General features: G+C 32.0%; 4 protein-coding genes and 1 pseudogene across 4 annotated transcripts in view; 2 read left to right on the top strand and 3 right to left on the bottom strand.

Annotated features, from left to right (window-relative positions):
• Nucleotides 1–4,815: 4,815 nt before the first annotated feature.
• LOC132747329 (cationic amino acid transporter 4-like) lies at nt 4,816–33,552 on the top strand (annotated as a pseudogene).
• A 4,791-nt stretch (nt 33,553–38,343) lies between these two features.
• On the bottom strand, nt 38,344–130,375 carry LOC132747327 (uncharacterized). Its single transcript, XM_060736678.1, has 7 exons — nt 130,096–130,375; nt 117,014–117,631; nt 115,865–116,023; nt 113,571–113,841; nt 102,210–105,106; nt 101,497–101,560; nt 38,344–39,135 (listed from the first exon to the last, which is right to left on the bottom strand). Exons 2-5 carry the CDS (start codon nt 117,572–117,574, stop codon nt 102,495–102,497), a joined length of 3,603 nt encoding a protein of 1,200 aa, XP_060592661.1. The 5' UTR covers nt 117,575–117,631; nt 130,096–130,375; the 3' UTR covers nt 38,344–39,135; nt 101,497–101,560; nt 102,210–102,494.
• LOC132747328 (uncharacterized) lies at nt 39,095–51,947 on the bottom strand. Its single transcript, XM_060736679.1, has 5 exons — nt 51,588–51,947; nt 50,353–50,511; nt 49,285–49,576; nt 41,050–43,365; nt 39,095–39,135 (listed from the first exon to the last, which is right to left on the bottom strand). The coding sequence occupies exons 1-5, from the start codon at nt 51,945–51,947 to the stop codon at nt 39,095–39,097; spliced, it is 3,168 nt and encodes a 1,055-aa protein (XP_060592662.1).
• LOC132747326 (cationic amino acid transporter 4-like) lies at nt 82,397–91,799 on the top strand. Its single transcript, XM_060736677.1, is given in 7 exon segments — nt 82,397–82,576; nt 83,555–83,767; nt 83,770–84,809; nt 85,653–85,841; nt 87,704–87,812; nt 90,046–90,232; nt 90,601–91,799. Coding segments are annotated over 6 exon segments (1,908 nt in total). The 5' UTR covers nt 82,397–82,404; the 3' UTR covers nt 90,231–90,232; nt 90,601–91,799.
• A 13,474-nt stretch (nt 130,376–143,849) lies between the features above and the next one.
• The window catches only part of LOC132747325 (mediator of RNA polymerase II transcription subunit 15-like), an 8,512-nt gene continuing 8,182 nt past the window's right edge, over nt 143,850–144,179 (bottom strand). The window contains exon 3 of the mRNA XM_060736675.1: nt 143,850–144,179. This exon is cut by the window's right edge and continues 141 nt beyond it. Within this exon, the coding sequence (XP_060592658.1) occupies nt 144,035–144,179 (145 nt within the window). The 3' untranslated portion in view covers nt 143,850–144,034.

Here is a 144,179-nt window from a genome sequence, read left to right as displayed (position 1 = left end):
GTTGAACATCCTAACACAGCAGCCACACTTCTTCAATCTGACATCCAAAAAATCTCTTTATGGGCAGAAAGGTGGTTAGTCACCTTCAATCCTTCAAAATCGGAATCCCTACTTGTAACCAGAAAGCGAAATCGTCAGCATCACCCTTCATTGCATATGTTTAACTAACAAATTCCAGAAGTTTCTGAACACAAACATTTAGGCATCTTTCTTTCTTCTGACTGCACATGGCACAAACATATTGAATACATAACTGATAAAGCTTGGAAAAAGGTTAATATAATGCGTAAACTGAAATTCTCTCTGGATCGTAAATCTTTGGAAATTATCTATATAGCATTCATTAGACCTATTTTGGAATACGGTGATGTAATTTGGTGTAACTGTACCCAATATGAACTCGAACAGATTGATAAGATTCAAAATGAATGTGCACGCATTGTAACTGGTGCAACTAAGCTTATCTCACTAGAAACTCTGCAGAAAGAAATTAATTGGGAATCGTTATCCGAAAGAAGATATAAACACAAACTAATTATGTTTCACAATATGCAGTCGAACAAAACTCCAGATTAGCTCTCATCATTAATACCAACTCCAGATCAATCCCGATACAGCTTACGAAACTCTGAAGATATCAGGGGAATTACATTAAGGACTTTGTCTGTACCACAATTCTTTCTTGCCATCAGTTATTCATGAATGGAACAACTTGCCTGTTATAATACGAAACAGCCCTACAATATCTTCATTTAAAACTTTCTTAAACAAGGACAGAAAATATACACCAACATACTTTTATACAGGTAGTCGTAAACTGCAGGTCCTTCACACTCGGCTTCGAACGAACTGCAGCGTATTAAATCACCACCTGTTTTTGAAAAATATTTCTCTTACCCCTTTGTGTTATTGTGGGCAAATTGAAACTACCAAACATTTCTTTTTCGCGTGCTGTGCATACGATGCCGTCCGCAGAACACTCCTACTTAACTTGCAAGACTTCAGCATAAACCTTCATAAACTTTTCTATGGTGACCCATCTCTTACATACCAGGACAACGTTATTATTTTTACAAATGTACAAAATTATATAAAAAAACGAAAAGATTTACTTAGATCCATTCTTATTTGAGACTATAATCCTCTCTCACCCTCTTTCTTCTCTTTCCCACTATTTTGTTTTCTTCTTTTATATATATTCTTACATTTTAGACATCTACTTGTTGTTAATCTATTCTATAAAAGTTTATATATAAATACATATTTTTATGTGTGTATAATTAATACTTATTCCCTTGTCTAGTATATACTAATTATAATCTTTTTTAAGACAAACCATATAGTTCGCCAAAGGAGAAGAATTCTATAAGATTTGTCTTTCATTCTCATCCTTTTCCATTGTGTAAAAAATGTTTTGGTTGTTATATATTTGTATGTACATTATATATACTTTCGGGAATAAATATGTTTAAACTAAAATTAATGACTGCTACTGACAGTTACTTATTGGAGAGGTCATCAGACCTCTCCACAGTGTTGATTATGATTTCTGGTGGCAGCCATGTTTTGGATATCAAACTGAAGCTAATTGTAAGCCTTAAATCATTAGAACATGTCTACAAAATGTTATGCGCATGCTCCGCTTCAAAACAGTAAACAAATCGGTACAAGGAAAAATCGGAAAATACGATTACGTTACACTAAAAGAATGGTTCATTCCGTTTTTAATCCATTAGACTGTATGAATTGATTATGTTTTTTTTCTGAATAGCGTTTTAGTATTTCATGTTCCGAAAAATAGTAACAGTGGACATTTTAGCTACAATATCACTATTCACTATTATATGACCGAGTGAGCCGTGTACCGAAATTTTGCTGCTCCTTTAACGTTTGAACCGGTATGACTAAATTAAGCAACGGAGAGTTTTTTGGCACAATTGGCAGACATTTTGCTCAAGTTTGATTTTCTTGAAACATTGTGATTGGAGGCATGCAGCTGTATGTACTGTATATTCAATCAAATGTTATACACATGTTCTATGTACATCTGGGACTTAAAAATGTTTGATTTACATACTTTATGCCCGTTTTGGAAAATCTATGTCGCAGAGGAAATGATTCTTTATACTTTCCAACAAAAAAATAGAAGATAATCGTAAATTTGATAATTGAATTTTACAACAAACTTTTTAATGCTACTTTTAATATACATCATTTATTCTAAACTTAAATTGATAACATAACATAAAATGTTCCCTTTGAAGAAAAATATCCCTGATGCGCTAAGAAAAGGTGCATTTCTCCCGCATAAATCTCTCAAAACATTACAAAAATGAAGTCTAAAACAAACGCTCATTATGATAATATTGTGACGTCATCCTCATGACATGATTACATACAAGGAAATGTATAAATGTATAAATAAAATAAAAATAAAAAAAAAAATTGTAAAAATAGTAAAGATTAGGGGGGTAGCGTTCATTGAACGCCGCCTTTCCTTGTTGATCTTGCTATCAAATTTTCCGCAGTGAAACGTGTGACTTTTTGTGTTGTTTTTTTCTATCGTATATATTGTTGTATTTCAGCGCCAGACCTTGATATTGTTGGTACATAGTGTTTAAGTTAATCCTTTGTCACATTTTTCCAACATTCCTTACAGCTAACATTTTGTATTATAGTTAATTTTCAAGTTATTTTCAAGATTTCTCCACTCAGCTGTTATCATGTATTCATCTTGACATGCTCCGTGTCAATCGCAACTACTCGGCCCTGTTCGTCAGTCTTCGGATAAGGACCTCGACCACAATAGTATGAATACACAGAACGGATGCGGTATTTCGGTCTAACCTATGTAAACAATTAGTAATTGTTGACAAGTTTATTTCCGATATAGGTAGAAAAAGTCCACCTAAAATAAGTGAATTCATAGGTACAAAAGCAAACAATACATTAATTTTCTACATTTATTATATATTTTTCATTATGGCTGTAGAAACCGAAAGTATAAAAAACCAACCTGTTGACATTTAGTCGGATTTGTTTAAAATTGAACATCAGTGTGCATATTTAAATTACAAATTGTTGTCAGACATATTTTCAAGCATAAGAGTACCGGAACAGACATTAGCTATCAAATATATACATTCGTTTTACATTATCTCTCTTTCTGTTTACATCTGAAACCACGTGGTAGAACTACTTTCAATCCGTATTGTTTCCGAGGTTATTATAGATAATAGCCGAGGCAGTTCCGAATGGCTCCGTGTTGGGTCATAACTTATTGTACGGAGCGTAAATTTCTACGGACCCCTTTTTCACCGGGTCAGTGTTACTCACGGCGCATGCCCAGTATCGGGTCAAGAAAACCCTCTGCGCATGCCCCGGCTCAAATTCAACGCTAAACTTCAATAGCGGTCTAGGTTTCCTAAAGAGCAGCCCCGCTCTGTTTACTCTCAAAATTTAAATAATTATTTTTGATCATTTCATTAGATTTCTTCAGAAACATTTGTATATATAACTTTCTGGCAACAGTTTTGCCGATTAAGTAAATTTTTCAATAGTATATCTTTGAAGGAAATTAAATTTACGAGCTTTTATTAAATTTTCACACTTTGTCTTTTTCGTCGAGGTCTGACAGCTTAGGAAGTTAAAATTCTGTTAAATAGTTAAATATTTGTTAAGTATTTCTTGAATTCTATTAATTGTTATTTGCTCTTTAAATAATTCTACATGTTGAGAATCAAATAATGTTTATGTTATTTACTGGTCGGCTCGGTCGATCGTGACGTGCGCTCTCCCGCTACCAGGGTGTGTGTCTTCAATATCTACCCGCTACCAGGGAGATATCAACGCCTGACTACGTCAAGAAACAATTAAATTGGTACAGTATAGTCGGCCCCTTTTATGAATATCTAGACTAAGTCTTTGCCCCCCCCCCCGCGCACGTCGCATCTGGTTGCAGCTATTGATAAGATTTCACCTACGAATTAATGTTTTAAATCACCGCCTTGTGACGTATAATCAAGTAGCAAGTATACCATCAATACAAATTTAACCGTTTATCGATCAAAAGTGTAAACACTGCCAAGGTCACGTTTGTTTACATTTCTGCCAAGGAAGAGAAATCTCGGAAATTTTTTGTTGTTAAGGAGCGCATGAGTTACTTCCTGTGATTTTGTTTGTCTGAACAGTGAATTTTCTGTACATTTTCTTTTACTTTGTATGTTATAATTTTTTTGTAATAAGAAGAGTGTAGCATGTGTGTTTCTCATGACCAGAGAAACATGTTCTTCATTTCCAAAGGAACTGTATTTTTTATCTGTTAAATGATTTTGAATATAAAATAAAATACTTGAAACTTCTATTTTGCTGTCTGTATATATATAAAAGATGTACTTAAAAGACATCCAATATATATTATTTTTTAAAACAAACTGTCAATAAAAGTGTTTGATTATTAAATGTGTTAATGATTAACAATTACGTGACTTAACTTGTTGCATATTATTGTTTTAACAGTGTAATCTAATTTCTTAAATACAGGGAAACTTAGTCTTAATGACAATTTTACTGACCACTTATTTTGTTGTAATTTTGAATAGTAATAGAAATTTAAGGTTTTTGCAAATCAATTGTTCGAAGACTTTGTGACCAGTTTACTTAGATAATATATACAATGAGTAGTAACCAAGACCAGAGTACATTTTGCGACTTTATCCTACAAGGGGACAGCACCGCTCATGCTGACCAAGCAAGTTATAAACGAGAGAGTAAACCGGAGTAAATCAGAAGCCTTGATGGCCACTTACTCCTATGATGGACCAATGTGGGGAGATTTTAGCAAGTGGACAAGTAACATTCAAATATCCAAGACTTATACAGTCGAACCCGTTTAATATGACCACGGATCAAACATCTAGTTTCAAGGTGTTTGATGGTCAAGATCATTGCACGGCTGGCAGGTACAATGTAAAAGGCCAGCACATTTGAGGTATGGAGACTGTGATTGGCCATGGAGTGGACATCAATGGAGATCAGGGCAGCAGCATTGGGACCCAGACCAGTGGGCAACCCAATGTTTGTTTGATGACCCAGGTTGTTGGAAGACCTCACCCTGAAAGTCCCTTGTATTTTTAAAGGTCTCGCTCACATGGTTTAATCGGCGAGAGGGTTATCGGTGGTACGAGTGGGGCACATGTATTTTACAGTAGGCAGCCGGCTCATACACAACAGGAGGGGGGAGGCAGAAATTCCAAGATTATGTACAACGGCGAAAGGCAAGTAAGTACCGGTGATTATTACGACTGTATGGATGTACAACCACAAAGTCATGTAGCAAACCATCCTAGTTTAATTATACTCAAGACAACCTTAAAGAGAATGTATAAAAAAAATGCACATGTAATTGACAATACAGTGCACCCGGAAACCGGCAACATTTTCATTTTTTTGTGTTGGCTTTCTTTAGGGATTCTGCTTTACTCTATTTTTAAATGTTATGTTCAGCAATCACGCCCAGAAAACATGAATAAAGCAATAACTGTAACTTTAAAAGTCATTTATTCCCCCAGGAGAGAAAAAGACAGACAAGTTTTAGTCGAGGTGTTACAGACTGTCAGCAATCCTTACAAGAATTAAATATGGTAATCTTGAGAATCAATAAGCCAAAAAAGATTACACTTTTATATATTATAAAAAATAAGATCCAGATGCTATTCATAGGCATCAATCGAATGCGAGCCTGCCAAATTATCAGATTTTGTCTGAATTTTTAATGTCATTTGAAAATCCCAAAAGGCTAGAAGGAACTTATCAAGAAGTAAATGTACAGCCGTACACTTTATCTTTATATCTTTCAAATTCTGTAGTCACACATATCAGCTTCATTTTACAGAATTATTGTTTATTATTTGTTGTTTTTGTATTTTTGTCAACCACAGATCCATTGCTTTAGGTCATCTTAACATGTGATTTTTTTTCTACCTTAATCTGATGTACATTCCTTATCTGTAATTAAGCCATTGGTAACTGCAGAGCCTACTTCAAGTCTATCTCCGCTGTAAGCATCATCCCCAGAGTCAGCCCCAGTAGAATCATCACCATTGTTATATACCCCAGAATTAACCTTAGATTTTTCTTCGCCTGTGTCAACTAGTGATGCTAGATCGACACATATTTCACGAAATACAACTTCTACACATGTGTCACTTGCTATCTTGTCTACTACAACGTTGCCAGTTTTACCAAAATTCCAACAAATAGAATCTAAATATTATGACCTGATAAAAATCAAGAATACCCCATTTGAAGTGGACACAACTCATGCAGTATCTAATTATGAGTTATAAATGCATGATCCTCGTACATATCTTAAAGATTCTCCATCTGCCTATGTTTACACTACATATTCCAGTTTCATCAAAGAGCAGCGGATCCGAGCTCTACAGCTTGGCGTAGATACATCTGATATTAGTTACGCTTGCAAAGGTACGACTGTCATCAAAAGGGAGAAAGTGCTCTTTGATAATGGAAATGTATACATGTATTGTCTGGAGACTTCTATTTTTCCGAATCCTACAGAAACTGCAGCAAGGGCAAAATAGACACAAACAACATCGTTCAACTGTAAACACTACGGACGCCATCCATATTTGCGAAAAAGCTACAATAAAAAATATCGCGTTGTGACTGTGTAAAAATAAACAAATAAATAAATAAATAATAAATAAAATTCATCTTATAAACATAACTTTTTGAGAGTGAAATCTGGTATAAAATTTTCGTTTAGAAATTTCAGTGTGACACAAATTATATTCAGTATAACTTGTGAATACCTGGAAATATTATTTATCTGGTGTAAAAACTTCATCTTTATTAGGAACACAACATTCTACAACAAAGTGAAAGATAACTATATCAACTTTAACAAGGACAGAAAAATTTATGGACATTTAATTTGAGAAAAAATCTTTTGCTATATGTATATACATATTTAAGGTAATCGATTATGAATACTGGAAATATCAGTGAGTCGATTAGTCTTTGATTCTTAATTTATGTATATTTGAAAATCTATTGTTACTTTATAGATGTATACAATTCTATTACGTAGATAGTAGTAAGTTGGGTAATCCGCGCACACGTCTCACTTTATTGGGATTTCGACACAGCATATTGTTTCTCAGACTCAACAGAATTACATATAGGTAATGCGAAGAGACGACAGACGGAATGCGAATATACTATAGATTTTATGTATCGTACTTTTGCCCTCCTTCTGTCACATATCGCTTTTTTGCCTCAAAAATCCAATAGTGAAAACACGAAGAGACGACAAATTCTCAAAAAGCTTTGTCTTCCCTTTGTGTTTTCTCATTTTTGCATTACCACATTTTAGTCGAAGAAGCGAAAAGACGACATGGCGTAAATCAGCCACTATATTTATTCTTATTTTTGAGCTTTGAGAAAATGTGTATTAAATTCTATAAAATATTTCTGTTACTTGTTTTTCAATTTCATTAGAGGAACTTTAAATTATTTTAAGAAATATACAAATGTACTATTTTAAAACATGTTTTTTCTTTTATTAATTTGTGCATGTGTTTACACACAGTACTGGTATCTAAGCAGTATCCGTCGGCTAGTAGTATCCGATGATATGGTTATTTTCGTTTACCGCAATTCTTCAAAATTGAAGGTACGGCTTTTTCAGAACGCTTTCTTCAAAGGAAACGCTCGACTGAATTACTGCCATCAAAGGTAAACTTTAGATATTATCATCGTTCTCACCTTTAGATTTGACAAACAGGTGTGTTTACATGTTCTCGGATATAAGGACTTCATGTATACATTGTCATTATTTTGTTTTTAAGATCCCAAAAAGTACAATGATGATGATCTGATGAACGCTGTTTCGGCTGTTAAAAATAAGCAGTTAACAGTATCAAATGCTTCAAAGGAGTTTAACATCCCAAGAGCAACTATATCTGATGGCTTGTCAATTATGTTCTATACATGACCGGACAAGGTTTTCCGTTCACAAGAAGGATGGTCAGATGCTACGTGCAGGAAATAATCAAACGTTCAGGTATGTTATTTTAAACCTACCGGCATAGATATATTCCAAAATTAAGAATTGGCAAAATAAGTCCTCATAATACAGGACAAACACTTACTTTAATATTGGTAGTTGCGAGTCTCTCCCTCACACACGCGCGCACGCTCGCACACACATCTTCCAAAATACATTTTCAATATTTTAAGATGAGATAAAGAGTAAAAATGTCATTCTTGTGTTTTGAACAAAAGTTATGATGTAATATTATTACATTACAGGTTGAGTTTCACTCTTCAACATGAACAAAGGTCCCAGCGACGAATGGTTCAGAAAACTTGTACCTGACTACACGCAACTCGCAAATAAGACAAATGTACATAATCAAACTCAGTATCGACGCATCTCTATTATCGACGTATTACAAAATTTATGTAATTTACAATCACCACCAATCAAAAAAATGTTGTTTATTGCTTCACTCTAACTTTGGTTATTAAGTTCACATTTAAGCTTAGTGCAGGGACAAAAATAATTTTAATAACGTCAGTACGAGTATTATTGCTTTATTATAATATAATGTCTACGTGACTTTAGACCTAAGCAAATTAAACAGATTGGAATCTTCTATATATAGCTTTTTTCTACAACATACCCTTTTCTACAGTCATTTTTTTACTTGATCTTCTTTTATGGTATAAACTTTTTTAGGTGATCAATTGCGACGAAACTGGCTGGTCAGGAAAAGAATGTACCAGAGCAAAGGTAATTGGTCCAAAGTCAGGTCACATATATCAACAAAACATTATGAGCAACGACCATCTATGCGTATCTGCTGATGGAATTTTCATCCCAACTATAATTTTCTATTTGGACTGAATGCCGCACCGCAATTACAAAAGATGGTTTGCCAGGTAAAGAAATCTCAATTCCATATTCTATAATCATGGTCAATCAATAAATATTAATTTTCAGATTATACACAAAAGTTTTCTACGTGTTTATCGAATATGTACATTTGCATCGCCAGATTTTATCCAATGTCATGTAATGTATACTAGTGTCTTCTTTTTATCCGTGTTTACGATGTAAGAAGGAATTTTCTTTAGAAAAATAACTTAGTTTTTTTCTATTTACACAGTTCTTTCATAATATAATTTATACCCTTTATTTCAGGTTCATGGCTTTTTAGTGCTTCTGAGAGACGGTGAGTATATGGACACCAGCATATTTATTTAATGGTTTATTAAGTAGAGAAATACAGAATCCCTAAAGAAAGCCCAAAACGACAAAATCAAAATGTTGCAGACTCGGTTTGATTGAGCCTGTTCATGGACGGTAATGAAAAGTGCAAGTTACCGTCCACGCTCCCTAAAAAGTCTTTTTATCAAATTGTGGGAAAGAGGGGCCTGTAGTCCTACTTATGGACAATCATGAATCACATATATTCTTGCCTCTAGTAAAAATGCCAGGAAGGAAAAATTAGAAAAAACGCATTACTTTTAGGCCTTGGATGGGCCATTAAAATATAAGATGACCAGACTTGCCTCAAGTGTTGGATATGCTCGACCTGGCTGCAGTACAGGCAAGTCTCGGTTATCTTACTGAGATATACCATCGACCAGACTGCACCGAGCTCTGTCAAGGAGGCATTCCAATTGGCTGGTATAATGCAAGTCAATCCTGAAGTAATCGACGCCAGCCAGTTTATACCACAAATCTTCCCTATAGAGGAACGTGGAACAAACGAGGCTACAAGAACATGCGATACATGCGGCCAGTTCATTGGGGGAAATCCACTGGTTAAAAGAGTTCCGGCATGCCTGGCAGAAGTTTTAATCACACCACAAACAAAGCCTCTATCTCGCCCGCCAAAAAAAAACAATAATAAATAAAAAAAAAACGTCATAACAAGGCAGTCACAAGCGGTAAAGTGTTGTTGGGAGAAGAAATACTCCAAATGCTAAAGGTAAATCAAATAAAACACTGATATATTTGAGTAAAACAAAGATATCAATAATACAGTATCTAGTTTCTGTAATCCTTCTCCTCTTAATTCTAAATTTTCTCATGTCTGAAAGAAGTTTTACATCATAACATGCATGTAATTTAGGATTGTCCGATTAATGGCAGGAATGTGAAGAGACAGAAATAAAAAGACAGGAGGAAAGAAAAAAACGTGAAGAAAAGAGGGATTTAAAACGTAAACAAAAATTGGTAGAAGATGAGTTAAAGGCTGCAAAAAGACAGAAAAGAGAGACAGAAAAAATAAAGAGAACATGAAAAGTTAAAAGAGAGAGAGAGAAAGAAAAGAGAAATGTGGGAAATATGCCAATAAAAGTAAACGTGTGGTGTTTGTGATGAAAGAGGAAGGGTATATGATGAACAATATCGCGTTGAATGGTATATGGTTGTGATAATTAATTATGTGTAACAACAGGTTGGTATCACTTTGACTATTTGTGTAAAAGCGGGAGGAAAGTTATAAGAGAGAGTTTTGATGATGATGACGTACAGTGAGTGGTACTGCAAAGCCTGTTTCCCACGTATTTATGAGGAAGAATAAATGATAAACGTTAAGCATCCACAAATTTGAAGACAAGACAATGAGTTTTAAAACATTATCTTTATTCATATTTAAAGGATGAGGCTGACATTTTTATATGTTATATGTTGTTAATTCATGTTACCATAATTGTTAATTTATAAGAATTCTTTTTATGTTTCAGATAGTATTTGAAGATTTTTTTATTTCACACTTAAGAACATGTTACCAAAATGCACTCATGCTTCTAATTGTAATGTGGTCTTGAAAAGTATTGATTTTAATTTCTGTGACCATGAGTGAAGATGGAAGATGTTTTCTTTTTATTCCTCCCTTGTAAAAATATCAAATAATTGTTTTGACTAAATAATTGCAGATATCATATTTTATCTATTCAACAATCCTTCAAATTTCATTGTAAAACACCAAGTATTAAAAGATGTATTAAAAGAGGCTAATAATACAACAAAGTCCATTTTAGATTTAAAACCCCGCAAAATCGACGATTTGAAATGTGTGACGGAACCTGCTTCTGTCGTGATTACGACTTATATATTCCCCTTATTGTGGCCCTATTTGAGACACGCATGCGCACTAACGGATTCCGTTTTTTATTTACAAACAAAAGGCATGACCTCCACTACTTCGTTACAAGAATTTATAGCAATCGGAAAAGTTTCGTGAAAGATTTTTAAAAAAAAAACAAACAACTCATTTTTAACGGATAAATAAATAGTGTGATGAAAGTAAAATATTTTGTTTTTATAGTAAAAATAATTATCCTACATTCCTAATGTTGCTCATTTTTGATAGCTTCTATTAAGGTATGATCCATCTAATTCATTACCTCCTCTAAATAGGCTAGAACTACTGTCTAAATTCAAAATTTTACTATTTCATGTTTAAATGTTGAATTCTGCTTAAGCCGGTGCTAGGGGGCGTGGACGGTAACTTGCACTTTCCAGTACCGTCCATGAACAGGCTTAATCAAACCGAGCCTGCAACATTTTCAATTTTGCTGTGTTGGGCTTTCTTGAGGGATTCTGTATTTATCTATTTTATGATCACATCCGTGTTATTTGTGCCGTGTGGCGGCTGTGGAAATTCTCCCCGTACATTTAATCAATGATGTTATATTTTCGATCCTTGAAGATCGTTCAGCACGACATTATTGTTGTGCTTGTGGTATTTTTAGTTTCAACTTTTCGGCATTTTCTAGTTGGGTGATTCCAATATTCCTACTTGTATAATGTTGAATCACCCTTAGGATATGTTGCCTGCTTTTTAAATTTGTCTTTTGACGTCTTATCTGTGATACGCAGGCTTCATAACCTCTGATCCCCTTTCAAAATTCCATTTTATTTAGTTCCGCCCATTGTTTTCTCGTTTAGGGCACACGCTTTTTATTACTTGGGGACAATACGCCGCTTTTCATGGAATGGCACGGAAGTGTCACATTGAAGGTTCCATGATAACCGCCGTATGAACACATCTGCGGATGTTTCTAAATTCAAAATTTTACTATTTCATGTTTAAATGTTGAATTCTGCTTAAGCCGGTGCTAGGGGGCGTGGACGGTAACTTGCACTTTCCAGTACCGTCCATGAACAGGCTCAATCAAACCGAACCTGCAACATTTTCAATTTTGCTGTGTTGGTCTTTCTTTAGGGATTCTGTATTTATCTATTTTGTAACTGAGGGGCGCGGGTTCAAGCCCCTAAAAAGGCAACTTTTTATTCTTTCTTTGTTTTTCTTTGAACATTATTCTTTTCAATTATTATTGATTTTTATTGACTAAAATGTACCAAATTTATTATCAAATATGATAATAAATAACCTGATATTTCCAAAGTCTAATAAAATAAAAATTAGACGGTAAAAGTATTATATATTTATCAAGGGCAACTAATATACTTTTAAGAAAATTTATGCAAACTTTGAAAACAACCCCTGATTTGAGTGAATTTAAGGTATATTTTGAATAAGGCCCTCCAAGTAGAAAAATTATCAAACAACTACTTAACATGGATCGGGTAGGGTTACATTTAAATACATATTTAAAACATTTTGAATAGAAACAAAAATTTTGCTGGGTCACTTGTAAGCTGAATGCATTTATTTGTTTCTTAAAAATGTTCTATAGGAAAACATTTTTTCATAATGCTTTTAAAATAGAATAGTGTTTCTCATTTCTGAAAAAGAGCACTTCTAATAGCCAAGTTTTAATTAAAAAACCATAACTCGTTAACCATCAGGAAACTTTGTTTTAATTTTGCATTCTTGTGTCTGTGTCTCTTTTTGCTATATGTTTTATTAAATACAAAGGTTGTTTCACTTTTCAAATAAAAATAGAATACTCAGATGATTACCGGTGCCTATGAAATGTTAATTGATCTCTTCTCCCTTGTCCCGTTTTGATCAACTTAAAAGAAAGACCGATGTTCTACCAGTGTGCCATTTATCTTGACTAATATAAAACATTCTGTATTAGTATTAATATTGATAAGACTAGATATGTTACTGACAAATTGGTAAAATAAGTCAGCAGTGAGTATATATTGGCTTTGTACATATGTTAAAAGCCTACAGTCGACATAGTATTAAGAGATCACCCAAGTAAAAAGTAATCTCGTAATGAAATGTTCTTTTAATAAAATTTGGTTTATGTTTGTTGTAATGTATTTGTAATGCTTAAACTACTTAGTTTAGGTCAGATAATAAACTTACTTACCTTCTTACCTAGTCGATTATGACTGATTTCAATTTAAACAACTTATTGATTTTTATTGAAGTTATTCTTCGATCTTTTGTTAAAGTTAAAACCATTTTTTCAGTATATATATTTATATCGTCAGTTGCTGACAACCGCCTTCTAGATGCTGAAGAGAAATATTTCTTCTCCCGTTCAAATATTTCTATATCCGTCTGCTAATAGTTCTCCTACAGCACGTTGTTTCTTTGATATAATTATGAATCTTTAAGGCCCTTCCCCCCGCAAACATTCACACAATGCTATAGTATTTGTTAATTTGTATTGTTATAGTGATATAGTATTATGTATGGAAGATAAAAGTAACAAAACACTTTGTTTACATTTTGCTTCTTTTAATACAATTATTTTACAGTTTGCGGTACTTTTTCCGGTTTACATAAATATTGTAAAATTCATGGTTTCTCTTTCTGGAGAATTGTAAAGTTGTTATTTTTAAGACAGGGTGTGCCTATAAAAAAGCTAAAATGTTGTAAGTACCTTAGAAAAATAAAACTTCTTTGGATAAAACTTCTTTGACAATCTCGTTTATATTTCCCAGCAACTGATACCATAAAAAGTCCCCCACCACCTAGTCTCTATATACTTCCCGATCTATTATTTAGATGCTTTCCGCTCGACACAAGCTCTCACTTTTCATGTCTTGTTGCAGACGATAAGATATCCTGCATAATTGAAATATTTTCAAGGGTCTTGGTTTAAGATGAAATGCAAGCATTAATTAGCATTTAATGTATTATTTAGAATGATGATGATAATACTAATTATGATAATAAAGAATTTTTAATAAAACACGTTTACATTGTAAAACCCTCATTAACTCCTCCTCATTACGGTACTTTCTGGCTAAATTGGCGTATTTGACCGACCTTAGCGAGCTTTTTTATTATTTCGTGTAAAAATTGATATTTTCTTTCTTTAGGTTCCATGGCACTGAGTGTAAAGGACAAGTTGGGGACATTTTGGAACAAAGTAAGCAGGAAAAAGACAATAAGGGATGACTTTCACGACACACCCCTGAAAAATGTTTGAATACTTTAAATATGACCCTCCATGGTGTACAAGTACCATTCCGTAAGAAAATTATCAAACAACATTTTCTTGTAACATGTTTGAGTGTATTTAGAATCAACATCAATCTCTGTGAAAGCAGAGAAAACAAATTACAGTTATCCTGTATCTGTACTTGCCATATAACGCACATTGTTCTTAACTGTAAAACTCCAGTAAATCCCTTGATAGTTATGTCTGTCGTAACTGATTTTTCGACCAATAATCCCTTGGTCATGACAGCTTGTAAGTTTTCGTGACATGGGAAATTTTGTTTGAATATGACACCAAAGTTTTGGGAGTTTTCTCAGTTTATTTTAATCAGTTATTGAAACCATAGGGACGTCTTTGTTGCCAAGATTTATCTACAAATATCGCAATTACATATAATCTTCATCACGAAACCATTGTCATCATCGCCATCATTTTTATCCTCATCTTTTTTCATCATCATCCGAATCATACTTATTATCATCATAAAAATTATCACTATCGCATTCACCATCATCATCATCATCATCGTCATCACTGTCGTCATGATCGTCATCATCTTATCATCGTCGTCATCATCGTCATCGTCATCATCATCATCGTCGTCGTCGTCGTCATCATCATCGTCATCATCATCATCGTCGTCGTCGTCATCATCATCATTAATTATAATTAACAATATTCATATCACAGTCGTTTCAGCTTGTGATTTCTCATACATGTCACAACATTATTATAAATGACGACTTTTGTCCTGGTTTACAATATCAACATCTTCATTATTAACGGATTATCACCATTGACAGCAGAATTGATCATTTAAATCACCGACATAACATTATGACAATCTTTTATCCTCTTATTTTTCAGGAAACGTAGTCGCAGACCTCGCTGGGCCGTCTGCTATTCTCTCTTACCTTTTCGCTGGCATTGCGGCAATCTTGTCGGCGCTATGCTATGCCGAGTTTCTAAAGCTGGTTCTATCTATTTTAACACATACATTGCTATTGGAGAGGTATGGGCGTTTGTAATCGGATGGAAATTGTTCTTGAACATTTGCTCGGACCAGCATACGTTGCGCGCGCATGGAGTGGAGCAATTGATGCACTCTTCAATGGTGAAATTAGAAAAAAGTTAGAAAACGTTTGATACCTTAGTCATGGATCACCATGGATTTCTGACTATCCAGATTTTATTGCCATGGCCATCACCATATTAATCTTTGCTGTTACACCGTCTGGTGCAAAGTTCACCGTTCACTTCAACACTGTTTTCACGGCATTCAACTGTGCAGTGATTCTATTTTTAGTAATCGCCGGATTTGCATTTTCGGATAAGCGGAATTGGACAGTACATGGCGGCGTTTTTCCATACGGGTTCGGACGGTCTCTGGCTGGTGCAGCAACATGTTTTTATGCTTATATAGGCTTTGAGGGAATAGCAGTCTCAAGTGAAGAGGCATGGGAACCCGAGAAGTCAATCCCTATTGCAACAATTTCCTCGTTGCTAATTGTTTCGGTGATTTACATACTAGCAACTACAGCATTGACATTGATAGTTCTCTATTATGACGTGGATCCGGCTGCTGCATTTCCAGCTGCATTTGCGACACGTGGTATAATGTGGGCGAAATATATTGCCGGAATAGGAACACTGTTTGGAATAACCACTTCATTGCTTGGTAGCGCCTTTTCTCTGCTACGAGCAGTTTACGCCATGGCACAAGATGGGCTTCTGTTCAAATCACTAGCTTATGTCCACCAAAAGTTCCAGACGCCAGTGTTAGCCATTGTTATATTCGGATCAGTCTCGGCTTTGATGGCATTACTATTTGAAATAACAACATTAGTGGAATTTATGTCGATAGGAACATTGACTGCGTATACAATCGTGTCAGCCAGTGTTATTGTGTTACGGTATCTTCCTGTTTATAAATGTCAACTTTAACTGAAACCGGAAGAAGAGCAGCCGATTGACGATGATACCTCCCCCACTGAAGAGTCTTCTATTATAAAAAAAAATCAAAGAGCCAAGATGACTTTGGAAAGCTTAAACACAAACTTCGTGCACTTCCTATTCTAAACCAATTTGAACCAGGGAACGCTGTAATGGTGGCGACATTTTTACTGTTCGTCAGCATCCTGTGTACATATTCGTTTTTAATATTTGGATATGATGAGCTAAGTGACGGGTCCTGGTGGGCTATTATTCTGCTGATAGTGTTCGTTGCCATGGTAATCACGTGCTACCTTGTGATGGTAGCACACGAGAAAAATGACGCATTTCTAACATTTCAGGTAAGACACTTTCAATGTTTTGATTTCTAAATTAGCAAAACCAATCTGTATATATCAGTAAAGGGAATATGTGCTTGAAATATGAAACACACTTGATGACACTTTAACAGTTAGAACAACCTTAACTTGCTTACTGTGTAATTGATTTACCCTGCCTTGATGTGGGAAAAGTTAAAGAAAATCTGCCTCCATAATGCCTGATTATTCAAAACGAAATCATGTTTTAACTTGAATCTTATACTTTCCGTTTGGTGTTGTATTCATGTTCAAACAACTGCAGTAAAGAAATCAAATCAATATTTCATTAGCCACAGATGGTATTTACGTTAAAATTATGAAAAAACTACCAATATACATATATCTTATTTTCTTTCCTAACACATGAATTAGAAAATAGAATGAATAATAGCTAATTTCATTACTCTTAGCCAATGTGTTGCCCTTATTGCTATTTTATCGATAGTTTGAAATGTTGTGGTTATCGAAATCCCGCTGAAATAACCAACAAATTAATTGCGTAAACTTTTATTAAAGATTTAAATACATGGATAGAACATCAATCTGTTATCATATGTATGAAACAGAAATTCTTCTTTCAACAAGTCTAGCGCCGAGATCAATATGTCCATAGTCAAGCAATAAAATTTCCAAGAACAAATTCACTGATATATTGGAAACTTTACATTTAAAGTACAGCAAAACAGCGAAAATCCGTTTACTAAATGTAAATGTCATTACTTATGGAAAATGTCTGAGTACCTCTATCTTTAAAACTAAAAGCGTGTTTATGCGCAACCATGCAGGTCCTAGTAATACGTCATTACATTGAATTTATATATGTTAAATATCAGAAACATCAATAGATAATACTCGTAATGTAACGGTTCGGCAAGTCTATTTTTATAAAGAAATAGTCTGGATTTAAGAACACTTTAAACCTTTCTTAACTTAAGATTTTAAATCAAATGTTATTGCTGTTCTTATAATAAATAAAGAACAAAATAATCAGGTTGATGACAAGTTTTGATTAATTTTCGCGGGCTATATGTCATTAATTTATGAAAACAATATAATTTTACTTTTGGCTTTATAAAAATATTTTTATAAAGCCAAAAGTAAAATTATATTGTTTTCAATACTTGAGACTGGTTGTTGAATTAACCACGGGCAGGGAATAATTTACCTGAACATTCACTCTGCAAAATTCACTATGAATAGCGCTATTCATTTAAAGGCACATTAAGCCTCAGAAACGAATAATGTCTTTCCTTCTTTATAAATGGCAAAAATGAGTTTTAATATGTTCATATAACTTTTTAAGAGCGTGTTAAAATGCACTGAATTGGAAATTGATTGTCATAAAAGTAGCAAAATTTTAAGTAGTGTTTCGAATTCCATACGGAATACTAACTCACTTTAACTGTACAAGTAGTCAAAAATCAACAGAAACTTTTTAGAAACTATAATAGGACACACAAAATGCAGAGCTTTAGAGAAATAAAAATAAATGCCATTTCATTGGCATGCTGGGCCTTTAACATGTGATATCATACTGAGCCAAGTCTAAACTTGCATCACAGAAACTATATAAACTTGTCAATGCCCATGTACGCAGCAATGTCATGTTTGTGAAAATTATTTGATTGAGCGGTATATACATGAACGTGTGAAAAAATCTTAAGTTAACTTAGTGTTTTAAATTATCTTTGTCCGATAGAATTGTTTTTGTTGTTGTTGTTGTTGTTGATAGAATTGCAGTATTTCAAATGTAGCAAAACACATTTACTTTGATAAATCTGATAAATTTAATTAGACCAGTGAACCGACAGTTTTATAAAAAATATTTCAAACACTAAATTAGTTAGTGTTAGTTAGCAATTATAATGTGCTCCTCTTAGTTCACGGTACTTAACACTTTAAAACAGTAAAGAAGACAAACAATAAACTTACACTACAAAAACTTTCATAAACTGTATCATTTAGTCATTTTTCTGCTATATGACACAAGGAAACAACAATATATTCAATCAGAATTAGTTTTAATTTGTCAGATGTAGACCGTGTGTGGGCCATTTTGAAAACAGTATGTCATCATTTAACTCGCGGTAATGGTGTTTTATTTCAGTTTTTTCATGTTTCAGTTAAAATTTCTTTATGTTATTTTGCATAATTTTAAATATTAAAAGTATCTTTACATTGTAACTCAAAATTTTTCTTTCAACAAACAAGAACATTTAGAAAATGATGATTGTTTCAGACGTATGCACAAATTTAATGGACTATTGTTGTTTTTTGCAGAAGTTTGTAAAATGTTGTTCAGTTTTACGTAAAAATCTATAGATTTAAATTATTTTACACAAAAACTTTGTTGTTAAGGTGTTTTAATGAAATATGTCAATTCTGACCAATTTTAACACTGGTCACATGAAAATATGCCATTACCGTGAGATAAGTGATGACGCGGAATTAGTGATGTTGAGTATACTGCTAATCAACACTAACATATAATTAAAGTAATAATGGTTAAGCCTTGCTAAAGGTTTCCTATTATACAAAACATACTGGACGAAAGACGAAATAATTGCAATAGATAATGATGCCATGGCTGTATCATAATATGAAATTAATAAGAAAAATGTAGTAAATTGTTCATCATCTTCGGTAATGTACATAGATCACACACATTTATTTTCTGATACCATTGGTTCCATTAATACCTGCACTGAGTATAGCATGTAACACAGCGTTAATGATGAAACTAGGTTATCTAACATGGCTACGATTGGGAATATGGATGGCAGTAAGTAGTATAGGGGCCGGTTTGGGGGCACGACTGCGCATGCGCGGCGCCATATTGGATTCTATTTTAGAATGACATAATCGTTCTATTTTTAGAATGACATCATCGTTCTATTTTTTATCTCCCGGAAGTATACGGAGCTGACTTGTATAACCCGATCTAGGGCGTGAATCGCAGACATTGAGGGTCAGATCCTCGGCCCAAGACGGGGAGATAAAATTAGTATCCAAGCAATTTCAAAATTGAAATGGCAAAAATAATGATTCCCTTTGTTTTTTATATTTCCCACACTGCGTACAGTGTACTTGACAACTGATTTTTAATTATTACTTTTAATCAATGTTCTCTATAATACACGTTTAATTTAACTCAAATAACTAACATTTTTATAATGTATTTCTTCATATTTTAAAATATCACCCTTAATACATAATTTATCTTATACATTTTCAAATAAGGTTATTAACATATTTATTTTAAGTATTTCTTTATAAACATTTAATAAAAATATTACCTCTTTACTCCTTAAGCTCCAGCAACGAAATGACTCCAATATTAAAAGTACTATCCCTTAATGTGCATGCTCGGATCTGATGACGTCACCAATGCAATGAAACAAGCTCCAACATGTTACGCGTATATTTATTTAAGGCCAGCTGGGCGGACAATTCCATGTAAACATGTCAAATTTGATCCTTTTAAAGTCGCCGCACTGTCTGGCGTGTGTTGATTTAAGAGCAGATGTGCGTACAAAAGGCTATTCAGGTGTCAAAATTAATCCATTCAGAATGTCAACAATGTCTGGCGTATGTTGATTTAAGAGCAGATGTGCGGACAATGGTCCATTCAACTGTCAAAATGAATCCCTTTAAAGTCGCCGCAATGTTTGGCGTCTTGTTTATTTAGGGAAGAATACTTTAATAATGGTCTATTCTTGTGCCAAGGCTAGCTTGTTTACATTATTTGGCGTGTGTTGATTTAAGTTCGAAAGAGTTAACAAAGGTTTAAGTGTTAAAATGAATCTCTTTAAAGTTGCCACTTGGTCTGGCGTATGTTTATTTAGGAACGGATATGCGAACAATGCTCCATTCAAAAGTTTATCCGTCTAAAGTAAAAGCGGGTTAGCAATAAGCTATTGAAGTGTCAGTTTACCACTGGGGCATAATTCTAAACTCATTTTGGAAAAGAAATGCCAACATGATTTTAAAACTGATCACCACGAATGTGCAAAATTATAAAAAAAACACTATTATCATTGGTCACTAAAACCGAACAAAAATTCAACAGACAAGGCGTTTTTCGTCTTTTGTGCAACATTTTACAATATACATTTTTGATTTTTTTCGCATAAAATGGTATACCTGACAGAATGCTTCGAAATAAACCCAAGGTTCTCGATTCGATTTTAAGGCGTTCTCGAGTTATGGCCCTTTATCGATTTTTAAACTATTTTTTCAAAGTCCATAAAACCCTTAGATTTCTGTACCAATGGAATAATCTCTGCGAGTAGATACAGAAAATGTATTATTATTATGGATCTATCTCTTACCGTTTTTGAGATAGGAGAGTTTGAATATGGCAGACAAAATCACTCATGCATATAAATACGTATAACTTTTTTGTTACTGGACATAACATAGGCATGTTGCATATCAAAACGAAAGGTCTTGACAAATGCTACGAGCTCGTACTGTTAAACCGAGAGTGAAATCACTCATGCGTAAAAACACATTAAAATAACTAAAATAAGCTTACCCCAGTCTTTACTCCTCGCCTATCAAACTATTTATGACAATTTACGACAGGTTAAAACCGGTATTGCTATTTTTGATCAGCCAATGAAATTGAAAAACAATGACGTCTAACAATAGACAGCCTCGTTTTGAACCCACTCTTTTTCATTAACCAATGAAAAGTGGAGAAGGATAACTGGATAAATTTTGACATAAAAAACGCTTTTTTGTCTTTTATGCAACACTTTACGATATCGATTTTCAAGATATTTGTTTCATTTGATAGACCTTACCAAATGCTTCAAAATGAACCCAAGGTTCTCGATTCGATTTTAAGCCGTTCTCGAGTTATGGCCCTTGAGCGATTTTTAAACTATTTTTTAAAGTCCATAAAACCGTGAAATGTATATACCGTTTGAAAGATCTCTGCGAGTAGATACAGAAAATGTATTATTATATGGATCTATCTCTTACCGTCTCTGAGATAGGAGAGTTTGAATATGGCAGACAAAATCACTCATGCGGAAAAACGCACATAACTTTTTCGTTTATGAACGAAACATAGTCTTGTTTGGTATCAAATTGAAGGTCTTGACGAGTACATTTTACTTACGTGATCGTGCGTGAAATTCATTTATTCTCCCCAACCAGCGGACCGATCTTATCAACACCTGTATCGAACGAAAGGTATTACTCACTAAATTCAGAAAATGTATATTTTTGTATCGCTGACTCGGATTGGACACGAGATATGAAGTAAAATCACTCAAGCGTAAAATGTTTCTTCTATTTATCTCCTGCTCCTTCACCACCACAACCACCACCACCACCACCACCGCCGCCGCCGCCACCGCCGCCGCCGCCGCAACCGCCGCCGCCGCCGCAACCGCAACCGCCACACCGCCACCGCCATCACCACCGCCACCATCGCCACCTGGTTGTGGTGATGGTTTCTTCCATCGCCACCTGGTGGTGGCGTATATGGCGGCGGTTATGGCAGTGGTGGTGATGGCGGCGGCGGTGGTGGTGGTGGTTGTGGTGGTGAAGGAGCAGGAGATAAATAGAAGACAAATCCTGTTTCCAGTAATAAAATATACGCAGAAAAACATTCTTTTTTTATACACAGGTATTAAAATCTGATTGGCTGCTATTTTTGGCATGATGTTATTCATCTATTTATGTTATAAATAGTCACGTGACCAAAATCATTGGTCAAATAAATCTTCTGTCTGATTGGTTACATTCAATCCGTAAGAAAAGACCAACTGCTGTTAGATTGGACAATGTCATTTCTAAATTTAGATCAGCGCATGCGTATGATGTATCGCACTGGTGACCTCAGTCATTTGGTGATTGGACGTCAAAGAGTAAACATCATTACGCAGTAAGTTGAGTTTATATTTCGTGTACAGTATTTTCAATGAAGAATGTTTAATAGAAATAGAGCGTTTATGCACTAGTGATTTTTAGTCCGTATTCATAAAGAGCGCCAATCGGAACACCTCGGGCGACTTCAAGAATTCGCCTCGGATATAATACGGGATGCGCCATATTGACGGACTATATTCAAAATGGTTGATTTACGTATGCACGATGCCTAACCGAGACGTATTTAACGTTCTCGGCAGAAAGCATATATATTTTTTGATGAAATTTTGACAGAGCAGTTTCCAGTCTATAAGCAGAGGATTAAATTGGTTTTCCGCAAGTATTGGCATAAGCTGGATTCTTTTCACAACTTTAAAAGGTATAATTTCTGGAGGTTATGTCCGAATGTATTGACACTTATATCTGAGGCTCGACAAGGATGGTATTAAAATTACCTAAATTGTCTACACTACAGTACCATGTGTCCTGACAAATATGTACTTAACATGATTTAATTCAGATAAAACCAGGTACGTATAAATACGTACCTGATAAAACTAAAAGCTTGGGTGTTTTTATTTTTTATTTTTAACATGATACACAATATGTCAGCAACAAATGCTGAAGTTTTGGATATTCTATTGTTTACTCTGCAAATGATTATAGCTGGTATATGAGGTCAGGCATTGCTTTCTTGACCCTCAAATTTTAACGTCAACATTCTGTAAATAGACATTAAATTTTTTCCATTTATGGAGGTTGAAATAAATTTATTTACTTGATTTTAGAAGAAACATGCATTTATTGTTGATTAAAAAGTGACTGACAACCACTGAACAAAGAAATTCTTTCTGGGCCGTCCGGGTTTGATGGTTGTCCGGTATTGGTGGTCCCCGACCAGTACTGGTTTAGGAGATAACCCCGACACACATAGATAAACCCAACACTTAGATAATTTAGTTGTTTTTAAATTTTATTTCCCAAAATCATGCACACTGGCACTTTTTTTATCACAGACAGTGTCTGTTGATCTTATCAAATTTTATAAACTAATGATGTGGTTATAAAACACGATAAACAAGATCAACAAGGAAAGGCGGTTAATATTAGAATTTAGTTTACACATACTGCTTAAAAACTTCTTTTTACTTAACTATTTTATAGGTAGTTAGCATTATCACCTTTTTTTTCGCAAATTGAACAGGCCAGGGACCTAGTATAATATCAGACGTTACAGGCTTGTTATAGTTTATGTCAGTCAAGTCTTATGTCTAATAGTTATTGCTCATATCCGATACAAAATTCGAGGTAAACATACGGCTATTATAAGTGTAACGGATGAAAAATTCCCTAAAAGAGTCGTAAATTCTTTATGAAATATCTGAAAAAGGCTCATTTGGGTATATCAAAATTTTCATTTTTAGAAAAAAATTCACAATTTGGATATCTTTTTCACAATTTCACTGTATTCATCATGTTAGGATAATGAAAAGCAACAAAAAATGGTCATATTGACTGTTAACATAATCCTCCCTTTTTCTTCACAGTTAAGTACTCATTTAATGATTATGAATCATCTCAATATCAATTTGTTGATATCACATCAGAGTTTGTTTGTTTTTTTTGTTGTTGTTTTTTTCAAAACAACCTGTGGCTTTCTGAAGAGAAAAATAGATATGTAGCAAGATAAATCAGAAAAAGGGAAAAAATTCTGAAATCATATTCCAACAACTATTAATGGAATTTACCTACACATTTAATTAATTATTAATTCAATTTAACATAAATGGTACATAGCATAAGTTATCTGCTGTTAAGCCATTGTTTTGGTGAAGAATGTGCACAGGGCATTTCAGTTGAAAATTATCATTTTGAGGGGGAAATGTCTGTTTTTTTGGCTGTAAAATATAGGAAAATAATCACTGCACATAAGTAAGGTAGTTAACAAATACCAGCCAATATAAGTAAGGTAGTAAACAAATACCAGCCAAAAATACTTTAATTATATCTATTTTATTATTCTAATAATTAAATTATTTTGTGTGTAAATTTGTAGAAACATTATTAGTTTTCTATAAAGATTGTGGCTGATACTATGTCTCCTATAGTTTAATTGGTAAAACACCTCTGGTTTATTGATAAATCATGCAAACTAAGAGGAGTTCTGAGTTCAAATCTCAGTAGGAGCAAGGATATTGGCTATAAAATCAAATCTGTTAAAGGATAAACATAGATAAATGTTAAATTTTCAGATTACCTTTAGACCAATGTTTTAATAAACTTCAGAAATAATTGCTAGTAAAATTTTGCTATGTGAACTAACATATTTGGAATATTTATTGATTAATTAATTTATTTATTTATGATATAATATTGTTTTAGTACATGTTCATAGTGTTAAAGATCTTAAAAAATATATTAAGAATGTGGAGTGAGTAATAGGGAATTGATGATCACAGAATTTTATTTTATATGGGGAAGTCAATGGCCTTTGGCTTGTCCATCTATAGACTAAACATTTATATGTAAAAGGAAATCAAATAAAAAACAATTAAAAAATATATAAAAATTTCTATCAATGAAATTTTCAGTGTCAGTTATAATAGGGTGCCACAACATTTACTGTAACTCAATGATAATAAGCTGGGTATTCCGATAATGGAACAATTGCATCTTATTTTTAGCTATTAAGACCTTTTCAACCCTTAAAATAAAGAAAAACTTATTTGGAAACTCATCACTTACTGCTGTAAAAAATGAATTAATTTTTTGTGAAGTACATAAATTTATAAAACATTCTGAAATATTTAGATATATTTAATACTTATATATGAAAATAGCCTGAATTTGTATTATACAAGTAACAACCAGATCAGGACTTGAACCTGAGGCCTTCCTATAACCCTGCCTATACAAAGTCTAGGATGCTCTACCAGCTGAGCTATCTGGTTAACTTGTAATTGTAATTTTTATATGATATATATATTTTTTTTACATGAATATATTACTTTTTCCTTTAATTTTCCTTTTCTGTACATTACAGGTTACATGTACTAACTTTAACCCATTTTTAAATTTCATATCTTAAAGTGGAACTGATAATTACTGTATACATGTAGATACTTTAGTTACAATGAAAGATTATTGAACTAAATTACACAGTTGATATTAAGCATTTTTTATAGTATCATTAAGGTGAAACAAGTTACATTATAAAATGCGCCACTTAGCATGAAAGTTCCTCTCATGAAATCCTCTCAATCTTTATGAAAATTCTGTTAATTTACACATTATCTAAAACTTTATAGACAATTTATGAATATACAACTTTCCTGGACCTGTACAAGTACATATTTCATATAATGATCACTTGCAAAACAATGTTGAATAAGGTAAAAAAACAGGTCTGTGGTTCAGGGTCACAGGGTTTCCATGGAATCCTGAGGGTAATTTTGACCAGTATCAACAATTTTTTGCAAATTTTAAGGCCAGGTCCCAATGATTTTAACAAATTTGACCTTTCAATAAAAAAAAATCACTTCTTTTAGAAATATGAATGGTCAATCAGATGATTTCTGGACTTTACATCTCCTGGACGTTTCGGCTCTGGACGTTTCAGCCTCAAAACCCTGGTCTTTTCGGCACCCTTTTTAAATTTGATAAATATATAAAATAAATACCATTATGAGTTATAATATCATATGTAACGTAACGCATACTTGCACACAATTACATTTATGATATAAAGAAGATATTTTTTTGTCATAAAAATAGTGAATTTTCCCTTAAAAAATAATTATTAAAATAATAATTTATATGAGTTCTGAGAGAATTATCAGCTATAAGTCTATATTTATTCATTTTTTTTGTTGTCAAAAAATTAAATACCATAAGACATTGATTAATTAAAATATGTTTTTATATTTATAAGAACAATTAGAAGTGTGAAAGAATTTGTTAAACACTGGTTAATTAATCAGTTAATAAGCACCTTTATAAGTGTGTTACTTATACTTCACTGTTTGTGCGATCATTTTCTTATAGTTTGATGTTGTTTTTTCTTATATGGATATGGATAAATAAATTGTGTCTAGTGCCTGTGAACTAGTGATGGTGCATGTTTATATTTTTTTTCTGGTGCACAGAGGGGGCTATATCCTGGATTAGACCCCGGGGTCTAAACCAGGAGTATATATATATGGTTCATTCCGTTTTCTTTAGTGTTTTATGTACAAGTTTTAGACCTGAAAAATACATAGGAGTCTAATCCAGGAGATTGCCCACAGAGGAGCATCCGAGTTCTCGAATGAATACTCATATAGATCTATATCTATTGTATAATTGATGTATAATTCATGTTAAAGACCTGCTTTTAATACCGGACTCATGTTCTCTTGCGCTTTTTCTTGTTCATGATTTAAATTTAAATCTTTTTTTCATTTCTTTCAACGCATATAACAAACAGCTGAGAGAACTCCGCCATCTTTGTTTACATATATAATTAAAATCGGTGCTTCGCCGGGCCGTATGACAATTTGGTGTATTCCTACACTTACATACGAGGTCAATCTCCGAACTTGACGGAGATTGCCGAGTTGTTACGATTGAAAGAGCGCCTTAAAACATTTCGTACGATACCAAACATGACCGGGTAATATTGACTAATAAAGGCGTAAATAAACATTTTACGCTTGAGTGATTTTACTTCATATCTTGTGTCCTATCCGAGTCAGCGATACAAAAATATACATTTTCTGAATTTAGTGAGTAATACCTTTCGTTCGATACAGGTATTGATAAGATCGGTCCGTTGGTTGGGGAGAATAAATGAATTTCACGCACGAGTGACTTAACATCCGGTTTGATCGCGTAAGTAAAATGTACTCGTCAAGACCTTCAATTTGATACCAAACAAGACTATGTTTCGTTCATAAACGAAAAAGTTATGCGCGTTTTTCCGCATGAGTGATTTTGTCTGCCATATTCAAACTCTCCTATCTCAGAAACGGTAAGAGATAGATCCATATAATAATACATTTTCTGTATCTACTCGCAGAGATCTTTCAAACGGTATATACATTTCACGGTTTTTATGGACTTTGAAAAATTGGTTTAAAAATCGCTAAAGGGCCATAACTCGAGAACGGCTTAAAATCGAATCGAGAACCTAGGGTTTATTTTGAAGCATTTGGTAAGGTCTATCAAATGAAACAAATATCTTGAAAATCGATATCGTAAAGTGTTGCATAAAAGACAAAAAAGGCGTTTTTTATGTCAAAATTTATCCAGTTATCCTTCTCCACTTTTCATTGGTTAATGAAAAAGAGTGGGTTCAAAACGAGGCTGTCTATTGTTAGACGTCATCGTTTTTCAATTTCATTGGCTGATCAAAAATAGCAATACCGGTTTAAACCTGTCGTAAATTGTCATAAATAGTTTAATAGGCGAGGAGTAAAGACTGGGGTAAGCTTATTTTAGTTATTTTAATGTTTTTTACGCATGAGTGATTTCACTCTCGGTTTAACAGTACGAGCTCGTAGCATTTGTCAAGACCTTTCGTTTGATATGCAACATGCCTATGTTATGTCCAGTAACAAAAAAGTTATACGTATTTATATGCATGAGTGATTTTGTCTGCCATATTCAAACTCTCCTATCTCAAAAACGGTAAGAGATAGATCCATATAATAATACATTTTCTGTATCTACTCGCAGAGATCTTTCAAACGGCATATAAATCTAAGGGTTTTATGGACTTTGAAAAAATAGTTTAAAAATCGATAAAGGGCCATAACTCGAGAACGCCTAAAAATCGAATCGAGAACCTTGGGTTTATTTTAAAGCATTTGGAAAGGTCAATCAAATGAAACAAATATCTTGAAAATCGATATCGTAAAGTGTTGCATAAAAGACAAAAAAGGCGTTTTTTATGTCAAAATTTATCCAGTTATCCTTCTCCACTTTTCATTGGTTAATGAAAAAGAGTGGGTTCAAAACGAGGCTGTCTATTGTTAGACGTCATCGTTTTTCAATTTCATTGGCTGATCAAAAATAGCAATACCGGTTTAAACCTGTCGTAAATTGTCATAAATAGTTTGATAGGCGAGGAGTAAAGACTGGGGTAAGCTTATTTTAGTTATTTTAATGTTTTTTACGCATGAGTGATTTCACTCTCGGTTTAACAGTACGAGCTCGTAGCATTTGTAAAGACCTTTCGTTTGATATGCAACATGCCTATGTTATGTCCAGTAACAAAAAAGGTTATACGTATTTATATGCATGAGTGATTTTGTCTGCCATATTCAAACTCTCCTATCTCAAAAACGGTAAGAGATAGATCCATATAATACTACATTTTCTGTATCTACTCGCAGAGATTTTTCCATTGGTACAGAAATCTAAGGGTTTTATGGACTTTGAAAAAATAGTTTAAAAATCGATAAAGGGCCATAACTCGAGAACGCCTTAAAATCGAATCGAGAACCTTGGGTTTATTTCGAAGCATTCTGTCAGGTCTACCATTTTATGCGAAAAAAATCAAAAATGTATATTGTAAAATGTTGCACAAAAGACGAAAAACGCCTTATCTGTTGAATTTTGTTCGGTTTTAGTGACCATTGATAATAGTGTTTTTTTATAATTTTGCACATTCGTGGTGATCAGTTTTAAAATCATGTTGGCATTTCTTTTCCAAAATGAGTTTAAAATTATGCCCCAGTGGTAAACTGACACTTCAATAGCTTATTGCTAACCCGCTTTTACTTTAGACGGATAAACTTTTGAATGGAGCATTGTCCGCATATCCGTTCCTAAATAAACATACGCCAGACCAAGTGGCAACTTTAAAGAGATTCATTTTAACACTTAAATGGACCTTTGTTAACTCTTTCGAACTTAAATCAACTCACGCCAAATAATGTAAACAAGCTAGCCTTGGCACATGAATAGACCATTATTAAAGTATTCTTCCCTAAATAAACAAGACGCCAAACATTGCGGCGACTTTAAAGGAATTAATTTTGACAGTTAAATGGACCATTGTCCGCACATCTGCTCTTAAATCAACATACGCCAAACATTGTTGACATTCTGAATGGATTAATTTTGACACCTGAATAGCCTTTTGTCCGCACATCTGCTCTTAAATCAACACACGCCAGACAGTGCGGCAACTTTAACCCTTTACCCCATATATACGCGAAACAACGCACTTTCGACCCCCCCCCCTTTTTTAGGCCTCAAAGAGTGAAAAAATGTCCTATTTGGGCCCCAAACACATGTTTTCGTTTGAGAAATGTTGCTAAAAATATTGAGCACTTTTTCGGCGCGGCCCCCCATCCAAAAGATACATCAGGGGGTTGCCAGAAGGGGGATGTGCCCCCTTCTGTTAGGGGGGTTTGAAGGTGGGCGGAGTCCCCCTCATCGCCAAGAAAATTTTGGACTTGTGAGAGGCTAAAAATGACCCCATGTCGATCATAATGTAACGTGTAACCAACGCTGAAAAGCCTTTGACTCTATCTCAATCCCTTGAGAAGTTGCAGCACTTTGAAATAAATTTTGATGGAAAAAATCGAGGCAAAATAGTGATTTTGGGCAATTTTGAGATGCCCCCTCGTTGCCATGGTAACAGGAAATTTAAGACTGAGCATGTCGTTACAAAGGCAATGGTCAAGTCAACATTTGTGCCAAGTTTGATTAGTATTGAAGCATTTTTCATAGTTTCATAGCAGTTTGAACTTGTAACAGGAGGCTTTTCAGTGAAAACGGCCATTTTCCACAAAATGCTCATGGGGGAAAGGGTTAAAAGGATCAAATTTGACATGTTTACATGGAATTGTCCGCCCAGCTGGCCTTAAATAAATATACGCGTAACATGTTGGAGCTTGTTTCATTGCAGTGGTGACGTCATCAGATCCGAGCATGCACATTAAGGGATAGTACTTTTAATATTGGAGTCATTTCGTTGCTGGAGCTTAAGGAGTAAAGAGTTAATATTTTTATTAAATGTTTATAAAGAAATACTTAAAATAAATATGTTAATAACCTTATTTGAAAATGTATAAGATAAATTATGTATTAAGGGTGATATTTAAAATATGAAGAAATACATTTAAAATGTTAGTTATTTGAGTTAAATTAAACGTGTATTATAGAGAACATTGATTAAAAGTAATAATTAAATCAGTTGTCAAGTACACTGTACGCAGTGTGGGAAATATAAAAACAAAGGGAATCATTATTTTTGCCATTCAATTTTGAAATGCTTGGATACTAATTTTATCTCCCCGTCTTGGGCCGAGGATCTGACCCTCAATGTCTGCGATTCACGCCCTAGATCGGGTATACAAGTCAGCTCCGTATACTTCCGGGAGATAAAAAATAGAACGATGATGTCATTCTAAAAATAGAACGATTATGTCATTCTAAAATAGAATCCAATATGGCGTCGCGCATGCGCAGTCGTGCCCCCAAACCGGCCCCTATACTACTGCAGTAGGTAAGTTTACTTGAATGCGTGCGCGTGCAGGCGTGCGCGCGTGTGTGATTTGTTAACGATTTTTAAAATTGTCAGTTAAAACTTGTAAATACCCCTATACAATTTTGATTTCTAATACAGATAATTGTACTTTGTTGCTAAAGTTAAGTGATGGATTTTCTTATGCTGACTTTGACAGGGCTGAATTTGAATGAACATATAAAACATATAAATATCAGCTGTAAATATGATTCCAGAAATATTCCTGTGGATGTGAACCCTTTTTTAGTGTTTGGATTTTGTAAAAGTAATGTTGTACGTTTGAACATATATAAATTGATTGCACCTATAGTTGAAATTGTCATTAATATTCCTAGTACTAGATAATTAAAAATAAAATGTTTTGCTTTTTTCATATTGACATGCAATCTTTTGTATAATTACATGTTATCTTTTTCATATTTACATGTTACCTTTTTCATAATTACATGTAATCGTTATAAATTCATACTAGTGAAGATCATATTGTGTTTAAAAACATAGAATCAAGGCTATTAAATTTTATTTTATTATGTGCCACTTTGGTTTAAGAATTTTTTTTTGTATACAGACGTTAACGAGTTCTAAGCTTGTATTCATTATGGTATCAAACCTATGGGTAGTATTAAATACAAAGTATGTAAATTCCAAAAGTACAGAATGCGAAGATTATTAATACATTTATTTACCATTACACAGGTTTTCTGCTATATTTTGCCTACGGTATGCGTAACAGTATTGAGGGTAAGGCTGTAACGTATGGTCCCATGATAACGTACGGGGGTGAGGCTGACATGTCAACGGGAACCCTAGCCAGACTTGACGAGGAGGTAGTACAGCAACAGCCGGAGGCAAGGGAGTAAATGAAATCATACGGCACATAATGGTAATCTTAAATTGACTGAAAAAATGTAAAAATGAAGTAAGAAAATATTGATGTCAACTTAGATTTAAATTGTTCATTTTAATTTGGTTTTCATTGAAACTCTTTTGGAACTGTCTAAGGTATTCAACGTCAGTGTCCTGCACAACACAATTGCCACATGAGGAAATATTCTCGCGGGCCCATAACTCATGCGAGCACTTGTTTTGAAGAACATCACAGGTCAGCTTACATATTTTATTCGTAAATGAGTTAACTTTTTGTCTAATTTTAGAATCAAGTGTCAAATACGTGTAATTTAATCCTCAAAAATACACTTTTAAAATGTTATATAATTTCAAACAATTTCTTTGTTGACTATATATCGTACATTGTAATTTATTTACATTGCTTGTATTATAGGAAGACCAAGAAAGAGAAAGAATTGTATATTCAACAAAACACATTGCCAAAAGTAGAATTTGGAAAGGAAACCGGAAGTTGACAAGTATTGTCAGTGTAACTGTACAAGGAACCGGATGTTGGTGGAAGCATTGTGTTGCATTATGGGTGTTGTTGTGGGGCTTGTGCAGTGTTATCTATGTAGTCAAATAATTGTTATATTAATTTAAACCAATGCCAAATAACTATATCTTCTTTTCACTTCAAAATAATACAAAATACAGGCCTATTGATACATTATAAAAAAAAATCGTCACGTTGAAATTATATGTTTTCTTTCACTGCCAGTGAACAAATCTCTCTTATCATGTTGTTGTTAGCAAATACTTCCACGTAGTTAAATCACTGAAGCATTTTTATTAACAAAAAAAAACAAACATTTTCTGTAGTAAGTATAGAAGTCAGAACATTTGGATCTTTTTAAATGGAACAAAATATCATATGACAGGGCGGAACCGATGGACACGAGTGACTTGGATAACTAAATGAAATAATAAAAGCACTTGAATTTCATTTATTTTCTTAACATCACCTACATAAATAGCACACATATATTTTTAGCATTTTCATGATCATATTTTGCTTTTAAAAATAATTCTTAGAACGTCATTATACAATGTTGTAAGACCATAACGTTTTTATAATTATGTTTGATGACGTCACAAATGACATATTTTTCATTCTCCGGTTTACAAACCCATCCTCTAAACATAGTTTTTGTATATGCGAGGAATGGAAATCAAACCCAAAGCATATCATTTCGAACCGATGTACAAGACATGTTCAAAACAGAACAATATGTTATCCCTGTTTCTGTATGGGATAAATTACCATTGACTTAATATTTAGAAAAAATATTTTATGAGTATTAAAAACATTTGCAAGTGTTATATTATCAATGTTAATTGTTATGACATATTTAATCAAAGAGAAAATAAATTTTCTGTATGAACAATATGAGTTGCTTGATTAATTTCTCCCCATATATTTGACTTACAATATTTTAAATATGAGCCATGGTGACGCCGATTGTAGCTCAATACTTTGTTATTTTTATATCATTTTTTAAACATTGAAAATACAAAGAAACCAAATGGCAGATAAGACATATTTACTGCTGGCTAATTTGACGTAATATGGCATATGCTACGTTAACTACATTTAAAGACTATATTCATATACTACGTTGACAACATTTACAGAGTAAATTTATAGACTACATTTATAGACTTAATTTGAGCCTCGTCACGACAAAACCAACATAATGGGTTTGCGACCAGCATCGACGCAGACCAGCCTGCGCATCCGTGCAGTTTGACAGGATCCATGCTGTTCACTGTCAGTTTCTCTACTTGTTATAAGGTTTGTAAGCGAACAGCTTAGATCCTGCTCAGACTGCGCGGAAGCGCAGGCTGGTCTGGATCTATGCTGGGCGCAAACCCATTATGTTTGTTTTGTCGTGACAGGGCTCTATTTTATAGAATAGATTCAAAGTCTACAACTTGAATCGTGATTATTATAGATGAACGAGAGGTTTATAAGTAATAATGATATAAACCACGATGGAAAGTCTTAAACATGAGTATAAACTGTGTAAAAAGACAGCCTTTGACATTTTAGAACTAAATTGTGTTCTATAAACGGGAAAAATGCCTTAAAAACGTCTAAAAGGGCAAAATTAAAAATTTTGCATGCTATTTTATTGAACCTATTCATGGACGTTAGTATTAAATGCTCGCGAAAGGCACCGACTTTGTTTCCAGATTTTTTTTACTCAAAATTCAACGTCTTGAAAATACATTTGAGCAGATGAATTCATACGACGGTTATCATGGAACATTTAATATGACACGTGCCATTCCACGAAAAGTCATTATTGAATTATTTATAACATTTTGATGACTGCTATTTATAGAAAACTAATACAATACATGTTTTGTATGATACATGATACGATCTAGGAAGCTGTCATTCAGGAAATATTTTAACATTTAATCGGAAATGATGTTTATATACATGTATCTGTGCTTTAACTATGTAAACTTTACCCTGCACATATTTTTCAACGAATGTTATGTGATTAACCACTCAGAGAAACTCTCAAGTCTATTGTTTAGATTTGTGCTGGATTATTAAAAAAATCACAATCCAAAAGTACCTTATTTAAAATCAAATGTCAAAAATACACTGTATTCCATTCCCTTTAGAACATCTTAATTGGCATATTTGACTACATTATTTTAATACCATCTAATCATCAGTTCTTCCACATATTTTTATAATATGCATGTTTAAGCCAAATCGATTTGTCCATGTATTTCCCTTTTGTAATTAACCATTGCTCTGTTGTTAAGTGGTGTCAACAAGAACAATTCCCTAGAGTCTGGAATATTTCAATATTGCATGAAACAAAACGTCGTTCACAGCAGAAAATTGGCCGATTCAATTTTAATATACCGTTTTTCAATGCTTAGAAGCATTTATATTTTTCATGCAAACAGATCAACATATTTCGTAATACATGTGCACTCGTTAGGTGTACACTTCATTAGCCCGTGGGTTCTGACGTTGACAGATCAGCGAACGTTTAAGAATTTTGAATATTGTAATTCGAAGCACATACATGATTACTATTTGCGCTGTGAGCGAGATGACATGGTAGGGGGGATTTACAAAAGAGGTGACTGACAGCGTAAAAAGAAAAGAAATGGTGTCCTTTAGATGGCTAGCTAGATTTCAGATCGTATTGCTCAAAGATTTAAAATTTCGTTATACATCAGAAGTTCCATAGTGTACCATAATCTTTATGTTTGTTGGTTACTTTCTGTGTGTTTTTTAAGCCGATTATACCAGATTTTGGACATATCTCGTCGGGTGACCCGCCTTACCGGCTCTCAGTGATAAACAACTTCTGCTCAAGTGACCGGCTACTATTCCCAACATGATTGCTAAATCAGCGACGAAAGACAAATGACCATTAGACTCAATGTCCGAGATTAATTGCAACCATGGTAACAGGGAACTTTCATCGAACCAGCGCCTCAAGAAAATGTATTAATCAAATGATCGAACATTTGAGGTTTGCATTCTGAAGTACATAATAATTACGGATGAATATAAATTTTCATGTGTCAATGCTTGTATACTTTTAAATCCAGGCCATTGCATATACATTATATTAATTAGTTAATTGAACAGGGCAATATATTTTGGTTTAAACATAACATAAAATGAACTCATTTTCAAAACAGAATTTACCCTTTAAAATGAATCTCGGAGATAAAACGCATTGCTTGAGTTATTTTCTTCAACATTATTTTTAGTGATTTAATGTTCTACTGGGTATTTGATTCTATTTTGCCAATAGTCTTCCTAGAATAGCTTTTTAAAGAAGACAATTTCCCCACAGGTTGATAAAAACCTTATTTTATATCGTTTCAATGAAATTCAATTGTTAAAGGGAAGTAGTCTATTATAGGAGATCTGTAATAGAATAAAAAAAATACGCTTTAGCTCCACTTTTCGACGATGTTGGTTAATTTTTTCGCTAAGGTCCATTTTTTCTGAAACTATTTAAAACTTTCTATACATGTTTCAAAAGGGAATGTAATCCTAAATTATGTTTTGCAAAGTTATGCCCCTTTTTCGTCCTGGTTAAACGTTTTGTTAGGATGTTTTTTCTCGGAAACTATCAGTTACATAAAAAGCACTAGAAAGTCAAGGAAATAACACCATTTTCAACATCAGATTTGGAATTTTCTCAGTATATCGCAGAAAACATCCCTCACACACATACATTTATTCTTCATTTAAGCGTTATTGATCAATGTACTTACAAGTAAAACATGCATATATTATAAACTTTATTTAACACCATCCATACATAGTATTATATAAAATAATTCAATAATGTGCACTAAATTACAACAGACTGATACATGTAGTAGAAGGGAGGCAACTCTGCAAGGATTTCCAATATGACTTACAGAGTTACCTCTCTTCTCATTCAATATTCAAAGAAGAAACTATTGCTAATCTTGTTCTGAAAGAATGTTTGGTAAAATTGCTTAATAGTGATAACCCTAGTAATGTTCTCTTACTTAAGAACATTATCACAAATTAATTAGACCTATTAGCACTTATAAAATCCTTTTCTTGATAACATTATTTCACATCATTGAAAAGATAAGAAAAAATATAAACATATAAAACAACAGAAAAACTTAAAAATTTAAGTAAATTGTATTTGTCAAAAAATATTAGTTAATTACTTATTGTTAACCATGAGTTTGTATACCTTTTTCCAGAGACCTTGAGAGTTTAGTACAAATATCATACATTAAAAATGTTATTAAAACATTATCACCATTGGAATCCTTATAAATACATTGATTAGTAACATTTCTCAGTAACCTAATGTAAAGCCCTCACATATGTTAGGCAAAATCTTTAATATTTTAAAAGTAACATTATAAGAGACTCTCAGGAATACAATTCTCAGGAAAACAACAAGTTCGTTCTAATTTTAAGAATATTGAAACAGGATTTTGCAGCACACTTTAAAATTTCAGTATTAGTAAAATGAACGACAACTTATTGTCACCGGACAGCCTTAAACAATGCTCGTTTATAGCTTCTGCTTTCGCAAATAAGTTTTTTCTAATACATATACAAATAGTGTTTAATGAACAATATATAAAAAGTGCATTGCCACTCATTATAAAGGATAAGTTATAATAGACATCAATAATACTACAATTTTGTCACATGTACAATATTCTGGCTTAATTGTCAAACACGTGCACACTTTTTCGCCTGTCATATTGTTTTCTGTTGTTTTTGTAAAATTATTTCTCCCAGATGTAACCTCCCACAGCTAACGGTGTTCCAAATCCGCCCATGTTTAAAGATCCTGTAACTCAAATGACTTTTGAAAAAGTCTAATCCAAATATTTCAATAAGAAATGAATGCATGTATTTCAATGATTACTTATAAAGCGTATAAACTTTTGCAGTACATATTTAACATATTCTTTGATGTTTTGAATATATTCTAGAAGAAAGATTATAGACATAAATAAAATTTCACTCAATTGATCTCACATCCTTTATTACAACATACAGGATCTTTAAATGGTTAATTGAATAATATATTGTGTTGCTGGTTACTATACCGGTAATTGCTAAATTAGCAAAGAGATATATCTCCCGTTACAATCATTTTTTGTAATGCAGTAGTTCAGCAGCCAGATTTGTTAATTAATATGGCAATTTCAAGTATTGACATACATTATCATTAAATAAAATCAAACAGTTTTAAATAAGCATACATATAAACATTATCAACAATGAATATATATATAACATTGAAAAATTATAAAATATCAGTTTTTTTACTTCTAATGAATACGTTTGTTTTAAACTGAACCATATAAATGTTTGTTAATCACTTTACTCTGTGAGATATATTTGAAAGTTAACAATAATAATAATAAATAAATGATAAATAAGAATTCGTACACACACTTTGAACTACTATAAAACAGAGCTACATTATGTTCGAATTCATTCAATAATGGCATAGCTATACTTGTGACATGATTTGATATGTTGCAATGATGTTTTCATTTCAAACATAAAACTTTGAAATATACTCACATATAATATTCTGTACAAAATATTGCTTTCCTGAGATAACAGTCATAAAAGATGAACACATTTCAAGTTATATTATATACATGTACATAGTATGATGAATGTAATATTATTTACAATTAATTCATGATAGACTGTAATTCAACATGTCTGTTCACGTCTATGCATGAGCTTCGTGGAGAAAGAAATATTATAATCACAATAAATTCCAAAATCCCCGATATCATTAGTCATTACTATAATAAGTCATTACTATAATAACAAGTATAGAACTAAAACTAGAACTAAAGGCAAGGTGCCAGTGATCGGCGAGCTCATACGGCAGTGCTTCAGAATGTTTTATCGAAGGTACGAATGTTATATCGAAGGTACGAATGTTATATCGAAGGTACGAATGTTATATCGAAGGTACGAATGTTATATCGAAGGTACGAATGTTATATCGAAGGTACGAATGTTATATCCAAGGTACTGTGTCTGTGTCTCGGTCAGGCTGCAAGTTTCTCTCACAGGACAGTTACAAAATATTAATATTTATATAATATTTATGATAAAACTTTTACAATATACAATGCACTAGTGTATGTCAGAGTAAAATTTATATAGAAAATATCATAACATAAACGTGTAAACTTTAATTTACGGTAATTTATAACCATTATGATTCTATATTGATACTAAGAATTCCGAACACACCACACAGGTACTTCATTACTTTTAACATTTTTGTAGTATTTCAAGGAATTCACTGATGAATTTAAACTTTGCATTTCAATTAGCTTCTATTTTTGTTGAAGATCAAGGTCTGTCATCCAATGAGAGCATCAAATTGTAGTTTTTGGCATCTATGCGATTGTCTCATTATCATAACTGTTTAACAAATCAGTAACATCCATAAAATGTTTATCATTATCACAATGCTAAAACAAACCAATTTATCACACTCATCACCGCAGACAAAAATTGTGCCGTCATGACAAACCCAGTGGACTTTCAAAGATATTTCTGGTATACAGACACGGTATAATCATCCTCTGAAATAAAGAAAATTGCAAGATTTATGTTCAAGATGAAAAGACATTAAACGTAGCATCCTAAACAGTTATTATATCCTAACTATAGAGCACAATTTAATTTTTGTGTTTACATATCTAACTGAATCAGCCAGGAACCTATGCTTAAAAACCCTGTTAAAAACCATAGGTATTCGGCGCGTTGATTGGTCACTACCCCTTGGCCCCACCCCCCTCACCCACTCTATTTGGTATATGTTTTTAAATCAAATTCCTTCATCCCTCCGAAAAAAGTTATATATAAATATTTAGTACTTATATGTATCATTTTTTATTAAAAGCATAATTATACCAAATATTAAAATGTTACAATGAAACATTAGTTTTAGAGGTAGGGTGTTGTTAGGTGGTGAGGGGGGGGGTTGCGGGAGGTCGGGGACAATCAATGCGCCAAAAACTTATGTTACAATCACCTCTTGAATAAAAGTTTAGTTGAAAAGGGCATTACTCCAATTTTATAAATTTCAGAGTTATGCCCCTTTTCTAACAATAGCACCTTGTCATGATAAGTAAGTATTCCATTGTTTCATATTGATACCTTAAACTTGGCTTAAAGTTTTGCTTGACGAAAACGATGGCAATCAAAAGTACACGACTTTATCTTCTGTCAACAGACGAGCTAAAATTGTGCAAAAGCATATAAACTGTGTTGTCACAGTTTTACATTATTTACTATTGGACAAAAATGTTTTAAAGCAAATAGAGGTACATGTACAGATGACTTACTTGGTATGTAGTACAGGTCACAGTTTGAGTAGTGCATGTACATATTATCTATTTGAATGCACTGAAACCAAGAAAAAAATATTCACTGTAAATAAAGTTTTAATTGCTGTACTCAATTTTATAAGTACTGTACTGTTTTACATTGTGTGTAGAGTGAACACTAGCTTTAGGTCTTTTACATAACCCACTTATATACCGTCATGCAAAAATGTGATACTAATTGGTACACATAGTCTCTTAAAAAAAATTAAGATGCTATGGCTTTACACAAAGTAAATATGTTATGCTTTAATTTCTACACACTTTAAGTAAACACTCTATGAATATATAGTGTCATTAAAAAACTGGTTTATATGTTCTTTTATTTTTAAATAAGACATGTTCAGTAAGAATTTTATACATTTAAATAATCTTTTGCAAAAAATGTTTTACTCATGTATGAGCATATACTATCTTTTAGCAAGATTCTTGTCATTCTAGATAAATTCTTTTGCAAATGCATAAAAATTTAAAAATATTATATCCAGATAAATGCATACTTTGAAAATCTTAGCTAAAACACAGTAAAAATATTAGAGTAAAAACTACTAACCTTTAACCTTTCCACATAAAAGATCAATGAGGATACTTCCATTGTGTGTTCATTAAGAATAATTCCCTGTTTTTATTAAATGCACTCTAGTTTCATATCTAGCTAAAATATGTATAAAGTTTAAAACGTAAATGTTTTTTTCATTCCATTCATATCCTTACTATAAAACATTCACCTGAGAATATTGATTAAATAAAATGATGTCTATTTCACCTGTCATTAGTCTCATAATCTATTTATAAATTGTTTCTCCAAGTTCATTTAAGGTTACTAAGTACTTGCTGTTGATGTTTTAAACTCAAACCTGTAAACTCCAGACTTCAAGGTGCCATCATAGGTGACCATAAAATTGTCTGATTGTTTTATAAAAGTTTTAAACTTTTCAAATTCTGTTTCTGGTTTTATATCACAATCTGCCATACATACTGTCACTGTATGTGGTAGTTTGTTTATAACAGTAATGAGATCATGTAACACTGAACAAGACATTGTTATATAATACAAGAAAACAAGTTCAATATTGATCATTTGAGGTGACAGTGTTAATGATCTTTCACCTAGATTGATTCTAGCCAACTGAACATATTTCACATGATATAACAATGATAATGTTTGTAACATTGTTTCTATGTCACTGGAAGATTCTAGATCACTACACACAAATGTTTGTAGTTTACTGGCTGCTTGTAGTTGACTGAGATAAGATGACACAACACCAGGTTTATATAATTTCCTTACAACACATTTCTCTAACAACGATACATCCATGTTTAATTGTGACACAGGTATATAGCTCAATCCTAAATTTCTTAGTTGTGAATGTTGAGACAGGTCAAGGTTGAATCCCCTACATGAAGTATCATGATCACTACAGTATAAACTGTACAATTTTATTTCTTTCATTGATTTTTTACTAGTGAGGAAATTTAACAATGTCTCCATTACCTCGTGGGTCATAGTGAAACCGTCTATATATAAACACTCCAGGTGTTGTAATTTTACCAGTCTTCCATTTATCTCTGCAGACAGCCGGCAACGTCTTCCTACAAACTTATGATTTTTCCATTCACATGACATCACAAGTAAACACCTTAAAGGGTTCAATAACAACTTAATTATATCCTCATCTTCAAGTTTACCTCTATAGCATAATTTCTCTATATGTGGAAGGTGAGAAAGTGTTAACAAATTGATAATTTCCTGTAGAGTACAAATATTTGTATTAAGTATTCTTATAGATTTTATGTTTTTTTTATTTTGAGAACAAATATGTTGTAATTGTTTGAAGTAGCTTTCTTTATGACATTTTACATTAATGATGAAATCTTGCAAACACAAGTTGATATCTTTGTTTTCCTTTCCTTCTTTGCTACAAGAAATGCACATGTCTTGAATGTCTTTTAATGGCTTTTTGTACATGTAATCATAATCTGCCAACGTTCTGTATTTGCTTATTTTGTCATTATTGTTTATCACAGGCATTAAATTACTTGATATTGTAGACATTAATTTAGGGTTCATGCCACTAATAAAGACAAACACTTTTGACATGTCTAGAATATTTTGTAAACAGTTGCACTCTTCTAAGATGATTTTCTGAACTTCATTTGTATTTTGAAAACTTATAAATAATGCTGAAAAGTATTCTTGCACTGTTTTATGAGAAAATGAGATTTTAGAACTTTCACTTACTAATGTTTTCACTTTACTTTCTGATAGTATTCCTGATAGACAGCTTGATTTCAAATCTTCTTGGTTAATATATTCTTTAGCAACATTTCTATCAAAAACTAATGTGTGCTCCTTTTTCTTACTGAACAATGTATAAAAAGCTAGTTTCCCAATGGTCAACAGAAACGTGTAGTAACTACAGAAATGTTTATGTTTTCTGAAACATTCAGGAACGTTACTCGGGAATGTTTCACACGATGAATGAAATTTTCGATGTAACTTTTCTGTTCTAAATAGAAGGAGCTGAATAATGCCTGTATATAATTCTACTGCAGAATTTCCTATTGGAATTTTTGCAATCCATAAACATATAAGATAGAGTAACAGGAGAGGGGTGGATTCCATGTCTTCAATGTCATGGTCACTGATTGCTTCTTCAAATCTACAAACTTCATTTTGCAGTTCACCATCTTGAAGGTTCACATTCAACAACTTCATGGCATTACACTTAAACTGCCTGGCATTTTCTTTATTTAGTTTAACTAGCTCTACTGTTTCGACTATTTGACTCAAGTTTGACATTTCAAACTTCCATGGGCGGGTCGTTGTCAAGATTACACACTTTTCACGTGCATATCGATGTGGAATAATTTTAGGAACTCTTGTACAATCATTGTCAGGATGTGTCCATTCATCAAGTCCATCTAATATCACAAGACATTTTTCATCATGTAGAATGTCCTTTAATATACCTTTTGGCATTGAAGATGAGCAAGGAAGGTACTGTATGACTTGTTGTTCAATCATGTCGTCAACATCACAAACTTTAGCTGAATCTCTCAATAGCACTAGAAATAAAAACTCAAAGCCAGATAATGCCTTTAACTCTCCTTCTTTAAAATGCCCATAATTCCCATCCTTTTGATGAGCTTGACACCATGTCAAGGCAAGATATTTTGAAAACGCTGTTTTTCCAAATCCGGCGACTGCTGATAAATATATTTCCCTTGGAGATGTAAACAGGTCCTGTAACGACTTGACTCTAGTTGTTTCTTTCCTTCCATCTGGTTGATACGTCTGTTTGTCAATTTCTGGCATAATGTAGAACCCGGCTAGAGGTGTAGGGAAAGCATCTGTGAGTGGTGAAAGAGGAACTGTACTCTGATTGGTTTTGTACCATGTAATAAGCTCATCCTTCAGTTCTGCAATAGAAATAATTGAAATATTATTATAATTCATTCACGTATCGAAATAAAAAAAAAACAACGAAAAAAAAAGAAACATTGATATGCTTTCATTTATTCTAATGGTGTCAGTGTGTATACATGTTTTATAAAGTAATATGTCTCATTAATAAAAAAGAAGGAAACCGAAAAAGAATCGCTAAGAAATAAAATATATGAATTATTTTTTTACTATTCCTTAACAATACGTTGTATTCAAATAAATCGGACATACAAAATAATGTAAAAACTGATACAAACTGTATTCGTCTGCCTTTTTTTCAACTAAAAAAGCAGACGAACACAACTTTTTATTAACTTATACAAAAAATGTTACTGAAATTCACACAAAATGTCGCAAGTATACCTTTTTGAAGTATTCACTGAGCATCTCACTTAATATTTTACTTTATTCAATCTTTCTATAAAAATGAACTTTAGGTTGCCTCGGTCATTACTAAATTTGAAGTGCACCTAAATAAACTTTGCACTGGCTTTACTGTAATAAACATTATAAGCTATTATTAGTACAGCTGACGTGTGTCAATGGAATTATTTATGGAACGCCATAGCTGTCTTATATACACACTTTAAAAAAGTGCTGTAATTTTGAGAAATGGTGATGTCGTTTTCAAATATGGTGATTTTGATAGACAGTGCTGTGTTTCTTATTTATTGTGATGTTGTTTTCATATACATGTATACTGATGTGGTTTGGACTGCGGTTTTGAAGCGGTTTTGATATATATAGTTATGTCGTTTTCATATAAAGTGATGCGGCTTATATATATGGTGCGTTTGTTTTTACAAGTAGATATTTGTTGATTTCTAATTTTATATGGAATTGGTGTAATGTTTTTGAAATATATTGATGTCATTTCTATAAGGGTGATGCTATATCGATATATGGTTAACATCTTTATTACGCTTTATTACGATGATGTTGAACTATTTATAGATGACCCGTTTATTAACGAGGGAAAAACTGGTCTCCCACCGTGGTTATTTAGGTAAACCACAGACAAGTGGAAACTCCGTAAATCTTAATAGATTATATACATGACAATCCTAGCACATACAGGTAGACGTTATATAACAATAAAACATATAATTCTGCATTAATTATGAACATCCAATCATTGCTTTAAAGGATCTCCACTGAGGTCCAATAGCCTAAAATAATGAATTTTCAAATTCTTTCTTAAATAAACTGGTACATTTAAATTTGAAACCAAGCAATAGATGATGTATAAATTTACACGGTATTAAATTGTTAATCTATTTTTATGCGATTTTTGGCCTATTTGAGTGAAAAGCATTTAAACGGTTTTCATTCATTAAGCCAATTTGCACAATAAAATTGATTATTTCTGGGAAACAGAGTGAGCGAATGATCTGAAATTTTGTACATGAGTTATTGGTCTTGACATACATCTAGTTATACTAAAGTCTTGAAAAAATATTTTCGGTCTTTTCACTTCAAAAAACCTCAGTGGAGTCCCTTTAATTTGTACCCCATGACCATCCTGTATGTTCCAATACTGGACGCTGGAATGTTACACGTTACTGCCATTCCATGCAAAGGGTCGTATTGTCCCAAACGGGTGTAAGGCGAACCTAAGATAATTTGCAAATTTATCATGTCTTCGTCTTTCCGAAATAAATGTTTAAATTATGACTAATCACAACTATTATTAAATTTCAATTCGGAATAACCCTGATTGCAAAATAAAGTGCATAAGCTGTTTCAAGCGGACCCATCTTTAAGCGAAAATTCCATTTGCATTTAATTTGACTTTGTTTGCTTTATTCTCTAGAGACGCGTCTTCAATTAATATTACATTTAATGTAGTTAAAACAACAACAAAAGCACTAAACATATTTGTAGTCAAAAATGTCATTTTATTTTATAGAATTAGAAATAAAAACAATTTTTTATTTAACTTTGTTTATGAATACTTTATTCAAAATCCAAAGCGTCAAAGACCTAATTACATGATAAATTGACTTAAAGTAGGGTTTTCAGAAGCATTATAACAAAATAATTATTGTTAATTATAAAAGGACCCACGACTCTGGAGTGTTTTTCCCCATAGATGTGTTAAGTTGTGATAAGCGTCTCTGCCTTTTAAGTTTATGTACCACCACCAGGAATTCTAAGTGGCGAACATTCCTTTTGTTTATTTTTTTAAATCCGGACACAAAGGAGACGCATTAAGTAACCTCAATTGCTCAGCTGAAAATTTTTTATTATATGATCAAAAACTTTAAGGTAAAAACTGCTGCGTTAAGGAAAATTTATGAAGAATTCCACAAAGGTTCAAATGTCTAAAATACATAAAGGGCTCGGTACGTTTTTGGTCCATCAACAAAAATATTCAAATTTTGATATAATGTCAAAATAACACTATATGTATATATTATATAACAAGTGAAGCAAGCTTTAGTCAGATATCTTTAAGACAAAAAAAGTTAAATAAATGAAAAGGATCTATCAAGAAAACAAAATATTACAGTTTGACGCCATTAACGTTGCGTATTATTTCAAGTAATTTAAAAATACTTATAATACTTATATACGTATAATGACGCATATGTATTTTTAGATTGTTCATCGTGTAATGCAAAGGAGTTGATGATACATTTGATAAACATATCTACCCTTCAATTACGATTGCAAAGACATAAATAATTAGTCACTGTGAAGCATATTAAAACGGACGAAAAGGAAGACATATACAAGTACAATAGCTTCTATTTATATAATTTACGCATCTTATTATTTTAAGCCTGCTATTTTATAAAATACACATTTACTTTAAAAAGTTCATAGTTAAATTGTCGGCATTGAACCTTCTTCAGTTTAAAAGGGCTAACCGCCGAAATCTGTTAGAAGTTTGTACGAAAAGGCACATATTAATAATATTACCGCTATGACCATTGAGTGGTCTTTTGTAATTACTTATTTTGTTAATGTTAGAACTTTTTCATGTATACAACAACAACAACAACAACAACAACAACATTTATTAAGCATTAAACACCTGAAAGGTGCATATAGCCAATATACGCGCGTTTGATTTTTATAATAATAATAATAATTAAAATTATTATTATTATCATTATTATTATTATTAGATGATATTGATCTTTCACATAATCTGTAAGGTGTAGCCTCCCTTCAATTCCGGCCAAAATGTCATAACATTAAAAAGGGAGATTACTTTGTACGTGTTAGATTTGATATTTATTTTATAATGTTAATATACTCAGTATATAGATGTCTTAAATATTCTACGCATGCAATACTGCTAAAATTTAAACATAACAAATGATTTTGAATCTTCCAAAACTTAATTCTTGAACACAGGATTTTCCCATGTTTCATATGATATTTGTCGGCGATCACCGCGGAGAACTTACTTTTAATATTTTAAGACGACGTTAAAAAAACAAAATAAAATAAATAAAGTGAAACTACTAAAAAATAATAAAATGGAAAAAAAAGAAGAAGAAAAACATAAAAATTGTACACACATAAAAAGTCGGTGTTCTTATGTCGAAGTTTTTTTTGGTATCCTTCAAAAACAGATAATAATAAGAATACGAATGATGCAGAGGTTAAAATGTTTATTTTCTGTTAAAAAAAAAACTTTAATACAAAAAAAAAACATTTTTCGCAATTTACTACACTATATTGTTTCTGTTACGGATATATTTCTTTTGCAAGGTATATGCGCGAATAATTTAATTTACCGTAGTTATTAATTCTCGCAAATTGCTTTCAGATACAAATATTGTCATTTTTTATGAATAATAATATAAATAAAAATGAAATAGAAATAAAATTAAAATAGTTTTGTTGTGTATTTCTAAGCTCGATTTGAGTGACAAATGTTGCAACGCTTTTCATTTTTGTGTCACTTTTTATAATTTAAATAATAATTCTTTGAATACAGAGAGAGCGAATGATCTTTAATTTCAAAACTCAAGTTATTGGTTATAATTAAAATTGAACATAAATCTCGAAAAAATATTTTAAGTCCCTTTATTTCAAATAGATGTACCTCTTTAGTAATCGTACCTACTTATTGGTTTCTGTATTTAAATTCATTCATTCATTCATTTCATTCATTCATTCATTCATTCATTCATTCATTCATTCATTCATTCATATCATTCATTCATTCATTCATTCATTCATTCATTCATTCATTCATTCATTCATTCATTCATTCATTCATTCATTCATTCATTCATTCATTCATTCATCATTCATTCATTCATTCATTCATTCATTCATTCATTCATTCATTCATTCATTCATTCATTCATTCATTCATTCATTCATTTCATTCATTCATTCATTTCATTCATTCAATTCATTCATCATTCATTCATTCATTCATTCATTCATTCATTCATTCATTCATTCATTCATTCATTCATTCATTCATTCATTCATTCATTCATTCATTCATTCATTCATTCTACGTAATTGTACAAGACGAATTAAAAACTTAAGTAACATTGGAAAAATGAAGGTTTTAGAAAAGAGACATCTACAAACTGTTACATTCAATTAAATTTGAGTTCTACAAACTTTTCAAAAGGATTTTTATCCCGAAACTAAGTGCCTATAGACCAACATATAGATTAAAACTTTAGCTTGAAATACGATTAGGGCCTACTCATTTACGAACATTGATGCGTACCGAATACCGGAATTTTTTCAAAACCACTGTTTTGATACGTGACCATTTAAATGTTTTAATATTGGCTACTGTATCAGTAACGAAAGAAGAAACACGATGTATTTCACGCATATGTCAACATTCTTTCTTGAATTTAGTTGTCAGTAATTTTTTTTATTTTACCATCTAGAGGCAAGTCGTGACTTTAAATGGTGTCTTTAGTACCCTGTACTTCTGTTTTGATTAGGTGTCAAGAGGCGCAGTTTTTGAAAGGCTGTTGGCCGCTAACTACACTTGTACTATTCATAGCGTAAGTATTTAACAAAAGGCGCTCATGAAAGGCTTAGATCGAATACCTGAGATACATTGCTTTCAAAAGGTTTAAACAAGTGATGAGGATACATTTGAAGTTTAAAAGATTATTCACAAAAATGATGCCATATACAATCATAACTTTATTATACAATGTTGCGTATAAACGTAAGTATTATTGATATGGGTATTTTGTATTTCCCGTGTTATTTGGCTTAAGACTTTTAAATACCAACAGAATTATTGCGGCTCTTATTTTTAAATTCGTATCAACGCTTACGTATCGGCTATAATTCTTAACCAATCAAATTACTTCGTTTACACAATGGCCTTGCTGTTTTCTGCATTGGCCCTGTTTCCCTGTATTGGGTCTGTTAATCTTTAGTCGCTTATGTTAAAATATATTTGCTAGAATCAGTATGATACTCAACAATGTGTGACAAACTCTTTTAATTTTACCAATTATGTTTCTGAGGAAAAAGTATATTTGATTAAAGATAACACCTAGGATCAACAATTAATAATTAATATATTTTAGTATTTAATTTACATAAATGTATATTACAAATGCAGTCACTGTGAGTCCATTATGGATTTTATATAGACTTATTGTTCTCGGAAAATGTAAACGGGGCTAGACACGATGTACAAAATGGATTTGATATGGATTCAGTTTGGACTCAGAAAATGAAAGGAAGGCTTGATTGAGTGCAATATGTATTTGATACAGATTTTAGGAATCAGGAAAGAAATAATGAGAATAACTTAATGATAGCATAGGATCCAAAAATGAATCGATGATCTTAGAACATCATGTACTGCAAAGCTGGGGTTTCAATAGTTATATTTTATGAGGTGACAGTACATAAATGAGTAATCTTTTATCACTTACTTTGTTTATATTCAATATATTCTTCTTTTTTCTTGTCTTTGCTTGCTGACTTTATTACTTTTTGTAACGTCTCAGTCAGTTGTGTCCGTTCTTTATCACCTTCTTCATTCAGTCTTTTCAGCAGTTCGGCAGTTTGTGATTCAAATTCTTGTTTTCTTTTTATTATATCTAGTTTAATTCTGTCATATTGCTCATCTAATCCAGCTTTCATCTTGTCCATAACTGCTTTTGCCGCATCGTCTAGTGCTTTCTTTACATCATCTTTGCCAATGACTAGAGTGTCATTTTCTAACTGTTATTATACCATAAAATATATACAATATATCAATATACATCAGAATTTGATATCAGTTTATTATGAAGTGTACATTTCAAAGATAATTTGTATCTACGTAACAAATACCTGTGCAATGTTGTTAATCACTGTATGTAAATCGTATACTGATCAAAATAATGATACGAGTCATTACCAGCATATAATTGTTACCAGGTTTACGGATTAAACATATATTTTAAATTTGCCCGTAACTTTGCTTACAAACAAACATTTTGAAAATTAGTACGAATCTTCAGCATAAACCACTTATAACCGTGTATTTGTTTGAATATTCTGACAATATATTTTTTTTAAATTATATAAATTATAAATTTATATTATGCGTGAAAATGAACAAAATGACCAAAAAATGAATCTTTCGTATTTGAGAAGTCCTTCGTTGTTTTAAAAAATGAAAAAAAATGTTTGTACATTTGCATACAAGCCATTGCAAAACGGTTCACTTTTATAACATTCTACTATTTTGTTCCTGAATAGTTTATTATGTTTGCGTACAATGCTCATGTTCTGTAAATGCCAGAGGCATTCTGGGTTACAACACTTCTGACATTCTTCAATAACTTAAGGTAAACGGTGCATTTCTATCATGGAAACAACATGATGTGCTTCTCAAAAAATCTAATAAAAGTATTTAATTGAACTTATACACTTGTACTTAGATTACACTTATTACTAATCATTCTAAATACACTAGCCTTACAATGAAATGTTTAGCGTATTCAAATGTTTACCTCTGTAAGTTTCTGTTTAGCATTCTGTGCATGCGTGTCTGTAGCTAAATATACGGGATCAGAAAGTAATTTCTGTAAAAGTTGAAAGTATTTCTGAAGATCTGAATCCTCTACTTCAAGCGAGGAAGAATGTCGCACATTTTTTCCAATTTCTCTTGCCTGGTCAAAATGGAATACAAATTCCTATTTACTTTTACTTAAAACCTATAAATTGATCACAAACTATACTCTTAACTGAAAAATGTTCTGTTAAATTAGAAAACAATACTTACAACTACATGTATATAAAATGTATAATAAACACAAAAAGAGTATGTTGACTTAAAAAATTATAACTAAGGAAGTGGTCTGACGGTTGCATTTTTACAACTGCTGTATGCAAAGGGCCACTGTCAAACAAAACCGGGGTATTAATCGCTTTGAATTTTTTCGCACTAGTATCCCTCTTATTTACAAGTATGACAATAAAATCAACATAAATTGTTTCAAAATCAGGAATTTCATCAGATATAATTTCAAATAATGAATAATAATACAAACCCCGACATTATGTCATGCACACGTCATAACAATTACGTGTATAGGGTTTAAACTGAAATTTAAGACTGTGAGAAATGTAGGAGTGCTGCAGGTAGACAAGGATTTTTCTGAGTTTTCGTTTTTTGTTTGTTTATTTGTTGTTGTTTTTTAAATGAAAATAAAATGTGCAATGAGCCATAATATATAACAGATAAGGCGGAGATGCCTTCTAAAGATTATTTCTATATATATATATATATATATATATATATAATATATATATATATATATATATATATATATATGTATATATATATATATATATATATATATATATATATATATATATATATATATGATGTTAAAAAGTCAACTATTCTCCAATTAGATTTTCTTATTATGAAATACTTTCAGAATGACTCTGGGCACTTGATTGTAAATACTTCTGTTAAAGTATGTGTTAACTTCCTAATATATTAATAATCAATTAAAATGCATAAAAAGTTCTTCACCACCCCACTACCTACCCTCTTTCTGAACTTTACCAATGTTTTTTTTCAACAATTAAAAAAGCATAATTAAAAACAATGGAATGTGTATCATATATTTGATACTATTTGTTGTATTATACCTATGATCATTGAAATATATAATGTTGTTTAGCTAACTAAGGACTTAACGTAAGTCTTTATAAATGGTTCCTAAATATTGTTTACCTCTTCAAATATATTCATCTTATTATTGAGGTTTTCATATACTTTCCCCTTGAAGTCTTTGTAATTTAGGATAACGCTGATTATACCGTTGAAGTCTGTTTCTGCTGCAGATGCTTTATCTTTATACCCATCTGTGGGCATGAAGCATTTAGCCACTTCCCATGAATTACTGCACCACTGGGTAGCATCAGTGTTTTTGTATGATGGACCAGAGTACCTATGAGCTTTCTGTATTCCTGATTTGAAATTATGGCAAATCCTATTTGGACAGCCGGCTAGGATGTAATTTGAATTTCTGTGAAAACTGCATTGTCCCTTCCCGACAATACATATACCTTTTGTAGGAACACTTAACAACATTTCCGTGCTGAACCCGAGCATATAGTCCCACTAAAAAATTCCATTGTTGTAGCAAATATCATCTAAGCATTCCTGTTTGAAATTGTTGAATTTCATTACAAACAAAAGGTTCAAGACCATCTTTAGTAAACAAGACAGCTAACTGAGCTTTAACCCAGTTATTGTATTTCTTTTCTAACAGTTTAGGGCTATATGAAGCCATTGTGTTTTGCACTCAACAATTATAAGTATTGTCGTGTCTTGAAGTTCTGGGTTTAACCTGAAAAGGACAAAAAGCTTAAACACATTTTTATATTTCAAGAAAGATTATTTTACTAATAGATAATGGCGTCACTTTTCACACGACGATTACCACAGCAAAGGTTTTCAAAAAAATACTTATATATTTTCTTATGCCGTCCATGCATGAACAGACTCAATCAAACGAGCCTGCAAGATTTTCAAATTTTGTTGTTTTTTTTATGCTAAGTAAAATGCACACTTACCTTTGCTACTTATATATTGGTTAACGTTACTGATACATTTAATTAGCTGACGAAACTAAGTCATAGTAGTGTAATCATCTTCTATAGCCTTGATGCGTTCCAGCGGGTTCAATTGAATGACATTAAATAAGTAATTTATTATTAAGTGACATCGTAACAAATTAGAATCAATGGCAAATTAAATGGCACGCATTGGTGCGCAATACTTTTTTCTAAAGGTTAATTAATCTCACTACTTTTTCTAATTATTTGTAAGAGCTGTCAAAGGAGACGACATGTCCGAATAATGAGATAGGAAGACAAAACTATGAAACAAAAATCAAAATATGATATAGATATGTTTCTATATCAGCATTAAGAAAGCACTCAAATGATCAATATTTTCGATACGTAATAAAATACTATAAAACATTTCTATGCTCTCATGGAGATGACAACTATTATGATTTTATATTAATGAGTACTGTATTATCTAACCTTGACCAAATCAGAGATCTAGTTCATGATAAAAGTACTCTTAACAAGTATGTTTTTACTATATGCTACATATTAGGTGAGGTAAAAAATTCGTATTGACGTTAAAAGGTCAAAGGTCAGAAAAGGTTGTCAGTCGTATATTTTTGCAGAGAAATTATTTAACAATTTGTGTCGAAAATACGGATTATTTAGAATTTATTTTTACATATAGTGCTTTATAAGTGTCTCTTCATGTTGGATATGAACTTGTTATGGGTGGAAATAAAGACAAAAAGAGAAAAAACAGTAGTAAAGGAGAAACACCAAAAATCAACAAGGGGAACAAAGGAACAGAAAAAGCGGGAAATATAAAACACTTCAAGTCACCATTCTTTGTTGAGTGACAATTCACAAGTTGAGAATTCACAAGTTGAGAACGGTTCGTACCTTACATTGGATTAAATTTTTGGACAACGGTCAACGGATCAAGTTTTTAACGGTTCTTATTGTCAATCGGACTGTTCAAAGGTGCATAAACATAATGGATAACGGGAATAGATATATAAACACTCAGCAATACATGACATCATCAAATGTGGGCCAGTGTTCACCACAAGGGTCAACTATGAACAATATCACTCCGTGAACATGCAAACAACTCTCCAACTCCATGTGTTCAAATCCAGTCTGGTAAGCATGTTTTACAAATGAAGAACTTATGTTATTTATGAGTGCAAAAGTTTGATGAAATGAATAGTAGACTTTCTAAGCTAGAACTTGTAGAGAAAAAGGTATCAGAAAATGGATATTAAAATTAATAAGCTGTGGTCAGATCTTGATTCTCGGGTAGCAAAAAGTGCTGACAAACTGAATTCTTTAGGAAGAAATCGGTAGACGTTCATGTTTTTTCTTTGGATGCGACACGAAATCAAGTGACTAAGCTTCAGACCGAAAACAAAGAATTGAAAAGAATCTTTGTCATCTATTCAAGCTAAGCAAATGATGAACAATTTGATCATAGGTGAATTAAGGAATGTGAGCACGAGACCAAACGATCAAAACTGTTTACCAAAGTAAAGGAATACTTCAAGGATTATTTAAAAAATACCGGAGGATGAAGCAGAATCTATAGAAATCGAAAGAGCTTATCGTTCTGGGATTCGGAAAGGGAGTAAACCCAAAAATATTGTGGTTACCTTCAAAGACTTTAAAAACCAAACAGTTTGTAAAGTCGTTTAAGGAAAATGTTGACTCGAGGGCCACCGGATTATAAATGCATGATCAATACCCTTCAGATGTTGTTGCACAAAGAAAAAGAGACTCATCCCAATTATGAAAAGGCAAGAGATGATAAAGAAGGAAGCATATATTAAGTATAATAAACTCATAATTGATGGAAAAATATATACGCGATCGAAAAATATGGTAGTGTTGCGTAGCATATTGAGGGGAGTGATTTATCATTTGCTGTGTGGAACTGCAATGGATTAACTAAGTATAAAATGGACGATAAAGAGTTCTGTAACCTGATTGAACATTACGATGTCATTTTCTTGCTAGAGACGTGGACTAACCAGGATAGTATAGTAGAATTTCGATGGTTACAAATCTCACAATTTTATCGCAAATTCCAGCATAAAAAGGGCACGTAGATGTAGTGGTGGTATAGTGTTGTTACTGTCGAGAATCAATTGCAAAAGGCATAACAGTAGTTTGTAATCACTTTGACACAATCATTTGGATTAAAATAGACAAAGACTTTTTTTAGGATAGAAAGTGATATTTTTTATTTGTGCAACATACATATGGGGGACAAGATTCACCGGCGTATAATGTTGTCAATAGCAATCTATTTGAAATTATTGAAAGCGATATACATTATTATCAGACTTTAGGAACTGTACTGATTGCGGGAGATATGAATAGTAGAGTTGGTAGAAAAGCAGACTATATTTTATACGATAGAATAAATTCAGTCATGGATAGACAGGATTATGTTCCGGACATTCCAATCGAACGGTCGACAATGGACACGCATCATAACTCTAACGGTATCCAGCTTCTAGACATGTGCAAAGCCACTGATTTACGGTTTGTAACGGGCGTTTTAAAGACACAGAATCGTATTACATTCTGCGGATACAAATGGGAGTTATAGACTATTTATTATGTAAGCAAGAGGATTACAGATTAATCCAGACATTTAACATATCTGATTTCAACATGTTCTCAGATCATGCAATCATTTGCTTCAGTATTGCCATAAACAGTTATAATACATCATGTGTTGAACAAAGTACATCAAACTTAATTAGATGGGACCCAGATAAGAAGCCTTTAGACGACGTCACGAGGTCTGATATCTAAATTGCCCCAGTTTAATAATGTTTTGGGCACATTAGAAACTGTAAACCAGTCTACAGTAGATAATGCTGTAGGGGAATTTGTTAATCTAATAAACTGTGTGGCGAAGCCAATATTCTCAAAGGAAAATAAAAAATTGTCCTTCAAAACCGAAGCAATTTGCAAGCTAAGCCGTTATAAAACCCGCGGAATGGTTTGATATAACGTGTAGAGAATCAAAACGGGATTATATTGAAGCATTGCGTTGTTTTTAATGAATTTAAAACTGATGAAAACAGGATTAATCTTATGTGTAAAAAACGTTTGTATAAAAAGATTGTGAAATCAAAACGTAATAAATATAAACATGTCAAAATGAAAGAAATCGAGGATTTAAAAAAGGAAAAAACCAAAGGACTTTTGGAAAGAAAAAAGATATGAAAGGGGTAGTATATCTGTTGAACAATTTCATGAGTACTTCAAGAATCTTTCACAAGAAATAAATATTACTTTTGATGAAAACAGCGAGCAATTTTGTAGTGAAAACCTGACTGCGGACAACCCTATATTTGAGGAGCTGGATGTTGTTATTACAAGCCTCTGAAGTATACTCGAGCGATCAAAAAAGTCTTAAGCGTGGAGGCGGCATCGAGTGATGAAATTATAAATGAATATTTAATTGAAGGAGTGATTATTCTCACGTCACACTTGGTTGACTTATTTGACAAGATATTCTCCAGTGGCTATTTTCCTTTTGCCTGGATGGATGGAGATAATAATACCGCTTTTCAAGAAAGGCGACGAAAAACGACGTGAATAACTATAGGGGAATTACATTAATCAGTGTTCTAGCAAAATTGTTTACTTCTATTCTAAATGCTAGATTATCTTCAGTGGTGTTTTACGCATGATGTTATTTCAGACTCACAATTTGGTATTTTAAAAAAGGGGTTTTCCACTACAGATGCGTTTTCTGTTTAAATAGTATAAAAGAAAGTAGTTTTCATAATGGGAAAAGACTTTATGCTACATTTATAGATATGAAAAAAGTGTTTTGACAGCGTTTACAGAAATGCTTTATGGTTTAAAATGTATAAACTTGGAATAAATGGTAAATTGCTACGGATATATAAGATCAATGTATGAATACGTGAGATGCCGTGTCAGGCACTGTAACCAATATTCGGATTTCATGGACTTAATCGTTGGTCTAAAACAAGGAGAAATCTGTTCACCTTCTTTTCTGGTCTATGTTTATATGAAGACCTAGAATTATTCCCTAGGATCTAGACCAGGAAGTTGGTCTTAATAATGGCGAAATAACACTAATCCTTTTCCTATATGCAGACGATATGGTGCTATTATCGGATAACATCGAGGATCTTCAACTGAGTTTAAATGACTTAAACACATTTGTGATCGATGGGGTTTTGAAAGTAAAACACGGAAAATTCCAAAGTGATGGTGTATTTCGAAAGAGTGGTAGATTAAATAATTGATGAGAAAATTGACATACGATGGAATTACATTTTAGAAACAGTCGAGAACTTTAACTATCTAGGTGTCGTATTTTGGTTCAAATGGTTGGATTCAATTTCTTAATTCCCGAATGTTAGTGGGTAAAGCGCTTAAAAGCAATGAATACATTATTAGTTAATACGAAAAAGATTTTCGAGTTTTCCCCAAAAAACTATGTGTAGTTTATTCGATTCGTTTTGTAACCCTCGATTTTAAATTATTCAGCTGAGGTGTGGGGTTTTACCAAATGTAAAGAGATGGAGCGTATTACACTTGAAGTTCTGCAAACGAGTATTAAATGTTAAGATATCCACAAAGTAATGCTGGTGTATATGGTGAATTAGGACGATTCCGCTGTATATCATCGTTACATTAAAGTGCTTAAATTTTTGGTTTAAAGTGTTAAAAACTAGTAATTGTGTTTAAAAACGGTGTATTCATTTATGCTGGAAAACGTACAAAAGAATAAAACTAATTGGTTGTCAAATGTAAAATCAATGTTATATACGTTTGGTTATGGGTATTTTGGGGAAAACCCTTTAAAATTGTAATGAAGTCACATTTATTTTTACAATTTAAACAGCGTTTGTTAGACTGTTTCACTCAAGAATGGAAAAGTAGCTTAGAGAACAACAGAGTGTTAACTGTATTATAAGCATATTAAACATGACTTCAAATATGAGAGTTACCTGAGTTTGTGTTAAAAACAAGTTATTTAGACAATTATTACAAAATTTAGATTATCTGCTCACAAATTACGCATCGAAACAGGAAGGTATGGACAAAACAGAATTGAAAGAACTGAAAAGACGTTTGTGAAATATGTAATTCTTCTTTATATTGAAGATGAGGTTCCATTTTGTTTATTATGTGTCCCAAGTATAAATGGATTAGAAACGTTACATAGACAATTTTTATTATGAACGACCTAGCATGTTTTAAATTTCTTGAATTAATGTCAGTTCACAAAACATAGATGTTTTAAAACAAATTAGCATGTTATTTTAATTTTGCCTTAAAAATCAGATCCAACGAACTGATAAATTTTATTTTTGTATAACCTTCACTAGTTGACATTTTTAAAAAAAACAACAACATTAAATTACGTTATATTCAGAAATTGCCAGAGTTACTGTGGCGATTTTGTACTTTCGAATTGCATAAGTTTCTGTTACACATAAAATGTTATTCAGAAAGTTTATTTATCTCTCTCTGTACTCATGCTGTAATTGATTGACTTTTGTATTATATGTATTGTATTTATATAGACGAGGAGCGAAGAGCTCAAGTCTACAATAAAGATTTTGTTCTGTTCTGTTCTGTTAATTAAGTGATCGTTTTTCACAATAAATACTTTATTTCAATGCACCAATAATCATTCTGTATGAACCTACATTTGAATGACAGGCCTAGTAAATGTACATAATGTGGAGATCAGATAACGTTCCAAACGTTAAAACTGTGGAATTTTATATTCAAAACGACAGAAAAGAATGTATATGCATGTTACATTTCTTATGTTAAGATAAAAAGGTCTCCTGAAGAAGAAAATTAAAAGTAAATTAATACGCTTCTTTTTTAAATTTAATAAGTGTAAAAATATCCATTAAAAAGGCCCAGAATGTTGCATCAAATGGTATATAAACGTAATATATCCCACTGGGCAATAGCGTTGTCATAATTATAATATCTCCTTTTCCAAATCCAAAATTAACCTCACAATATGTTTGAATTACTCTACCAATCTTGGATTTGTAAGCTACGAAACATTTTATCAACTAAGTTAAATGTAATTGAGGCAAACAGAATTCCATGTAGAGGGTCACAAGGTTGAATCCCAGCAAGGGCGGGATCTGTTCTGATGCATTTGGTTTTTTCTGTAATGAATAAAAATGCCCTGGCTTTTTCAGAAGAGACGCAATTTATGTTACGGCCCACCATTTTGTCTGAAAACATGAAGATTCTGAATTTGTTTAGATGTAAATGATAACACAGACATTTCCACCAACTTAACTATTAACGTATACTAGAACAGACAAGTAAAATGGTTTCCTGCGGTGAACATTTTAATGATTTAAATATATTTCATTTAACTATTTTCAACATTATTTGGGGTGGGGGGATAAATAAACGTTTGTATCAGGAATATAGTTGACAATTGAATAGAAGAAGGTCTTTGGAAACTGGTGACCGTTGAAGACCGGAGAAAGTCGAACATAAAACAATTATTTCTTTTTAAGAAAATGATTAAATAGGCCTACCATTTTATGAATAATTCCGAGCAAAAAATAAATAAAGTAAACACACAAGTTTACGCAGAAAATATCTCTATTTATTATGGCAGATGCCACTACGAATATTTTAATTTTGTATATTTTCAGTATAAACAATTTATTGTTTGTAAAATTTGAGATAGATATTAAAGAAACATTGATAATTTTCAAAGACATCATTCAAGTTTTTCCACCTTAAACGGTAAAATAATTATAGAAAATTAGAAATATCAAGCAATAGTTTTTTGTTCTTAATTATGTGTAATTCTGACTAATTCCCTACAGGTAAATCCGTAACGTACCGGCAAACGTTATTTAGCTAGGTTTTCGAAAAGGTCAATTAACCAATCATGTACGGTTTACAGATCACATGCTTCTCCATGTACCGAAAACAGGTCACGTGCTCCTCCATGCCTCAAAAGTGAAACGCGTACCAATACCCTGCGGTCTCCAGACCGCAGGGAATAAATACTAGGTAATTCTCAAGATATTCATTATTTCTTACATGCACGTAAACATAACTTTGAAATATATTCATGTATGATGCATAACAATGATATAATATGTCCTTAATCATTTCAGATTCTTTAACTTTCAATGGATTTGTACATGATAGGAAATATTTGTCTTTATACATTGCCAAACATACATACTTATTAATATACATGTGTGTTTAAATGAGAGGCCAGAAAACTGTCAATGAATAAATATCTTTAGTAAATAATATTGTTTTAAAATTTAAAATGTTACATAGCCTCTACAATGCAAAAGAAAACTATAAGGCATATAAACACTTTTTTGACAATGTATCAAGTGATATCATAAAGATGATCCATGCCTCGATTTATATCGTAGTACCGTAAAAGAGGTTGTGTACGTTTAATCGTTTTTCTTGGTTTTGTATTCATTTTAATTGGCCAAACTTTCAATATTTTTTTTTTTAAATTTTCAGTGGTCTTTTGTTAATGATTTTAGACATTCTTTGTCGTTTCAGTTCCAATTTAACTAAACTTATTTCTGTTAAATATATAAGATAATGTGTAATATCATGATCTTTTGCCACCGCCAAATTATCAAACCACGTCACAATATCCGACCGATGAAACACATGCTTTCTACACAGAGTGTCAACAATACTTATCTTTGAAGAGGAAAGCAAAGTTGTTTCTTAATAAAACAAAACAAAATAATGTCCTATAGTCATATATATTATACTAACTTCTCTGATATCGAGCATAAACAAAGCTCAGAATGGCATTAAAATGTTCTAAGATTCAATGTTTTAGATTAAGTTGAATTCAACAGAAAATTCATCACATTGATTTCTTGCAAAGGTAAAATATCATTTTTAAAACCGTAGGTCTATACATACCCAGTTTATATTATACATTAAAATGACATTATTGAAATGAATTTTAAACAATTGTGCTACTTGTTTACAAATGATATAAATGCCAGACATCCTGAAGTTCATGGCCTGAATGTGATTATATCAAATGTTATTTTGGTTTGTCAGCGAAAAATTGAGAATTATCAAGTTAAAATGTCATGGGCGCGGGCTAAAACATGATTATAAGCGGGGGTGGGGGCCGAGTTTAAGAAGTGAAACGGCGGGGCGCGGAGCGAAAACACGCTTATTAGCGGGAGCGCTCGACATAATCTCGCTCCGCGCCCCCGCGGGGCGAAGTTTTATTTTTTTTAATTTCGCCCCGCGCCTTCGCTAATTAGCGTGTTTTCGTTTCAGCGCCCCCACCATTTTAACTTGTTGACTTTGAGGGGATGACTCATGCCCATATTTATAGAGTAGTACCGTTTTCTTTCTTTTGAATTCTTTTCACTGATCAACTTAATCAATACTTTTAAATTTTCAACTTAATCAATACTTTTAAATTTTCAGTGATCATTTGTTAGTGTGCGCTGATTTTCATGGTCGTTTCAGTAACTTATTTATGTAAAGTAAAAAGTATAAAACAACCTTTAACAAAATGGTACAGATTGTATAGAAAAGATATACAGAATGTCTGTCGCTTCGATCAATATATCATCTTCCGGTGAATATACTTTACATTCAATGACTAACTAGTTAAAAATTCTATAAATTTGCTGGTTACCTTTTGATGTTTTGCGAGAGGAGTTTCAAAATTTCCGCTCCGGTAATTGCGCTTGCATAATGTAAAACAGACTTAAAGTTTTCGGGAGAATTCGCACAGATAATGCTGTCTTGTATTGAACTACATACATTTAAACCTCAACAAAGTCTCTATTTACGTAAATTAAAACCCATTAATGCTAGTTCATTCAAAATTATAAAGCGCATTGTACGGATATTGTTGAACAGAACAGAACACAACGGATACTTTATTTTCAGACTTGTACAAAATACATCGTCTTACACAATACAATTAATTGAATATATTTAAAGATAAGTGACATTTCATGATAATATCATAGTTAGCAATGTTATTACACTTTTTTGCAACGTAAGGTTGGGAAATAACTAGTTTATATTTTACATTATTGAGGACTTTTAAACAGTTGTGTGTCTTTATTTACAAATGATAAAAATGTCATAATACTGACCTGAATATAATTGATACATTTATACATACATAGTTAACGTGTACATTTTCAGCTTTATGACGGAAATATAATATTGCTAATCATCAAACATGAATAAAATACATTAACAATAAATATAAACTGGTTTCCGTCAATGCCCCAAAGAGTACATAATGATTGATAAAAATACCCCAAGAATGTGAATACAATGCAAAAAAATAGAATAAAAACTAGATTATATCTGCTCTGGATTTTTATATAAAGGACGCAGTTACTTACAGAGGCCTTTGAATTATTTTCTGGAAAATAACCTTGATATATACAATAACGGCTCCTTAAGTATTATATGAAACTCTACTATACTGACCCAGTTTGCTCAAACACTATTAGTTATAAAGATCGTTGACAGGTTATATGGCCCTATATAAACGGCTATTTGTAAATATTGCAAACAGCCGTTTATATACGGCCATATAACCTGTCAACAATCTTTATAACGAATTTATAATACAGCAAGCATCATTTTTAGAGAAAAAAAGTAAGATTTCTGCATGAATCGACAGCAGCCGTGTATATAAAACTATATAAACGTCACGATTATCCAATGAAAACTGACGTTACAAACGTGCAGTATTATAAACCCTCATTGATCTCCAATCTCCCACTTTGTGACTTTTTTATTTCCAGGATTCATACAATGTCTTGATAAAATATAAATAATTGTTTTCCGTAAAGGTGGTTCTTTAAGTAATTATGAGAATTGATACTTCCAAGGTAAAAGCTTAAATATAACATCTATATGAAAGCATATGAGACTCATTTTAGTCCTCAATTAAAATCAACTAATGCTATTGAAACAATAGCATCTCAAGCCAAAAAAGTTGTAATCTATTTTATAAAAGAATTACCATATAATTAAACAGATTTTATGCTATAGGTCATTTGTATGGGTCAAAATATTAAAGATGTTCATATCTCTTTTGTCGAAAACATTTATCTGTAAAAAAGAACCTTAAAATAGAGCAATGGTTTAAGGGGAATGTAGTATTTCGTATATTACAAACTACTTATTAAGTAAGATATTTTGTAAATTTTTGATCCTGCCTTTATCTAGATATCTAAACAGTGTTATTTAATGTTGAAGTCACTTGTCGAAGTAGGTCAAATATGTTAGATCACCAAACTAAAACATGTTCTGTTTCGGTATGGTTTTGGTTGTGACTGGATATATCAGAAAATTGGTGACATCAATATGTTTCTCAATTTGTTTTAAACAAGACATATTGATTGTTGTACTGAACGATGGCATAAAAAATGATGTTTAGTCGATGTTTACACTATAATAAATTAAAATGCCTTTTGAATATTCAACGCTATCTATTAATATAAATACTATTCAAACATAATAAGGCTTTTTCTAATTTTCGTTGTTCCAACATAGAAATAGGCAGACACAATAATCATGTTGTCATGATAACATAGATCGTGAGTTCCGTGCTTTCTTTATATGTAAAAGTACAATCATATTCACGATAATAATTTATTCAATGGGTGATTTTATATATTAATATGTCCCCGCCTTCTAACCAGAGTTAGGTCGTACTCCCATGCATGTACAGAGCGTCAATTGGAGTGCAGGTATCGCACGTTTGCGATTACCGGTGATGCCATTGTGCACGCAAATCTAGAGGCAAATCAAGGGAGCTGGTATGGTTTTATGGTGATTACTAAATTTTCTGTAAAACATTTTCCAAAATCTAAACAGTAGTTTGACCTGCCTTCTGTTACTATATTAATATTTTTTTCTCAGGTCAAAAAACTGTATTCCGAGAAAGTAAAGTGCAAAACTCATCGATTTATGTGGCGGAAAACAGCGCATAATTTGACAAAAATGTTTCAGATTGAATATAAAAGGCATTTTACAAATCAGATTTGATAATGAAAGATACGTTTTGACAACAAACGGTTTCAGTTAAAGTATCAGTATCAAAGAGTAAATACAGCGTCATTTCCTATCCTTTTTGTCCGGTCCTCTATGTGTGCGCATAGTGCTTCCGTTGTGCGATTTTTCATATCTAAATTATTAAAGTGGTAACTTTGTTTGGAACGCATTTAACTTAGAAAAATGACCATTCTATACTATACAATGTGTAAATAATCCTTTGTTCAATGAATCCTTAATTTTGTGTTGTATATACCTACTTAAAAGGTTATTTCGCTAAATGTGTTTGAAATCATCTTTTTAATAACAAGCACACTCAATAATTTTATATAAGGTCATAAAACATACAGAATCAGGCATGACGGTTGTTATTTAGAGAATCATATTTTCAGTTATTTGACAACTGTAATGAACGGGTACATTCCATTACAATCATTTGCAAAGTTAATCAAATTCTTTTGAAATATGTTTGCAATTTTTTTTTCAGTAAAACATATACAATTAAAGAACAACAATGAATAAAGATATTTGATTTTTTGATAGAGTAGGTTTAATGACGGAGACATAGGAATATTTTTTTTCAACTACATTCCTTTAATCTTATACATTTTGAATGTGTCCTGAAATGTTAAAGAAAGCATTACAGTACTTTAAGTACTTTACAAACGTAGGTTAAGAAGCCCATCTGAAGCACCATGCTTACGCCTGTGACACTGGACAAAATAATAAACAATTATCGTTAACTTTATCTTTGACACTGATTCATTACAATAAGTTGTTGGCAGACAACGCGAGTGTAATGCAAATGAATTCAGAAGTTAAATGACATTGATATATAAGATTAAACTTTTTTTTATCAATATACGGTTTTGCACCGAAACGGGTCGCACTTAACTCTCTAAACACACATTATAACGAGTAAAGAAATTTAATACACGTGTAGAAATAGGGGCACGGTCAAACGAACTTTTTATTGTGACGACACGGAAAGGGACAACAATAAATAATTCATACATTGGCTACGTTTTTCTTTGGTTTCATATTGAGACGACAGTAAGTGTTTTTGTTTTCCCATATGCTACAAAAGAGAAAGAACATCAATACTCTCGGCAATCTTTATACTCGGGAGGGGGGGGGGGGTAACGTACCCTCATTATAGGTTGTTTACTCTATGAAACATTAACCAGCCAGTATTACTCACATGGAATATTTTTCTACTTTTTGATTTGCTGTGAAACAGTATATTTAAGATAAATTGATATAAACATTATTTTATAAATACATGTTGTACTTATGTTTTTATGATACATTTTGGCATGACTCATATATGAAGAATTTCTTTTCTAACATAACCTATATATCATCATATACTACATGTATTTGGTAGACTGACATTAAGTTATATTTTTATCAAAAACTGATTATTGAAAAAGTTGATTTTCTGTGATGAAAATGTTTTGTTTTGTAATAGGTTTGAATCTAGTCTACAGTTGATTGTATATGATGATATCAACATAATTCTAAGTATATGTGATAAAGTGTGAAGTAGGATTCTATTATTTTGTGATATTTCCTGTGATGTTTCCTATCAAGTATTGCCACCAACACTTAGGGACCGCAATGGAATTAAGGGTTTACCCTTTTTGTGTTATCTTTGGTGATGTCATAAATTTTGTGTTATAATTGTATGTATGTACATTTTTCCAAAATAAATGGTATCTTAACTGTTACTACCTAATTAGGTACGGAATCATTTTGTTGACATTACCTCGTATAACAGGAACATGGTTAGCTAAGTATGATGTTCGATTTACCATGAACCGCTTAAAACTCCCCTGTAGGTATTTTAATCGTTGACCGTTTCAAGGTCTTTTTTATGGTCACTTAATATAGGATTTTTGTGATGTCATTTGCTGTGTCCCCATAACGGATTTTTTGTCGACAACAGTAAGTATCGCTTTTCACCTTATGTTTCAGGTTAATCCCTATCAGGCCATTCGGTCCAAAACCCACAAACTGGTCCCTGTACCAGCCTCCTTTTTTTGTCTGTTTTGATTTCCTAAAATTATTTGATAACAATAACAACTGTACTTGCATATTTATCTCCTTTGTTTGGTGCCCTGCAAGTTTTCGTGTTCGTGATTTTGTGTTGCTGAAATTTGTTTGGCGCTGAGTTCGCTCTAATCCGCCTCAGCTTACTGATATTTGTTCTCATATTTTTATAAGCTTTGCGATGTCAATAAGGTAGACCTTTTCTGAATAACATCACACATTCTTTGTCAGTAAATGTCCTACCACACATAATCGCCACGATTATCATTTTTCTTGTATATGAAAAAGTTAATTTCCATTGGTATTACATTAACCCATGAATGCAGCTACCAACAAAACAGTAGGTTTGGAACATGCAAATATGTTCTGCAAATCTGAGTTCTTATTAATTAGATTACTTGCTTAGGTCATTTCTATTTTAAATCAGCAATTGTGAACTTGATGTAAATAAGTAGATATTACTTTTAACGACAATTGATATTGTATCTAACAAAAATCTATATTTGGGTACTTGCATGTTTAACGCATTTCTACACGCAATTCATACGATCCCCAATGTATGTATTACCTGAGATCTATGGTATTTATTTCAAAACGTGAAAATTTATCTTTTGTAGAATAGCATTAGATCTAAAAAAGATACATTTAACAATTTTATGTGACGAGTCAATTATGCACAAATTTAATACTAACACATTCTTTTATAACAATCCTTTATCGGTCTTTCAAAAAGCTAACATTTGTCCCAGATTGTTGTTATTGACAAATGTACAACATTAAAATATTTTAAAATGTAAGCATTTTTTTCTTTTTAAATATTTTGCGAAATAATTATTATAATATTATACATACAACAAAATCGTCATTGTCATTACTAAGATTTTATTTTAATAATTATATTCAATTGTTATATCTTTTTTTTTTAAAGATATTAGAATTTGATATAAAGGTACTCATGACCACGTTCCTATCAAACAAAAACGTCAAATGTCTTACACTTCACTATTGTATCATCGAACTATAGGATAATGTCAATTTAAAATGACATGGACGAAACAGAAAACTTAACAAAAGGGCCATTGGACCCTGGGTCGCTCACCTGAGACATGGGTGTATGCCCGCATTTAGTCCTTAAGGGCATAATTTGATGTTTGTAGAAGACCACTAGATGATGTAACATACCAAATATCAAAGCTATAGGCCTTGTGGTTTTTGACAAGAAGATGTTTAATATTTTTTAAATTTTTTATATCGATAAGCCTCCTGGCAGGGTCCATTTTCATACGAGGGGCAAAATTTTGGACAATCTTTGTAGAGGACTACTTGATCACGTTACATACAAAATATCAAGGCTCTACACCTTGTGGATTTTGACAAGTAGATTTTTAAGATTTCATTGTATTACTTCACATAAAATTATGGAGCCCCCTGCCAGGGCCCGTTTTGACTTAGGGTCATAATTTGAACAATCTTTGTAGAGGACCACTAGATTATGTAACATACCAAATGTCAAAGCTTTAGGCCTTGTGGTTTTTGACAAGATTATTTCTTTTAAATCAATAAGCCCCCTGGCGGGAACCTTTTTCATACTAGGGGCATAATTTGAACAATCTTTGTAGAGGACTACTAGATCATGTTGCATACCAATTAGCAAGGCTCTACGCCTTGTGGATTTTTACAAGAAAAATTTCCCTGTATAACTTTATATAAAACTGATTAGCTCCCTGGCATGACCGCTTTTCATCCTAGGGGCACAATTAGAACAATTTTTGTAGAGGACCACTAAATGCTGTTATCTACCAAATTTCAAGAGGCTACGCCTTGTGGATTTTGACAAGAAGATGTCAGTAAATAACTGTTTTTAAAACCAAAAAAGCCCCCTGGCATGGTCCCTTTTGATCCTAGGGGTATACTTTGAACATTTTTGTAGAGGATCACTAGATATTGTAACATAACAAATATCAAAGCTATAGGCATTGTGGTTTTTGACAAGTAGATTTTTTAAAGACCTTTTTAAAAAACCGATTACCGCCCACGCGGGTCCGTTCTAAATCGTTGGTCATAATTTGAACATTCTGCCTCCTGGCAGGGTCCCTTTTCATACCTGGGGCAAAATTTAAACAATCTTTGTAGAGGACCACTGGGTCATGTTACATACCAAATATCAAGTCTCTAAGACTTATGGATTTTGCCAATAAGACATTTAGAAGAGGGACATTATTTGAGCAATCTTTGTAGAGGACCACTACATTATATCAAGGCTCTACACCTTTTGTTTTTGACAAGACGTGTTTTTATATAAGATTTTGTAAAACAATAGTTTTTGTGGCTATGGCAAACAAAGTTTTACAAGAAATTTAATTTTTTTAACAACTTTGGTAGAGGTTTATACAAGGAACAGGCCTGCTAAGTTTCATTAAATTTGGCCAAGCAGTATTGCAGGAGAAGTCATTTGAATTTTTCTTTTACTCACGGACGTACGAACGACGGACGACAGACAACACGAAGTCACAAAAGCTCACCTTGTCACTTGACAAGTGAGCTAAAATACCTGGTATAATAAATTTAAACCATGAAATACTACACAAAATTAATTTGTCCTATCTCCTTTCACTAACGGTGAACGCTTTGACCTACGGTCCCTGGTGTTTGTTAGAAGGCTGGTCATAACTAGTAGATGACTCCAAATAATTTGGCGATAATAAGGCCGAAAGAAAAAGTCACCGTGACATTGACCACTGACATCTGTATTCAGTTTAATGATTAGATATGTATGTTACTGATTACTTGAAATTACTACTATTGATTATGAGGTCAAAGGACAACGTAACTTTGAACAACTTTAAATACTTTGTATAAAATTCTTGTCATATCGATCTCTTGCAAATAAATTAAAGCGTTAAGCTTTGTAAATAAAAAGAAACATTGCTGATGACAAGTAAAATGACATCTTTTAATTTTGAGGTCATGAGGTTAATTTCATTTTGACGGACGCATGAAATACTTTTCTCGCCTAGAACAAAAGTTTCCCGATAGTCAACGTTTTGTGAAGTTTATTAAATTTTATACACTAGTTTTATATACATTATTATAACACTCAGCTTTTATAAAATATGCATAAGTATGCAAATACGCCTCTGTAACATTAAATTACGTCAGGACTTCAGTGTCATGTGGACCAGTTTCTATTAATTACTTATCACATGAACGTACATAATATTCCTATCTATATTTGAATTGCTATCTGAAGTGAAAAATCAAAAATGTATAGATCTTTTTGCGGGATTGGCGCGGGTGAAGTCAGCTGTGCAATGCATACCTTTAAAAAGCCAAATAAAATGCTTCTTGGACGAATGTCTGAGCAATTGTTGAAATTAAAAGAAAGCAATACGACACAAAAGTTTTATTATATCCGTACAAGTAGAACTCATTTTCTTTACTGAAACAGGTCGGGTTAGCTAAAATCAATGTCGTATTGTGCCAGGAATCCGACACCATATGTCTTTTTAATATACAGACTTGATTTATTTATATCCTGATTTAACGTTATATAAACTTTTATAATAAGCAAATGACCAACAATTTTAATATCAAATTTAAGCATAAACATAGTATATTATGAGTCTTTAAAGGCATCAAAAATAATCTCCAAATTTAACAAAAAAGTACACATGTGACCTCCCTTTACTATGTATTAGGTTGCTTTAAGAATCTTTTAAGCCAGACCGTTGTCTGCAAAGCACTAAGTACCTCAAAGTAAAATACAAAACTTGAAAATAAATGTACATTTTAATTTCTACTTATCAAACTTGTTCTTTTTAGTTTTGTTTAGTAAACAAGAAATAGAAAGAGCATCGACACACAAGGGTATCTAATTTGTACGAGGGGCCAAGTACTTGCTTTGATGTTCTTTCACAAAACACGTTCCCTGTTGTCATTTATGAAACTTGTGAATACAAGTAACCAATGAAAAAGCATCTAAATGTTTTTTTTTTTTTGTCAATAAAAAAACTCAGGAACAAGATCATCGCTAGGCGGAGCATTATATGCCCGAAATTATTTTTTATTAAGAGATGAAACATTTGTAAGACATAGAAATTAAATAAATTATTACCTCCTTCAAAAATCAACCCTCCTCTATACTTGAAGAACCTTAATATAAACAGTTGCTGTTTCCAAATCACCACCATCAAGTTGTTATCTTGTAAATAAAAATGCTACGACGGATGGACGGAAAGACGCCAGGGGTATAACATAATATAAGCCTTTTTCGGGCATATAATTAATTTACTAAATATAAGTGATCATCCTATGAAGTTTGACAGTTGTAAAACTGTTAACAATATTAAGGTCATTTTATATTGACTTTTGACCTTGTGACCACAAGATAGATATGGATCTTTTATCCAATATAGGCAATCATCCTTTGAAGTTTGAACACTGCAAAACAAAAATGGAACGTGTGTTTTACTCTAGAAATCACAATTTTCAGTGTTAATGTCATTGTGACCCTGATCTTTGATCTTATGACCCTGAAATCAATAGTGGTCATGTATTGGACATGGCTGTTCATCTTATACAACTTTACAGATGTAGGTTGATTAATACTTAAGTTATTGAGCGGAAACTGTTTTCAGTTTATAGGTAATAGTGACCTTGACCTTTGACCTTGTGATCCCAAAATCAACAGGAGTTTTCTACCAAATATGGTCAATTATCCTATGAAGTTTGAATATTGTGGGCGAAATATAACTTAAGTTATGCTCCGGAAACTGTTTTTAGTTTTAAGGTAATAGTGAACTTGACCTTTGACCTTGTGACTCCAAAATCAATAGGGGTCTTCTACCCAATATGGAAATCATCCTATGAAGTTTATATATTGTGGGCCAAATTGAACTTTAGTTATGCTCTGGAAACTGTTTTCAGTGTTGAGGTAATTGTGACCTTGACCTTTGACCATGTGACCCCAAAATCAATTGGGTATTTTTCTCAATATAGACAATCATCCTATGAAGTTTGAATATTGTGGGCCAAATGGGACTTAAGTTATGCTCCGCAAACCAAATTGATAACGGACGGCCGGCCACACAGACGGACGGACGGACGCCAGGGGGTATAACATAATATGCCCGAAATTCTCTCTTGATTGCGGGTAACTAAAATCTGCACTCCAGTTATCGCGCTTTGCACATATGTTCATACGATTTAACTCTGAAACATTTTCAACAAAACGGTCTCCTTATGATACAATTGGATAGATTGAAAATGCAGGTATTTTATGACAATACTCTCACACCAATGCGTTGCATTCAAATGCAAAACAGTTAGACAACGTTTTTACGCATGTTTAATTTTAGTCTGATTTCACCATATTTATTGCATACAAAGTTATTGCTAAAGTCACTAAATGTTTTGTATACATTTGCTTTGCAGTTATGCGTGAGTGAAGCGTTTTATATAGTAAGACGAGCCTTTTTATTGTTGAGGTGTAATTTACACCTTGCCTTGCTGTGACAGGTATTTATTTCAATATAAAAAGTAACACATGATAGCGTTTTAATATGTCTCATTTAAATACGATTAAACTACTGAAATACTGATTTCGAATCTGTATGCGTTTGGTTAGTATTAAACCAAATTATTTTCAAACATTCCTTTTTCTTTTGTTAAACTCAACGAGGTTTTCCTTGGCTTTTTGTATGTTGGGTATTTTGCGTCACATATATAGTGAACTGAGAAAGGATTTCAAAAATACAGACCAATGGCAAGTTTCATTTAAAACAATAAACCTGCCAATTTAATACTAAATATGTTCATTGAATCAGTTAAATAATTTTATTGATAATATTATAACTAAATAACTTGAATCTGAATATTTTTTTCCTTTTAAAGAAAACGAATTTTAGTCGTTTTTCATTGTCAGACAATAATAGATTTCAAGTGTGCAGCAGAAAATTTTCAAGGTTGTATTTTTAAAGCTTGCAACATAACGAATTTGAAATGCAAGATTCTTTGTTTTCCTAAGACTATGTTTTGTGCGTGCGTGTATGGCTACTTGATATTGATGTGGTATATATAAGCAAATCTGCTCTTATATTAAATAAATTTTATATATCTAAATATTTTCAGTCATTGCCAGTTTTAACATTGGTCACATGAAAATAAAATAAAAAATAAACATATTTAATGGTATTAATTTGTTTGTTTATTGATGTTGTTGTTTTTAGTGGCCTCAAGTTGTTATCTTTATTTAAGCAAAGTATATATTAAAAGATAAATGAAAGAAACACCTGACCATACAAAAAAGAGGAAAGGGGTACACTAATACAGCGTTTGACCCGCCGCTCTTGTGACACTTTGACCAGTGTGATATATGGTCGTTGTGATATTAACTTTTATTTAGATGAAACGACCATTTTAATTGGCTTTAAAGTTACATTAAATAAATAATGTAAAAATATTTTGCGGTCGGCCTAAAAATCAAACATTCTACAGTTTCATTAACCTGTTTAATAGTATTGTTGTAAATCTCATCAAATATTGTTCATAAATAAGGATTTTAAACGGGAAACCCCACGGCACCACTAAAGTTCGTATACGAATTTTAACATGCAAATGAAGACTATAATGAGCTCGTGTATGCGCTACGTCACAGTTTTATAGTTGCTATCCGAACACAGCAAATGTGATATTTTCTTGTGCAAACACACTTTAACCGTTTAAGCTTCACGGTGCACTAAACCTGGGGTTCAGTAAAAGTAAAAATCTCGTAAAAAGATTTAATTTGTATGAAAACATCCGTTACAATGCGGAAATATACCGTTAAATTAGGACTGCTACTTATAGTCATGATTGTTGATTTAATATTGATGTACGGATGATCCGAAGGCGGAGTTTCTCATGCAAACAGAAATTGTATTTCCCATTTCGCCACAATGAGGTTACCTATTTTTATGCTAATAAAACTCATTTTGGTTGTTTGGACACCAAAATAAGACCTGGAGTCGATATAAAACCCAATTTATTAATGAAATGTCGCTATTTAGTTTTTTATGAAATTTATTTAATGTAACTTTAATAAGTCTTGGCCACAAGATAATAAGTCGTGGCAACGAAATAATAAGTCGTGGCCACAAGATAATATCTTGAGCCCACAAGATAAGAAGTCGTGGCTACGAGATAATATTTTGAGGCCACAAGATAAGAAGCCGTGGCTACGAGATAATATTTTGAGGCCACAAGATAAGATGTCGTGGCTACGAGATAATATCTTGAGTCCACGAGATAATAAGTCGTGGCCACGAGATAATATCTTGAGTCCGCGAGATAATAAGTCGTGGCCACAAGATAATAACTCGTGGCCACGAGATAAAATCTTGAGGCCACAAGATAACAAGTCGTGGCTACATGATAATAAGTCGTGGTCACGAGACAAAATTAAGCTGCAAAATGTCACCTCTATGCCACCGTACAAATTATATTGCTTATCTTGTTTAATATTCGCTTCTAAAACACCTATTTTTCCTATTAAGACAAAGGTTGTAAAATTTGTATAATATACAAAAAAATGCAACGTCACTCTCACATCATCATTGCGAAACAGTACGTTGGCATGCGTTGGGATAAATTACTTGCCATAGTTCCTAAACGGCAAATAAAGAGAGTGTGAACCAATTAAAATTCTAAAATCTAAGACTTTACAAATGTCCATGCTACTTGCAACACATTAATTGTTATATATACATATAGTTGATATGGAATTGCTAAAGTACAATATATATATATTGTATCATGTTTCTAAAATACATACCTCTGTTAAGGTAACATTTTGAATTATATCCAATTTTAAATCCAACACATTTTTGAATTTATACATTATATAGTGGTTTTATGTTTAACCTAATCTAACTCGTAAACTTTAACACAAAAATGAGATGAAATGTTTATTAAGATTTAACAAATATTCTAAACATAATAGCACTGATGGGTTGTTGTAAATGTACATTTAAAGTTCAGTTAAATTTTTATGTTCTAATCGCATCTTCTCGGCCATTTCGCAAGGCTGTTATAAATATTAGCCGAGATGTTCCGGATTATGATTTTTGAAGTTACTGTGTGACAAAAATAATATTTACTGTTGCATGACGTTCATTGGCTGAAATAGAAAAAGATATATGTAATGGATACAGTACGAGTTTTTCTTCAAAAGTGTCTTACAAACGTAAGAAGACAGTTTGCTAGGATAAACAAGAAATTGTTCGAGGCAAAGCCGAGGATAAATTGTTGTTTGTCCTAGCAACTGTCTTTTTTACACTTTTGAAGAAAATACGAGTAACTGTATTTGACTTATACGACGTTTAAGTGTAAAGAATAGATAACTTAATAAACATATTTAATTATAAATAGATCTAATTGAAATTAAATGTATGTTCACGTTGAAAATATAAAACTATAAAAATATTTACATGGCCTTAAAGCTGTGAGCAGTGAAATGTGTACTAAGTAGGTAAATTGTATTCGCACGGAATTTTCGTGCACTTATTTCTATCGGACAAAATTTACTTTCATTTATGTTAAACAATGTTAAAATGGCAGCCTTCATCAGAGAGATCATTTTATGTCATTCAACACTTGAAACCGTCTCTGAACATGTTTTACGTCAATGTTATATGGACAACGTTGTGGACCCCAAATTTGGTAAGTTTCCTTATTCAACTTAGCTTGCGATGGCCATGTTCAGCTGTATATGGCCGATGATTTTGGATGGGGGCATGGGACAGATAAAGGTCATGTTGATGTTGTGTTTGTTATAGAATGTCAAACGTGTTATATCATCATCCAACGAACAACTATTAGTTTCGTCAATGCTATAATCAACAGTAACTATGTTCCTGAAAATGGCCATTTAATTTATTTGATTCATTTCTCGACGAACTCAATATACTCATGAGTTGCGCTACAACATTTTGTAAGCTCCTATGGTGTCCTGTTTGAGGCAGTTAAAATATGGTCCGTTTAGATTTAAGATTGACTAAATGTATTCGAAAAATAGGGAGAGCTATTGTCATTGTGAATTTTGACAGAACTATGGCCCTTTTGAACTTAGTTTAATATCTACATTATTCAGGCTTTTATTTTATTATGAAGCACTAAGAATAGTCGAGTGCACTGGCTCTTGTTTACAGATAGATAGTGAGGTTTAGTGAGGATAGTGAGGCACTAACGTGTCACATTGAAGGTTCCATGATAATCGCCATATGAACACATCTGCGGATGTTTCGAAATTCTAGATTTTTACCAGTTCATGTAAAATGTTGAATTCTGCTTAAGCCGGTGCTAGAGGGCGTGGACGGTAGTTTGCACTTGACAGTACCGTCCATGAACAGGCTCAATCAAACCGAGCCTGCAACATTTTCAATTTTGCCGTGTTGGGCTTTGTTTAGGGATTCTTATTTCACTCTACACTTAACAAATCTTATAAGTGTGCATGCATAAATGGTCTCATAGGTGTATCAATATTTGCCCGATCATGCTGAAATTTTCAATACATACAGAAAAGAGACAGGCTATTATTTTTATTTGTTTTCTTTTTTCATTCAAGATAAATTTTAAGATGTCTTTCTAAAAGATGTGAGTGTGTGTCGAAAGTCGATTTTGCAAAATGATGTTCTTAAACCGTGTGTGGCACTCTGACTGTGCATTACAGCCTTGGAGCGTCGTCGCATCAATGTAACATAGCGTTGGAGATCATTTTGGGGTCGGCGAGGAATGTTATAAACGCTGCCAGTAAATCTGTTATGAAGATAAGCCTTCTTAAGCCTTGTTATTACATTGCTGTGACCACCATGCGTTGCGCAACCTCCAAATGATATAAACATGTAATAAGTAAAAAAAAATATGCAATTACGTTCGTCTTGGGAAGGAACTGAATTTAAATGATTTTCAGCTTTTACAATGCAATGGAGTTTAAATAATTACATAAACATATTATTTTTTACCAGTCTCTGATTGGTGTACTCCAGCGTAGACCAATCTTAGGGCTATGCCACGCTGTTAATGTATCCATATGTTATGTTTTTATGATGTGTGGATCTCTGTTATATTCGAGAATATCATGTGCAATTTTCTTTCACGCATTCACACAATTTGTTCGTGCATTGTGTGAATTTTGTACGTTCACGGTTGAACGCGCCGCAGAATTAAATTTGAAAAGTTTGAGCACGGGAGAAGTGTGGAAATGCAGCCAATAGTCAGAACCCAAAATTTTGTAAAGAAATATTGATGAACAAAAAAAGTTATAAGGACATAAAAGGTGCACACTTATAAGATTTGTTAAGTGTATTTTAGCATGATTTTTCGAAGAACTTATACTATAGACACTGGTAATGCAAGTAAGTTACAGTGCTCGAAAGAGACATGCGAAAATTAAGGTTTATTGTCGCGAAGACTTTTACATTTTGATTTGTACGAGAGGATAAAAGGTTGAATGGCGTTGAATGGCGCGAACAGTTTCTTGCGAGAATGTAAAATCTTGTTTCTTTATCTATGAAATACAGAACGGCATAAGAAAAAAAGATGTCAATAGGAGTCCTTTAACTGGCCCAAGCAGGACGCCGTATATTTCAACTGTATTAAATTCACGTGGAAAGTAACTGTTATTTCAAGTGTCTTCTTACAGACTCTTTGAATAGCTCTGCTAGAGGGTATAGCCGTAATTTGTTTCAGATATTTCTGTGTCATTCAAGAAAGCAAAGTCATCATAATATGATTGTTCCGACATTATTCTACCATATCATCTAACTATAAACTTATAACTAAAATATTCTTATTCGGCTGTAAAGCAACCGAGTCTTATATGATTTTTAATAAGACGCAAGATTGACTGAGGAATCATACGATTTATTTAGCGCGCCTTCAAAAAAAAAAAAAAATACAAGTACATAAAATATTCACATACATTAGCTGTACACTTCATGACCATTTTTTAAATATCTGGCTTAAATGCAATTTTTTATTTACATTTCCTTCATATAGATCATTTGTAAACACGTTGTCTCCACCAAAACTCATCGCTGTAGCTGTTTCCTTACACTGTCATAAAACATCTGATTTTTATTTTGACATTTATATTTGCTATAAAAGTTGTAATTAAAGATCTATAAAAGTGTGAAGATTGATAATTTTCTTGATATCTAAATTTTATAAAACACGGGAAAGCAAAAACAATAAAGATGCAAGCTACTTGTACCAAAGTTAAGTTTATAATTACGTTAGATTGAATTAAAAAATTTGTGAAATTTCTATCTACAGGTTGGAAGTATAACATATATTAAGTAAAAATGATATCCTAAATATATAGATATTACTGCGTGGTTTACTATAATATCAGGTTCTTGTGTAACGCAGGACATTGGAATATTCTCGGGATTTGTAAAATTTTATAGCTTAATCATATAAATGTACACTATTTTTTATGAATATTTAAATCAAAAAGCCTTGAAATATATATTTCAAACAAACCATTTATTCTCTTTCTGTTAAAACGTTTACAGCATTCATCAGTAAATAAACATTTGGAAACACTGAAATTGTGTGAAGTACAAAGTAATTACTGAAAACAATTTCCCACAAATTAGATAGGATACTATCTAATATATTTGTGAACCTTGTTATGATAATTTATTTTTGAACATTTTCAGAATATATCACAATGCACGAAGAAATGGTGTAAATGGAACAAATGTTGCCAAATTGAAAAGGAAGAAAAGGAAGAAAAAATGAACAATTTAAGTCGTCAGAGAAATACATAACGTCTCGTTTTCATTTAAGTTTGAACCCGGAAGGAATATATCATATACTCGTTTATATAGACGCAATATAAGGAATCTGTTATTGATAGTATAAATATATTTGAAATCATGTATGTTTAAAGTAAATGCATCTGAAACCTGCATACAATAATTTGTTTAAAGTCGTACTGGTATTATGGTCATTTATTTACCAAACTTTTAGAAAACTTTGTAATTACTTGTTCTAAGTAACTTCCACGTGAACGCTGTTTAACGATCAATTATTCACGAGATAAACAAGACCGACTATGCAGATGCAAATAATAATGTACATATTGTACAAATAGACAGTTTAAAGAAGAAGCATGCGTTTTCTAAATACAGTAGAATCCCTACTAAAGACCACCTCGGATTTTAGACCACCCCGCTTTTAAGACCAGTTTTTAAAAGAACGGAATTTTCTGTTCTTTATGTCAATGGTTACATGATCCAGAATTAAGAACACCTCACTATCCACATTTAAGACCACCAAATTCAGTCCCAATTCCTTATTTTGTTCTTTATTTTACCTCAATATTGAGACCACTGATATTAAAATCAACACCTTCCTACATGTAGATCTTAAATGTGTTGTTATGTTGTTATTATCTGCTTGATTGCTTTAGGCATGACACTTGATTACACAAGGTATCAAAAGCTGTTATTTATGGGATATTTAATGAAAAAGGTGAGCATATTAATTTCATAGTGGTTTAATGTTGCTTTATGCACATTTGTTTTGTGAAGAAATAAAGTCTGATATGATATGTGAATTATGTACCTCATACAATAATTATTATTGAAATCAGAACAAAGAAATAGAATACAATCGGATCAAATCATTTTTGAATAAAAAATGATATAAAAGTTGCATTTCCAAAGTTATGATAGTTTTTATTCCAAAGTTAAGAAAGAAAGTATATAAAATCTCAGTTTGTTTGGTAATTGAAATACAGTAATAATAATTTACTTTTTGGCAGTGATTCAAAGCTTATCAGAGCATTTCAATAATCCATTATTTTGTGCTTTATAGGCCCATTATGGCCCAGAAATTTCTTTCAGGTTCGTTTTTTATTTGTTTGGTTTTTGATAGTTTGCATTTTCCTCTACCTTGTCGAATTATTAGAGTCCATTCGGAGTTCAAACGAGAATAAAAGTACGATGATCAATCAAAAATAACTGATCAATCTTAAACTGGTAGTGAAATCTTTTTAAAATTGGATACACATATGCAGTATTCTTCCCTGAGTTGCTACATTTATAAAATAATTCGATCATGTCAAGTAAAAAAAATCGTCATTATAAAAACAATTATGGCGAACGGAGCGTTCCCCCTGAACCGGAAACAAATTTAAATATAACTTCATTACATCAAGATTGAATGTTTTCGGGGAAAAGGCCCTTAAGAGTCCTTACAAGTAAAATGTTGATGCTGCATATCAAAGACGCCACAAAATGATGTGAACAGTCAATCAGCATCGAAAATCGTTCTCTATTACAGTTGAATACCTGAAGCACAAATAAATTTTTTCTCCATATTCTTGGTATGGGCTCGTTGTTTAATAATAAAGTTGCATATTTTTGTGAAAAAGTAGAACCTAATGCATAAATTCACAAAGTAATGCCATGTCTGAAATTCTGAAATGTTTTTCTGTTGCGACAAAGATTTAAACGTCTGGTCGAAGCAAAATAAAGTGGATAACAAATAAAATTGAAATGATTGGCATACTTAAAATAAATTCAAGATTATATGTGCCGAGAATATGTCCGTTTAAATATTGGTACGAATTGCATAATGTTCGAATGATTTTGAGGACGAACTGTTCTACAGTGATCTGCCTTTACTGGCCGGTTTGAGTTTTGCGTACTTTTTAACGGTTGAGGGAGAACCGCTTCTTTGATAATGGGCGTGGTTTAAGCTTTGTAACTTGTAATTTAATTATTCGACAAGTGTTATTGATCAAAGTTGTCTCGTTTCCCTTCCGCCCTGTCAACGAAGACTAAATGCTAGCATACAGAACATCATATTGAACTTGGCGACAACTTAAGGCGGAGGTGAACTTCAACAGAGGCGAAGCAAATGAAGTGAGTGACACTGCCTCAGTCGTTACCTCTCTCAACGGTTAAGTTTTAGAACGATCGACCATAGCCTGGCTCAATGGCACGTTATTTATTATGTAGAGAAAATAAGATAATGATAATTCAAACATGACACGATCACTTCAATCTAATCCCTCATAGCTCTGTGACATGTTGTACATCAAAAAAGCTATAATTGTTTATTAGAAGATTTGAAAACGGTGTGATTTTGTTACAAAAAATTTCACAAAATCAAGTCTAAAATTTTCCCCATTGGACAAATGCATATCTACTAAACACCGCGTACACGCGGCGTCTAATGACTCGCTTATCTCCCTTTACGAATAAAACCTCCCTTTATCTGCCCTTTATGTAAAGCAATAAACAAGTTGTTTAGCCTTTTTTTCAAACCTTTATTTTGCAAAAGACGAAAGTCAGAAATAAGGATATCAAATGTGATACAAAAGGATATGACAAACCATAAAAGTTCTTCGCCTTTCATTTTTAATGCAAAAATATACTCGTTAAGTACACTAAAACATTGCAAAGAGGCGGTCATGTCTATGGGCGACAAAGTTAAAATAACAACATAATGGCAATTAAAGCACTTTCGATTTTACACATTTCACAGATTCTGGGTAATAAATCGTGATATAACATGTTTTTTATATAATCATGTCAGCTCAACGCTTTCTAAGATGTGTGTTGTATCTGGTCATACAAGGTACGGAAAATGACGGAGTTATCCGATAATATGCGATTTTATATTTACTTGAAGCAGTAATAATTGTTATTTCGTATGTTCTTTAATTCAGCATCTTTTATAAGGACGACAAAACTACCAACTACGAGTACATACTGAAAAAGGCCCATAATGCCTCTGAAATGTTTTTATTTTTCAAACGCTTTTTATTTTTGGTGTACTTCTTCAGTTAGCAATAAGTTTCTAACTGACCTTTTACCTGAAAAAACTTTTTTCTTATGATGCTATAGTATTTGTTATAGTGATATAATTACAACAAGTATGAAAACAACAGTTACTTATGTGAAAGTTTAGAATTCGAAAAAAAATTTTCCTTTTATCACATGTTGAAAATTGTAAAAAAAGGGGGAGATAATAATTTAGAAACATATTTATCAATCAGTATATTTTATAAAGCTATCAAATAAAATGAAAATGATCTATCTATTATCTATTCAAAATATGGTATTATGCTCAAAATCAATTTATGTTATATGAAATAATGAAAAATCATATGAATACATTACGAATAATGTAGTATATGAATGTAACAATCAAAATTATGCGTGGATAAAGGGAGGTAATTAAATACTTATATCATCGACATAAATAATGTATTTGTATAGATTTAAATAAATTAATAACATTTTTAGATACAGTGAATGACTACTAAAATGGAACAGTCTTTTTATGCCGATATGTACTAAAAAAAATATTGACGAGTTTGTAAAAAGTTGCAAGTATATTTAGATCTACTTGAAAACTGAAGTTAAAATTTGTAAGCACTTTTGCATTCAAACCCTTCGGGTAAAATGTTTCTAACTTATGTATCCAGTATGTCTCTTTCAAAAGTCTCCCCATATTATCATGAAGTTTATCAATCAGCATAAAGGAAAAGTCATCAAGTGAGTGATCTTCGGCATTGAAATGAATTGCAACATTAGAAGAAAAATTGGGATGATTATTACTTCTTATATCAAATTTATGGCTGTTCATTCTTTTTGATACCTGTTGATGGGTTTGGCCGACATACTGTATTTTACATTTTTTACAAGTAATTAAATAAATCACGTCACTAGAAGTACAATTTCCATCAAAATGCATTTCGAATGTTTCTCCAGTATTTGTACTTGTGAATTTACTATTTTCTTTGATATTTTTACAGTGAGTGCATCTTTTTCTATTACACTTATTAGTTTTACCGTTCATATTCCGTTTATTTAGAGTTGAATGGGTAAGGGAATCTTGAAGATTTTTGGGACGGCGCCAAATGTAAATGTTACGCGCCAAATGTAACGTCTATTAACGTAGACGTTTGTTTTGTACGTTTACGTCATTTTTATATATGTATCAACTGAGGAAGCTTAATAAAGCGAAACATGTTTTGATACTTAATTTGTGTTGGTTTTTGATCCAATTATCCTTATAGTGATATAGTATTTTGTGTTGAAGTAAAAAATAACAAAACACTTTGTTTACATTTTGCTTCTTTAATGACAAATTATGTCACATTAAGCGTTACTTTTTCCAGAAACAAGCATCTTACATGACGCTCTGAAACTTTTACTATTTAAATATTGTAAAATTCATGGTTGCCCTGTCTGAAAAATTGAATTGATTTTTTTTTGTTTTTAAGGCATAATATGCCTTTAATAAAGCTAAAATGTTGTAGGTACTTTAGAAAGTGGCGGACAAACATGAATATAAGACGCTGTGGATAAAGCTTCTTTGAAAATCTCGTTTATATTTCACAGCAACTGATACCATAAAAAGTCCCCCTACTATCTAGTATATATATATACCTCCCGATCTATTAGTAAGATGCTCTCCGCTCGACACAAGCTCACTTTTCATGTCTTGTTGTAGACGATAAGATATTCTGCATAATTGAAATATTTTCTAGGGTCATGGCTGAAGATGAAATGCGAGCATTAATTAGCATTGAGTGTATTATTTAGAATGATGATAATAATAATTATTATTATGATAATATTTTTTTTTAATAAAACACGTTTACATTGTAAAACCTTCTCGAAAATCTGTAAAAAATACAATGAATTTAACTCCTCCTCATTTTAGTACTTTCTGGCTTTTCTTGGTCCCATTGAAATTGGCGTTTTTGACCGGACTACAACGATATTTTTTTATTATTATTATTTCGTTTTCTTTCCTTAGGTTCCATGGCACTGAGTGTAAAGGACAAGTTGGGGACATTTTGGAACAATGTTAACAGGAAAAAGACAATAAGGGATGACTTTCACGAGACACCCCTGAAAAAATGTTTGAATACTTTCGATATGACCCTCCTTGGTGTAGGACAAATGGTCGGAGCAGGACTCTATGTTCTCACCGGTAAGATATGTTTTAACGTATAACGAACTATAAGTTTTCCAAGATTAACTAAATGACAATACTTTTAGGCTTTCTCAACCCAAACTTCTCGTTTAACTTTGCAAATTTTTTCTCCAATAAAACCGCAAATCTGTTTCTAGTTACAAATATCAAATTCAATTCAAGTTCCATTCCGTAAGAAAAAAAAATCAAACATTTTCATTCAAACATGTTTGAGTGTATTTAGAATCAACATAAATCTCTGTGAAAGCAGAGAAAACAAATTACAGTTATCAAGGTTTTTGTTTCAGAATCGGAAGAATTGATTTTTGTTAGATACTCCCGTATCGTTACTTGCCAGATAACACGCATTGTTCTTGTCTGTAAAACTTCAGTAAATCCCTTGATAATTATGTCTGTCGTAACTGATTTTTCGACCATAATCCCTTGGTCATGACAGCTTGTAAAGTTCGCGTGACATGGGAAATTTTTTTTGAATATAACACCAAAGTTTGGGGAGTTTTCTCAGTTTATTTTAAACAGTTATTGAAACCATAGGGACGTCTTTGTTGCCCAGATTTATCTACAAATATCGCAATTACATATAATCTTCATCATGAAATCATTGCTATCATCGTCAGCATTTTCACCCTGATCTTTAACATCATCACCCTGATCATACTTATTATCATCATAAAATTATCACCATTCCATTCACCATCAATCATCACCATCATCATCATCGTCGTCGTCATCATCATCGTCATCAGCATCATCATCATCATTATAATTAACAATATTCATATCACAGTCGTTTCAGCTTGTGACTAAAATTAGATTTCTCATACATTTCACAAAATTATTACAAATGACCACTTTTGTCCTGGTTTACAATATCAACATCTTCATTATTAACGAATTATCACCATTGACAGTAGAATTGATCATTTAAATCACCGACATAACACTATGACAATCTTTTATCCTCTTATTTTGCAGGAACCGTGGTCGCAGACCTTGCTGGGCCGTCTGCTATTCTTTCCTACCTTTTCGCCGGCATTGCTGCAATTTTGTCGGCGCTTTGCTATGCCGAGTTTGGTGCCCGTGTTCCTAAAGCTGGTTCCGCCTATTCTTACACATACATTGCTATTGGAGAGGTATGGGCTTTTGTTATCGGATGGAACATTGTTCTTGAACATTTGCTCGGAGCAGCCCCATTGCGCGCGCGTGGAGTGGCGCCATTGATGCACTATTCAATGGTGAAATTAGAAAAAGTACGTTAGAAAACGTTGGTTACCTTAGTCACGAATCACGATGGATTTCTGACTATCCAGATTTTATTGCCATGGCCATCACCATATTAATCTTTGCTGTTATAGCGTCAGGTGCAAAGTTCACCGTTCACTTCAACACTGTTTTCACGGCATTCAACTGTGCTGTGATTCTATTTTTAGTAATCGCCGGATTTGCATTTGCGGATAAGCGGAATTGGACAGAACATGGCGGCTTTTTTCCATACGGGTTCGGAGGGTCTCTGGCTGGTGCAGCAACATGTTTTTATGCTTATATAGGCTTTGAGGGAATAGCAGTCTCTAGTGAAGAGGCAAGGGAACCCGAGAAGTCAATCCCTATTGCAACAATTTCCTCGTTGCTAATTGTTTCGGTGATTTACATACTAGCAACCACAGCATTAACATTGATTGTTCCCTATTATGACGTAGATCCGGCCGCTGCATTTCCAGCTGCATTTGCGACACGTGGTATAATGTGGGCGAAGTATAGTGCCGGAATAGGGACACTGTTTGGAATAACCACTTCACTGCTTGGCAGCGCCTTTTCTCTGCCACGATCAGTTTACGCCATGGCACAAGATGGGCTTCTGTTCAAATCACTAGCTTATGGCCATCCAAAGTTCCAGACGCCAGTGTTGGCCATTGTTATATTCGGATCAGTCTCGGCTTTGATGGCATTACTATTTGAAATAACAACATTAGTGGAATTCATGTCGATAGGAACATTGACTGCTTATACAATCGTGTCAGCAAGTGTTATTGTGTTACGGTATCTTCCTGTTTATAAATGTCAATTTAAACTCAAACCGGAAGAAGAGCAGCCGATTCACGATGATACCTCCCCCACTGAAGAGTCTTCAATTATTAAAAAATCAAAAAGCCAAGATGACTTTGGAAAGCTTAAACACAAACTTCGTGCACTTCCTATTCTTAACAAATTTGAACCAGGGAACGCTGTAATGGTAGCGACATTTTTGTATTTTCTGATCGCAGATCAGATAATACATAGCTAACATCCACGGTCTAACACAAAATTTCCTAACAGTCCTAACAACGCAAATTAGTTCTCACTCAAAACTGCTTAAAAACCAGCAATTTAAAAGAAAGAACACTTTTTTGTTACAAGTGTCCAACAAATTACTACACCTTCAAACTTTTAAAGTAGCGTTGGCTTAAAGAGTTGTCAATAAATGCACACTCACAAATTACGCGGATGAATATGATTTTAATCAATGAAAATGCTATTTTGAGCGATGTTGATTACCGAATACTACACAAATAGATCTGACTGCCGAGTAGTTGAATATATAGTTTTTACATGTTGGACTGTTTTGGCGAGAAGATTTTTGCTAAATTATTTACTTCAATTTTAAACAACGGGTTTACCCTGAACAAAATACCTCGAAATTACCCTAATCCGAAATGCAATGGAAATTCTTAATTTAGAATGACTTGATTTTATTCAGCTTTCGATTTTAAAACTTCTCCGTGGTGCAGGGGTAACGCGCTCGTTTGGTGTGTGAGAGGTCTGGAGTTCAAATCCCAGTCGAGTCAACATTTTTTTAATTTTTATTTTTAGTGTCTTTGTTAAGGAAATAGCCACGATATGCAAGAATAAAGTGTGGCTATCATAAAAAATGAACATAAATTATTTTTTGATGCAACTCTAGTTATGCAAATTCCGTATGTATCAATCTCTGGTGCCCTGCAAGATGACTTATAATACATAAAATAAACTTATACAGGAAAACACATACAGATATACAGTACGATTTAGATTGCAGGGATCAGAAAATACCACAGAGCTTGCAGCCCTTTGATTACTATTCGTGAGCATCCTATGTACAAATTCGTTATTGATATTTGGATATGATGAGCTAAGTGATGGGTCCTGGTGGGCTATTATTCTGCTGATAGTGTTCGTTGCCATGGTAATCACGTGCTACCTCGTGATGGTAGCACACGAGAAAAATGACGCATTTCTAACATTTCAGGTAAGACACTTTCAATGTTTTGATTTCTAAATTAGCAAAACCAATCTGTGTTAATCAGCAAAGGGAATATGTGCTTAAATAGAAACTTTAACAGTTAGAACAACCTTAACTTGCTAACTGTGTGATTTACCCTGTCTTGATGTGGTAAAAGTTTAATGTCATTATTTAAAGAAAATCCGCCTCCATAATGCCTGATTATTTAAAACGAAATCATGTTTTATCTTCAATCTTATACTTTCCGTTTGGTGTTGTATTCATGTTCAAACAACTGCAGTAAAGAAATCAAATCAATATTTCATTAGCCACAGATGGCATTTACGTTAAAATCATGAAAAAACTACCAATATACATATATCTTATTTTCTTTCCTAACACATGAATTAGAAAATAGAATGAATAATAGCTAATTTCATTACTCTTAGCCGATGTGTTTGCCTTATTGCTATTTTATTCGAAGTTTTAAATGTTTATCGAAAGGCCGCTGAAATAACCCAACAAATTAATTGCATTAACTTTTATTCAAGATATAAATACATGTTTATGGATAGAACGTCAATCTGTTATCATATGTAAGAAAAAGAAATTTTTCTTTCAAAAAGTCTAACGACACGACTCAATATGTCTGTAGGCATGCAATTATATTTCCAAGAACAAATTCACTAATATATAGGAAACTTTACATTTAAAGTACAGCAAAAAAGTCAAAATCCATTTATTAAATGTCATTACTTGTGGAAAATCTGTCTGAGTACCTCTATCTTTAAAACGAAAAGCGCGTTTATGTGCAATCAGGTCCTAGTAATACGGCGTTACATTGAATTTATATTTGTTAAATATCAGAAACATCAATAGATAATACTCGTTATGTAACGGTTGCGCAAGTCTATTTTATCAAGAAATAGTCTGGATTTAAGAACACTTTAAACCTTTCTATACTTAAGATTTTAAATCAAATGTTATTGCTGTTCTTATAATAAATAAAGAACAAAATAATCAGGTTGATGACAAGTCTTGACTAATTTTCGCGGGGAAAGCGATTCTTGAGTTCTTTGCGGGCTATATGCCATTAATTTAAGAAAACAATATAATTTAACTTTTGACTAATTTTATAAAAAAATATTTCATAAGGTATAGCTTTATACCGTTTGATACATAACCCATTATCTTAGTTTTTGTCATAAAGGTTTCAAACATATTTTGGCATAGAAGATCTACTTGAATTTAACACGGTCAGGGAGGAAAGCTCCGGTCAACAATTTACTTGAACATTCAGTCTGTAAAAAATCACTCTGTAAAGCTATTGCATCACAGAAACTAAATAAACATATCAATTCCCAATTACCTATTGCCATGTCTGTGAAAATTATTTGATTTGATATACAAATGTACCTGTGAAAAAATTCTTAAGTTTAGATATATGACAATAAATATTTAATGTACCAGGAATGAACAGATTGGTTTTGTTATGTACGCATTGTGGCGGACGTCTTTATTCTCACACAAAACCCAATTAAAAACCGGTTTATATATTGTGACGTAGATCTATTGAACTTGGTTGTTCTAAAATACAAATGTATGTGTAGCTTTTAACATTACTTTTTTCAATAAACCCACACTAAACTTCTTCATATTAGACGATTTTCTATTTTGATAAGATCTTGATTAAAGGAAGTAGTGGTTTAGCCTCGCGAAATGTGTGTCTATTAAACAAATCATACTGGACAATAGGTGCAATAATTGTTATACATTCTACTTTAAAGTAAAGATTATTCTGGCTGTATCGAAATATGAAATGTAATTTTTTTTAGTAAAGTGTTTATGATCTTGTTTAATGTACATAGATCACACATATATATTTTCAGATACCATTGGTTCCATTAATACCCGCACTGAGTATAGCATGTAACACAGCATTAATGATGAAACTAGGTTATCTAACATGGCTACGATTGGGAATATGGATGGCAGTAGGTAAGTTTACTTGAATGCGTGCGCGTGTCTGCGTGCGCGTGCAGGCGTGCGCGCGTGTGTGATTTGTTAACGATTTATAAATTGTGAGTTAAAACTTGTAAATACGCCGATACAATTTTGATTTCTAATACAGATAATTGTACTTTGTTGCTAAAGTTAAGTGATGGGTTTTCTTGAGCTGACTTTGACAGGGCTGAATTTGAATGAACATATAAAACATATAAATATCAGCTGTAAATATGATTCCAGAAATTTTCCTGCAGATGTGAACCCTTTTAAGTGTTTGTATTTTGTAAAAGTAATGTTGTACGTTTGAACATATATAAATTGATAACATCTATAGTTGAAATTGTCATCAATATGCCTAGTACTAGATAATTAAAAATAAAATGTTTTGCTTTTTTTTCATATTGACATGCAATCTTTTGTATAATTACATGTAATCTTTTTGGCGTCCGCGCCGAAGCGCGGCGCCTTTTATGTAATGAAATCAGATTTTGTGAAAGGGCGACAGCGACTTCTCGAGCCTTTTATAGTTGTTCATAATAAAAGCTGATCATTCCGATCGGTATGAGGGTGCTTGATTATTAATTAGTCGCGATATGTACAATGAATAGCGAACTGGAGAATTTCGCAATGCAAACATTTTCAAATTAAATAACCTTTTCCGTCAATAAATCGCACTCTTCAAGGTATTTTTATTTATCATTTTGTAGTACACAGTGGATTTTTATGGTATGTTATTCCGAAAGCTGTAAATAGAATGATGAGTTGATGACCTAAATATTCCGAAAATCTATTTATAGAAGTATGTACTCCTGTCGGTAATTCCCGGTCTCTCCTGGTCTATTTTGACGACCGGCGAATAGTACCACACGTTTATTGTCCGGTCTCTCCCGGTTTTGGAGTAGATGTTTGATATCGTTACAGAACAGAACAAATATTTTACAGATAAATAAGCTTTTTTTCAAAATGAATGTTTGTCACTTAGTTTGGTTACAATAATTAATAAACACAGATCAACTCTCAAAATTATTGCTTATTATTATACATAAACATACAATTCGAAAAAAAAAACCCAACAACACAAATCGCATGTTTTATTTTATCTATATGAGATAAAAACAATAAATATGAACAATAATTGAGAAAAGATGTACATTTTTATGGCATTAATATGACACTATCAACTTTGAAACATTTTATTTAATTTGTTATTCGTGTTTAGTAAAGATGCCGAGGAATTATTCAAAGTTACAAATCAGATTTTATGAATTATTCAATTGATTGATAATTTAAGAAATGATAAAGAAAAATACAAATGTACATGTATATGGTTTAAGAATAAACAATATTATATATTGAAAGATTAACCATAATTTATTGACTTTTTGCAGTTAAGTTTTGACTTATAATCGTCGGTCATTATGACAATTGAATTCTTTAAATAATAGTAAACGTAAAAACTCAGTATTAAAATAGTGCATTAAACACAAAAAAGAAAAGAAAACAATTTTCATAAAATCTGTATTTTTTTTTATTAAAAAAGATATTACTATTAGTGTATAATAAACATTTACTAGTATGCTCAACATGGTAATATAACAAGTGTCATATTGTTACTAAGTGTGAACAGATACCTTAAGAGGGGGTCTTCGCTAATAGCGATAACATAATAAGGGACAATTACACAAATGTGGTGTACAATCATTTATAATCCATATGAGTAACGCATGATATTAATAATCACGATCATAAAGAAATAACAAGTAATATTCTAATTTCTAGCATGCCAATCAAATTTATAAATAATGAACAATGTCTTTCGTTCGTTCATTCATAAGTGATATACAATTCTGGTAAAAACCAATGAACCATTGAACAGTTTATCATCATATATCTACTAGCTCATCTTCACCTGCTGCATTTCTTGCTTGGACGCCCTTTGATGCTTTGCATCAATGCTTTTCTTGTTCATATTTACATGTAATCGTTGGAAATTCATACTAGTGAAGATCACATTGTGTTTAAGAACATAGAATCAAGGCTATTAAATTTTGTTTTATTATGTGCCACTTTGGTTTAAGAAATTTTTTTGTATACAGACGTTAACGAGTTCTAAGCTTGTATTCATTATGGTATCAAACCTATGGATAGTTCTGAATACAAAGTATGTTAATTCCCAAAGTACAGAATGCGAAGATTATTTATACATTTATTTACCATTACACAGGTTTTCTGCTATATTTTGCCTACGGTATGCGTAACAGTATTGAGGGTAAGGCTGTAACGTATGGTCCCATGATAACGTACGGGGGTGAGGCTGACATGTCAACGGGAACCCTGGCCAGACTTGACGAGGAGGTCGTGCAGCAACAGCCGGAGGCAAGGGAAGAAATGAAATCATACGGCACATAATGGTAATCTTAAATTTACTGCAAAAATGTAAAAAAAAGAAGTAAGATAATATTTGTGTCAACTTAGATTTAAATTGTTCATTTTAATTTGGTTTTCATTGAAACTCTTTTGGAACTGTCTAAGGTATTCAACGTCAGTGTCCTGCACAACACAATTGCCACATGAGGATATATTGTCACGGCCCCGTAACTCATGCAGCATTTGTTTTCAAGAACATCACAGGTCAACTTACACATTTTATTCGTAAATGCGTTAACCTATTGGCTTATTTTATAATGAAGTTTCAAATACATGTAATTTAATCCTCTAAAATACACTATTAAAATGTTGTATAATTTCAAACAATTTCTTTGTTGACTATGTATTATAGGAAGACCAAGAGAGTGAAATAATTGTATATTCAACAAAACACATTGCCAAAAGTAGAATTTGGAAAGGAAACCGGAAGTTGACAATAATTGTCAGTGTAACTGTACAAGGAACCGGATGTTGGTGGAAGCATTGTGTTGCATTATGGGTGTTGTTGTGAGGCTTGTGCAGTGTTATCTATGTAGTCAAATAATTGTTATATTAATTTAAACCAATGCCAAATAATTATATCTTCTTTTCATTTCAAAATAATACAAAATACAGGCCTATACATACTTTCATTATTAAAAGATCGTCACGTTGAAATGATATCCATTATTTACTGTTTATTTGTCACTGCCAGTGAACAAATCTCTCTTACCATGTTGTTGTGAGCAAATACTTCCACGTAGTTAAATCACTAAAGTATTTTTATTAATTAAAATTTTTCTGTTTCATTTTCTGTATATAGTAAGTAAAGAAGTCAGAACATTTTAATCCTTTTGAAATGGGACAACATATCATATGACAAGGCAGAACTGATGGCCACGAGGGGCTTGGATAACTAAATGAAATAATAACCACGTCATAGAAAAAATATGCACTTGAAATTCATTTATTTTCTTAACATCACCTACATAAATAACACATATATATATTTTAAGCATTTTTATGATCATATTTTGCTTTTTAAAATAATTTTTAGAACGTCATTATACAATGTTGTAAGACCATAACGTTTTAATAATTATGTTTGATGACGTCACAAATGACATATTTTTCATTCTCCGGAACTCCGTACTTACAAACCCATCCTCTGAACTAGAATAAGTATATGCGAGGAATCGAAGTCAAACCCAAAGCATACCATTTCGAACCGATGTACAAGACATGTTCAAAACAGAACAATAATTATGTTATCCCTGTTTCTGTATGAAATAAATTACCATTGACTTAATATTTAGAAAAAATATTTTATGAGTATTAAAAACATTTGCCAGTGTTATATTATCAATGTTAATTGTTATGACATATTTAATCAAAGAGAAAATAAATTTTCTGTATGAACAATATAAGTTGCTTGATTAATTTCTCCCCATATATTTGACTTACAATATTTTAAATATGAGCCATGGTGACGCCGATTGTAGCTCAATACTTTGTTATTTTTATATCTTTTTTTAAACATTGAAAATACAAAGAAACCAAATGGCAGATAAGACATATTTACTGCTGGCTTATTTGACGTAATATGGCATATGCTACGTTAACTACATTTATAGACTATATTTATATACTACGTTGACAACATTTACAGAGTAAATTTATAGACTACATTTATAGACTTAATTTGAGCCTCGTCACGACAAAACCAACATAATGGGTTTGCGACCAGTTTGACAGGATCCATGCTGTTTGCTGTCAGTTTCTCTACTTGTTATAGGGTTTGTAAGCGAACAGCTTAGATCCTGCTCAGACTGCGCGGATGCGCAGGCTGGTCTGGATCTATGCTTGTCGCAAACCCATTATGTTTGTTTTGTCGTGACGCGGCTCAATTTTATAGAATAGATTCAAAGTCTACAACTTGAATCGTGATTATTAAAGATGAACGAGAGGTTTATAAGTAATAATGATATAAACCACGATGGAAAATCTTAAACATGAGTATAAACTGTGTAAAAAGACAGCCTTTGACATTTTAGAACTAAATTGTGTTCTATAAACGGGAAAAATGCCTTAAAAACGTCTAAAAGGGCAAAATTTGCTACTTTATTGAACCTATTCATGGACGTTAGTGATAAATGCTAGCTATCATTCACGCGAAAGGCACCGGCTTTGTTTCCATATTTTTTTTATCAAAATTCAACGTCGTGAAAATACATTTGAGCAGATGTATTCATAGGGCGGTTATCATGGAACATTTAATTTGACACGTGCCATTCCATGAAAAGTCGTTACTGAATTATTTATACTATTTTGATGACTGCTATTTATAGAAAACTAATACAATTCATGTTTTGTATGATACATGATAAGATCTAGAAAGCTGTCATTCAGGAAACATTCTAACATTTTAATCGGAAATGATGTTTATACACATGTATCTGTGCCTTTATTATGTAAGCTTTACCCTGCATATATTGTTAATGTATATTATGTGACAAATCACTCAGAGAAGCTCTCATATCTATTGTTCAGAATTGTGCTGGATTAATAAAACCTTTTTTAAAATCAAATGTCAAAAATACACTGTATTCCACTCCTTTTAGAACATCTTAATTGGCATATTTGACTATATTATTTCAATGTAATCTAATCATCAGTTCTTCCACATATTTGAGTAATATGCATGTGATGTCAAATCGATTTTCCATGTATTTCCCTTTTGTAATTAACCATTGCTCTGTTGTAAAGCGGTGTCAACTAGAACAATTCCCTAAGAGTCTGGAATATTTCAATATTGCATGAAACAAAACGTCGTTCAGAGCAGAAAATTGGCCGATTCAATCTTATTATACCGTATTTCCAAGCATAGAAGCATTTATATGTTTCATGCAAACAGATCAGCATATTTCGTAACACATGCGCACTCGTTGCGTGTTCACTTTATTAGCTGTGGGTACCGACGATGACATATCAGCGAAGTTCAACGTTTAAGAATTTTGAATATTGTAGTTCGAAGCACATACATGATTACTATTGGGACTGTGAGCGAGATGACATGGTAGAGGGGATTTACAAAAGAGGTGACTGACAACGTAAAAAGAAATGAAATGGTGTCCTTTAGATGGCTAGCTAGATTTCAGATCGTATTGCTCAAAGATTTAAAATTTCGTTATATATCAGAAGTTCCATTTTATATGATACCAAAGTGATGATGCACATAGTGTATCATGATTTTATGTTTGTTTGTTTGTTTTTGCGTGTTTCCTCGTCGGGTGACCCACCTTACCGGCTCTCCGTGATAAACAACTTCTGCTCAAGTGACCGGCTATTATTCCCAACATGATTGCTGAATCAGCGACAATCATCAAAGACAAATGACCATTACACTCAACGTCCGAGATGAATTGTAACCATGGTAACGTAGAACTTTCATCTCGCTTGAGGATCGAACCAGCGCCTCAAGAAAATGTATTAATCAAATGATCGAACATGTGAGGTTTGCATTGCACTGAAGTACAAAATCATTACCGATGAATATAAATATTCATGTGTCAATGCTTGTATACATGTACTTTTAAATACATGCTATTGTATACAGCTTATATTAATTAGTTAATTGAACATGGGGATATATTTTGCTTTAAACATAACACATAATGTTACCGGGAAGTTATTTAAAAAATGTTTTTCAAAACAGAATTCACCCTTTAAAATTAATCTCGGAGTAAAACGCATTGCTTGAGTTATTTTCTTCAAACATTATTTTTTATTGATTAAATGTTCCACCGGGTATTTGATTCTATTTTGCCAATGGTCTTCCTAGAATTGCTTTTTAAAGAAGACATTTTTCCAACAGGTTAAGAAACCTTATAATATATAGCTTCAAGAAATATTTTACATTTCTTTCAATTGTTAAAGAGAACTAGTCTATTAAAGGAGATCTTTAATAGAATTAAACGCAAGATATGTTTGTAAAACATGTATGCCTCCTATCGGCAGTCAATTAGTCATGTGGTCAGGTTATTATGACTGCCTTTGACCAAAACATCAATAGGGATTATCTATCATGACTAACGACTAGATAATTGTGACTGTAAAGGTTGTGTCCAGCAAATTTATGACAAGTTATCTTAAATCTTACCTTAGAATGTATGCATACATTTTATGAATCATGCAGGTCTCCTTAATGACAGCCAATTTGTTATATTACGTAAGACCTTGAAATATGTAAACCAAAAGCATTTTTTGACTAATAAAAATATCAACCATGACAACTCCATTTGTTGAGGTATTGGTCACGTACAAGGTCAATGTGACCTTGAACTTTGACCCAAAAAATCAATAGGGGTCATCTACTAGTCATAAGCAACCATCATACCAAGTTTGAAGTTCCTTAGCCTAAGTGTTTTTCAGTTATTGATCGGAAACAGTTATAACCTTCAAGGTCAATGTGATATTGACCTTTGAACCCTTAACGTCAAAATCAATAGGGGTCATCTACTGCTCATGAGCAATTGTCATACCAAATGTTAAGTTCCTAGGCCTATACGTTCTTTAATTATTGATCAGAAACAGTTTTTACCTAGAAGGTCAATGTGACCTTGACCTTAGACCCCTTGACCCCAAAATCTACAGGAATCGTCTCCTGGTCATGACAAATCAATATCTTAAGTTTGAAGTTCCTAGGCCTGAACTTTCTCTAGTTATTGATCGGAAACCGTTTTTACCTACAAGGTCAATGTGACCTTGACCTTTGACCACGTAACCCCAAAATCATTAGGGGTCATCTCCTGGTCACGAGCAATCATCATATCAAGTTTGAAGTCCCTAGGCCTAAGCGTGCTTAAGATATTGATCGGAAACCATTTTTACTGACATGGTCAATGTAACCTTGACCTTTGACCCTAAAATCAATAGGGACCATCTCCTGGTCACGTGCAATCATTCTACCAAGTTTGAAGTTCCTAGCCTTAAGAGTTCTTAAGTTATTGATCGGAAACTGTTTTTACCTACAAGGTCAATGTGACATTGACCTTTGATCCCCTTCACCCCAAAATCAATTAAGGTCATCTACTGGTCAAGACCAATCAACATACCAAGTTTAAAGTTCCTAGACCTAAGGGTTTTTTAGGTATAGATCAGAAACCATTTGGTCTACAGAATGACGGACAGACAAATGCAAAGCAATATACCCCCACTTCTTTGAAGGGGGGACATACAAATTATATGCTTTAGCTCCACTTTTCGAAGGTCCTCTGAGGCGATGTTGGTTAACTTTTTCGCTAAGGTCCATTTTTTTCTGAAACTATTTAACGTCATTCGCTTCAAACTTTCTATACATGTTTCAAAAGGGAATGTAATCCTAAAATATGTTTTGCAAAGTTATGCCCCTTTTCGTCCTGGTTAATCTTTTCGTTAGGGTGTTTTTTTCTCGGAAACTATCAGTAACATAAACAGCACTAGAAAGTCAAGGAAATAACACCATTTTCAACATCAGATTTGAAAATTTTCTCAGTATATGGGAGAAAACATCCCTCCCACATATACATTTATTCTTCATTTAAGCGTTATTGATCAATGTAATACAAGTAAAACATGCATATATTATATACTTTATTTTAAACCATCCATACATAGTATAATATAAAATAATTAAATTACATAATTTTACACAATAAAAAGTTGTTTGTGCACGACCATTCTAGACTGTAAAATTAGCATGATAGTGGAAGGGAGGCAACTCTCCAAGGATTTCCAATATGACTTACAGAGTTACCTCTCTTCTCAATCCATATTTATAAACATATTACAAAAAAAGAAAAAACTATTGCTAATCTTGTTCTGAAAGAATTTTTGGTAAAATTGCGTTATAGTAAACATCCTAGTAATGTTCTCTTACTTAAGACCATTATTTTACATTTTTAGACCTATTAGCAACAGTGTTTAACCTATAAAATCCTCTTCTTGATAACATTATTTCACATCATTGAAAAGATAAGACAAAATATAAACAGATACAATAGCATAAAAACGTTAAAATTTAAGTAACTGTACAAATAAATTGTATTTGCCAAAATTTATTAGTTAGTTACTATGTGGTTAACTATGAGTTTGTTTATCTTTTCCCAGAGACCTGGAATTTTTACTACAAATATCATAGATAAAACATTATCACCATTAGAATCCTTATAAATACATTGATTTAAGTAGCATTTCTCAGTAACTTAATGTAAAGCTCTCACATATATTAGGTAAAATCTTTAATATTTTAAAAGTAACATTATTACAGACTATTCGCAATAGAATACTACCAGTTTGTTCTAATTTTATGAATATTGAAACAGGATTTTGCAGCACACTTTAAAATTTCAGTATTGGAAAAAATAAACGACCGGACAGCCTTAAACAATGCTCGTTTATAGCTTCTGCTTTGGCAAATAAATTTTTCCTAATACATATACAAATAGTATTTAATGAACAATATATAACAAGTACATTGCCACTCATTATAAAGGATGAGTTATAATAGACATCAATAATATTACAATTTTGTCACATATTCTGGCCTAATTGTCAAACATGTGCACACTTTTTCGACTGTCATATTGTTTTCTGTTGTTTTTGTCAAAATATTTCTCCCAGATGTAAGCCCCCTTCCCCTACAGCTTACCGTGTTTCAAATCCGCCCCTGTTTAAAGATCCTGTAACTCAATTGTTTATGGTCTTATATCATAAATATGATGCTCAAATGAAGATTTATCAATATTGTAAGTTCCAACTAGAACTATCACTAAATGTGATTAATACCCCCACAAGTCTGCTTCGGAAATGAGGATGTTACTAGTAACAGAATACCTTGTAAAAGAATTGAAACATAGAGTTATGGTTGTGGGCAATTAAAGATAATTGTAGTTCATGTATGTTGCATTTCCTTTCAATGTGGTTGGCCATTGATGAAGTTTAATTGAATTACTCTGTAATAAGTCCAGAAAGACAAAGAAAAAGAACAAAGGGCAATAACTCTATAAATACTGAAGATAGAGTTATAGTTCTTGTGCACTGCACTTCCTCTTATTGTGCTTGACCATTGTATGAAGTTGTTTTGAATTCCAACCAGTACGTTTTAAGTTATGCTCCGGACAAGGAAAAGTATCAAAGGGCAGTAACTCTGTATTTTGTCAAAATGGAGTTATGGCTCTTGTGCACTGCACTTCCTTTGAATGCACTTGACAACTGTATAAAGTTGTACTGAATTCCAAACAGTAGTTTTCAAGTTATGCTCTGGACAAGGAAAAGTAACAAAGGGCAATAACTCTGTAATTAGTGAAGATTGAGTTATGGTTCTTGTGCACTGCACTTCCCCTTATTGTGCTTGACCATTGTATGAAGTTGTTTTGAATTCCAACCAGTAGTTTTCAAGTCATGCTCTGGACAAGGAAAAGTAACAAAGGGCAGTAACTCTGTAATTAGTCAAGATGGAGTTATGGTTCGTATGCACTGCACTTCCTCTCAATGTGTTTGACCATTGTATGAAGTTATAATGAATTCCAACAATAAGTCTTCAAGTTATGGTCCGGACAAAAGAAAGCAATGGAAAAGTAACAAAGGGCAATAACTCTGTAATTAGTCAAGATGGAGATATGGTTCTTGTGCACTGCACTTCCCCTTATTGTGCTTGACCATTGTATGAAGTTGTTTTGAATTCCAACCAGTAGTTTTCGAGTCATGCTCTGGACAAGGAAAAGAAACAAAGGGCAGTAACTCTGTAATAAGTCAAAACGGAGTTATGGTTCTTGTGCACTGCACTTCCTCTCAATGTGCTGGACCATTGTATGAAGTTATAATGAATTCCAACAATTAGTCTTCAAGTTATGGTCCGGACAAAAGAAAGCAATGGAAAAGTAATAAAGGGCAATAACTCTGTAATTACTTTAGATAGAGTTATGGTTCTTATGCACTGCACTTCCTCTCAATGTGCTTGACCATTGTATATAGTTATATTGAATTCCAACCATTAGTCTTCAAGTTATGCTCTGTACAAAAAAAGGAAGGCAATTGAAAAGCAACAAAGGGCAATAACTCTGTAATTACTTTAGATAGAGTTATGGTTCTTGTGCACTGCACTTCCCCTTATTGCGTTTGACAATTGTATGAAGTTGTTTTGAATTCCAACCAGTAGTTTTCAAGTAATGCCCCAGACAAGGAAAAATAACAAAGGGCAATAACTCTGTAATTAGTCAAGATAGAGTTATGGTTCTTGTGCACTGCACTTCCTCTCAATGTGCTTGACCATTGTATGTAGTTATATTGAATTCCAACCATTAGTTTTCAAGTTATGCTCCGGACAAGGAAAATGCAACGGACGTCTGGACCGACCGACCGACCGCCCGACCGACCAACCGACCGACCGACCACCGGGTGACTCCTATATACCCCCCAAACTTCGTTTTTGGGGGTATAAAAAGTATTATATGGAAAGATATTACCGAATTAAGATTTCACGTAAATAAAGGGAGGTAATATAAAATATAATTTTTGATAAAGTCTATGAGCCAAATTTTTCAATAAGAAATAAATGCATGTATTTCAATGATAACTTATAATGCGTATAAACTTTTGCAGTACATTTTTAACATATTATTGGAAGTTTGGAATATATTTTAGAAGGAAGATTATACACATAGATAAAATTGTTGTTACATCCTTAATTACAACATACAGGATCTTTAAATGGTTAACTGAATAATATATTGTGTTGCTGGTTAATATACCGTTAATTGCTAAATTAACAAAGAGATATATATCAATTACAATCAATTTTTGTAATGCAGTAGTTCAGCAGCCAAATTTGTCAGTTAAAATGACAATTTCAAGTACCAACAATCATATATTTACATTGTCAATAAATAAAATCAAGCATACAAATCAACACATCAACAATCAATATTAATTTTGTAAGATTGTAAAATTATGAAATATCAGTTTCTTGACTTCAAATGAATACGTTTGTTTTAAACTGAACCATATAAATGTTTGTTGAAGTCAGAACAAAAATCTAAATTTGCCATCACTTTACTCCGTGAGATATATCTGAAGGTTAACACTAATGATAATAAATAAATGATAAATAAGAATATGTACAAACACTGAACTTCTGTTAAACAGAGCTACATTATATTAATTCAATAATGGCATAGCTATAGTGACATGATTTGATATGTTGCAATAATGTTTTCATTTCAAACATTAAACTTTGAAAAAATACTCAAATATTACTAGTAAGCACATACAAATAATAGAAGCAAAACCTATAATTAAAATATACACCGAGTATATGATACAAAAAAAAAATCCTGATATTAAGCTGAAAATATTTGAATCATCAATGAATATGATAATATACAACATTAAATATTTCTGTGCAAAATATTGCTTTCCTGAGATAACAGTCATAAAAGATGAACACATTTCAACTTATATATTATATACATAGTATGATGAATGTAATACTATTTACAATTAATTCGTAATAGACTATGATTCAACTTGTCTATTCAAGTTTATGCGTGGGCTTCGTGGATAAAGAAATATTATAATCACAATAAATTCTAAATCCCTGATATCATTACTATAATAACAAACGTAATGTTTCTCTATAGAACTAAAACAAGAACTAAAGGCAAAGTGCCAGTGATCGGCAAGCTCATACGGCAGTGCTGCAGAATGTTATATCGAAGATACGAATGTTATATCGAAGGTACGAATGTTATATCGAAGGTACGAATTTTATATCGAAGGTACGAATGTTATATCGAAGGTACGAATGTTATATCGAAGGTACTGTGTTTGTGTCTCGGTCAGGCTGCAAGTTTCTCTCACGGGACAGTTACAAAATATTAATATTAATATGATATTTATGATAAAACTTTTACAATATACAAGTGTATGTCTGAGTAAAATTTACATAGAAAATGTCATAACATAAACTTGTAAACATCTTTAATTTACGGTAATTTATAACCATTATGATTCTATATTGATACTTCCAAACACACCTAACATGTACTTCAATATTTTAAACATTGTTGTGCTATTTCAAGGAATTTACTGCTGAAAGTAAACTTTGTATTTCAATTAGCTTCTATTTTCGTTGAAGATCAAGGTCTGTCATCCAATGAGTACATCAAATTGTAGTTTTTGGCATCTACGCGATTGTCTCATTATCATAACTGTTTAACAATGGCTATCATTCATAATTTTTTTATCATTATCACAATGCTAAAACAAACCGATTTATCACACTCATCACCGCAGACTGAAATTGCTCCGTCACGACAAACTCAGTGGACTTTCAAAAGATATTTCTGGTATACAGACACAGCATAATTCTCTGAAATAAAAAGAAATTGCAAGCTTTATTGTCAAGATGAAAAGGCATAATTGTAGCATCCTAAACAGTTATTACATCCTAACTATAGAGCACAATTTAATCTTTGTGTTTGCATATGAAATATCTTACTGAATCAGTCAGGAACAGGTAAAAGAATTTCTGATTTAGAAACTTACATATGCGACACCAAAATAGTATTGTCTTAATATGCTTAAAAACCTATTAAAATCCATAGGTGTTTGGCGTGTTGATTTGTCACTACCCCCGCACCCTCACCCACTCTATTTGGTATATGCTTTTAAACAATTTCCTTCATCCCCCCCCCCCAAAAAAAAAATAAATTGATATATAAATATTTAGTACTAAATATATATGCATACTTTTTTTTAAAAGCATATACCAAATATTCAAACATGTTACAAATGAAAAATACTGCAGTTTACATACTTTTTAGAGGCAGGAGGGTTGTAGAGGGGTGAGGGGGTGGGGTGGGTCCGATGGTAGTAACCAAGCAACGCGCCAAACACCTATGTTAAAAACCACCTTTGAATGAAAAGTAAGTTGAAAAGGACATAACTCCAAATAATAAATTCCAGAGTTATGCCCCTTTTCTAACAATAGAACCTTGTCATGATAAAAAAGCTTTCCAGGTTTCATATTGATACCTTAAACTTTGAAAATGTTTAGGTAATGGACTAAATTAAAGTTTTGCTTGACAAAAACGATGGCGATTTAAAGTTTTTTCTTCTGTCAACAGTCAAGCTAAAATTGTGCAAAGCATATACACTGTGTAGTCACATTTTTACATTATTTACTATTGGACAAAAAAAGCAAATAGAGGTACATGTACAAATGACTTACTTGGTTTGTAGAACAGCTAGGTCACAGTTTGAGTAGTGCATGTACATGATATCTTTTAAATGCACTGAAACCAAGAAAAAAAAATTCACTGTAAATAAAGTTTTAATTGCTGCACTTAAGTTTATAAGTACTGTACTGTTTTACAGTGTGTGTATAGTGCACACTAGCTTAAGGTCTTTAACATATACCGTTAGGAATGCACAAATTTGATACTAATTGGTACACATAGTCTCTTAATAAATATAAAATAAAGATGCTTTGGCTTTACACAAAGTTACTGAGATATGTGATGCTTTAAATCCTACACACTTTAAGTAAACACACTATGAATATAAAGTGTCATTAAAAACTGGTTTATAAATATGTTCTTTTATTATAATTTAAATAAGACATGTTCATCAAGATTTAAATTAGTCCAATATATTAGACGTTACAGGCTTGTTATAGTTTATGTCGGTTGCTTTGCCAAGAAGCAAAAATATCTCAAAGCGACCTCATATTTATAGGACTAGATTTAAATATACTTCAATAAACTTTTCAATAAATTATATTACTCAAGTATGAGCAAAGACTATATCTTTTAATTGATTCATGTCACTCTAGATAATTTCTTTTGAAAATGCATGTAAATTTAAAATTTAATATCCAGATGAATATATCCTTTAAAAATCTTAGATAAAATACAGTAAAATATTAGAGTAAATACTACTGACCTTTAACCTTTCCAAGTATATATGATAAATCATCATTTGAAGTTAGGATAAATCCATTGACATTGTGTGTTCATCATTAAGAATAATTCCCTTTTTTTATTAAATGCACTCTAGTTTCATATCTAGCTAAAATATGTATAAAGTTTAAAACGTAAATGTTTTTTTCATTCCATTCATATCCTTACTATAAAACATTCACCTGAGAATATTGATTAAATAAAATGATGTCTATTTCACCTGTCATTAGTCTCATAATCTATTTATAAATTGTTTCTCCAAGTTCATTTATGGTAACTCAGTACTTGCTGTTGATGTTTTAAACTCAAACCTGTACACTCCAGACTTCAAGGTGCCATCACGTGTGACCACAAAATTGTCTGATTGTTTTATAAATATTTTAAAGTTTTTAAATTCTGTTTCTGGTTTTATATCACAACCTTCCATATGTACTGTCACTGTATGTGGTAGTTTGTTTATAACAGTAATGAGATCATGTAACATTGAACAAGACATTGTTATATAATACAAGTAAACACGTTCAATATTGATCATTTGAGGTGACAGTGTTAATGATCTTTCACTTAGATTGATTCTATACAACCAAACACGTTTCACATGATATAACAATGATAATGTTTGTAACATTGTTTCTATGTCACTGGAAGATCTTAGATCAACACATCTAAATGTTTGTAGTTTATTGGCTGCTGGTAGTTGACTGAGATAAGATGACACAACACCAGGTTTATATAATTCACCTACAATACATTCCTCTAACAATGATACATCCATGTTTAATTGTGACACAGGTATATAGCTCAATCCTAAACATCTTAGTTGTGAATGTTGAGACAGGTCAAGGTTGAATCCCCTACATGAAGTACCATGATCGATACAGTATAAATTGTCCAATATTATTTCTTTCATTGATTTTTTACTAGTGAGGAACTTTAACAATGTCTCCATTACCTCGTGGGTCATAGTGAAACGGCTTATATTTAAACACTCCAGGTGTTGTAATTTTACCAGTCGTCCATTTATCTCTGCAGACAGCTGGAAATATTCTCCTACAAATTGATGATTTTTCCATTTACATGATATCACAATTAAACATTTTAAAGGCTTCAATAACAAGCTCATTATTTCCTTTTCTACAATTTCACCTTTATAGAATAATTTCTCTATATGTGGAAGGTGAGAGAGTGTAAACAAACTGATAATTTCTTGTAGATTACAAATACCTGCATTTTCTATCATTATTGATTTTATGTTTTCTTTATTTTGTTGACACAGATTTTGTAATTGTTTGAAGTAGTTTTGTTGTTGACAATTTTCATTAATGATGAAATCTTGTAAACACAATTTGAGGTCTTTGTTTTCCTTTCCTTCTTTGCTACAAGAAATGTACATGTCTTGAATGTCTTTTAATGGCTTTTTGTACATGTAATCATAACCTGCCAACGTTCTGTATTTGCTTGTTTTGTCATTATTGTATATCACAGGCATTAAAACACTTGATATTGTAGACATTAATGTAGGGTTCATGCCACTAATAAAAACAAACACTTTTGACATGTCTAGAATATTTTGTAAACAGTTGCACTCTTCTAAGATGATTTTCTGAACTTCATTTGTAGTTTGAAAACTTATAAATAATGCTGAAAAGTATTCTTGCACTGTTTTATGAGAAAATGAGATTTTAGAACTTTCACTTACTAATGTTTTCACTTTACTTTCTGATAGTATTCCTGATAGACAGCTTGATTTCAAATCTTCTTGGTTAATATATTCTTTAGCAACATTTCTATCAAAAACTAATGTGTGCTCCTTTTTCTTACTGAACAATGTATAAAAAGCTAGTTTCCCAATGGTCAACAGAAACGTGTAGTAACTACAGAAATGTTTATGTTTTCTGAAACATTCAGGAACGTTACTCGGGGATGTTTCACACGATGAATGAAATTTTTGATGTAACTTTTCTGTTCTAAATAGAAGGAGCTGAATAATGCCTGTATATAATTCTACTGCAGAATTTCCTATTGGAATTTTTGCAATCCATAAACATATAAGATAGAGTAACAAAAGAGGGGTGGATTCCATGTCTTCAATGTCATGGTCACTGATTGCTTCTTCAAATCTACAAACTTCATTTTGAAGTTCACCATCTTGAAGGTTCACATTCAACAACTTCATGGCATTACACTTAAACTGCCTGGCATTTTCTTTATTTAGTTTAACTAGCTCTACTGTTTCGACTATTTGACTCAAGTTTGACATTTCAAACTTCCATGGGCGGGTCGTTGTCAAGATTACACACTTTTCACGTGCATATCGATGTGGAATAATTTTAGGAACTCTTGTACAATCATTGTCAGGATGTGTCCATTCATCAAGTCCATCTAATATCACAAGACATTTTTCATCATGTAGAATGTCCTTTAATATACCTTTTGGCATTGAAGATGAGCAAGGGAGGTACTGTATGACTTGTTGTTCAATCATGTCGTCGACATCACAGACTTTAGCTGAATCTCTCAATAGCACTAGAAATAAAAACTCAAAGCCAGATAATGCCTTTAACTCTCCTTCTTTAAAATGCCCATAATTCCCATCCTTTTGATGAGCTTGACACCATGTCAAGGCAAGATATTTTGAAAACGCTGTTTTTCCAAATCCGGCGACTGCTGATAAATATATTTCCCTTGGAGATGTAAACAGGTCCTGTAACGACTTGACTCTACTTGTTTCTTTCCTTCCATCTGGTTGATACGTCTGTTTGTCAATTTCTGGCAAAATGTAGAACCCGGCTAGAGGGGTAGGGAAAGCATCTGTGAGTGGTGAAAGAGGAACTGTACTTTGATTGGTGTTGTACCATGTAATAAGCTCATCCTTCAGTTCTGCAATAGAAATAATTAAAATATTATTATAATTCATTCACGTATTGAAATGGAAAAAAAATATTATTATAATTCATTCACAAAAAAAAAAAAAAAAAAAAAAACAAAAACAAAAACATTGATATGCTGCTTTCATTTATTCTAATGGTGTCAGTGTGTATACATGTATTATACAGTAATGTAATTATATCTAGCATCATTAATAAAAAGGAAGGAAAACGAAAAAGAATCGCCGAGAAAAAAATAAGATTTTTTTTACTACTCTTTAACAACACGTTGTATTCAAATAAATCGGACATACAAAATAATGTAAAAACTGATACAAACTGTATTCGTCTGCCTTTTTTGTTTTCAACTAAAAAAGCAGACGAACACAACTTTTTATTAACTTGTACGGAAAATGTAACTGAAATTCATACAAAATGTCACAAGTATACCTTTTTGTAGTACTGGTATTCACTGAGCATCTCACTTGATATTTTACTTTATTCAATCTTTCTAAAAAATGAACTTTAGGTGGCCTCGGTCATTACTAAATTTGAAGTGCACCTAAATAAACTTTGCACTGGCTTTACTGTAATAAACATGATAAACATTATAAGCTATTATTAGTACAGCTGACGTGTGTCAATGGAATTATTTATGGAACGCCATAGCTGTCTTACAGTGGCGTAGCGCGGCCAAAAGTAATTATACGCCTTGGGGGTGGGTTAAGGGAGGGGGTGGCCCCCTCCCTTTGTAAATGGTAGTGGGTTCGGGGGTCTTCCCCCGAGAAAATTTGGATTTATAATGCAAAATAACGCAATCTGGAGACATTTGACAACATATTTAATTCTCTTTTTATCTAATAAATAGAAGATATTGGAAGAGTGTAAGTTTAATACTAAATTTATTTAATGAGTTGAATAAAATGATATATTACGTGAGCCTCTGACGGGTTAAGGGTGGGGGTGACCCCTCCCTTTGTAAATGGAAGGGCGTTCGGGGGGTCTTCCCCCGAGGAAATTTGGATTTATAGATGCAAAATTACGCTATCTAGAGACATTTGACAACATATTTAATTCTCTTCTTATCTAATAAATAGAGGATATTGAAATAGTGTAAGTTTGATACTAAATTTGTTTAATGAGTTGAATAAAATTATATTTTATGTGAGCCTCTGGAGGGTTAAGGGACGGCGTGGCCCCCTCCCTTTGTAAATGGTAGGGGGTTCGGGGGTCTTCCCCCGAGGAAATTTGGATTTATATATGCAAAATAACGCTATCTGGAGACATTTGACAACATATATAATTTCCTTCTTATCTAATAATAAGAGGATATTTTTTCGTTTGCGTGAAATATGGAATATATTTTCACGAAACATGATAAAATGCCACATACTTTCACGAGCCGGTACGGCTAAATTTTCTTAATTAGACCATTTTCTATCATGCTAGATAGTTTTCAAAACAATATTCAAGAAAAAGTTGTTTTGTATTCATCAGATTTTTCAAACGTTTAAAAAAGACTCTTTATTTCAGATTATTATAGATTTACTGTAGTTAAAAACAAAATAGAATAATATTTGATGTAATTTGATAGTAAATAATACATTTGAATATGATTTAATGACAAATTGCATTATTTTACCTACTTTAAATTTCTTGATCTGCATAAACTTACCTCGATTTAAATGCATATTTATGGACATCGGGCCAATCTGACTTTAATATTTAGTGACTTTCTGTTCATCGGTTAAAACGGTGCAGTTGAAAATATCAACATATGGAGGCCCATGTTCTTCGGACGTTTTACATTGGGACGCCATTTGATTTTTCCCGTTAGTATAACTTCTTATGTAAACAACATTCGGAATATAATAGGATTCTACGATAAGATACTAAAAAGTCAATACGCATGACACTGTTTTACCTAAAATAGTACTAACTGTTCTACATTTGCAACACAAGTTACCGATACACTGTTTAAATCGCTTAATAACAAAATATTTTTTGTCAGCAAATCCTTTTTTTCTTCGTCAAAACTCACGGCGATGCCTAACATGGGTTAGGGTACTGATTTGGACAACTGTTTTCAACATTTAAGACTTTTTGATTTTTTAAAATTCATTTTCGTTAAGTACGCCTACGGCGTACTGGCGTATGCCCGGCTACGCTACTGTCTTATATACACACTTTTAAAAAAAGTGCTGTAATTTTGAGAAATAGTGATGTCGTTTTCAAATATAGTGATTTTGATTGACAGTGCTGTGTTTCTTATATATAGTGATGTCGGTTTCATATACATGTATAGTAATGTGGTCTGGACTGATAGTGAAGCGGTTTTGATATATATAGCTATGTCATTTTCAGATAAAGTGATGCGGTTTATATATGGTGCGTTTGTTTTTACAAGTAGTGATGTGAGTTTGATATTTGTTGCTTTCATATTTCTATATGGTGTAATGTTTTTGAAATATATTGATGTCGTTTCTATAAGGGTGATGCTATATCGATATATGGTTAACATCTTTATTACGCTTTATTACGATGATGTTGAACTATTTATAGATGACCCGTTTGTTAACGTGGGAAAAACTGGTCTCCCACCATGGTTATTTAGGTAAGCCACAGACAAGTGGAAACTCTTTAAATCTTAATAAATTATATACATGAGAATCCTAGCACATACAGGTAGACGTTATATAAAAATAAAACATAATTCTGCATTAATTATGAACATCCAATCATTGCTTTAAAGGAACTCCACTGAGGTCCAATAGCCTAAAATAATGAATTTTCAAATTCTTTCTTAAATAAACTGGTACATTTAAATTTGAAACCAAGCAATAGATGATATATAAATTTACACGGTATTAAATTGTTAATCTATTTTTATGAGATTTTTTGGCCGATTTGAGTAAAGAGCATTTAAACGGTTTTCATTTATTAATAAAATTGATTATTTCTGGGAAACAGAGTGAGCGAATGATCAGAAATTTTGACAATGAGTTATTGGTCTTGACATACATCTAGTTTTACTAAAGTCTTGAAAAAATATTTTCGGTCTTTTCACTTCAAAAAACCTCAGTGGAGTCCCTTTTAATTGTACCCCATGACCATCCTGTATGTTCCAATACTGGACGCTGGAATGTTACACGTTACTGCCATTCCATGCAACCCAAACGGGTGTAAGGCGAACCTAATATTATTTGCAAATTTATCATGTCTTCGTCTTTCCGAAATAAATGTTTAAATTATGACTAGCCACAACTATTATTAAATTTCAATTCGGAATAATCCTGATTGCAAAATAAAATGTGCATAAGCTGTTTCAAGCGGAACCATCTTTAAGCGAGAATTCTATTCGCATTTAATTTGACTTTGTTTGCTTTATTCTCTAGAGACGCGTCTTCAATTAATATTACATTTAATGTAGTTAAAACAACAACAAAAGCACTAAAAATATTTGTAGTCAAAAATGTCATTTTATTCCATAGAATTAGAAATAAAAACAATTTTTTATTTAACTTTGTTTATGAATACTCTATTCAAAATCCAAAGCGTCAAAGACCTAATTACATGATAAATTGACTTAAAGTAGGTTTTCAGAAGCATTATAACAAAATAATTATTGTTAATTATAAAAGGACCCACGACTCTGGAGTGTTTTTTCCCCATAGATGTGTTACGTTGTGATAAGCGTCTCTGCCTTTTAAGTTTATGTACCACCACCAGGAATTCTAAGTGGCGAACATTCCTTTTGTTTATTTTTTAAATCCGGACACAAAGGAGACGCATTAAGTAACCTCAATTGCTCAGCTGAAAATTTTTTATTATATGATCAAAAACTTTAAGGTAAAAACTGCTGCGTTAAGGAAAATTTATGAAGAATTCCACAAAGGTTCAAATGTCTAAAATACATAAAGGGCTCGGTACGTTTTTGGTCCATCAACAAAAATATTCAAATTTTGATATAATGTCAAAATAACACTATATGTATATATTATATAACAAGTGAAGCAAGCTTTAGTCAGATATCTTTAAGACAAAAAAAGTTAAATAAATCAAAACAATCTATCAAGAAAACAAAATATTACAGTTTGACGCCATTAACGTTGCGTATTATTTCAAGTAATTTAAAAATACTTATAATACTTATATACGTATAATGACGCATATGTATTTTTAGATTGTTCATCGTGTAATGCAAATGAGTTGATGATACATTTGATAAACATATCTACCCTTCAATTACGATTGCAAAGACATAAATAATTAGTCACTGTGAAGCATATTAAAACGGACGAAAAGGAAGACATATACAAGTACAATAGCTTCTATTTATATAATTTACGCATCTTATTATTTTAAGCCTGCTATTTTATAAAATACACATTTACTTTAAAAAGATCATAGTTAAATTGTCGGCATTGAACCTTCTTCAGTTTAAAAGGGCTAACCGCCGAAATCTGTTAGAAGTTTGTACGAAAAGGCACATATTAATAATATTACCGCTATGACCATTGAGTGGTCTTTTGTAATTACTTATTTTGTTAATGTTAGAACTTTTTCATGTATACAACAACAACAACAACATTTATTAAGCAGTAAACACCTGAAAGGTGCATATAGCTTATATACGCGCGTTTGATTTTTATATAAATAATAATAATAATAATAATAATAATAATAATAATAATAATAATAATAATAATTATAATAATTATTATTATTATTAGATGATATTGATCTCTCACAATATCTGTAAGGTGTAGCCTCCCTTCAATTCCGGCCAAAATGTCATAACATTAAAAAGGGAGATTACTTTGTACGTGTTAGGTTTGATATTTATTTTATAATGTTAGTATACTCAGTATATAGATGTCTTAAATAGTCCACGGTATGCAATACTGCTAAAATTTAAACATAACAAATGATTTTGAATCTTCAAAAACTTAATTCTTGAACACAGGAGATTCCCATGTTTCATATGATATTTGTCGGCGATCACCGCGGATAACTTACTTTTAATATTTTAAGATGACGTTTAAAAAACAAAATAAAATAAATAAAATGAAATTACTAAAAAATAATAAAATGGAAAAAAGAAGAAGAAAAACATAAAAAAATGTACACACATAAAAAGTCGGTGTTGTTATGTCAAAGTTTTTTGGTATCCTTCAAAAACAGATCATAATAATAATACGAATGATTGAGGTTTATTTTCTGTTTAAAAAAAACTTTAATACAAAAAAAACAACAAAAAAAAACATTTTTCGCAATTTACTACAATATCTTGTTTCTGTTACGGATATATTTCTTTTGCAAGGTATATGCACGAATAATTTAATTTACCGTAGTTATTAATTCTAGCAAATTGCTTTCAGATACAAATATTGTCATTTTTTATGAATAATAAATAAAAATGAAATAGAAATAAAATTAAAATAGTTTTGTTGTGTATTTCTAAGCTCGATTTGAGTGACAAATGTTGCAACGCTTTTCATTTTTGTGTCACTTTTTATAATTTAAATAATAATTCTTTGAATACAGAGAGAGCGAATGATCTTTAATTTCAAACTCAAGTTATTGTTATAATTAAATTGAACATAAATCTCGAAAAAATATTTTAAGTCCCTTTATTTCAAATAGATGTACCTCTTTAGTAATCGTACCTACTTATTGGTTTATGTATTTAAATTCATTCATTCATTCATTCATTCATTCATTCATTCATTCATTCATTCATTCATTCATTCATTCAACGTAATTGTACAAGACGAATTAAAAACTTTAGTAACATTGGAAAAATGAAGGTTTTTGAAAAGAGACATCTACGTTTAAAAACTGTTACATTCAATTAAATTTGAGTTCTACAAACTTTTCAAAAGGATTTTTATCCCGAAACCAAGTGCCTATAGACCAATATATAGATTAAAACTTTAGCTTGAAATACGATTAGGGCCTACTCATTTACGAACATGCGTACCGAATACCGGGATTTTTTCAAAACCACTGTTTTGATACGTGACCATTTAAATGTTTTAATATTGGCTACTGTATCAGTAACGAAAGAAGAAACACGATATATTGCCGGCTCGCCACGGCGAGCCGGTATTACGATAGGATTTTACTGAGAAACAACCTAAAACTCCGAATCAATCCAAAAATTTAATCGAAGCTTAGCTTCCAGCTTTCTACAAAATTTATCTATCAGGGCTAGGTTCCAAAATTATTTAGCCAATCAAATTTGATCTTATATAGCGTCAAAAAACCCTCAATTTTCACGCCATTTTTAAAAAGCAGCAAGTATTGTTTTGAGCGCAAAGATATATTGATGATTAAAATGTTTGTTTTCATGGATTCTTTTCAGTAAATCATATTTACACTGACTTTTGATTTAGCGATTTCACCAGTCCTGTTTACTCTGTAGTAAGTTTTCGTTTGGTTAATTAACATGAACGACATCTGGTTCTGTGCATTTTTTTCTTTTTCCTTTTTTCCGGTCATTTTATCCTTTCCGGTATTTAGTGTATGTATTTACTGGCCGGGATCCGAGACGCCCGGGATCCGGGATCGTATAAGATAATAAGGGAAAAAACTAATAAACTATATTTGTGTTGATTATTGTCGTAATGAAAGGCCATTAAACGTTAAGTTTTTTTATGGTATGTAATGAAAGTTAAATTGATTTAACTTAGGATATAGATATATTTAGAGCTATTTATTAACAAAATCACAATACTTATAATTATATGCCTAATTAATTGGAAAAATCAAAGACTATATTCTTGAATTGGTCAAATCCCGGGATCCCTATATACGATCCCAGCTTTTCTGAAAACAATATTCTTGAACTGTCCAATTCCTTGGATCTCTTAATTTTTATATATGATCCCGGCTTTTCTGAAAACTATATTTTTGAACTGGTCAATTTCCGGGATCCTATTTTTTTAATAGGATCCCGGCTTTTCTGGCTGAATTGATAGACAACTTGTGTTTACTTTAGGACTTGTATCTGTCACTTATTCCAATACTAAATAACATATTACAACTTAACTTCGTATAAAGAGACATTTTTATGAATTCTACTTATCTATTTTTTTCTGGTCAAGGTCAACAGGCCATATAGTAAATGTGCATAGACATAGGGACTTCATTCTATCTGTTTACATCTTCATATATACTCATATTCCTCTTTGTTAAACTGAGAGAACTGGCTTCCTTAACTTTATATGTCACTTTTATTTTGATGTTCGCTGAAGTCTTTTCAGCTAACAGAACTGTCATTTTTACATTTAAACACGCCCCTGGAAAGAAATTACGAAGCGAGTCGCTACTAGCTTTTTTAAAAGCTAACCTTGTTCACGCTTATGTCAACATTCTTTCTTGAATTTAGTTGTCAGTAATTATCTTTTTTATTTTACCATCTAGAGGCAAGTCGTGACTTTAAATGGTGTCCTAAGTATCCTTTACTTCTGTTTTGATTATGTGTCAAGAGGCGCAGTTTTTGAAAGGCTGTTGGCCGCTAACTACACTTGTACTATTTATAGCGTAAGTATTTAACAAAAGGCGCTCATGAAAGGCTTGGATCGCATACCTGAGATACATTGCTTTCAAAAGGTTAAAACAAGTGATGAGGATACATTTGAAGTTTAAAAGATTATTCACAAAAATGTTGCCATATACAATCATAACTTTATTATACAATGTTGCGTATAAACGTAAATATTATTGATCTGGGCATTTTGTATTTCCCCTGTTATTTGGCTTAAGACTTTTAAATACCAACAGAATTATTGCGGCTCTTATTTTTAAATACGTATCAACGCTTACGTATCGGCTATAATTCTTAACCAATCAAATTACTTCGTTTACACAATGGCCTTGCTGTTTTCTGGATTGGCCCTGTTTGCCTGTATTGGGTCTGTTAATCTTTAGTCGCTTATGTTAAAATATATTTGCTAGAATCAGTATGATACTCAAAAATGTGTGACAAACTCTTTTAATTTTACCAATTATGTTTCTGAGGAAAAAGTATATTTGATTAAAGATAACAACTAGGATCAACAATTAATAATTAAGATATTTTAGTATTTAATTTACATAAATGTATATTACAACCAGTCACTGTGAGTCCATTATGTATTTTATATAGACTTATTGTTCTCGGAAAATGTAAACGGGGCTAGACACGATGTACAAAATGGATTTGATATGGATTCAGTTCGGACTCAGAAAATGAAAGGAAGGCTTGATGGAGTGCAATATGTATTTGATACAGATTTTAGGACTCAGGAAAGAAATAATGAGAATAACTTAATGATAGCATTGGATCCAATAATGAGTCGATGATCTTAGAACATCATGTAGTGCAAAGCTGGGGTTTCAATAGTTATATTTTATGAGGTGACAGTACATAGATAAGTTATAGTTCTATAACATGGAAAACAAATGATTTCATGTGATGTTTTATCACTTACTTTGTTTATATTCAATATATTGTTCGTCTTTCTCGTCTTTGCTTGCTGACTTTATTGCTTTTAGTAACGTCTCAGCAAGTTTTGTCCGTTCTTTATCACCTTCTTCATTTAGTCGTTTCAGCAGTTCGGCAGTTTGTGATTCAAGATCTTGTTTAATTCTGTCATATTGCTCATCTAATCCAGTCTTTATCTTGTCCTGAACTGCTTTTGCCGCATCGTCTAGTGCTTTCCTTATATCATCTTTACCAATGACAAGAGTGTCATTTTCTAACTGTTATTATAAATACCATAAAATATATACAATATATCAATATACAACAGAATTTGATATCAGTTTATTATAGTCAAGTCAAGTCAAGTCAAATAGTTTATTATGTCTCTTCATACGTACAACATGATATAAAACTGTAGTGTAAATTTCAATAAAGTGTACATTTCAAAGATAATTTGTTTTTACAGTATATTTATTTGCAACAAATACCTGTGCAATGTTGTTAATCACTGATATGTAAATCGTATGCTGATCAAAATAATGATACGAGTGATTACAAAGAAGATAAACCAGCATATAATTGTTACCAGGTTTGCGGTTTAAACATGTATTTTAAAACTTGCCTGTGACTTTGCTTACAAACAAACATTTTGAAAATTAGTATGAATCTTCAGCATAAACCACTTATACCCGTGTATAATTTGTTTGAATATTCGAACAATTTTTTTTTCAAATTATATAAATGTTGTGCCGAAAAATGATAAAATTCATTTATATAAAAAAAAGAATAAATATGCATGATGATTTTCTATATATAATCATTTTCTAAAAGGTCATATTTTCAAAACAAAATTTGTGAAATTTCAAATATGTTAAGTTACAAATATTATATGTTTCAATAACAGATGTCAAATTTAAAATTATGTAACTGGAAGATTAAAATGCGGCTTTTCCTCTTTGTCCAATCAACTGTGCTAAAAGTTTTATAATATATAGGTGATAAGGTCAATTAAGCTGTCTGTACTTATCATGTTGTTAAACCTTATGACTGATAAAATATCCAGGTGATGATTGTTGTTATAAATTCTATGTTGCTATGTTATATCCATAAAAGTGTCTTATTTAATTATAAAAGTAGATAGTAAATACACATTTTTCCATAGCTACATGTTTGTTTGTTTGTTTGTTTGTTTGTTTGTTTGATTGATTGATTGATTGCATGTTTGTTTGTTTGTTGTTATGAAACTACTGTATACGTAATTTGTGATATCCATATTTTGTTTGTTAATTTTCATGCAGCTAAAATATATGTGAATATAATGTATTGTAGATGATGTACTTTGTACAAGTCTTAATAAAATATCTGTACTGTTCTGTTCTGTTCTGTTCTATGTTACATTATTTTGTATTGAAACCTGATTGGTCATTTTGTTATTTAAGACACAAAAATGTCAAAATTCTATTGGTCAGTTAAAACGAAATCAATTTTAGAATTATTGTAAAGATACATGTAGAAAATTTAGGGTCAGTTAGATTTTGGATTTCCAAGTGATAACATTGTGGCTTTCCACTAGAAATTTTTGTTACTTTTTTTTTTAATACTTTTTGAAAACAAAGGAAACTTGTAATTTTTATATATTTTTGGACCCCCTAAAAAAGTTTAACAATAAATTTAAAAAGGGAAACATTGTGTTGAGATCAACCCCCTTCAGTAGAACATATTTTTATTTTTTTTAAATCTATTTTTTAACAAAGATAACCTATGTAAGTTAATATTTTTTTGTGGACCACTAAAAAATTTAACAAAAAAATAAAAAACGGAACATTGTGTTGAGATTCAATCCACCTTCAGTAGAACATATAATTCAGCGCATAATATAAATAATAAATATTATATTATGCGTGAAAATGAACAAAATATCAAAAAAGAAATGAATCTTTCGTAGAGCATTTTGAGAAATCCTTCTATGTTTTAAAAGTATCAAAAACATGTTTGTATATTTACAAACGAGCCATTTCAAAACGGTTCACTTTTATCACAGCCTACTATTTTGTTCCCGAATAGTTTATTATGCTTGCGTACAATGCTCATGTTCTGTAAATGACAGAGGCATTCTGGATTACAACACTTCTGACATTCTTCAATAACTTTCTATCATGGAAACAACATGATTTGCTGCTCAAAAAATCTAATAAAAGTATTTAATTGGACATACACACTTGTACTAAGATTACACTTATTACTAATCATTCTAAATACACTAGCTATACAATGAAATATTTAGCGTATTCAAATGTTTACCTCTGTAAGTTTCTGTTTAGCATTCTGTGCATGCGTGTCTGTAGCTAAATATACGGGATCAGAAAGTAATTTCTGTAAAAGTTGAAAGTATTTCTGAAGATCTGAATCCTCTACTTCAAGCGAGGAAGAATGTCGCACATTTTTTCCAATTTCTCTTGCCTGGTCAAAATGGAATACAAATTCCTATTTACTTTTACTTAAAACCTATAAATTGATCACAAACTATACTCTTCACTGAAAAATGTTCTGTTAAATTAGAAAAAATTAGAAAACACTACTTACAAGTTCATGTATATAAAAAGTATTACAGACACAATAAGAGAATGTGAACTTAAAAAATTCATACCTAAGGGAGTGATCTGACGGTTGCATTTTTACATCTGCTGTATGCAAAGGGCCACTGTCAAACAATACTTAGGTATTTATTGTTTTGAAGTCTTTCTCACTTATATCTCTCTTATTTACAAGTATGACATAAAAATATACATAAATTGTTTCAAAAATCAGTAATTTTACCAGATATAATTTCAAATAATGAATAATACTACAAACCACGACATTATGTCGTGGACACTTCATAACAATTACGTGTATAGGGTTTAAACTGAAATTTAAGACTGTGAGAAATGTAGGAGTGCTGCAGGTAGACAAGGATTTTTCTGAGTTTTCGTTTTTTGTTTGTTTATTTGTTGTTGTTTTTTAAATGAAAATAAAATGTGCAATAAGCCATAATATATAACAGATAAGGCGGAGATGCCTTCTAAAGATTATTTCAATATATATATATATATACACATATGATGTTAAAAAGTCAACTATTCTCCCATTAGATTTTCTTATAATGAAATACTTTCAGAATGACTCTGGGCACTTGATTGTAATACTTCTGTTAAAGTAGGTGTTAACTTCCTAATATATTCATAATCAATTAAAATGCATAAAAAATTCTTCACCACCCAACTACCTACCCTCTTTCTGAACTTTACCAATGTTTTTTTTCAGAAAGCATAATTAAAAACAATGGAATGTGTATCATATATTTGATACTATTTGTTGTATTATACCTATGATCATTGAAATATATAATGTTGTTTAGCTAACTATGGACTTAACGTAAGTCTTTATAAATGGTTCCTAAATATTGTTTACCTCTTCAAATATATTCATCTTATTATTGAGGTTTTCATGTACTTTCCCCTTGAAGTCTTTGTAATTTAGGATAACGCTGATTATACCGTTGAAGTCTGTTTCTGTTGCAGATGCTTTATCTTTATACCCATCTGTGGGCATGAAGCATTTAGCCACTTCCCATGAATTACTGCACCACTGGGTAGCATCAGTGTTTTTGTATGATGGACCAGAGTACCTATGAGCTTTCTGTATTCCTGATTTGAAATTATGGCAAATCCTATTCGGACAGCCGGCTAGGATGTAATTTGAATTTCTGTGAAAACTGCATTGTCCCTTCCCGACAATACATATACCTTTTGTAGGACACTTAACAACATTTTCCGTGCTGCAACCCGAGCATATAGTCCCACTAAAAATTCCATTGTTGTAGCAAATATCATCTAAGCATTCCTGTTGAAATTGTTGAATTTCATTACAAACAAAAGGTTCAAGACCATCTTTAGTAAACAAGACAGCTAACTGAGCTTTAACCCAGTTATTGTATTTCTTTTCTAACAGTTTAGGGCTATATGAAGCCATTGTTTTTTGCACTCAACAATTATAAGTATTGTCGTGTCTTGAAGTTCTGGGTTTAACCTGAAAAGGACAAAAAGCTTAAACACATCTTTATATTTCAAGAAAGATTATTTTACTAATAGATAATGGCGTCACTTTTCACACGACGATTACCACAGCAAAAGTTTTCAAAAAAAATACTTATATATTTTCTTATGCCGTCCATGCATGAACAGACTCAATCAAACCGAGCCTGCAAGATTTTCAATTTTGTTGTTTTTCTTTATGCTAAGTAAAATGCACACTTACCTTTGCTACTTATATATTGGTTAACGTTACTGATACATTTAATTAGCTGACGAAACTTAGTCATAGTAGTGTAATCAACTTCTATAGCCTTGATGCGTTCCAGCGGGTTCAATTGAATGACATTAAATAAGTAATTTATTATTAAGTGACATCGTAACAAATTAGAATCAATGGCAAATTAAATGGCACGCATTGGTGCGCAATACTTTTTTCTAAAGGTTAATTAATCTCGCTACTTTTTCTAATTATTTGTAAGAGCTGTCAAAGGAGACGACATGTCCGAATAATGAGATAGGAAGACAAAACTATGAAACAAAAATCAAAATATGATATAGATATGTTTCTATATCAGCATTAAGAAAGCACTCAAATGATCACTATTTTCGATACGTAATAAAATACTATAAAACATTTCTATGCTCTCATGGAGATGACAACTATTATGATTTTATATTAATGAGTACTGTATTATCTAACCTTGACCAAATCAGAGATCTAGTTCATGATAAAAGTACTCTTAACAAGTATGTTTTTACTATATGCTACATATTAGGTGAGGTAAAAAATCCGTATTGACGTTAATAAAGTGATCGTATTTCACAATAAATACTTTATTTCAATGCACCAATAATCATTCTGTATGAACCTACATTTGAATGACATGCCTAGTAAATGTACATAATGTGGAGATCAGATAACGTTCCAAACGTTAAAACTGTGGAATTTTATATTCAAAACGACAGAAAAGAATGTATATGCATGTTACATTTCTTATGTTAATATAATAAGGTCTTCTGAAGAAGAAAATAAAAAGAAAAATTAACACGCTTCTTTTGTCAATTAAATCCGTGTAAAAATATCCACTAAAATAGGCCCATAATGTTGCATCGAATGGTTTATAAACGTAATATATCCCACTGCGCAATAGCGTTGTCATAATTATAATATCTCATTCCAAAATTACACACAAAGTATGTTTGATTACCTCTACCAATCTTGGATTTGCAAGCTACGAAACATTTTATCAACTAAGTTAAATGTTAAATGAGGCAAACAGAATTCCATGTAGAGGGTCACAAGATTGAATCCCAGCCAGGGCGGGATCTGTTCTGATGCATTTGGTTTTTTCTGTAATGAATAAAAATGCCCTGGCTTTTTCAGAAGGAAGCAAATTATGTTACGGCCCACCATTTTGTCTGAAAACATGAAGATTCTGAATTTGTTTAAATGTAAATGATAACACAGACATTTCCACCAACTTTAACTATTAACGTATACTAGAACAGACAAGTAAAATGGTTTCCTGCGGTGAACATTTTAATGATGATTTAAATATATTTCATTTAACTATTTTCAACATTATTTGGGTGGGGGGATAAATTAAAGTTTGTATCAGGAATATAGTTGACAATTGAATAGAAGAAGGTCTTTGGAAACTGGTGACCGTGAAGACCGGGAGAAAGTCGAACATAAAACAATTATTTCTTTTAAGAAAATGATTAAATAGGCCTACCATTTTATGTATAATTCCGAGCAAAAAATAAATAAAGTAACACACAAGTTTACGCAGAAATATCTCTATTTATTATGGCAGATGCCACTACGAATATTTTAATTTTTATATTTTCAGTATAAACAATTTATTGTTTGTAAATTTGAGATAGATATTAAAGAAACATTGATAATTTTCAAAGACATCATTCAAGTTTTTCCACCTTAAAAACGGTAAAATAATTATAGAAAATTAGAAATATCAAGCAATAGTTTTTTGTTCTTAATTAGGTGTAATTCGGAGTAATTCCCTACAGGTAAATCCGTAACGTATCGGCAAACGTTATTTAGCTAGGTTTTCGAAAAGGTCAATTAACCAATCATGTACGGTTTACAGATCACATGCTCCTCCATGTACCGAAAACAGGTCACGTGCTCCTCCATGCCTCAAAGGTGAAACGCGTACCAATACCCTGCGGTCTCCAGACCGCAGGGAATAAATACTAGGTAATTCTCAAGATATTAATTATTTCTTACATGCACGTAAACATAACTTTGAAATATATTCATGTATGATGCTTAACAATGATATAATATGTCCTTAATCATTTCAGATTCTTTAAATTTCAATGGATTTGTACATGATAGGAAATATTTGTCTTTATACATTGCCAAACATACATACTTATTAATATACATGTATGTTTAAATGAGAGGCCAGAAAACTGTCAATGAATAGATATCTTTAGTAAATAATATTGTTTTAAAATTTAAAATGTTACATAGCCTCTACAATGCAGAAGAAAACTATAAGGCATATAAACACTTTTTTGACAATGTATCAAGTGATATCATAAAGATGATCCATGCCTCGATTTATATCGTAGTACCGTATAAGAGGTTGTGTACGTTTACGTTTTTCTTGGTTTTGTATTCATTTTAATTGGCCAAAGTTTCAATATTATTTTTTTTTTAATTTTCAGTGGTCTTTTGTTAATGATTTCAGACATTCTTTGTCGTTTCAGTTCCAATTTAACTAAACTTATTTCTGTTAAATAAATAAGATAATGTGTAATATCATGATCGTTTGCCACCGCCAAATTATCAAACCACGTCACAATATCCGACCGATGAAACACATGTTTTCTACACAGAGTGTCAACAATACTTATATTTGAAGAGGAAAGCAAAGTTGTTTCTTAATAAAACAAAACAAAATAATGTCCTATAGTCATATATATTATAACTAACTTCCCTGATGATCGAGCATAAACAAAAAGCTCAGAATGGCATTAAAATGTTTCTAAGATTCAATGTTTTTAGAGTAAGTTTGAATTCAACAGAAATCCATCACATTGATTTCTTGCCAAAGGTAAAATATCATTTTTAAAACCGTAGGTCTATACATACCCCAGTTTATATTATACATGAAAAATGACATTACTGAAATGAATTTTTAAACAGTTGTGCTACTTGTTTAGCAAAACTGATATTAAATGTCAGACTTTTCCTGGAAGTTCATGGCCTGAATGTGATTATATATCAAATGTTATTTTGGTTTGTCAGCGAAAAATTGAGAATTATCAAGTTAAAATGTCATGGGCGCGGGCTAAAACACGATTATAAGCGGGGACGGGGGGCCGAGTTTAAGAAATAAAACGGCGGGGCGCGGAGCGAAAACACGCTTATTAGCGGGAGCGCTCGACATAATCTCGCTCCGCGCCCCCGCGGGGCGAAGTTTTATTTTTTTTTAACTTCGCCCCGCGCCTTCGCTAATTATCGTGTTTTTGTTTCAGCGCCCCCACCATTTTAACTTATTAAATTAAAGTGACTTTGAGGGGATGACTCATGCCTATATTTATAGATTAGTACTGTTTTCTTTCTTTTGAATTCTTTTCACTGATCAACTTAATCAATACTTTTAAAATTTCAACTTAATCAATACTTTTAAATTTTCAGTGATCATTTGTTAGTGTGCGCTGATTTCTGTAATTTATGTAAAGTAAAAAGTATAAAACAACCTTTAACAAAATGGTACAGATATGTATAGAAAAGATATACAGAATGTCTGTCGCTTCGATCAATATATCATCTTCCGGTGAATATAACTTTACATTCAATGACTAACTAGTTAAAAATTCTATAAATTTGCTGGTTACCTTTTGATGTTTTGCGAGAGGAGTTTCAAAATTTTCCGCTCCGGTAATTGCGCTTGCATAATGTAAATCAGACTTAAAGTTTTCGGGAGGATTCGCACAGATAATGCTGTCTTGTATTGAACTACATACATTTAAACCTCAACAAAGTCTCTTTTTAAACTTTAAATTTAAAAACCCATTTAAAAGGCTAATTTTCTTTCAAAATTAGGGATTTGTTAAACCCAAAAAAACAGAACGGATATTTTTTTATTTTTTTAAATTGTCCCAAAAAAAAATTTCGTTTTTACAAAAATTAAAATTTAAATTTGGGAATATATTTAAAAGAAAAAGGGGGAAAAATTTTATGAAAAAAAAATATTTTAAAGGCAAAGGGTTATTACACTTTTTTGCAAACGTAAAGGTTTGGGGAAAAAATAATTTTAGTTTATTTTTTTAACTTTTTTTGAGGATTTTTTTAAAAAATTTGTTTTCCCTTTATTTACAAATGAAAAAAAAGGGTCTTTAAATACTACCCTAAAAATTTTAAATTAATAATTTATTACTTTAACAAGTTAAAGGTGAAATTTTTCACCCTTTATGAGGGAAAATTTAGGAATAAATCACAAAAGGGAATAAAAGACATTAACAATAAATATTAACTGGTTTCCGTCAACGCCCCAAAGAGTACACATTGATTAATAAAAAAACACCCCAAAATGTGAATACAATGCAAAAAAAGAATAAAAGCTAGATTATATCTGCTCTGGATTTTATTTTGAAGGACACAGTTACTTACGGAGGAAATCGGATTATTTTTCTCGAAAATAACTGTTGATATATACAAAAAGTGTTCCATAAGTATTGTTACATTATGTATAAAACACATGCCCTTTATATCGACCCAGTATGCTCTAACCTTCCACGTTGTGACTTTTTTATTTCCAAGATTCTTAAAATGTCTTGATAAAACTGAAGTTATTGTTTTCCGTAAAGGTGGTCCTTTGTAAAATATAAGAAATGGTACTTCCGAGGTAAAAGCTTAAATATAACATCCATGTGCAAGTATATGGGACGCATTTTTAGTCCTCAGTTATCATCGACTCATTCTCAGGAAAAAATAACATCTCAATCTAAAAAGACAATATCATAGTTAAAACATAATAATAAACCTTACAGACATTTTCCACGTAATGTATTTTGACCATATAATAAAACCAATTTTATGCTATGGGTAACAAATATTAGTCAAATTATTGAATATGTGCATATCGAATTTTGTCGAAAACATACACCTGTAAAGAAAACCTTTAAATAGAGCAATAGTTTTAGGAAAATATTGGCGATTACCTTGAGGTCTTTCCTATATGACAAACTAAATAAAATATTTTTGTAATTTTCTGATCATGTCTGAAGCTAGATATCTAAACAGTCTTATTTAAAGTTGATTGACATGCTTTCTGTTACAGTGTTTGTATTTATTTTCTCGGTCAAAAGACTGTATGTCGAAAGAATAAAGAGCAAAACTCTTTGACTTCTGTGCCGGACAACATATATTATTTTAGGAAAGAACATCAATACTGTCGGCATTTTAATTAATATTCAGGGGAGGGGAGTTTACGTCCCTTCATTCAAAAAAGGTTTATTTTTTTGTTAGTTTGATTGGGTTTTACGTCACACCGACACAGTATATGTCATATGGCGACGTTCCAGCTTTTTTGGTGGAGGAAAACCTCATGTGCCCTTCCGTGCATTATTTCAGGCACGAACGGGTACCTAAGTAGAACCACCGACGTTCCGTAAGCTAGCTAGATAGCTTTCTCACATGAAATAATCAAAACTCCCCTTCGGGATTCGAACCCACAGCGGTGAGGGGCAAGTGGTTTCAAATAAGGTAACCTATAAAAAAGACGATCAATCCCGTGTTTTAGATATTTTAAAATAAAAACTTTCAATTCATTTTACATCACTCTTGCAGCTAAGTTTGTGGAAAAATTGCTGGTATATTAACAAATCTTATGCCGACAAAGGAGTTATATTAAACAGTTTCCTTTTTCATTAAGTTTACAAATATCTGAACACCCTAAGTTAAAAAAAAACAAAAAAAACAAAACACAACAACATGAAAAGTGATAGTATTTGATACAGTGTCATTTTTACAATTGGTGTTCAATCTGGAATCTTGAGTTTACACAGATTTTACAAAATGAGCCCCTCCAAAAACACAAAAAAAGTTAATGAGAATTGTGGTCAATATGAACAATATATCCAATATTTGTAAAGAAGATTTCAAGATCATAAATTGATTACCAGTAAAACACAATGTGGAACAAATCATTTTATGTTTGGGACGGAGTTCGCTGTAATCCGCCCCACCTTACAGATATTTGTTCTCATATTTTTATAAAACTTTGCGATGTCAAGCAGGTAGGTCATATACCATATACATATTTTTCAAAAGTCATCGAATAACATCACATATTCTTTGTAAGTCAATGTTCTACCACACATAATCACCAAGATAATCGTTTTCATGCATTTGAAAAAGTTAATTTTCGTTGGTATTATATCATTGACATCGATTTCAAATGTCGAAATATTTGAGAGACAATTTCTATGAACCACTCCCCAATAAATCATTTGGTTTGGAACATGATGATAGAGTAATAAATATGATAGGAAATTGACAGATACAAATGTGTTTTTTTTAATCTGAGAATTTCTTATTAATGAGATTACTTGGTTAGGTTATTCATATTTTAAATCAGCAGCTGTGAACTTGATATCAATAAGAAGATATTGCTTTTAAAGAAAATTAATATAATCTCTAAAGAAATCTATATTTGAGTAAAAACAGGTTTAACGCACGACTACACTCAATTCATACAATACAAATCATCAATGTATGAATTATCTGAGATCTTTGATATTTATTTCAAAACGTGAACATTTATCTATTGTAGAATAGGCATAGACTTTGAAAAGATTCAAATATCATTTGACGAGCCTTAAATATACAAAAATTCAATACTAATACATTCATAACAACCATATCGATCTTTCAATTCTTCAAAAGGCAAACCTTGGTCATGGATCGTTCGTTATTGATAAACGTATAACCTATACTTTTTGTTAGCGATTTATCTTTCGTTATTAAACGTTTAAAATAATTCATGACAGAAATATTATCATATTAAAATATATATCAAACAAAACCGTCATTGTCCTTAAACGATCTTTTAAACGGGTTATATTCATTTTTATTAAATGTTAGGTATTCTTGAACAGGTTCTTATAAGACCACATGTCTCGTCACATGTTTTACTCTACACAATTGCGAGCATTTTTATATATACTCGTAAAATATGAATTTTCACTAAAAATACATTGGATAATAATTCTAAAACCTAAAATACTACTCTTAATTTTTATCGCTTTCTCATACTTATTTTGCCGTACACGTTCGTTCGACACAAATATTCTTGTCCGATAAAAGACTTGAGAAGTAATAAGTCGTAATTAATGTTGCTTTGTAAGAACATTTCCAATTGCCATTAGATGATGATCCCTCTTGATTTCGAGGGTGAATGTTGCGGTGGCTTGAGTCCGATAGATTGTATAACCAGTAACTAGGACCGCTTTAACATAAAGTCTTATGATTTAGCATGCAAGAATGTAAGTAGGCAATAATCTTAGAGATTGTGTGTGAACGTTCTTTATAAATAATAAATGTCCCATATGGAATAAGAGGTCAGCAGATCTCCATGGTTAAAATGGACTTAAAAGTTTTTCCTATCAATAACTGGGGAACGCTTGGACAATAATCAGGAGGGCTTGTTTGGAGGTTTGTCATAACTAGCAGATGACTCTTAGTCATTTGGCAGCCATTAGGCCGAAAAAGGTCACCATGACTTATTGTTAAGATTTAGTGTGTAGGTTACTCATGAAATGTAAATGTCTGCTATCGATTTTGAGGTCAAAGGATAATGTAACAGTCGCACTATGTGTAGATTCCTTGTCATATCAATTACTCAGGACGAATAAAGATAAACATTTAAAACCAAAAGGGACATTGCTTATGGCAAGTCAATGTTGTCTATTGTTTTGAGGTCATTGTATCAATGGTGACGCATGAAATATTTGTCTCATGAAAAACAAAAAATTCCCTGTGAAAACAATTACTATAATAGTACTACAACTTTTGTTCATGAACCATGATATTGTGTTTGATTGTACTATACAAATATATGTGAAATGACTATGTACTAAATGTACACGTCAATAAATTATCTAACTTTTTGTTTTGTTTTGTTTTGGGTTTTACGTCACATCGACACAGTATAGGTCATATCGCGACGTTCCAGCTTTACTGGTGGAGGAAGACCTCAGGTGCCCTTCCGTGCATTATTTCAGGCACGAACGGGTACCTGAGTAGAACCACCGACGTTCCGTAAGCTAGCTGGATAGCTTCCTCACATGAAAGAATCCAAAGTTCTTGTCGGGATTCGAAACCACAGAGGTGAGGGGCAAGTGGTTTGATGTCAACGACCTTAACGACTCGGCAATTATCTAACTATCTATCAATTACCTACCTACCTACCTACCCTTTATATAACATGCATAAAGCTAGTATGTAAATACGCAGTTGTAACATTTTATTGAGTGTCTTATTGTAGAAATTTCTAGAAATTACTAATTTAGTATACCTGTCTATATTTCTACTGGTACAAAACGTTAGAGGTTTTGCTGGATAAATAATATTTCTATGGTGTTTGCGAGTTGGGCGCAGTTGAAGTACATTTTTATAAAAAAGTAAATAATTGTCCTGAAGTCGCTACAGTAGAAATGATCAAAAGTGAATTCTTTTAATCACGTGAACGTGTTTGCTACATAGAAAAAAGTCAGAAATGTTTTTGTTCTATTGACTTTGTTATAAAAGAGGTGTGTATGGTACTTTTATCAACAATATTGGTATTTTGATATTTGCAATGGAATAGCATTTTTTTAATTATAAAGAAATGTTATAACTAAATATAAAAATATAAAGTACATTAGACAAATGATTCCACTTGCATGTACATTGATAAAACAAACTATCAATTAATACAGGCATAAAATCATTGGTAAAGTCAGTAAATGAATGTTAACTTATATCTTTGTCTAAACCAGTCATTATAGTCTTGCGTGCGTGAAGCTTTTAAATCATTATATAGGAATGCGATCCGTTGAGGTGTTTTTTCAATCTTGTCTTGCTGTGACAGGTATTTATTTTAATTTTAAAGGGACACATGATAGCGTTATTTTACACTGTCGCTACGTTAATACAATACAAACTACTGACATATTGATTTTACACTTGTATGCGTTTCGATAATCTTATACCTAATTACTTTCAAACATTTAGTTTTCTTTTGTTAAGCTCAAGGAGTTCTTCTTTGGCTTTCTTGTGTGGGGGTATTTTTGCGTCACATATCTAATGAATTGAGACACGATTTTAATAATACAGACCAATGGCGAGTTTCATTTTAAACAGAACGAAAATCAGTCAATTCTATTCGGAATGTGTTCATTGAATCAATTACATATTTGTATTGATAAAATAATGACTATATTACTTGAATCCGATTATTTTCTTCCTTTCAAAGAAAACGATTTGTAGTCAATTTTCTTTTTCAGACTATTAAATATTGCAATATTGCAAGTGCACGACAGACGATTTCAAGGTTGTATTTTTTTAAAGCTCACAACACAACGAAATGGAAATGCAAAATATTCTCCGCCAAATTTTTTTTAGACTTTGTTTGGTTTGTATGTGTGGCTACTTGATATTTACAATGTATTTGCAAGTCTGCTCTTATAATAAGTAATCTTTATTTATCTTAAAATTGTCAGTCATCGACAACATTGTTCACAGAAAAATACAATATAAACGTCTTTAATTTTTTGTTTTTGTTTTCGGTGTTTTTGAGAGGGAGGAGGGGTGTTCACTAGTCAATTGTGTGTCTTATTTAAAAAAAGATGTGCATTCCTAACTACCTCTTCAGACTTTTGTGAAAAAGAAACACAATTTTGTGACATGTAACATTTACAATCAAGTAACCTGTATTTATCAACGATATATTGTTTGTTTATGTTCGTGAAGTTGATGGCCTAGTATTAAGTATTAAGAAAACTTAACATTTTACAAACATGAAAATAAATGCATCAGTAGCATTTCCTTATAGCATTCGACGCTTTTTCTTCAATATCATGATCTGTATTTTTTTTAGATGTTGATCTTTAGTGGTTTTAATTCTGACGCTTCGAAATTTGTGAAGTTAGCAGTCTAGCAACCTGAATAAAATTAAGAATAGTACACACATAAAAAAACGGTCGGAAATGCATCAATAGTACTCCTTTAGATAAATCAACGCATATTTTTGGAAATCATGATCTTTATTTTTTAAGATGTTGAACTTTAGTGGTTTTTATTCTAACCCTTCAAAATGTGTGAAGGTTAATAATATAACACACATGGAAACGGCCGGAATACATAAGTGACACTTCCTTAGATCATTCCACGCCTATTTACATTTTCTTTTCATTCTGGCGCATCTTCGAAATTTGTGAAGTTAGCAGCCAAACAGCCTAGCAACCAGGCAGCTTAAAGAAAACTAAGGATAATACAAACATGAAAACGGTCAGAAATGCGTTATTATGTGTGTAATGTTCTCAATTCTTTAGACTGCTAGGCAGCTAACTTCACAAGTTACGAAGATGCATCAGAATAAAGAAAAAAAGTTCAACACCTTAAAACAATAAAAATCACGATATTGTAAAAGGCATGAAATGACATTAGGAAGTGCTACTGATGCATTTTCGTCCGTTTTCATATTTGTTGCATCCTTAGTTCCATTTGGGCTGCCAGGTTGCTAGGTTGCTAACTTCACAAATTCGAAGTGTCAGAATGTTTTTCCAAAAAGTTCAACATCTTAAAATTTAAAGATTACTGTATTTAAAAAGGCGGAAATACTTATAATGTCTTTGATTTTAATATTCTTAGTTTTCGTAAGGCTGGTAGGATACCAACTTCACAAATTTCGATGATGCGCCAGAATAAAAAGCTTAAAAGATGAATATCATATAAAATAAAGATCCCGCTATTGAAAAAAGACGTGACAGTGTCTAACAAAGTGCTACTGATATATTTTCGACCCTTTTCGTGTTTTTTTTTTCTTTAAGTTGATACGCTGCCAACCTTAGGTTGCTAGACTGATAAAATCACAACATCATCGTCATTATAATTATCATAATTGAGCTGTTGATGTCACATCATCTTCATCATCATCATTATCATCATCATCATCATCATCATCATCATCATCATCATCATCATCATCATCATCATCATAATTATCATCAGCAGCATCTTTAATGATTTGCTATAACACTTTCATCATTATCATTGTCTGACTCTTATTGGTTCCCTTTATTCAGTTATCGTCATTTACAAAATCATAATCGTCTTTTAAATCATAAATAATTTAGAGGTTAATAATTATCATACACTCATTGTCATTATCACAATCATACAGTTAATATCGCTGAGCAAGCATTGCAACACTCTCGCAGTCTTTTACGCAGTCACCTTCACGACATTTTCGTTTGTTTTTTCTAAATGATTCCATTATTGACATTGAAATTCGAAGCCATAAATCGTCAAAAGCGTCTGTCGAACAGCTATATTTCGCGGGGTGGGGGGAGGGAGGATATTCGAGATTACATGCCACATTTTAAAATATACAAAATGTAAATATAATGTTAATGTTTCACCGAAATAAAAATATAGCATATATCCTGTTACATTGTATTAAAGGTCTGAAAAGGTTGTCTTCTCAATAATAAATCATTTAATAAATTGTCATTATTACGTTTATCAGGGAATGTGATAATTTTTCTATATATCAATTATACCCATTCAAATATCAATTTGAACCGCGAAGCGAATTTCAAATAGCATGCCTATTAGTATTTATTTCAAGCGCAATCGATACATTATTGATTAAATTGTCGCGTGTCGGCCATTTTGTTGCTAAGTAAACATTCTACTATTATACCGTCCTACGTGGGCATGCGGGTTGCTAATGGAGATAAAGTACTTCACGTTAAACATATTTTGTTAACGGTAGACAACCAATTAATATTCTACAAACTAAGACTTTAAAAAATGTCCATGATACTTTCAACAAATTAATTGTTACTATGAATATTGTCCTTAAGCGATGGATATCAAGATATAATTTGAGCCGTGTCACGACAAAACTAACATAATGGGTTTGCGATCAGCATGAATCCAGACCAGCCTGCGCATCTGCGCAGTCTGATCAGGATGCACGCTGTTCGCTATCAGTTTCTCTACTTGTTATAGGGTTTGTAAGCGAACAACATGGATCCTGATCAGACTGCGCAGATGCGCAGCCTTGTCTGGATCCATGCTTGTCGCAAACCCATTATGCTGGTTTTGTCATGACGCGGCTCATTTGGTATTTTAAAAAATCCTCACATAAATGCCCAACCTTTATCATATTTTTCTTGCATGTATATATTTTAGCATGTTTCTAAAGTACTTACCTTTGTTAGTTACGTTTGGAATTAATTCATATCCAAATTTGAATCCAACACATTTTGAAATATACCCCTATATGGGGTTATGCTTATCGAAGAACATCTTGTGGTTTTATGTTTAACAGTATTTCATAGTTTAATCAGTATTTCATATTTAACACGTAAAAGTTAACACAATGAGATAAAATATTTATTAAAATTTAACAAATATTCTTAAAATAAAAACACTGAAAGGTTGTTGTAAATTCACAGTTATGATCCAATCGCATCTTCTCGGCCCTTTCCGTCAAACTTCGGATAAGGTTATTGTATGATTTTTGATCTTACTGTTTGACAAAAATAACATTACGTTCATTGGCTGAAAAATGATATAAATAGTTAACCTTCAAATATGCTTATTAATACATGACAGTATTACTTCCTAAAGTCAACATGGCGAACCCTCTCCATGCTCACTAGGCGTGTTAACATAAAGTATCGGAGAGGAGCATGTTAAATATACAGTACAACATAGCAATAGAATTACAATTGAAGGGACGTAACTTAATTACTAGTTGAAATGTTTCTAAATACGTTATCTTTCTTTATACCATAACACTCACTCTCTCAGTGCCTACATGGCGTGTTAAACCTTTGGCGAGTTAACCTTCTTACTAAACACATGGATTATTTACTCTGTCACTGCTTACATTGCTAGTTAACAGTCTTTCGTTTTTGCCCTCTTGCTGCCTACATGGCGTGTTAGCTTTTTGACTGCTTACATGAAGGTTTTACTTTATCGCTGCTTATAAAGTAAGTATGTTTTACCCTGTCGCCGTCTACATGGCGCGTTTACCCTACTTATATTTCAAGGTGTGTTTACCCTGTCGTTGCCTTAAAGATCCTGTAACACAATTTTTTCATGGTTTTATTTCAAAAATATGATCCTCAATTAAGATTTGTCAATATTGTAAGTTCCAAAAAGCATTATTTATAACGATATTACCCAATTTAACATTTCATGTAAATAAAGGGAGGTAATTAGAAAGTTATTTTCTATAAATTCCCAGTCAAATGTTCCAATAAGAAATGAATGCATGCAATTTATTGATTACATATAATGTGCACAAATATTTGCAGTACACATTTTACATATTCTTGGATGTTTGAAAATTGTTTTATTTGCATAATTATATACATATATATTCTTTTGCAAGTGTGGTATACAGTGGTTAGAGCGCGAGACTTGCAATCTCGACATTGTGGGTTCGATTCCCGGGCTGGCCAACTAAAATTACTAATCAGTCTTTCGGATGAGACTTTAAATCGAGGTCCCGTGTATGGGTGCTTAAACACTTGGCACGCTAAAGAACCAGGAGAAGCTTCTGGAATTGGGGCATCTTTCTGTATCTGTAATTGCACTATCCTTCGAAAAATAAAATGACTAATACTCTTCTGGAGGGCTCGCCCATATGGGCAACCGGTGGCGAGTATAAATAAACGCAAATACACACACACGTATACAGACAGTAAAAATATCAATCACAAAGCATACAGGATCTTTAATAAGAAGTTAATAAACGGCAAAGTAGGGCCTAAAGGTGATAATCGGTCCGTAAAAAATAACGTTCCCAAAGACTTCAGCCAAAATGCTTAATTCATTTTACAACCGATTATCACCTTCCTGACCATCTATAACGTGTATGAATCTCTGATATACAATTGATAGTAGCACTATATCTAATAAGATCTACTTAATACTTCTGTCACGTTGACATTGTTCTAAAGGCCTAATGAAGAGTCTACAATTACTTATACAGAGTTGCTTCCTGTATGTATATACACACTTAAAAAGTCCAATACTGTACTGTAGAATTTTATCGGAATAAAATTGTCACTTATGGCCTTTCATTTTTAATGAGACCGTGCTTGTACAAAACTAGCTTAAGTTGTAATAATAAAATCAAACGATCCGTGCTAAAAACCTAATTTCCCTTTCATGCACTTCTTACTATATACACTTAAAAACTGACTTTGAAATGTTGCTGATTATGAGTGTCAAGTGACTAATTATGAGTTTGCGGCCGGGGACCCAAAATTCATAATCGTAATCGGCCCGCCGAACACGAGGCACAATATGAATAAATGACGTCACATTGTACACTCGAACATTTTTTCTCGATCCAAAATAAAAGTAACGAGTGCAGCAGATTGTCCCTCTTTATTTCGTATGAAGTACATGTATCTTCATTGGTATGAGGTTCACACATGATCACCACAGTTATTGAAGCCACAGCTTCAAATGGATTTTTTGGAATTTGTTTAAATGACTGGTGGTCTTTATTGTGATGTGCATTTTCAGCATAATTTGTTTTTGTGATTTGTAATGTGATCACCAAAAATCAAAAACATGGTCAGGAACCATATGCTGTTGATATGATTGTCAAGGCCGCAATTTTTGTGTTTCGCCTTTACAGAGTTGTGGCGACATACATATATCACTTCTTCGTCGTCTGTTTGTCTCTCCGTCCGTCCGTCACAAAACTTGTTCGAACTCCTCAGAAACTGAGAACCGCAGTTCTACAGTGTGTCATTTAAATGTTTAACTTGACTAATATAAATCATTTTGTACTAATATGAATATTGATAAGACAAGTAACGTAACTGTTAAATTACTAAAATGAATCAATGGTGAGTGACTAATGGCTTTGAACATGCTGTTAAAAACGTAAAATCGACATTGTATTAAGAGACCCCTCAAAAGAATGTAAAATAGTGGTTCTCGAAATGAAATGGTCTCTTAATAAAATTTAGTTCATTTGGTTACAGTTTGTGATTGTAATTGTGATGCGTAAACCATTTGGTATTCAGATAATAAGCTAACTGTTCCTTGTTGTTCATGGCTCCAATTTTAGCAGCTAAGTCATTTTTAGTAAAGTTATTATTCGATCTTATATTAATTAAAATTAATGACACTTTTTCAGTATTTATATTTATATCGTCAGTTGCTGACCGCTGTCTTTCAGAATGATGGATGCTTTAGAAAAAGGCTTCTTCAGCCGTTCTTAATTTCTGTATCCATCTGCCAACAGCATGGTTTTGGTATTTACGTATCTATTGCCTTGATATCGTTCGAAATATTTAGGCCTTTCTCCCACAACCATTGAATCATGAAATAATATATTTATGCTAAAATTGTTTCCGCTTCTGCGCCAACGATCCGTCCGCCATGATTGTTTTCAAAATGACGCATCCTACTGAAAATGATCCGTGTCGCAACGCTTGATAGAACACTGCAAGTGTTTGTCTAATTTCATAAAGATATAACACCCCGTTTATGATTGGTCAGTTACTTTTATTACTTTAAATTGACCGTAATACTTTTTGTCTCTTTTGACCTCCGACCGGTTCTAATAACTAACAAAATATTTTCTTTTATTCTGTAATGGATAAAATAGTGTAATTTGATAAAATCTTCATAGCTAATTCGATAGCTTTTCAGCTTTACTTCTGCAGGAAAATCTCAGGTGCCCCGTCGTGCCGTATGTAAAGTACGAGCCGGTTCATGAGTAGAGCCATCGACGTTCCGTAAGCTAGCAGGATAGCTTTCTCAAAAGAAAGAATCAAAATTCTTTAATAGGAGTTATATCCACGGTCGTGAATTTCAAGTAGGTGACATTATCTTCTCGGCCAAGGAGATCCTTCACATATTTGCATACATACATCAGCATTTCCCATGGATTGTAAATATTTAAAACATTTCTCAAAGTATGATTTGATAGTTTGTTTTACTCATTATGCTATTAAATATTGTACGTACGTTAAACATATATTAGAAAGAGTAAAACGGGGTTTTATGAAAAATGAAGGAATTTCAAAAATATTACTTCAATCGGACAAACAACTACGTTATTGATAAAAATACTTTGTTTTTACTTTTTGTACATGTATCATTCCGTTAAAATAAAAGAAAAGATATATTGGTGCAAACACAAAATGGTTGATTATTGAAATGCTCTGAAAATATATAATAATTAAGTAAAAACTGTATTTCAATTTCCAAAGAAATAAACCGTGTATTATTTTCAAAAAATGAGTTGATATAATTTTATTTTGTTAGGTCTTGATATGTTTGAAATCAGGATCACAAAGTGTCATAGCTATTTAGAACACGCGGGCTTCTACCCTAAACTGTCTTTACGTAAACAATATGTACATTTTTTTTATAACATCCGTACTGAACACTTAGTTGATCATTAATTTTTTTTATTGATCTATAAACATAGTTCACATGGGTGTTACTTAGAACAAGTTGTAAAAAGTTTTCTATGAGTTTGTTGAATAAAATGACCATGATACCAGTCTGACTTTTAAACTTTTATTATTATTTACTTTGTACATACCCTTTCATTTCAAATATTATACATTTTGTATTTATATTTTGAAGAAGATATCAAGAAGATATTCCTTATATTGCGTATCTATATATATGTTATACTCATTTCGGGTTCAAACTTTAATGGAAACGAGACGTTATGTATTTCTCTGACGACTTGAATTATTTTCTTACTTTTCTTCCTTTTCAATTTGGTAACATTTATTCCATTTACACCATTTCTTCGTGCATTGTGATATATTCTGAAATGTTAGAAAATAAATTATCATAAAACTGTTCAAAAATATATTAGATAGTATTGTGTCTAATTTGTGGGAAATCGTTTTCAGAAATTATTTTGTACTTCACACAATTTTAATCCATTAATTGACCAATACTGGATACGTTTTAACAGACATGGAATAATCCCTGATATAACTATTATCAATTTTTTAGAATAAAAATTAGTATGTTGTGTTTGAAACATTATTTATATTTAAAGGAATATTCATTTGTTTATTCATAAAAAAGATTGTACATGTATTTGATTAAGCAATTAAATTTAATAAATCCGATGAACATTCCAATTGCAGTGTCCCGTTCTTGTCCCGTCCTTGTGTCCCCCTCCAGCTATTGATTCTGTGTCAATGGTTCTATGTTGCTGTTCTAGGTCGAGGATGCGTTCGCTGGATGCTGTCCTTTCTGGATGATCTTTATTCTCACATTATACAACTCTTCTTTAAATTGATAGCTACTTGTCTAGACCTATACTCCTAAAATGTTGCCGTCCACAATACAGACTCTCGTAACTAAAGTGGTTTTCATATCATTAAGTCCGTTTTATATATTCAGTAGAGAAGGAATTACTAATAAACAAAATGTGAAAGCCTACCTGATCATAACAGAAGCAGACATTACACCCATCAAAGTAATATTCCCATGGTAAGACTGAGATACCTTGACAATCTACACACGAACCTGATATAGCAAAAAAAAAAAGCCGCAGTAATATCTACATATTTAGGATATCATTTTTAATTCATATACGTTATATAATAACGACTTGAAGAACTTTCACACATTTTCAAATTTTATCTAAAGTTACTTAATACTGAATATGGACAAAGCTTATTATATCTTCAAAACATGTAATAATTACTTATAAACTTAACTTTGGCATAAGTAGATTGCATCTACATGTATATGGTTTTTGTATTCCTTTGTTAATAAAATTAAGAAATCAAGAAAATCTTCAATCTCCAAACTTTCATATATCGTGACATGCAACTTTTATAGCAAATGTGACTGGTGCCTATTAATTCATTCCGTAGATTTACTTATATAGCACATAAATATAATGATTATTATTAATATGATACTCACGAGGCGCATGTCGAATACCTGCAAATGTAGAAAACAATTTGTGTTATCTTTAAATATCCCTTACTGTCTTAGAAAAGAAGCCAGATTAAATTTCTTCGACAGAGAAGCTCAAAGCTAATATATTTTTTACCGAAATTGAGTTGTTACATAAAATTAGGAAGTGCAATAAGTTGATAGGAATACTTACGTTCTTCGGCTTTTGTGAAAACAATACTCGCTAACACTATAACTAGCATTGAAAGAACAATGTCGCATCCTCTCCCCATTGTGTAAAAACCAAATATATTCATTTTAATACGCCTTTAGGTCGGACAATCATTTTGTATCTCGTTAAGACTTTGTCATATATCATTCTCTTTTTTATTTGTATGTCATACTGAAACCAGAATTGAAATGAATCTAAGTCATGAGTTGAATACAGAATATCAATTTTATGTGATTGCACTTCGTAATCGTTTTGATATTTTTTTTTCAGTTCTGCGCATGTTATTTACTAGGTATGAGGCATCGGAGTGGCCTTAAGCATATTTTTTACATTGTTTTTAAAGTTAATTATAGAAAAACGTTTATAACATCATTTATTAATGTTAATAGATTTATGCTGACAACGCTATCAGATTGATATAAAATCAACACAACCAAGGTTTTACGCACGTGTAAAATGGTTGAGATGAAATGGTCAGTTTTGAACTGCATATTTTTAGAAGAGCCGAACAAAATGATACGTAGACGAATGTCTGTTTCGATATGCACAGTTTTTAAAATCAAATGGGAAGCGTTACGGCATGAAAATTCCACCACGTCCCCAGTAGTACTCGTTTGGCTGGACAGGTAAGCTTCAGTCAATGTCGTTATGTGCCACCATGTGTCTTATTTATATATAGACAGTGTTGCTCGAAATGGTTTATCATAATGCATTAAACAGTCATTAAATATATCCCTATTAAACGATTTATAAACTTTAAATAAGCACATGGGCAGCGATAAAACATCAAATATGAGCATTAACGTAGAATATAAGACAATAAAATCACCAGACAAGTACCAAATCTAACCAAAATAAAACAGCTCCACATGTGACATTACTATAAAAAAGCGGATATTTAAGTTTTTGAAACCAGAAATACTCGTATGTCCGCACAACACTATCCAAATAATCTCAAAAGAAAAAATATAAAACTCTTAAAAATAGATTTGTTCGAAACGAACTTGTTTTCTTGTTTCTAAAAAAAACAACAGCAAATGGATAGATTGAAAAAGATCACATAAGACTCAGCCGAATAACATTTCTTTGATAAAGAACTAAGGACTGTTTATATTTGTATTAGTCTATATATGACAGCTTAATACAACAAAGAGTTACGTTCCGTTCGTGACCTTTTCTCCAGTTGTGAAATGAAGTGGTGGTCTCTCAGCCAGGGGATCATGGGTTCGAGCCCTGCTGGGATCACGATCATGTTTAATCATATGGCATCAGTACTGGTAAGATTCTGGCAGCGGACTCGAAAGACATTTATATAAGTTGCAAGAACCTGTTTTGCAATCAAGCTAAAATAAATATGTTTAAACTTATGGCGTAAAACGGAAAAATCGTCACACTTGCGCTTAGTTATGCACACAAAAAAAACGCATTTATTGTTTTCTTATTAATATGATATTAAAATAAAGTACCAACAAGCAAACACTACTTACACAAATACACAAAATTAATACACTTTTTATAGTATACAGTAATATGTAATTACTTGCTTGTATAAAAGATATTCTTTGTTACGATTTTAATGTAGTAATGAAATCTTCTAATGAAATGACATATTCAACTGTGCTTTGTGTCTTCAAGATAGCATATTTAGGAAGCTTTATTTCCTTCATAGACAGCTATAATTCCCAGACACTAGTGTAATGTGTGAAGAAAAAGTAAGATGTTGCAAGTACTCGTACACACATTTTAATGGCTTAACATAATGACCTATGAGGTTTCACCTGACATTCATTGTTTTCCTGTCTCTTAAATCAAATCTCAAAACATCTTACAAGTTTTTTACATGCAAAAAAACATCACAAATTAGGAGCTGCTTGTATGGCTATCACGTAAATGATTAACTAATTGATTGCATCACAAAGTATATGATTTCGTTTTATTAATATAACATTCAAAACATTCAAAATGTGTTTAAGTTTGTGATTATAGGCCAACATTGTTGCCATTTTATAATCATAAATGATAAATAAATCATACGAGGATAGAACAAACCCTTTACGATGATATACTTGCACATGCGTCAATATCATTTTTATTTGTTTTTATATATTCTTTTATAATTGTTAACAAAACAATTTGAATTGTATTTTGAGTTTTGTAACATTGAATGAAGCTGTCATTTTGTAGATTGTAATACGCTTTAAATATTAATTTCATCTTAATATTATTTTAATTATTGTTATAATGTGTTTACATGTATATTTTTGATGGGTCACAATACGAATAGTATGTATAAATAAGGGAGGTAAATCTGCAGTTGTGGGGTTATCCATCTTTCATATAATGCATACATAAATGCTATGAAATCATCAAAGCAATAAAAATACACCAACATTTATTTCAAATTAGGCTGTGACAATCCATCCTCACCAAGTGAATATGAGTCAAAAAGTGGCATCTTTCACTGCTGAACATATTGCTCCTATCATTATAAGGACATGGCTTGACTTTTGTACTGATACATGTTAGCCAAGAATATGTCTCTAAATTGTTCAACAGCGACACCAGAAACTACTTCTGACTTTAGAACTTACATGTACAATTTTTATCATCACAGCTGACATCAACTGGTATTTCTTCAAAACTCATCAGCCTGCTCTGGAATGTGCCTTTAGTTTTCATCTCAAACATTAATTTATTGCACAATAAATCTCCATCTCTAAGAACTTTATCTAAAGAAGAAGAGTTGATTATGTTACCTGCATTTATAAGAGCCAAATAGAATCCATGACCCATTGGCTACCACGTGTTCTTATGCTAAACGTTTCATCTCCCTAATGGAATGATCCAAATATTATGTCTTTACATCTGAATGTGGACAAACATTGTGAACCAAGTGTCTTGTATTTTTACTTTGCAACATTGATAAATTCTGTCGTGAAAATATAATTGATTATATTTGTTTGACTACGTTCAACAACATCTTGTTTGTTTTCCTTCACAGAAGGACGTTTCAGTAAGAATAAATCTGTGTAAAGAAACTGACTGGTACTATATATGACACCACATCTGCAGTTTTTTTCTGAAATGTCTTGAGAGCATTGATGTACTTCAAGAGTTTTAGTGACTGGACTTTCTGGTGACTGTGTATTTTGCATAACATCACATTTCGTATTGTTCTGTGTGATTTGATTAGCATTTGTATTGTTTCTTTGATGTTTTTTATCATACTTTGAGTTGCCTGCAATTTTGCAGGATTTTGATTTTGATTTGCCTGCAATTTGGCAGGACTTTGATTTGCCCGCAGTTTGCCTTTCCATCACTGTTCTGCGTGCCTAAGACTTCCTCCAAAACTTATTTCGTGGCATGTTTACTGACCTTAAAATAATGCGATGTAATTCCTATACAGGTCTCTACAAGGGTGTATTTGCTTATAATGAGTGAAATAGCAATTTCATGGTTATTTGTTTTTAAAAAGACTATCCTACAACAATTTTCTTTATTTGTTATAATTATCGTAAAAGCATATTTTCCTTGACTTTCACTTAAATAATGACTAAATACAAGCAAATAAGACCAAAACAGTAAAGAAAAGTTAATTCCGCTGGAGCTCCAACCAGTGAGGTCGTAGTTGGGAGAAAAATTGAGGTAAAAAGACTGGTGCGTTATCGATTGATTGAGCTAATTGCGCTTATAAATGTTACGAATGGAATTATTGATTATATTCAATATTTAGTGAAAAAAAGCATAAAAAAAATCAGTTTTCTTGTAAAAATCCAAAAGTGGTGGAGCTTTGATATTTGGCATGAAAAATGTTATTCTGTATGTCTACCATGTTTCTTGAAACAAAACCCCAAATTACATAAGCTCTAGCTCTTAAGAATTGTCACAGGAAGATTTCTTAAGATTTTAAATGTATATATAATCTATCGGGAAAAAGAATGATACCCTTGGGCGGGCTGATTCGGAACCTATTGCTCTAATTTAGATTTTCACAAGACGATTGATTTTAGTTTTTTATTTAATTTTAATTTTTATTATATACATATTTTAAGGAAAACCAATGGCGCCAATTTCGACCTAAGGATATTTATTTAAAGAACTTGGTAGAAATCCGCTAGAAGATGTTTCATGCTAAATATCTAATCTATAGTGCTTTTGGATAAAATAAAATTAAAAAAAAACTAAAATACTTTCTCTATTTTGTAGATATTATCTGATCTAGTGACCTTCTCGTGTCACAGTTGCACCACAAGGGAATAAACTTACGCAAAATCATCGACGTGAATTAAAAACGAATTATTTCCCTTCAAATTATAAATGAAGAGCAAACGTCCCATATGTCCAAAAACATAAAATGTACGAGAATACAAATTCATTTGTTGTTTGTGATATTTAATAAAATCACCATTTTTCAGAAGTAAGAATTACCGGTTAAAGATTATTAATCAATTAATTAATTTATTTATTAATTAATTAAGTAATAAATTATTTAATTAAAATTAATGTAAAATAAGAGCATAAGGATCTTATCAAAATACATTTTTATTGCTCCTTTTAATGAATAGCAACGTCCTATCTCACTTTTGATGAACCAATGGGACATGATTTAAAGATTGCATATTTGTAAATATTTAGTTAAAGCTAATATATAAACGATTTCTCTAGGAAAGCTACAGATTACATTTATTGTTGAGAGACGAATGAATATAAGACTGAAAAAATGTTTGTTTATACCATTTTAATATAGTAGTATTATAAAGAATCTTAGATTATAGATTATTAAAACGTCCATTGCAAGTTAAAAATACCTATTCTGTGATGCAGATTAGCAGTGTACAATAAACAATATGCCAGGCCAATGACGTCAAATACATTTCTGACACTAATTATTTGAAATAATTCAGGATTATTAAGACATTTTCTTTATTGCAGGCAGCCTATTCATTAACCATTTTCTTTATATATACAAATATATGATTTTATATAAGTTTCCATCACCATTTACGCCATGTATCTTTCTAAAAAAGTATCTTTCTTGTTGACACATTTGCAATGTGTGTAAACATACACGCATGGCGTAGGGGTAGAAATTGACCGAGTCCAAAATTCAATTGTCCAGAACACGTAGTAGGTAGATAGGTAGTAGAAAAGTGTTTTGTCCCTGTTTGTTCTGAATGTTCCGATTGTTCTGATTGTCAACACTTTTCTTATGTAAGTCGACCTTACCATAAAGAACGAGAAATATCTTAGGAAAAGATTATCCGAAATATATATTTTTAAATAGTAAGCTAAAATTCAAACATGTCATTGCATTTTACGGGCAGCTGTATTCTTTAATATGTGGACATGGTATGCGTTTTCCTTTTTTCTTAAATTATTTTAATAATTAATATAATCTGGGTTGCGGGTCATTCATATGTAACTTTTACAATTCATTTGGTATTTCATAAACTTTGCCTCAAAAAGATAATTATAGTAAGGTGTTATCTTTTTATTGATGATTAATTACAAATTGTAAATGTCAAAGTAAATATTCCTAAGTTTTGAGCGGCTTTTTGTTAATTTGTTTCAATGTAGGTTAACATTTTTAAACTGCACTATTGAGAAATTAAACCATAATTTATCCGTTGTTACCCATTGTTTGCTTTGATAGTGTGACACATCATTAAAAATAATTTATCCTTACAAGTGATGCATTTTGTCAGGAGGATATGTGAAGCATTACCTTATTATTATTCTGTTCTTATTTCTTTTTTTTGTAATATATGTTTGCCAATAAACTAACGTTATTTTGTTCTGGTTCTTTTTTTGTAATATATGTTTGCCAATAAAACCAGCGAAATATTTACTCCTCATTTATGTCGTTACTAAACGTGGCCAACACTGACATCAAATTCAACGCAAAGATCTGCTACTCGAAAATTTGCAACATTTACTATTATTTGGAATTAACAACAAGGCTTAATCATTTTTATATACATTTATTTGCGTTTTGTGAAAAATGAAAGACAAGTAATAAATGCAACAAACTTTTTAAGCCAATGATGACGTAACACTGGAATCAATATTCTCCCCGTTAAACCAAAACATATGTATGTTGTTAGTATAATTCATATATGGAATGGATACAAAAAATAAACACCCGACGTGTTGTCCAAAGTTTAAAATAGCTTTTGAGTACGATAGCGCACACTTTTATTTTAATTTCTTTAAACAAAAATTACAGTCAAAGAAACAAATAATGACATCTCCAGATCCTGCGTACAGACAAAACAGATATCCGTGAGAGAAGCAACATTGTACGAACGTATGTCTTTCCCAAATATAAATTTACACATTCAGCAGTGTAACACATAAAGCGGTAATGGACATTTCCGCGAAGATTTACACTGTGATGATATTTCATTTTGCAAAACAAAAATTAGGATATGTATGATATTTGTAATTCCTTTTGCAATCTTTACAATTCAATACATATTGACCGAAATACGCAATGGTAAATCTGTTTTATTTTTTGTAAATGTTTTCCCGAAATTAATGAAAACAATGCATATGAAAAAAAGCGCAACGAACGACTGAAATGCGTTACTTACACAAATGTATGACAAGGTAATTCTAAATATTGTAGATATTTATCCGAAATCAAAAATGTTAGTTATTTTGTGTGTGTTCAATATGATTGGCTATCAAAAATCATTGACGTTTGTATATGGATGAAAGGCCTAACTACGAAAACAAACTACGACAATCGGTCTTATAGAATTTAGCACAGAAATGTAGAAATGTAATAGTCGCTATTAATTGGATATAATTTCAATGTTATTTTGTATCGTTGAAGACTTGTAAATTCACCGAACAGGTCTTACTTTACAATTGGAAGTTCGAAAGAGATTTTAGCCAAATTATTCAAATTAGTTTATAATACATTAATATGTATAAACGGCAAAGTTATAGGTAAGGGAAAAACAGGAACATGCTTTTATAGCACCTCATTTTATTTGTTTTCCAACAAATAGGCAAAACAGGGATACAAAACACCTTTTTGTAAGAGAATAAAGTTGGAATGGTAATGTTCTATCTGCTCTGTTCATTTAACGTTTCTTTAGAGATGTATACTTTTGTATTCCGAATCCTTTTGAGCTTTAAGCCTGTTGCAATGGACGGACATGTATCATAAACTTTCTCTACAATATCAATTCCTGCTCTGTAATCAATGCTATGTAAATATAATGCAAACACGTTACATAGCTTATTAATGTGTTGTGTCATGACACGTTGTTTTAAATAGACCGGTAAATATTTAAGAATATTCGGTTGATTTCTATATTATTTCAAACATTTTATATTCAGCCATTTGACGTAGTGATTAAAATGTGAACTTTAAATATAAACATCTTCGACATATGTTCAATGCTCTACTGATTTATTCAAAATAAACATTTTGATGCGAATGTAACGGAAACTATGAAAATCAATTTTTGTACAAAGGAATTTAATGATTTACCGATGACCTCGAAACTCCTTTGTATAATTTGAATTGGCATTTCATTAAAACATTAATATACGAAAATTATTTTACAGTCGGCATGTTTTGAATGATATATTCTAATTTTAAGGCCTGCCTAAAATAAGGATGTACATTATATTTTTGATATGCATCGCTTATAGTTGTATAATTTTTTCTTGTTTATAATAAATGTAATAATCTTGAATAAATAAAATTGTTAAAAAGGAAAACTAAATGGCAAAGGCATTCTGTTAAAAGGGGAGTTGTGACTATTTTGAACATTTGGTGTGACTCGAAAAGTGAGCTTCATAGATGATGAATTAAACTTTATTGGTTTTATTTGTATGGAATTTGGAACAAATGAGTTCAGTTCTACTGCTTGAGATTTACTTTCTTCACTTAGTAGGTTTGTTGCCTTCTGATGTTTTCCCGCTTCAAGTTCATATTCAATTTGATCTTTTACTGATGATTCGGGATAAATATCTACTGGCTGTTGTCAAAAGTCGAAAGGAAATTTCAATTTGTTCTTTCCGAAATCCAAGAACGGATGCATTGTTGTAGTGGTCGTGGTTGGAGTCTGTGTCGCAGATGCTGTATTTCGTCTTGCAGCTTCTAGTTCCAATTCCTTTGGTAAACTGCCG

The sequence above is a fragment of the Ruditapes philippinarum genome, unplaced genomic scaffold (assembly GCF_026571515.1).
Source record: "Ruditapes philippinarum isolate M1 unplaced genomic scaffold, ASM2657151v2 ctg3269_1_1_1_1, whole genome shotgun sequence".
Lineage (NCBI taxonomy): Eukaryota > Metazoa > Mollusca > Bivalvia > Venerida > Veneridae > Ruditapes > Ruditapes philippinarum.
This window is presented reverse-complemented; position numbering and strand designations above follow the sequence as displayed.

Excerpts from the sequence above, each read along its gene's own strand:
- LOC132747328 (XM_060736679.1), bottom strand. The coding sequence starts at position 51,947 with ATGTTGTTAAGTGTTCCTACAAAAGGTATATGTATTGTCGGGAAGGGA. Across the intron at positions 49,577-50,352 it reads CTAAACAGAAACTTACAGAG|TTAGAAAATGACACTCTAGT; the intron begins GTAAACATTTGA and ends GTATAATAACAG. Across the intron at positions 39,136-41,049 it reads GTTGGCTAGAATCAATCTAG|AGGATGATTATACCGTGTCT; the intron begins GTGAAAGATCAT and ends TCTTTATTTCAG.
- LOC132747327 (XM_060736678.1), bottom strand. The coding sequence starts at position 117,574 with ATGGCTTCATATAGCCCTAAACTGTTAGAAAAGAAATACAATAACTGG. Across the intron at positions 113,842-115,864 it reads CTAAACAGAAACTTACAGAG|TTAGAAAATGACACTCTTGT; the intron begins GTAAACATTTGA and ends TTATAATAACAG. Across the intron at positions 105,107-113,570 it reads ATATATTGAATATAAACAAA|AACTGAAGGATGAGCTTATT; the intron begins GTAAGTGATAAA and ends TTTCTATTGCAG.